At 40.5% G+C, this 141,352-nt stretch overlaps 2 protein-coding genes across 5 annotated transcripts; one reads left to right on the top strand and one right to left on the bottom strand.

Moving 5' to 3' along the window:
- Positions 1-20,859: 20,859 nt before the first annotated feature.
- Positions 20,860-48,707, bottom strand: LOC126293646 (mitochondrial GTPase 1-like). Of its 4 annotated transcripts, none has more exons than XM_049986922.1 (2): positions 47,665-48,707; positions 20,860-26,062 (listed from the first exon to the last, which is right to left on the bottom strand). In XM_049986922.1, exons 1-2 carry the CDS (start codon positions 48,490-48,492, stop codon positions 25,907-25,909), a joined length of 984 nt encoding a protein of 327 aa, XP_049842879.1. In that variant the 5' UTR covers positions 48,493-48,707; the 3' UTR covers positions 20,860-25,906. The 4 variants fall into 4 exon arrangements, with proteins under 4 accessions (XP_049842879.1, XP_049842880.1, XP_049842881.1 ...); XM_049986923.1 differs by lacking the exon at positions 20,860-26,062 and adding an exon at positions 39,783-40,159 and having other exon boundaries at positions 48,168-48,707; XM_049986924.1 differs by lacking the exon at positions 20,860-26,062 and adding an exon at positions 40,807-41,172 and having other exon boundaries at positions 48,168-48,707.
- Positions 48,708-48,776: 69 nt separating this feature from the next.
- LOC126293643 (transmembrane protein 161B) lies at positions 48,777-135,744 on the top strand. Its single transcript, XM_049986920.1, has 12 exons — positions 48,777-49,172; positions 54,083-54,186; positions 72,489-72,639; positions 80,025-80,138; positions 85,453-85,532; positions 89,946-90,164; positions 92,077-92,193; positions 99,227-99,367; positions 106,349-106,523; positions 114,627-114,723; positions 117,209-117,372; positions 125,929-135,744. The coding sequence occupies exons 1-12, from the start codon at positions 49,170-49,172 to the stop codon at positions 126,046-126,048; spliced, it is 1,485 nt and encodes a 494-aa protein (XP_049842877.1). The 5' UTR covers positions 48,777-49,169; the 3' UTR covers positions 126,049-135,744.
- The last annotated feature ends 5,608 nt before the right edge of the window (positions 135,745-141,352 follow it).

Below are 141,352 nucleotides of genomic sequence, written 5' to 3'. Positions count from 1 at the left end.
TGGGAAACACACAAGAACAGAGCGCACCAGCATACCACATACAACTTTTTCTCAAGGAGATGTTCAATTGCTCTCCGTGGGCATTAGAGCATGCATCGACCCGGCATCGTACTGAATCTCGAATGCCCTGACGTATCCCTGGAGTACTGCGTATGGTTTCACACTTAACTGCCTTCCATAATACGGGTACGGAGACAATGTGCGTCTGGTACTGAAGTTCCATCCACAAGAACTTTCAAATGCCCCCACAAATAAAATCCAGCGGGTGTAGGTCCGAAGAGCGTGGAGGCCAGGCAGCTGGTCCATCTCTGCCTATATAGACTATTTAAAATATGAACGGAACGTCCTGGCATTTGCTATGTCAATCTTGGCCAGTGTCACTACCACAGATATGATAAAGGCAGTGTACCATGTATGCTTTAAGGCAATAGTGAGATACGGCATTGTCTTTTGGGGAAATGTTAGCAATTTGACAAGAATATTAACTTCACAGAAAAAATAATCTAATCTGTCACAGAATCTGTTATTTAGAAGCCGACGGACATTAACACTGAAACGAGGAGGTGCGCCATCGTGCATGAAATGTAATACGTGTTCTGTCGCACGCCTAAAGGCACATCTGCTAACCAATCACGTTGAACTTTCTCTGCGAATTTACGATAACTTTGGCGGTTGAGCCTTGGTCAAAGAACATGAGGCCCTACCAAACAGTCGCCAAAAATGCCGGCCCAAACATTAATGGAAAATCTTTGTTGATGACTTGCTTCAATACTTGGCTATCTGATGCCAAATTAGAACTTTTTAAACCTCTAAACATGGTACTAGCTAATAAGTTCTGCAGATCTACTATCAGAGGTGGAGGTGTGTCAATGTATGTAAAAAGCACATTTGATTTTAATTCTGTAAATGTAAGCATATAGAAGGAACAATTGAATTATGAGCAACACATATAAAGATACCAAATGATGAAATTTATGCTATATGTTTATATAGACTGCCAGGTGGAAACTTTGAAGTTTTCTTAACAAAGTTTTGTGACATGATAGAGAATGTTTTTATATCACACCTGAACAAGATAGTAATAATAGGAGATTTCAACATAAATGTATTAGCAGGTAAGTTACATACTAGACTATTCAAGAATACTCTGCTTGAATATAAAGATACTTGATAAACACTGCAACTAGGGAGACTGAAACATGCCAGTCTGCAATAGATAACCTAATCACTGGTATTCGTCTTTACCATCTTACATCTTCTGTTATTATAAGTGCTTTGTCTGACCACCATGCAGTAGAACTAAGTGTGCACATAAAAAAGGTTCCTACACACAGTTGCTATAGATATATTAGGATGAATACAGATCAAAATATAACTCATTTGAATAATATGCTAAGGAATGTGGATTGGAACAGTATTCTAATGACACTCAATAGTTATGGCAAATTCTCAGGTGAACTATTCTACATTCTTAACCAAGCCTGCCCATCAATAAAAAAGAGAATTCAGTCACATGCTGTAACCCCAAACTGGATATCAAGTTCAGTCACTGAGGCTAGAGAAAAACCAAGATGGTATGAGTATGCTATGTTAAATGATTTGAGCAATAAAAAATTAAAAGAAGAGTTCAAAAAGTATCAGAAATACTATGTAGACCTCCTAATTTCAGAAAAACAGAAACATTTTTAAAGTGTCATTCAGAACTCAAATAATATCTCCAAAACATCATGGTCGCTAGTAAATAGAGAAATAGGTAAATCTGGGAAACATACAACTGAAAATCACTTGCTGATAAACGGCACAATAGAAACTGATCAGAATAAGATAGCAGATCTATTTAACAAATACTTTGCTTCTGTTGGCTCCAGCATAAACAATCAGCTTAAAAATCATAAATACAAATTCAGAGGAACACCAGTGTCAGGAAGTATATTTTTGATGCCAACAAGTAAAGAAGAAATAATTAACATAGTGAGTGGCTTAAAGAATTCCCATGCAGCAAGATATGATGGTCTTAGTCTGGACAGTCTTAAGAAATGTATACATAAAATTGCATCACCTTTATCAACAGTTATCAACTCTCATATGGTCTATTTCCAGATGAGTTGAAAACTGCCCGAGTTGTGCCTATTTTTAAAAAAGGAAACAGGAATCTAGTAGAAAACTTACGACCCATTTCTTCCAATAATATCCAAAATCTTTGAGAAAGTAATATACATAAGAACCTGGAACTTCCTAGTATGCAAAAAAGTGATTTCTAAGGAGTAGTATGGGTTTGTCAAGGGGCTGTCCACCATTACAGCAGCATCCAACTTAATCGAACGTGTCACTCAAGCAATAGATAATAAAGAACATGTATGTGGCATCTTTTTGGACTTACAAAAAGCATTTGACTGTGTTGATACGACCATATTGCTGGACAAACTGTGGAACTATGGCATTCGAGGCACAGCCCATAATCTGATGAGGTCCTACTTGACAAATAGGAAGCAGTTTGTGTCTATTAGCACTACAGAGGGAGCATACTAATCAAACACCACTGACATAATTTTTTATATTCCACAGGGGTCAATATTAGGACCACTTCTTTTTATTATTTATGTTAATGATATTCAGTCCATAACAAACCATGCAACAGCTATCTTATATGCAGATGATACCACGTTAATATGCTGCAAACCAAGCTATCCAGTACTGCAGCACGCTTAGTTCTGAAATATTTTAATGAAAACACACTAAAATTAAACACAAACAAATCTGTCTATATTGAATTTGATCTTGGGAGGCAAAAAACTCATGAAAACCAAATCTTAATGGGTGATGAATACATTAAAAAACAATACTCGACAAAATTACTTGGCCTGACACTTGATGCGGAGTTAAATTGGTCTGATCATGTGAATGATATTTGCAAAAAGCTATGTACTACCATATATGTCCTAAGAAAACCAACACCTTTTTGTAACATCACCACTCTGAGGCAAATATATTTTGCACTATTTGAATCCCATCTAAGCTATGGGATAGAGGTATGGGGATCCAGCAGTAAAGGTAATATGAGAAGTGTACTGTCTTACAAAAGAAGGCACTTAGAATTATGGGAAAGAAATGCGCCAGGGAGTCCTGCAGAAATTTGTTTAAAGAATTTAAAATACTAACTGTTCATAACCTGTATGTGCCGAAGATAATCATTATGGCAGTGAACAGTAACAAAACACTTAATAAAGAAATACACAATCACAACACTAGAGGTAGAGAGAGACCCTACATCATCTCCCATAGAACAAGACTTTATGAGAAAAGCCCCCACTAAGCAGGCATAAAAGTATTGAATTGCTTCCATCCTAATATCTCCAAATTGCCCATTACAAAACTAAAAACGAAATTAAAATTATGGCTCCTAAACAATACTGTATATTCAATAGACGAGTTTTTAGATTTAGTACACTCATATGATGGAAGACCATCTATCTAAAAATATATGTAATCTCAGATCTTAGATTGTGTCACAAACTGTAAATATTTGAATGTAAGATATGAATACTGTGTCACAAACTGTAGATTCCTTAATCTAAGTATGACAATAACAATTTTTTTATGTATAGTCCATATATGTAACTCTGTTCTCTCAACTAAATTTAGAAAAAGTTGTGTAGTTAAAAGTGCCAGCCAATAATATGTAACCCTAGTAAGTAAGGCTCTGACTAATCCAGAAGACTGGAAATAAAAAAAAAACTTTTTTGTAATCAGTTGATGTTTTATCAAAATAAATAAATTAACACTTGTATGAAGATTGACAAATGCCCATACATGTCAATTGTGAAAATTTACTATCAGCTATCGTTGAAAGTCGTTGGAGAAAATATCCAAAATGGAAACAAAGAGTCCCACGTTCATGTAACATAATTTTGTGTATGTGTGGGGAAAATATCAAACAATTTGTGCCGATCGATGAATAATATAGTGTTTGATTAATAATATAGTATTATTCATTGAAAATAAATACGAAAATTTCTGTAAAAATGGTTACTCATTTGGCCTAAGGGTGCACAAGTAGAAATGGAAAATCAGCTGTTACCTGCTGCAGCTGAATGCTTTAGCTGAACTAATACTTTAAATATGGACTATTCATTTCGGTGTTTCTGTTCACTGGATCCATTCATTTATTTATACAGTAAGTACATCTATGAAGGCCAGTGCAAGAAAAAGCTTGTTGATTGAGAGATTGTACTGAAATGTAGCATACGAACCAAATATAGTGCTTATGTTCAGAATATTTCTGATCTAACAAAATCATCATGCAGGTGTTTGCATCAGGGGTGGCATGTTGGTAGTGCTTTGGATTTTTTTTCATTTCTTTTTTCTTGTTTATATTTGAGATATTCCAGAGTGTGAATGTTGTGACCAGGCAACTAACCGTTCATTTAAAATTTTCATCAAATGAGGGCTTTTTGCCTGTAGGCCTATAGTTATTATGCTCTGTGCTGATTGTTATTGTGGAAGATTTCTTTTACATTTCAGAAACAGCTGATCCAGTGCCTAAAAAACTTGGCATGTGTTACTCAGTGCCTAAAAAACTTGACATGTGTTGCTAACTTCTAGTGTTGCCAGAAGTGGGCCACTGTTCTGGGATTGTAGTATGGAGCCCCCATTAAATCTGTTAAATGTGGCAGACGCTACTGATGGAGTTGATACATAAGCAGATCAAATACTAGTAGTTGTGTCTGCAGACTCCAAAGAGAGACTTGAGAAAATGGCGAATAATGTGCTTGCTCAGATGCAGAACTGGTGCAAGAGCAACAAACTGACTAAAGCTGTTCATAAAACCCTGTATACCCTTCTGAAGGGAAGATAGATTTCTCTTGCCAGAAATCCTTCCCTGAGGCTTACAGAAAATAGCAGTAAAATGCAGCACTGTTTCTAGATATTTAGGCATTCTTCTAGAAGAGAAAAGGAACTTTCTAGAAACCGTAATATCAGTTACTGAGAAAGCAGCCAAAATTTTGCATAACATTGACTGTGCTGGCGCTGCTGACTGTTAATTATCATTTCATATGGTGTGGTCGTACCATGAAGCTGTCTTCAATGTCACTGTGGACATCACTGCCAGCATCTGGGCACAATGCCTTAGACTAGGGAGCTACAAAACAATACTGCAACGAATTCACAGAAGAGTACTTCTGCAGGTCACCAGTACCTTTTGCACTGCACCTGTAGATGGTTTACTGGTGATCCTCGGGTTATGTCCAGTGAATATCATGTCACGTTACAGGGCAGTGCTATATTGGTTGGCGTGGGAACAATATGATCATGTGTACGAGATCACAGAAATGCACATTACTGATAAAAAGACATTTATGAGCCTGGAAGTTAGATGAATGATGTCAGATGTAGGAGATATAAATATAAAAACACTTGCATACTTTCATTCTATTATGTCATATGGAATCATATTCTGGGGCAACTCATCAAACTGAGCAAACGTTTTTAGGGTGCTAAAGTGTGTGATAAGGATCATTTGTGGTGTAAATTCAAGAACATCTTGTAGAAAACTGTTCAAGGAACTTTGTATTGTAAACACTGCTTCTCAGTATATATATTCCTTAATGAAATTTGTTGCAAGTAATACATCTCTATTTCCAACCAATAGCTCAATACATAATATCAATAGTAAGAATAAGAAGAATCTACATAAAGGCCTGAAATTACTTACCTTTGTCCAAAAAGGGGTCCAATATTCAGGAACATACATTTTTAATAAATTGCTAGCAACCATTAAAAACTTAGTTTCAGATAAAGCACGGTTTAAACAGAGTTTGAAAGACGTTTTGATAGGCAACACCTACTCCATATACGAATATCTTAACAGAGACTGTTAAGCCAGCTTAAGTAAAAGTATATATTAGATTTCAGTTTTGACAACACTTGGTCACAACAGTCAATATTAGGTATTTTGTGTATGATAAATTTATTAATAGTGTATAACAGTGTTTCGTTCTGACAGTGTGTTAACTCTGTAAATATTAGCTGTTCCAGTTTACTGCATTGTATTAACCTATTTCGACTATCTCCTGACAAATGATCAGGCTAGTAAGTATTATATTCAAATGTTTTATATTATACTTTCTGACATGTTCCACTCCCATGAGAATCATTTCATTTTTTGGGTCTATGGAATGAAAACTGAATCTACTCTAATCTAATCTAATGAATGGCAGTCTGACTGGGACACTTTAAACACTGCAAGGCATTTTTACAGCATATTCCCAAGCACGAGGAACAGGCTGAAATTGCATGACGTTGCCCCTACTCGAAGTATGATGCACCTATTAACACGTCACAGTTCATACCCAAAACATGTGTGTTGATTCGTATATAGTTATGACAGGAATGCAGGAAGAATAGTTGTTTAAATGCATCTGTGCATACTGTAATTAATTTGATCTTGTCTTCATGAGCCTCCTATGAGTGATACATAGGTTTCTAGTATATTGCTAGTGTCATCATTTAATGCCAGTCCTTGAAACTTTGTTAGTAGACCTTCTCAGGATAATTTACATCTACCTTCAAGAGTATTCCAGTTCAGTTTCTTCAGTATATCTGTGACACTCTCCCACAGATCAAACAAACCTGTGACCATTCATGCTGCCCTTCTTTGTATACATTCACATCACCTGTTAGTCCTATTTGGTATGGGCCCCATACACTTGAGCAATATTCTATGATGTGTCTCACGAGTGATTCGTAAGCCATCTCTTTAGTAGACAAATCGCCGTTCCCCAGTATTCTACCAATAAACTGAAGTCTACTGCCTGCTTTACCGCAACTGAGCCCATTTGATCAATCCATTTCATATCCCTACAAAGTGGTACACTCACAGATTTGTATCAGTTTATAGTAAGCTGGTCCAAATGAATGCAGTACTTGTGCAGAGATGAAGAGGCCTGCATGGACTAGGCTAATGTGGGTAGCTTCATAAAACTAGTCTGCAGACTGAAGACGACAACAAAAATTTTAGCTCCAGTTTCCGGATTTTGGGATTCTATAATCAAGGAATCAGTGGAAATACGTCTTGCCGATAATCTTATAAATTGTGACAACGGCTTTCAAATGGATAAAAATTGGAATCCTGACATTAAAATTATACAATCACATCGGAATAGACAGCGTCACTCGATACTCAATGACTAGATCTTTTACTTTCACCACCCAGGGCAGCACATACAACTTGATTATGACGCACATGTCAACACGTGATGCATGCACTGTAGGATGCCAGTACATTTCGCATGCGCGAGATTCGGCATAAATACCGCAACTGCACCTGGGCTCTTCAGTGGTTGTGTACTCACCTGATGATGGCCGGACGTATATGGGGCGAAATATCGTGGCGGAATGTCGATGGGATTCGGCTGCATACCCGGAAATTATTAGAAGAACAAATACGCCGGGAAAATTTCATAAGTCACACAACTGAACTTACTTCTACATCTAGCAAACACGCTCCATCCAAGATAACATGCTGTGTACACGCAACCAAAAGCCCCTTAGTCCAGTCACAAATTTTGCTTGATACTCTTATAAATGTACCTTTCATAAGCATAAGCTTGATACTGAGTGAAATGATTTTCGTAAATTGAGGAATAGTGCATGTACCTGACTGGCTTGATCCACAGTTTCCTGTATGTTGCGTGGGAAAATTGTAAGTTGGGTTGCATATGATGGATGTTTTCGTAATTTGTGCTGGCTGGCATGGAAGAAGCCATTCTGTTCGAGATACCTCATTATGTTTGAGCTCAGGATATATTCTAAGATTCTACAACAAACTAATCTGTCAATGGAAAAGCCAGGATGGAATATAACAATATTATGAAAAGGAAAGTTACTGAGACTCAGCATCTCCGATATGTGGTGAGCAGCAACTTTCCTTTTCATAATATTGTTACAAATTAATCTTTCTGTTACTATCTTTCACGATTGCAAAAAGTACCGCTAGTGTAGAGTTTATTACCGGAGTTCCAAAATAGCAAGTGGGGTATTTTTATTATTAAGTGATAAATAGTAGTTTCGTTATGCTTAGTTCCTCTGCAGGGTTTATCTGTTTATACTTTTAGGTTGTAAGTATGTAGCTGGTCCAGTATTTTTTTAGTGTTCCTTGCATTTTTTCTCATTTTTATGTTGAAATCTCCAATAATTGTTAAATAAATAGATTTTTGAAAGCTTTTGGTTTGCTCCGGTTACCAGTTCAAAGAATGTTTTTATTTTTCTATTTGTCAGCTGGTACAGGTCTAATACAAAGTGCTATCCAAAATATACGAGAATATTACCGTGAAAATAAAAAAAAACTCTATTTATGTCATGATGTCCTCAATCACCTTTAAAATAGTCACCTCAGGCTCGTATTCAGAGATCTTGGCGTTGTTTTCATTTTTGGAAGCACACCTGAAAGCCCACAGGACGCTGGGTATTCAGGTTTCGTTACGATTCCACTCAGATATCTTTGATTGAGTCAAAATGTCAGCCTTTCAATCCTGTTTTCATTTTCGGGAACTGGTAGAAGTCTCATTCAGGGCTAGGCCTGGTCAGTAGGGAGAGTGGGCTACCATTGCCATTTTGTTTTGGCCAGGAACTCCTCAACAAGTGAGGTGTGTGCGGGTGTGCTGGCACAGTGCACCGACTAGTTTTTCTTTTTCCACAACTCTTGCTGTTTGTGCCAAATGTTTTCTCTCAGTCACCTCAAAATCTTACAGTTTAACTACCTGTTGACAGTCTGACCACATGGAACAAAATCCTTAGCCTATGCATTATTCCCCAACTGTCGGAAAAAAAAGATAAGCCTTGACTTCACGTTGCTGCGAACTTGTCAAGCTTTTTTCAGTCTTCTAGATGATGATGTTTTCAATTGTTATGATTCAATATCATGAGAAGGAAAGCTGCTACTCACCACATAGTGGAGATGCTGAGTCACAGGTACGCATAACAAAAAGACTCTCACAATTAAAGCTTTCAGCCATTGGCCTTTGTCAACAACAGACATCCCTCCCCCCCCCCCCCCCCCCCCACACACACACACACACAAATGCAACTCACACACACGGCTGCAGTCTCAGGCAACTGAAAGCACACTGTGAGCAGCAGCACCAGTGTGTGACGGGAGTGGCGACTGGATGGGGATAAGGAGGAGGCAGGGGCAGGGAGGGGGAGGGGGAGGGGGAGGGATAGTATGGTGGGCTGGTGGACAGTGAAGTGTTGCAGGTTAGACAGAGGGCATGGGAGAGATGGGGTGGGTGGAGTAGTGGAAAATGAGAGAAATGAAAAGACTGGGTGTGGTGGTGGAATGACAGCTGTGTAGTGCTGGAATGGGAACAGGGAAGGGGCAGGATGGGTGAGGGCAGTGATAGTGACCTATGCTAGTCACTGACATACAGGGATCCAGAAGATAAAACGATAAAGATGGTGGAGAGTCAATGAAGGAAATAGTTGATATCTTTGATGCGGGAGGCTGGATTTTGGGCAGTTGGTTGGATGTGTTGGTCAATGAGGGCCAAAATTCTTTCAATTGGGGCACAATAACCAGCTACAATGGGGCGTCCATGGTTGTTGGGTTTCTGGATTTTGGGGAGGATGTAGAAGGTGAGTGTGTGGGGTTAGGAGGGAGATGGACCTGGGGGACCTATGGATTTCATTAGAGATTGTTGGTTAAGTTGGACTTCTGGGATGGGATCACTATGGCAGATGTAAAAGGTGGAGGAGTCAGGCAGTTGGTAGAGGACTTCTGTCAGGTTGTCACTGTAACTTATCACTAGTGGTGGAGCCTTTGTCTGCAGGCAGGATGGTCATGTCAGGATTTGTTTTCAGGTTGCATATGGATATCTTTTCTTCTGCTGAAAGGTTAGTGCTCTTAGGAAAGGACCTGGGATAGGATGGTGAGGCCAAGTTGGAGGTGACTATGGGGTAGCTAGGTGGAGGAGTATCATTGTTGGGTGGTGGTATGAAGTGGAAGAAGCAAGGTTCACTATTAGGATTAGTTTGGCATTGGTTGGAAGTATTGGGAGCGAAGTGTTCCCACTGTAGGTACTGAGAGAAGGAAAGCACATTTTTGACAGGCCAGTATAGTTAAATTTAGGTGTGGGGCTGATGGAGAGGTATTTAGATAAGACTGAGATTTTTGGTGGATAGGTTAACAACACTGTTAAAGCTATTTAAAATTGAGCTTCTCATAATGACGTGTAAGAATAAACTGTAACTGAGCTAATCAAACATATTAGCCATGCTGGCATCTACTAGTGCACTGATAACCTCAGCATTGAGTGCCCGTAAGCTTCTCCATCTACTAGTAGACAGGTAGGACTCCAGACTTTATAGCAACATATTATAATTTTCCTTAAAATAACTAACTCAAAAGATAACTGATGTAGAAGTTGGGAACACCCGAAAGTACTGTTGCCTTGTATGCCATTATTCATGTTATATTCCCAAGTTTGACACTATACACCTGTAGCTTTAGTTTTTCTGGACCCAATGACACCCTCCATTAAACAATCAAGTCATTAATTAAGCATTTGCCAAAATTAACATAAATGAGCAGCCACACGGTTGTGTGTAATGTCACTATGTCAGTGCATGAGAAACAGCGCATTTTAATTGAATTTCTAACTGTTGCTACGTGGAGTATCACCTCCTCTGGCATGGCAATACCGGACCACCAAGTGCTGTGACTTCTGCCACAGTCCTACAACTCGAGCTCGCTGTCATTCATTGTCCTCTGTAAAACTCTGATTTGGTACCATCTGATTTTCATCTGTTTCCAAAACTTAAAGAGCACTGGAGGACTTCACTTTGATAGTAATGAAGCAGTGCAAGCACAGGTGAGATTGTAACTCCGCCACAAAGTCAAACATTCTACAGTTATAGTATCAACAAACAGATCTCTTGTTTGTGTGTGTTTGTCACCTGAGTGATTATGTTGAGAGATAAATATGTAGAAATGGAGAATAAGCAAGCAGTACATTAATAAAGCTTGTTTTATATAAAAAGTTTTAAGAGTTTTTGCAAAAAAACTTGGAGGTTTTACTTTTCAACACGACTTCATGGTTCTGCAACCTTTTGTACATTACTAACTGTTTATTTTGTAAATTAAATTATTTCTCGAACATACAACTCAGTCCAATTAGTAAACTTTAACCTAGGTGTTTTTCAAACCATTATGTTGTTTCCAAAATACTACAATGTTCATACACCAGTCATTCTAAGGCCAACCCACTCCAAAATCTTCAATCTCAGGTAAGTTCTTACATGACATCTCCGCGAGAATCTGCTGTCACATTCATCCAGTTAACATCTTTTTAGTAACATGCACTACGTGTTTCTAACTCAGCTTTGAGTTAGCAGGGGAGTAAATTTGACTCTGGTTGCAAATTGTGTCAACACAATAGTTTACTTGTTTATTTACCAAAGAAAAACCACCAAACAGCCATATGTTTTCAGAAGTTGTTATTTTATTTACAGACAGTTTTGTCATCTCGTTATGCCATCTTGAGGCCCTATGCACTCCATATGCACGGAATCAGCTACATCAATGCATGGACAACCAGAGCTGTAAGTACCTGGAGCCCGTGAATTTTTTGTGGAATGTGTAGCTGGAAGACTTGACAACAACTTGTTACAGTTGTTGTCAAGCTTTGAAGTATGCACTCACAAAAAAATTCAAGAATCCAGGTAGTGATGGCTTCAGTTTTCTGTGCATGGATGTATCTGATTCTGTATACACGGAGAACATAGGGGCCAGAAGATGGCATTAATGAGATGCTGAAACTGTTGTGTAAATACAACAACAACTTCTGAAAACATATGGCTGTTTGGCTATTTTTCTTTGGTAAATATCTGACTGCCCATGAACCCGTACCTGTGATGGCTCAATAGAGATTAGTTTATTTGTGTCACTCATCGAGCGATATTGTGTGTCCACTGCCTATATAAACTGAAGGTGCTGTAATAATGTTGCGGTTGTGTTGTAACTCGTTTACAAATGTGTATTGCAAATGTTTTGTCAATACCATATTGATGAATAATACAGTGAAGGCGTCTGCCTGTGAAAATTACTATTTGTGAGAAATGGAACTAGTCACTGTGTTGTATTCACTGACAATAAAAGCATTCATTATTGGAATATTCCCTGTAACACTAAATTCGAGCAATTCAATGAACTTACTTCATTGAGACACGAAGTAGAGAATAAAAAATTGCAGGTTTGTAATCTCTCAGATATTTATATTAACATATTCCCCCTCTGGACAGATTTTCTAACTGTCCCACCTGCATATTTCTGCTATCATCGTCTACTTTGCTGCCCAAATAGCAAAACTCATCTGCTGCTTTTAGTGTCTCATAGGCAAATTTAAATTCCTCATCACCACCTGACTTATTTCACCTACACTTATTTCGCCTTATTTTACTTTTGTAGAAGTTCCGTTTATAACCTGTTTTCAAGACATTTTCCATTCCATTTAACTAATACTCCAAGTCCTTTGCCATTTCTACCATAATTAAAATATCAGCAAACCTAAAATTTATTATTTTTCCCCATGAACTTTAATTCATTTTGCAAAAATATCCTTGATTTCATCTGTTGCTTGCTCTATATAAAGATTTAACCACTTGGAGGTAGACTATAGACCTGTCTCAGTCCCTTCATCTCACATATGTACTGTATTGTTTCAGCACTAACAGTAGATAAATTTTCACTTCTTACATTTTATTTCTGATAACTTCACAATTTTCATCATGCCTGACTGCAACTCAATGTGTCATCTGTACAGTAAGCAGCAGTGTGTTTTTCAAAATAAATGTAGGTTTGTCTTTTAAAATTAGTTGTAAGGTCAGCATTACCTCATGTATTCCTACATTTCTCCAGCACCCAAATTGGTCTTCCCACACATTGGTTTTTGACAGTCATGACATATGTATGTAAATAATTCTTGTCATTGTTTTGCAACCATGTCTTACACTGATGGTCCAATAATACTCACACCTGTCAATTTCTGACTTCTTTTCTATTGGAATTATTGTGTTGTTCTTGAAGTGAGCGTATTCTTCCTTTTTGTAAATATCTTTCATACCAACAGGAGTCCAAGGATCGAATGTTACCAACTCCATGTGTATCTTTAAGACTTGGACCTCTCAGTGTGCTGTCAGTTTCTTCTCACGACACCTTATGTCCTAGCTCATGTACACCTACTAGCTCTCTCCTTTCAATAATTTCCTCTTCATGTCCTTTAGATGTCTCTTCTACACATGTTCTTGCACGAGTGGCAGGATGCATTAATGATGGGTAATTGATCATCCACAATTCAGCAATCATCATGGTTTAGACACCATTCACCTATCAATTATGTTACCTTCATTCTTGTGTACTCGCAGTTTAAATGTTTACACATTGTGTTTCTGAGCATTGCAGTGTGGACAGAATACCGTGATGCCATGGAATTTCAGGACAAAGTGATGCACTTACCCTCCTGAAGGCACATGACTAACAACACAGCCAAGTTGCACTCCACCCGACACCTTACATCAACACGAGGTAAGTCGACAGTAACAAAATGTCAACAGAGAATTGTGTCACTCTGCTGTGAATAGAGAATAGGTTCCCAGACATGCCGTGAGTGGCTCAAAGAACTCTTAAGCAATAGAAACTCTCACATTGTCCACAATGACGACTGTTCGTCAGAGATGATGCTATTGTCAGGAGTGCCCCAGGGAAGCGTGACAGGACTGTTCTTGTTATCTGCGTACATAAATGATCTGGAAAGCAGGGTAAACAGCAGCCTGCAGTTGTTTTCTGATGATGCTGTGGTGTACAGGAAGGTGTTGTCGTTCAATAAGAGGACATAAGATGACTCAGTTGATTCTAGTTAGCATGATGAATGGCAGCTAGCTCTAACTGTGAAAAAAATGCAAGTTAATGCAGATGAGGAACAAAAACAAGCCTGAAACATCTGAATACAGTATTTTTAGTGTTCTGCTCAACACAGTCACATCGATTAAATACCTAGACATACCGTGCCACAGCAATACCAAATGGAATTAACATGGAATGTCAGTAGTTGGGAAGGTGAATGGTCATCTTCCATTTATTGGGAGAATTTTGGGAAAGTACGGATCACCTACAGGGTGTTAAAAATTCCCATTTAAATTTCTAGGTCTTGTAGAGGGTAGGTGGTATATAACATTATTATGAAACGGGAAGTTGCCACTCGGCATATAGAGGAGATGCTGAGTCGTAGATAGGCACAACATAAAGACTGTCACAAATAAAGCTTTCGGCCCGTAAGGCCTTCAGCAAAAATAGATGACAGACACAGTTACAATGTCTGTAACAATGTTGTAGGTCCCACATCGAGGTGCTGTGGTAATGCATCGGCACTGTTCTGTATGAACAGTGTGCTGGGTTATTTTTTGTTTTGGAATGCTGTAAACACACAATGCTTAAGTATTGATACAAACAAACATGCTTAAGTGATAAATGGATGTTTTGTTATGTATCCTTTTGGATTGTTACATAGTAATTGTACTGTGTCATGCCTAATTCAATTCCTCAACCAGAAGAGTTAAACATCTGAACTGAAACCATCATACAATGGAAACGTTACATTTCTGGACTCAGGTTCCTATTTGAAATATTATGCCTCACTCACCTCTACAAGTCCTACAAGTTTGTAATGGGAACTTCTGAACTTCCTGTATAAAGAAGATTGCAAATAGAAGACCAGTGCTGCCCGTTCTTGTACATTATGTTTAATACCAAAGCAGACAAGATAAAAGAAATTAGGGCTTGTACACAGGCATATAGACAGTCATTTTTCACTCATTCCATTTGCAAATGGAACAGGAAGAATGCTGTCCCACCTGCACAGCGACTGCACCATGCTCAACCACTACATAAGGTATAAATGAGAATCAGACTGTCATTTGCCTAGGTAAATCTGGAAGAATCAGCAAAAACCACATTCTGGCAATGAACCGCATCATGATCTTTAATGGGGTGTGTGGGGTTTGAAGCCAAATTTAGTATGAAGTATTTCTATGAAACTTGAGGGAATATCTACATCTACATCTACATCTACATGACTACTCTGCAATTCACATTTAAGTGCTTGGCAGAGGGTTCATCGAACCACAATCATACTATCTCTCTACTATTCCACTCCCGAACAGCGAGCGGGAAAAACGAACACCTAAACCTTTCTGTTCGAGCTCTGATTTCTCTTATTTTATTTTGATGATCATTCCTACCTATGTAGGTTGGGCTCAACAAAATATTTTTGCATTCGGAAGAGAAAGTTGGTGACTGAAATTTTGTAAAAAGGTCTCGCCGCGACGAAAAACGTCTATGCTGTAATGACTTCCATCCCAACTCGTGTATCATATCTGCCACACTCTCTCCCCTATAACGCGATAATACAAAACAAGCTGCCCTTTTTTGCACCCTTTCGATGTCCTCCGTCAATCCCACCTGGTAAGGATCCCACATCGCGCAGCAATATCCTAACAGAGGACGAACGAGTGTAGTGTAAGCTGTCTCTTTAGTGGACTTGTTGCATCTGCTAAGTGTCCTGCCAATGAAACGCAACCCTTGGCTCGCCTTCCCGACTATATTATCTATGTGGTCCTTCCAACTGAAGTTGTTCGTAATTTTAACACCCAGGTACTTAGTTGAATTGACAGCCTTGAGAATTGTACTATTTATCGAGTAATCGAATTCCAACGGATTTCTTTTGGAACTCATGTAGTGGGAAAACACACATATATGGGGGTGTATGCAGCAGTGAGGGAGGGCGGTACGCAGGCAGGGAAGGGTGTCTTCCGCTACTATCAAATAAAAAATTGTTACAGTCACAAACTGAGCACACATCCTACACACGCATGCTGACAGACATATCAAAAATATGAATTGGTATCAATTGTTGTTCACCATACTGAGGAACTATTGGACAGCACACAGACACATTTAAAAGTGGATAGGGAGGATATTATTAAACAAAGTATCTCTATCTCTCTCTCTCTCTCTCTCTCTCTCTCTCTGTCAAACACACACACACACACACACACACACACACACACACACACACACACACACACACACACACACACAGCCTGTCCCCCCACCCCCTCTCTCTCTCTCTCTCTCTCTCTCTCTCTCTCTCTCTCTCTCTCTCTCTCTCTCTCTCTCACACACACACACACACACACACACACACACCTATTGTGTCGGGGCTCTGAGGCCTGACTCAGTTGAGATGCTATCTTGGGTGGTATGGGTAGTAGGGACACAGAAGAGGTGTCACAGAAGGGAGAGACATAATAGTGGAAGGGGGGGGAGGGGAGGGAGGAAAGAAGAAATGTCCTGTTGTTGTGCAGGGATGAGGCAGCACTTCGTGCTATCTCAAAGTGCCTACACTCCCACATGAACCATTACAGGACCTTCCCTCATCCCCATTAGGTACCTCCTCCCACCCTTGACACCTCTTTTGTACCCCACTACTCAACCCAGACAAATCAAGCCTCAGTGCATGGACACAAGTCCCCATCTGTGCATGAGTTGTGGATGCATGCGTGCATGCATCTGTCGTCCGTCCGTCTGTGTGTGTGTGTGTGTGTGTGTGTGTGTGTGTGTGTGTGTGTGTGTGTGTGTGTAGTCCAGCAGAAAAAGAAATACTGCAACACAGTTGTCCATAATTGCAAAACTGTTTACATCCCATAATGTTTGATAGGATTCAAGTTGGGTGATCTGGGTGGCCAAATCATTCACTTAAATTGTCCATAATGTTCTTCGAACCAATTGCAAACAACTGTGGCCCAATGATACGCCACATTGTGATCCATAAAAACTCCATCATTGTTTGGGAATATGAAGTTCATGAATGGCTGCAAATGGTCTCCAGGTAGCCAAACACAACCATTTCCAATCACTGATCAGTTCAGTTGGACCAGATAACCCAACCCATTCCATGTAAACAGTCCACACCATTTTGGAGCCAACACCAGCTTGCACAATGCCTTGTTGACAACTGGGGTCCATGGCTTTGGGAGGAGAGGAAGAGGGCGGGAGGGAGGGGGGTCTGCACCACAATCTAACCCAGGACTCATCTGACAAGGCCACAGTTTTCCAGTCATCCAGGCTTCAACCAATACTGTCACATGCCCGGCAGAGGCATTGTGGGTGATGCCATGGGTGTTAGCAAAGGCAACTGTGGTGATCAGCTGCTGCCATAGCCTATTAATGCCAAATTTCACAACATTGACCTAACAGATACATTTGTCATACATCCCACATTGACTTCTGTGGTTATTTCATGTAGTGTTGCTTGTCTGTTAGCCCTGACAACTCTACAAAAATGCCGCTGCTTCCTGTCATTAACTGAAGGCAGTCAGCCACTTCGTTGTCCACGGCAAGAGGTAATGATGCCCAAAATATGGTATTCTTGGTACACTCTTCACTGTGGGTCTTGGAATATTGATTTCCCTGAACTGGACTGTCCCATGTATCCAGCTCCATCTACCGTTCCGCATTCAAAGTCTGTTAATTCCCATCGTATGGCCATAATCACATCTGAAACCTTTTCACATGAATCATCAGAGTACAAATGACAGCTCCGCCAATGCACTGCTCTTTTATACCTGTGTATGCCATACTAGCACTACCTATGTATATGCAGATTGCCATCACGTGATTTGTAACCTCAATGTATAGTTTATACCTACTTTGGAGTACTCGAGTCTGTCCATATACACATTTATACAGATTTGGCTTTTCAGCTTTCTTTAATCCTTTCAAGACTTTTTCATTCTTTTAAACCTGGCTGCCTTTTCATCATCAGTTATGCTGTACTTGTTACCATTTGAATGTTTTTGCTTAAATGACATTTTCGCTGTTTACAATATGTTGAGTTGTCATATTTAACTCTTCTCAATGACCTCAAAACTCTTTGACCTAGTTTTTTGGCTTCATTTTTCCAGAAGCAGTTGTTCCACTAGCATAATTTCTGATAATCTTGATATATGGCAGGAAAAGGCAATCCTCCTTTTTCACATTTCATCTATGAGGTGGACTCCAAAATTTTCGGGAGTGGTGCTGCCATCTCGAAAGTAGAAGTGGATCTTTGTACCACTAGGTGCCGAGAGCTCCACATCTGAAGAGTCAGTGTGCGGAGTGGCATTCAGCTGGGAGGAAGTGTTGCATGTCCACAGTGATTTCCGTAACACTCTGTGTTTAGTGTGTGGCGATTTTACAATGGATCCGTGAAGAGAACAGCGCGTGTGTATCAAATTCTGTGCGAATCTCAGGAAAAGTTCTATGGAGACCCTTGCAATTTACGTTTATGACCCAGAGACAAAGCAACAATCATCCCAGTGGAAGAGCCCAGGCTCTCCAAGACCCAAAAAAGCGAGACAGGTGAAGAGCACGATCATTGTTCTAATTGATACCAAGGGAACTATACATAAAGAATTCATCCCACCCAACCAAACTGGGAATTCCGCATACTACTGTGACGTTTTGCGATGGCTCCCTGAAAACGTGTGGCGACGACGGCCCAAACTTTGGCGTCAAGGGAACTGACTGCTGCGTCAGGACAACGCGCCCTGTCACACATCCTTGCTCACCAAGACCTTTTTGGCAAAAAACATGGCGGTTGTACCCCACTCACCATACTTGCCACATTTGGCAACTTATGACTTCACGCTACTCCCAAAATTGAAATTCAAGTTGAAAGGCCATTGGTTCGACACTCTAAGAGAGGATTCAAGAAGCATCGCTGGCAGTGTTAAACATCCTCAAAGAACAGGACTTCCAGAAAACGTTTGACCAGTGGCAGAAGTGCTGGGACCAGTGTGTAAATGTGGAGGGGAACTACTTCACCATCAGGTGACCATTAATCCAAAGGTAAGGTTTTCAACAGATCACAGCACCAGTCCTGAAAATTTTGGATAGCACCTCGTATTATCAGAACACATTTTCCCTTTACAATGTGGCCCATTACCATTCTTTAATTTATAAAAATTTGTACTTTGGCATGCCACTACAGATGATTTGACTGTAACTTATTGCCAGTGTAGATCATCAAGAAACAAAAGTAATGAATGATAATGTACAGCTGAATCAGTTTGTTAAGTGGATACTTATCTCAATTCTGTCTGAGTTGTTGCATAGAATTTATATGTGGACAACTTTTTTCATGTAAGGTATGTACAGAAAGCGAGTATTATAGATTTTATATTTTTTTGAAAGAGTGTATTTGAAAAAAAAAATACAGGATAAGTTCAATACATTTTTTTTTACTATTTTTCAACATAAGTACCATTCCGTTGAATGAATGTGGTGAGCTGTGGCACAAGCATTTTATGCCCTCCTTGAAGAAATCTCCCACCAGCTCTTTCCCCAGCTTCAGAACCTCTTTATGCATCTGCTTGTTGACTGATAATTTAATTACACTCATGCGAGCCTTCAGGAAGATGTAAAGACAATAATGAGAAGCTCACAAAGCAGGGAAATACAGGGGGTGGTTCAAAGCAGCCCAACAAAATGAATCCAAGACTGCCATGCTGTGCAAGGATGGGCATCATCATGCAACAAGCACACTTCTAGTCAGCATTCCCTTCCTTTTGTTCCCTTCTATGCTCCTCTGGAGCTTTTTTAGAGTCTCACAATAATCATTGTGCACTGATGGTCTCCCCTGAGGGAGAAATCTGACCAAAATGATGCCCTTTCAGACCTAAAACACTGAGGTCATGATTTTCTTTTTACCCAAAAATTGTGGTTTTAAATTTTTTTCAGATTGGGAATTGGTGTGACATCACTGTGATGACAATCTTTGCCTCAGGTGTGTAATGATCCACCTACCTTTCATCCCCTATCACAAGAGAGATCAGAAAATCTTCATCTTCCAGTTCAAGTTGCTCAAGAGTGTTGTAGGTGCTACTGATCTAATTTTGCTCACACTGTATTGGGACCAATATTGTGCACTGTTTGCAGTATCATAGCATTTCTGTGAGAGTCTCATATAAGAGTGTTCTGGAGTATTGTGGAACTATTGCAGAAATTTCGTCCACTGTCAACCGGCAGTTTTCATGAAGAGTTTCCCTGATTTTTTGCACTAATTTATCAGTCAAAATGGAAGGTTTCTCACTCTTCTGTTCATCAAGATCATTTCTCTGCCTCCACCAAACACTCTACACCACTTAACTACACTCATTCTGTTCATAACATCTTTGCCGTAAACCATTTTGATTTATGGAAAAATTTTGGTAGGTGTTATTCCTATTGTGCGTAGGAAGCAGATTGCATGTGGCTTGGACTTGGCATGATATCCTATCGACATCTTTCGAGGAACTGGATGCAACAAAGTGAGTTTACATACCTCAGTGGTTCCTGTAATGCTCACTCTGGTCAAGGAATCACCCTGTACCCCTCACCCAGTGTTGTCAAACCATGAAAAACAAAAAACTTCAGTATCTCACGGTCACATTACTTACTTTATGAACATGCCTCGTATGTTCTTTAATTTATTCATTTCCATTTGCAGCATAACTTTGTACATGAACTCAAGATGGATTAGACAGACTAAACTGGATTCGAAATGGACTCTGAACTCTCAGCAGATCATCCCACAAATGTAGTACAGTTGATTATCTGAGTAATAAAACCATTGACAACGATGGTTTCACAGTTCTGATGCTATGACAAAGATGGCACAACTGTCACTAGGACCATCAGGTAACAGACCAATCGGTTTTCCACATAAACAACAATGCTGGATTCTTCTGTGGACTACAATACCTCAAGAAATAAAACCAATAATCCAATACATTAACAATTTCAAAAAATTTATTGTCAAACATACAACATTTTCATAACAGTAAAACAGCATATATTTTGGCAAGTTGTCTTTTGGAAAGTACATCTGCTCATTTTTCCATATTTTATGGTAACTGCCAGTGGTAAAACAAGTCACAAATACAATTAACATATCTCTACTCCAAGCTATGGCACCAATGTCAACAATTAAAAAACAATAGCATTCCACCAGTTTATAGCATTAAGTAACAATGCACTATACAACATGTATAAAACATGAACTCATAGCTTCTTCTAGAACAAGTATAATTTCTCCTGAACATAAGCTCTCTTATTGCACACATTGTAGTGATCTTTGTCTTTCACATTTTCACAACAGTACATGTATCCTGTGGGATGTGCTAGTCTTTTTTGTATCTCAACTTGAGCCACTTATAAATGGTTATTGTAAAACTGACATAACGAAAATGTTATTCTAAACACATTTCAAACATGTATTAAGTTAACACGCAGGATTAATAACAAAATCAATTTCTAGAAGTTGTCTCTGTGTAACAACTACTTCCAATACTATAAGAGTAATGGCAGTTGGGGAAAATGAAGTAGACAGCTGCCAACAGTTTATAAATAAGAAGCTCATAAGATTGGTGCATAAATTCAATGACAAGCAGGCTGTCACACTGATGACTAGGACAGTACGCAAAATGAATTAAATGGTCAAATAAAACTAACATTAAATAAGAATCTGAATATAAAATAATTTCTTAATTAGTAAGTTTTAAGTAATAAAATTTGTGTAGCTTTTTCAGTAACAAAAAATACTAAATCATACAAAAATCATAATATCAACTATGAAAATGTGTTATTTGCTAAAGCAAGAGAAGGGCAGGGGAATCTGAAGTTAATATTTTAAATAACAGCTACAGTAGGGAGGAGTGTCACCTATCACGATTTGTCGATTGAGACAAGAAATTCCAACTGGTAGACACTTGAAGATAGAGATAAATTATCTCAAGAAAGGCAACTTATAGTTTCAAGAAACAGCTTTACATGATGACTCTAGGAATGTAGTACAACTTCCTGCACATAGAGGCATTTAAACACTCATTTTTCTCTGTTTCATACATAAACAGAATGGGAAGAAGCCCTAATAACTGTTACACACATTTCTTGAATTTTTTTGCAGACTATGGATATAGACATAGATATGTGTTTGCTCATTGAACTGTTTCCATGTTTTGATGGTTCACAGTCCATCTCAATAGGTACCATAATGAAGATATATCATACACCAACTCCCAGTTTTGGTGCACATCAAACAAGAAGGGTCTCACAGGAATTACCTGAATCATTTGCAGGTGTCTGCTATAATTAACTCTGTGGTGCATGAATTTCACTGTAGTGGACAACTTTTAATGGTCAATTCTCTGGTGGTTTCAATCAGTCATGAGGCTGCAAATGCATGCAGGACACAACACCAGTAGGGAGTGCCCACTGCAGTGAACTGTGTGCATTTGCAGTCCCAGGACTGATTGAAAATGCCAAAGAAGCGACCATTAACAGCTGTCCACTGTAGTGGACACTATGCGCAGCAGGGTAATAGGTGTTGAGTTCAGGACTTGGATGCAAGTGAGCAACAGAAGTTTTGAGACCTATGAAAACATAGGAATCGTACCAATTGTGGCTGAGCCAGATTGCGTTATAATAATGCACACCTCCACATCAATAAAAACTAAGAAAGGAACATTAGGGTTTAGTGTCCCTTCAACATCGAGGTTATTAGAGACTGAGAACAAGCTTTGGTTTCGAGGATGGGGAAGGAAATCTGTGTATCCCTTTGAAACCATTCAGGCAGTTGCCTGGAGCTTTAGGGCAATGACAGAAAACTTAAATGTGTATAGCTGAATATGGGTTTGAGCTGTAATCTTCCTTGTCATTTAAAAAAATAACAACAAAATAAAAATTGATCAAGTGGAATTCAATTTACCCATGTCTTACATGACATTCTGAAAGCCATGGAAGTTAGATAATCCGATGGATTCAGTATTTCCTGATTTCTGAAAAGCATTTAACTCAGTGCAACACCAATGCTTATAAACAAAAACGTGATCACAAGAGTGACCGGGGAAAATTTTTCGCTGAACTGAGGATTTCTTGGTAGGGAGGACACAGAGTGTTCTTTGGAGGAAAGTCATTGCCAAAAGTAAAGGTAACTTCATAACATTGCTGTTCATTTTGTATGACTGGACAGACAGTGTCAATAGTAATCTCAGACTTTTTGCAGACAACGTGGTTACCTATGATGTCATACTGTCTGAAATAATCTGCAGATATACCAGTCAGATCTTAATAAGATTCCAGATGGTTCAAAGTTGCTGATATGCTTTAACATTGCAGCAATGTAAAATTGTATGCTTCACAAAGTGCAGATAAGTAGTATTCTACGACCACAGCATCAGTCAGTCACCATTGGAATCAGTCTACACGTACAAATACCTGGACGTAACAATTTGTTGGAATATGAAATGGGAATAATAAAGTTGACTTAGAATGAGAATGTTGAATCTCAAAAATAAAACAAGAATATTTTTATTGCATTACTAGATAGTAACACCTCATTTCTCAACAAATAGTAACCCAAAGAGAGGTAATGACGGCTGTGCTAAGCTCCAGTGAGGAAAAACAGAAACCGCGTTTATTGCTTTGTCGAGTCAGCACAAGTTGATCCCCGACAGTTGCAGTGGGCTGGGTGCACAAGCTTCACGCGGCTACCTCGACGATTGATGTTGTAAAGTTGTCTACGGCAACACCTCACCTCAGTGTTGTCACAGCTCCATAGATGACAACCGTTTTTGCCTGCAGCCATTACAACCTTACAGAAAGCAGCCGACAGTGCTGCGAGCTGGCAGGGACTCATTACACCATATGAACTACAGGCAACAGTATTAATTGAAAAAACCTTGCATATCTTTTCTGAGGTATTGGGCTTTCATTATAAGCTGACAATATGCTGTTGTACGTAAAATGTGTGCCAAACTTTGGTTCACTGGCAGGATATTGAGAAAATACGATCAGTTTACAAATACGATTACTTACTGTACACTTGTGCATCCCATCTAAGAATAATGTTCAAGTGTGAGGAACCCATACAAAATAGTATTAATACAGGATATGGAACGTATTCAGAGAAGTGAAGCCAATAACCACTCATTTGAGGGGCCCAGTAGGAAAAGGGCACATGCCACCTGAGAAATGATTTTGGTACAGTAAGACAACTGATTCCATCTAGTATTGTAAATGGGAAACTTCCAGCACAGAGGTAGATGCCTGTTCCTTTAAAGAGAGTAAGAGCAGAGATAGTTTCACCAGTAAGTATTTCGTCCTGTGTGTGTTGCAATGTATAGTAGCATATTATATTTGCTGTAATTCAGGACTGACACATTCCCAGTGGAAAAGAGGCCCATGACAATAGTATCTCTGTGTCTCACAAGTTAATTCGTCTCATTGGTTGACTTGGTTTCAGAAAGCCAATCAGAAAGTGTTACTCAAATGTTGTTCATATGTTTCCAAGATGGCGGCAATAGATGTTGCTTACTCACGAAGAAAATACAACAGTACACATAAAAAAAAGAACTCGTAAAGAAAATGAGAGAAAATATAATGAAAGAAAGAGGTTAAGAAACAATGGAAAAGAATATAAATCCCAACAAAATAAGATTGTGCCTGAGAAAGTATTTCGTAGTGCCAGTGATCCATGCTGCAAAACCAGTTTCTGTAAACACTCAACACTGAATGAAGAACAGAAGGCGTCGATATTTACTGAGTTTTATCAGTGAGGAGATTATAATAAGCAAAATGCTTATTTATTTGGATTAGTGTGGTCTAATGAGTGCAAAAAAGTGCATTCAAAGAAGAGGAAGGTTCCAACAGTAAGCCAGATGAAGATTTCTTTCAGGTATTTTATTCGTGACACTCCAGTTACTGAGGTTGAAGTTTGTAGGACTGCATTTTTAGCTGTTCATGCCATTTCTGTTAAATGTTTCAGGACTGTCCATAGCAACGAAGACTGTGACACTGAGAGTCATTAATCTACAACACATGTATCTGTACATACACCTAGATAGGATAGAAGAGGCAAGCATTCTAACAGATCTCATGCCATTGACAACAAGAGAAAAAATAAAGTTAGAAGTCACATCAAAATGTTTCCAAGGTGATCATGATGATGATGAGGTCCCATACCCCGAGGAGCATAGGGGGACAAATGTGGGAGACCTGCACTGCCAACTAGGCAAGATCCTAGCGGAGGTGGTTTGCCATTGCCTTCCTCCGACCATAATGGGGATGAATGATGATGATGATGATGATGATGATGATGATGATGATGAAGAAGAAGACAACACAACAACACAAGTTATCTTGTGGCAGGGAAAATCCCTGATCCCGCAAGTAATCGAACCCGCGACCCAGTGCGCGGGATACAAGAATGCTACCGCAAGACCACAATTATACATCACATTATGGTAGAATGGAGAATCCGAACAAGTCCTACATAACCTCTGTTCACTCGATTGCTGGATGTATTGTTTGTACTGTGAAGATCTTAAAAATACAGGTGAAGTCCCAGTGAAATAACATGTGTATGATACCATTTTCAACACAGAATATGATATTGGTTTTAAATTGCCATCAAGTGATACATGTCATATTTGTGATTCTGCTAATGCCCGTAATAACACCGAATCCACAGACATCAAACTACACCTTGAGAAAGCTGAAGCTGCATCTAATGCTCTGAAAAGTGACTCACATGAGTCAAAACAAGATGGTAGCAATGGACTCATTTTGTGCACGGACTTACGACAAGCACTGCCAACACTATATATTTTGACAGAAAAAGTTTCTTATAAGCAACAATTTTGGACACATAATTAACATTGTAGAGATGAGAAGTCAGTGATGAGTGTCTGGTCCAAGAATATTGCATCTATAGGGGTCGATGAAGTAGCTAGCTGCATTTTAAAGGCATTAGACGTGGTAAAGGAAGAACGTCATTCAAGGCTCAACATTTATTCCAATTTGTGTGTTGTACAAAATAAAAACTATATTAACTCCTAGATAAAAAAATATTTTGATGTTGTTGAGCGCAGATTTCTCCTCCCTGGTCACATGTTCCTGCCATGTGACAGGGCTTTTAGAGTCATCGAGGAGCTGAAACAAGAGACACAGGCTGTGTACACTCCAGCAAAATGGATTGAACTTATGAGAAAGAGCAAGCAAAAGAACCTATTCATTGTAGTTGAAATGAAGAAAGATGACTTCATGTCTTTGTCGTCTATAATGAACAGTATCGTCAAACGTAATGTTTCCATTGACAAAAAGCTTTCAGACATCAGAAACGGAATGGTGTTTAGATTAGTGAGTGGTGAACATTCTGTATATATCACATATTCACACGATCCTACTGAGAAACTTGTGCCAGTTAGTTTACACGAGTGTCGTGGACGATTTACAAAGCTTGCAGTCTGCCAGTTACTTCCTAAGTATCCAAATGGACATCAAATTAAGGCAGCAAAGTTCGAGGACCTTCCAGGCTTACTGCTATTTGTGCCTCCAATATATTCAAGTTTTTATCAGTCATTGAAAAGTGATGGTAGTGACAATACAATGGAGAAGGAAAACATTGATGAGGAGTTTGACTATTAATGATGTGCTGTGTAATGTGCCTACATGTTAAGGATTTCATTTTCTGTAATAAAGTGGCCTAATATTTAATAGTATTTGCAAAACACCATCCAGTTACGGTAACAACTATTGGTATCACAGCAGGAGTTCACATTACTATACAAAATCATATTTCTCAATTCCTATTTTCTGACACAACATATTGTGGAGAACCCTCATTTGTTTGACTCCTCTGAGTATGTCACAAAATGTTGAAAGATGTGAATTGGCAGAGTGTTGAACATAGACACCAACTGTCCCAACAAAGCCTACTTACAAATTTTCAGGAACCAATATTACAAGAAGAACTTAGAGACATTCTCTCTCTATCGATTACCATTCTGAGGACCCGTGTTTCATCCCCAGTACTGCCAGTGATTCTTCCCTCAGTGGGAGAAATGGTACGGGGTGCATTCATCCTTGTGATGCCAACTGAGCAGCTACTTTACCGAACAGTATTGGCTTCAGGTCACAAAAACTGACGACGACTGGGAGGATGCTGTGCTGACCCCACGACCCTGCCCTAATTCACTCCAGACAAATGCTGAGACTGTTTCGCTGATTTCCTTCCCCATACTTGAAACAGTCGAAGCTTGTGAGCACAAGTATAATCCCTAATGACCTCAATGTTAAAGGGACATTAAACCCTAATGTTCCTTAATTAAATGACAACAAATGATGAAAATCAAAGGTTAGCAGAAATTAGTGCATCTGTAAAAAGATCTGAGCACGAAGCTTACGACTACCAAACGATCTGGCAGAGAACCCGAGAAAATTCAGGTCTTAAGTGGGTCTAACGCTTCTATTCAGTGCCTTGTCCCGACTCAGTTACATGATTTGCAAACCATTAGAAAACACTCTCACATGGGATAACATCAGATGCAGACAGATGGGATATACACGAACCAGTAACGAGAATGTCACCCACCAGTTGTCAATAATCTGTGATATATTTACATGTTTTGGGACTAGATTACCCCATTATTGAGTGTTATAGATTAGATTAGATTCTAGTTTTCGTTCCATAGACCCAGAAAATGAGATGATTCTTGTGTGTGTGGAACTTGTCAGAAAGTATGACATAAAAACATAAAACATTTGAATACAATACTTACTACCCTGATCATTCGTCAGGAAATAGTCAAAATTAAGTTAATACAGTGCAGTAAACTGGGTCAGCTAATTTTTACAGAATTAACACACTGTCAGAATGAAACACTGACATGCACTATTAATAAATTTATCAGACACAAAATACCTATAATATTGACTGTTGCGGCCAAGTGTTGTCAAAACTTAAATCTAACAGATATTTTTACTTAAGCTGACTTAACAGTATCTGTTAAGATATTCATCTATGGACTAGGAGGAGTTGCCTATCAAAAAGTCTTTCAAACTCTGTCTAAACCGTGCTTTATCTTAAACCAAGTTTTTAATGGTTGCTGGCAATTTATTAAAAATGTGTATTCCTGAATATTGGACCCCTTTTTGGACGAAGGTAAGTGATTTTAGGTCTTTATGTAGATTGGTCTTATTCTTAGTATTGATACTATGTATTGAGCTATTGGTTGGAAATAGAGATGTATTACTTGCAACAAATTTCATTAAGGAATAAGTATACTGAGAAGCAGTGGTTAGATTACAAAGTTCCTTGAACAGGTTTCTACAAGATGTTCTTGAATTTACACCACAAATGATTCTTATCACACACTTTTGCACCCTAAAAACTTTTGCTCGGTTTCATGAGTTGTTCCAGAATATGATCCCTTACGACATAATAGAATGGAAGTAAGCAAAGTATGCAAGTTTTTTTATATTTACATCTTGCGCATCTGACATCATTCTCACAGCAAATACAGGCTTGTTTAGGCTCTTAAGCAATTCTGTGGTATGCCCTTCCCAACTGACATTATTATTGAGTTGTAATCCCAGAAATTTAACACTGACAACCTCTTCGCTCTGCATGTCTTCATATGTTATACTCATGTTGGAAGGAAATCTCTTACAGGTTCTGAACTGCATATAGTGGGTCTTCTCAAAGGTTAGTGACAAAGAATTAGCTTTAAACAACTTACTAATGTAAGTGAAAATTTGATTAGCAGCTATTTCTAAATCTGTACTTGACTTGCTACTTATTGCAATGTTTGTATCATCTGCAAAACAAAACAAACTTAGCATCTGGCAATGTAACAGATGAGAGGTAATTAAAATACACAAGAAAAATCAATGGACCCAGAATGGAACCTTGAGGAACACCACATATAATTAATTCCCAGTCAGATAAAGACTGACTGTGCTTACTGCACAGGTATTTCGCAATGACACCCTTTGTTTCCTGTTAGATAGATAAGACTCAAATCATTTTGCACCATTGCTGGTGACACCATAACACTCTAATTTACTTAGGAGAATGCTGTGGTTCACACAGTCAAACGCTTTTGATGGGTCAGAGAAAATGCCAGTAGCCTGTAATTTATTATCCAATGAATTAAGTACATTCTCACTGTGAGTGTAAATAGCTTTCTCTATATCAGAACCCTTCAGAAATCCAAACTGTGACTTGGACAGTATATTATTTGCAGTCACATGCTTAAGGAGACGCTTGAACACAACCTTTTCAAATATTTTTTTGAAAGCCGGCAAAAGTGAAATCGGTCGATAGTTTGATGGTACCTCTTTATTCCCCTTCTTGTAAAGAGGCTTACCTTCAGCATGTTTTAGCCAGTCTGGAAATGTTCCCCTGCTAAGAGATTGATTACACAAATAAATTAAGATAGAACTTAACTCGCATGAGCACTCTTTGATTGATAGGATGGTAGGAAGAACTAGTAGAGATTTTTGTGTGCTTTAAGAGAGGAATCCGTCAATGTGTCAAATGAGGATGTAAGGGTCCAAGGCACTCACCTTCCATCTTAGGAAGCAGCCACTGATTTATTCTATTTATATACATTAAGTTTGAATGTTTTCCTATTAATAATTTTATATGGATGCACACATGACAACATACGTGCATTACTAGTTTTTAGAATGTGCAAGTGACAGTAGCATAGTTGAGGACTGTGATATACAAATAATAGGACAGTACTATCTTTGGTAAGTGTAGGCAGCTGCCCTAGTTTACAACTGAGCCTTGTGAGACTTATGCACCAACATTTGCTGTTCAAGGAAGAGTTTCATGTTTGACAATGTTTGCTGGGGGCTTTTTGCTTTTGGTGGTACCTAGTGGCAAAGTAACTTCAAGGTATGCTATACTACAGGACAATTTTGGTAGATGTAAATGGTTGTCATTATGTGCACTAAATTAATGTACTGATCTTCCCCCCCCCCCCCCCCCCACACACACACACACACACACACTCTTGATAATGGAAGAGTAGTCCCCAAAACATGTTGTGTAGTCCCCAAAACATGTGGTGCTACAAATATTACACATTTTCATTTTCAACAATTGATGTTTATTACTCTCAGTGAAAAGTTATCTGTGAAGAATTTCATCACTATTAACTAACAACTGGGACTAGGTGAGTGTTAAGCTTTAAGTCTGGTGCTCTTTCGTGGCCATTTGTTGTTCTGAGCTCACTAGGTCCGACTATAAAAAAAACTTTCTGACTTAGTCCAATTACCATAACAATTTCTCAGTTGAAAGATTATTACTGTGCATGGCAAGTTCTGGAAAATAAAATGGAACTGAGATTCCTAGAGGATAAAGATGGACTCCTGAAGCAAATGCTACAACAAAGCAACTATAGTTCAATTCATTTGCCCTCGAAAAGGAAGGATGTAAGGTTAGGGATTAACATCTCACCGACAATGAAATCGCTGGAGACAGATTTAGTGAGAGATAGGGCAGTTAATCGGTCGTATCCTTACAAAGGAATCATCCCAGTCGTGTGATGCGCAGTATTCTTTTGGTATACAGGGCTATATGTGTGTGCTTTGTCACTCCGAGATGGCGGAGCCATGGACAGCTCACAGTAACATGGTTGCTATGTCAATAGGGAACCAAAACAAATGAATCACTTTCACGTTTAACAGAATTTCCATTTATGGCCTAAGAGTCAGATGTTATGTATCATGGGATATGTCATTATGAGTCTTGAACACTTAAAATACAAGGGGTTAAATAAAAAGAGGAATAACATTGCCATGAGCGGAGCTTATGTAGCACACATTTCTGCCGCTTAGGCATGTACAGCGCAACTCATTGCCATTTCAGTGCCGCCTGTGATGTTGACCTGGCTTGTTCATCAGCAGCAGTGATTGTTTTTGCTACACTGTTTTGTTCTTGTTTCATTTTTTATGATGGAAAGTTTAAGTGAACAAATTGCACCTGTGAAGAGAATGAAAATGGTTGTTGCCAAGTTTGTTCCTCGGGTTATGAAAAACAATCGAAAGGAATATCGAGTTAAAACATGTCGTGCTTTGAAACAACGGCTTGAAACTGATTCACATTTTCCGTCAAAGGGCACTACTGGTGTCGAGTCCGGATGTTACGGTCATGACCCAGAATGAGAGCAACAGTCAAGACAATGGAAGACATCATTGTCATCCTGTCCAAAAAATATTGTCAAGTCAAATCAAACATCAAAACAATGCTGATCTGCTTTTTTGGTTCCAAGGGTGTAGTTCATTGAGAGTTTGTTCCCCAGGTCAGTCCGTCAATCAAACCTTTTGTTTATGAGGTAGGAGGAGCTGTCAGCCATTTCTAAAGATAACTACAAAAAATGTTTCAAACATTGGAAGCACCAGTGGGACAAATGTATTAGTTGTAATGGAGGGTATTTTGAAAGGGTAGGGTTTTTTGTAAACAATTTGAAAACATATAGCTTTTAAAAAGTAATTCATTTTTTTGGGTAGCCCCTCATACAAAGAAGTGCAACTGAGAGTTTGAAGTTTATTTACTACCTTAAAGTATTCATTGTGAGCTAACATTTTAGTATCAATCGGCAAGGCTCGAAGTCCAGAAGAAAAGCAGGTTTGTACACAGTGGTAGGACAGAGTAAATAGACCACCAGAACAATTTCTAAAGGTGGCCATTCATCAGCAAGATTCATAGCAGGTAACTGGCAGATTTGATCAGTGAAAACATACCAAGTGCAAACAGCAGCTTAAGCACACTCCTAAGAAAAACCACTGCTTTCCCCATAAATTCAAAAACATGTGGATGATATTCAGCTTCTATAAGATCAAAGTGGATGGGATTAGGAGTTCCTGTCCCAGTTGTTATGGATAATGTAAGAAAGTGTAAGGCTGTAGATTCAAGACACTTTTTACAGCCATGCAGGGTAATATTTCACTAGTGAGTGAAATAATAATGTTCAGTGATGAACGGTAACATAACAAACAAACAAATAAGAATATTTTGTTTTCTTCACCTTGATACGGGAATGATGTAGTCTCGCAGCAGTACAAACTCTGATTCAGTGTACATTAGCCTATGCCACAAAAGGGTAAGGGGCAATCAAATGAAAATGATAGCAGTTGCCATAACAGTTAATACATTTACCCTACTATGAGAAGAGACGGTCAATACCTTCGTGGAAAAATATTTGTGTATGCGTACAGAACCACGATTGTGCCCTTCTGTCTGAAGCAAATCTGTCGCCACGAATGTCTTACTCTAGGGCTCCCAAAAATGGAAATTGTATGTGGAGAGATCAGGACTCTATCGAGAATTTGTAAGGTTTCCCAACGAAACTTCTGAAGCACGGTCAAAATGCTGATATGCTTGCAGATATAAAGCCAAAAGGATTGAGAAAAGAAAAACATTATGATTTTCTGAACTGCATGGGTCTAGATATTTTTGAAGAAAATCATTTAAATGTTTTGAAGTGGGGTGTTGAGCTGATCAGACCCATTTAATAATACTGACTTTTTTTACATCTTTGTTCCTACATTCATATTGATTGTGTGTGTGTTAATATGCGTAAAATGTACCAATGTGAAATGTTATAATAAATCACCAAATGTGTATATGTTTCTTGTGTTCTCGATATCCACAGAACCTCAACAGTTGCCAGTAAACACAATTTCTTTTGCCGTGCCCAGTTTCCTGTGCCTGCATATGCTGCCTGTCCTGAATAATGTGCCTTGAAAAATCAGCTCTTCTTCCTCAATTTTGTGTTCTGGGTTTGGTTTAATTACAATAACAGGTCTGAAACACAGTAAAAATGGGAAAAAATACATTTTACAGATGAAGAAATGTTCTGAACAAAATGAAGCCCAGTGCAAAAGAGAGCAACCACAATGTTTGTCAGTTTAGGACACAGAATTTGCACTCAGTAACAGCATTCTCTGATCAAGCTAGAACTTTGAACCTGTAAGCTATAGGATTTCTGTAAAATGCTTATGATGGGCAATTAAATCATTTACACTAATTAGTGCCAATGAAATAACAAATTATCAAATCCTGGTAAATGTTGGGAACCTAGATAAATTGTGAACCTACTGGGTGTCAAAATAGTGAACATCCGTGAAGTACCTCATTAAGAGTGTAGCAGATGACTAGCACATGATGGGGTCAAGAATTGTTCCTAGCTAGGCATCCATGTCAAGGCTGGAATATGTTTTTTTTTTATTTCTGACTTGAGCATAGTTTGTCTTAATTTTGACCACTGCTTTCTCGCAATGTAATGATGTTGTTTCTCAAAATTTCACTCTGATGAAGACAACCTTTTGTAGGTGTCGCAACCTAGGTCGATGTATCAAACAGTTATTTGCAACTGGCTGGTTGTATAATTCCTATGTTTGGATATACAAGAAGGTAGTGGAATATTACCCGACATAAGATCTATCTTCCTTAATTATGTAAGTGCCATAATCTTCAACTCATGTACGAGGGGTGACAGAAAAGTTCTTGGCCCACCCACAAAACTCTTGTGTGAGCCGAATGTCAGTTTAGAAACTAACAGTACTTTTTTCCAGTTGTCAGAGTTTGAAGTGCACAAGGTGTACAAGTTTTGAAACACGGACAAAGGGAGTAAGCATACACTCATCAAATACCTGCTGAAAAAGGGCACAAGTGCACAGGAGATACATAATGACACGATGGAAACATTAGGGGAGGATTCCCATTCCTATTACACTGTGAATTTTGTAGGTTTTGGGATCTTGTGGTGTTTTTTTTTACACTTATACATTTAGCTTGTCCCGTCCTAAACCCCAATTTTCTGTGGTTGTCCCATTAGTTTCATTTTATTTTTCAAATGAGACGTTATTGTATTATATGTATTTTTACGTTGCAGGCATATGTAGTGACATCATAGGCGTCATATAGATGCTGAAGGTAGCAATTTCCACCATACTGACAATGTCATGGGTCAAAGTGGATGGGTGGAATCGAATGCTTCTGTAAAGTTGTTCACTCATAATTGTATTTGCATAAACAACAATTAGTAAGATTTCAAATTGGTACAAAGATTGGTAACTTGCTTTAAATGTTCATAAATTTAAAATTATGCAGTTCACAAAATTAAAAAAAATAATAATGCAGCATCCTACGACTATAATTTCCATGAGCCACAGTTGGAATTGGCCAGGTGATACAAATATCTGGGTGTAACACTTTGTACAAATATGAAATGGAAATCTTACATAGGCTCGATCATAGATAAAGCAGGTGGCAGAATTGGTTTCTTGGTAGAATATTGGGGAAATGCAGTCAGTCTACAAAGAATATTTCTTACAAATATTCTGTCAACTCATTCTAGAATATTGCTCAAGTGTGTGGGACCTGTACCAAACAGGGCTAACAGGGGATACTGAACATGTACAGAGAAGGCAGCACAAATCATCACAGGTTTGTCTGACCTATGGAAGAGAGTCACAGATATTCTGAATGAGATGACAGACTCATGACGACAGATGTAAACTGTCCTGATTGAGCCTACTTATGAAGTTTCAAGAATCTCTTAGGAGTATAGTGAGCTCACATGAATAAAACCAACAATCCAATAACATATATTGGCACCTGCAGCGTCAGAACTATTTTACCTGGGCATGACACTCCTACAGAGCTGGCCCTGTAGTCAGAAAAACAGCCATAATCGACAGAGAAGTGCTACATCTTCACACTGATGTGTCGCCTCCGCGCTGAGCCGTCGTAGCGAGAGGACGCACTGGCTCCGCGCTGCGCATTGTCTCGCTCGCACCTTTGTTCACGCGTGCCTTTGTCCGCGCGCCTTTGTTAAGGCCCGTGCGGCGACGGCGGCCACGTGGCAAAAGCTGCAGCGAACTGCTCCAGCTAACAACTCGCTCGCGAGTGTGGTTAGCGGCAGAATTGCGTGTTTACTTGGCTGCGAATCAAATCGATTCAGAAATCGATTTGTGCCGCACCTAGGGACCGTTAGGGCAAGCCGTGAGTCAGGACCCCCTTCACGTGGGACCAGTCCGCGCTCACTCGACTAGCTTTTTCCCCCTATTTCCTACCTCGCGATGGAAGCAGGTAACGGCGCCCCACTTATGACGAACCGGCTACCGACCACTGACAATGACGGAACACACTCTCACAACAATGACTTGCACTCTCGTGACAGAGCGTTCATCCTTATGAGCAAGCTCGCTCACGGGGGTTTCTACCAAGGGAGAGAGGCGGATGAGGAGGCCATACTTACTTCTGCAACATACGCAAAGTTGCGATTTCGCACACGAGGCAAGAAGAGTCAGGTGTGCCACCGAGAGCCCCACCGGTCGCACTGCAAGAGTTTGCGGTCCGGGCGGCGGCGGCCTCAGCGGGTGCTGCGCTGCTGGCCTCGACCACGCAAGAGGTCGATGTGCCCCCGGTTGCCCCACTGACACGTGAAGAGCCCGTGGCTGCACCTGTCTCTGCCCCGTCCTGCGCTGGTGTAGCACCCGCGGTCTGGATGGAGACGCAGTCAACAGGACCGACCACCGAAATGGACACAGTCGACCTGCCAGACGCGAACCTAGCCGAGGCCATAGCCGAGGCGGAACGTCGCGACACAGACGCTACCCGCGCGCCCAGAAAGTGCCGGGCACTGACTAAAGACGACTCTGACGCAACATCTCAGGCATCTGACGCTGCGAGACCGCGGAAGAAGGCCCCTAGAGCCTCCCGCGTCCCTGCCGCGGTGTCTGGGAACACCGCTGCGGGCTCCTCCCGGAGCACCGCCAAGCAGAGACCGAGGAAGAAGACACAGCGACCCCCAGGTTCGTCAGCTGCCTCACGGCTGCCTGACGCGGAGGGCTTTGTTACCCCACCTAGGCGGCACACTGCCAGGGCCGCTGCACTGCAGCAAACGCAGCCGTTGCCGACCGCCAACATTGACGACGAAGACGAGGGCGACGCTCCGCCGGCGCCGCCCCAGAAGAAACCGCCGCCTATTGTTGTCCAATGGGACGGCAACTACAAAGAATTCCAGAACAAACTTGACAGGGTGGCCACGACCACGACTGTCAAGAACGTCGGACGTGACCTTTACAAGGTCACGGTCGCTACAAATGAAGAGTACCGCGCGGTGATGGACACCATCTGCAAGGACGGCCTCCCGTGCTATACGCACCCCTCCGAGCCACTCAAACTCCTGAAGGTGGTATTCCGCCACCTTCCCCTCAAGTTTGGAGCGGACTATCTTCGTGAGGAGCTCGAGGGCATGGGCTTCAGCGTCAGGTCCACGGGCCTGATGAAACCGCCGCGCACCCACCGCAACATGCCGCTGTACCAGGTTGTCCTTGTTGACAACCTGGAAAATCGAAAGATTCGGGCCAAAGGCAAGAGATGCCAGTGTTTCTCCTGCCAGCGGCTCGACCACGTCTCCAGCTACTGCTCCATGTTGCCCCGCTGCGTTAAGTGCGCGGGACAGCATGCGAGCAAATCTTGCGGGCTGAGCAGAGAGGAGAAGCCGACGTGCTGCAACTGTGGTGGGCCGCATGTTGCCAGCTACAGAGGCTGTTCGGCCTTTAAAAGGGGTCGAGCGCAACAGAGAGGAGGAACTGCTCCTTCCCGCAAGACGCATCCGTCAACAAGCTTTGCCGCCGCCACCAAGGGCGGTCCACCAGCCGCCTCCACCCGCCGTCCGGAGCAGGACGCAGGCGAGAAGCAGCAGCCGACTGCGCCATCCACGGCTTCGCCCGCAGGGGTGGCAACCCCCGCACCCACGCCTGGGGAGCGGGATGCCGCCCAGCGCGGGCGTCGCCGGCGCATGGCCCGAGCTACCCCAGCCGCTACGCAACGACCTGCCGCCGACACCTTGCCGTAGCAGCTCGTGCTGAGCCGCGACCGCGACCGACTGCCGATGCTCCACGACGGTCGTCAACCCCGGAGCAGCCGCAGCCAGCTGCTCCAGTGGCGGAGGCCGCCCCAGCGGCCCCCACCGCCTCCACTGCTCCCGATGCAGCTGAACTCCGGTCGCTTCTGCGGTCGTTGAGCCAGCTGCTTGAGCAACTGCCGGTGCTCGTCACCGCAGTCACGACGGCCCTCCAGGCCGGCGCTGTCACCGGAGCAGGCCATGGATATTAATCACCATATCCATGGCCTCACCGTTTGCGTCTTCAACGCGAACAGCTTGGTTCCTCAACAGGGAGAATTCAGGGAGTTCTTGCGCGACGAGGCGGTCGACATCTGCCTCGTGTGCGAGACCTTCCTGAAACCAGGAGTCCATGTTAAGGCGGCCAACTATCGGTGCTATCGCACAGATAGGTTGACCCACGGCGGAGGGACGGCCATCTACGTCAAGTCGTCCTTGAAACATCACGAGGTGCAACTACCGCCCCTTGCAGCGGTGGAGGCCACTGGGGTGGCTGTCACCACCACTGCGGGGGTCATCACCTTCGCTGCGGCATACAGGCTGCCGAGGGGACTGCTTCAGGAGGCTGACCTCGACGCCCTGCTGGTGTTACGCGGGAATGTTTTCATTGCGGGTGACTTTAATGCAAAGCACACGCAGTGGAACTCCCGCGTCACCAACACCAGCGGCCGCCGCCTCCTACGCGACACGCAGCGGCATGGCGCTATCGTATTGGGGCCCTATGATCACACCGTTTTCCCCAACAGAGGCCAGTCCGACGTGCTCGACATCGCCGTGATCAAAGGCGTCGGGCACTTCACGTCGGCCACCGTCAGACACGCCATGTCGTCTGATCACCTCCCGGTGATCTTCGACATGGATGTCATCGGTGCCTCGATGCCACCCGACCGCCGCAACTACCGCGGCATCGACGAGGCGCGCTCCTGCGCCGAGATCGTGGACTGCCTCGCGGGCGCGCCCGATCCTGCTGTGCATGGGGCAGAGGAAGCTCTGGAGTTCTTCACTCGGCACACACTGGGTGCGGCGGAGGTGGCCACCCCCAGGCGGCCGGGACGGCCGCGTGAGATGTCGCGGCAACTCCCGCCGCACATACTTGAGGCGATCACCGACAAAAACCGCCTCTTTCGTGAGTGGCAGCTCACACGCCTGCCCGAGACGAAACGCCGCCTCAACAGGGCGCGGCGCGAATTTCCGGGCAGCCATCGAGGAGCACAAAAATCGGGACTGGGCTGGTCTTGTGGCCACCCTCACAACGACGGACGGCAGTGCTTGGCGGATGGCCAAGCGCTTCCTTCGTCGCCGCCAGCGTGTCCCGCCACTACACATGGGCGCGAACGTCGTCTGCGAGCCGGACGCCAAAGCCGGTATCCTCGCGGACACGTTTGCTGAGAATTTTCAGGCTGCCGCTGGCGTAGTGGATGCCGCCCACGTCCGTCTGGTTGAGGAGCGTCTACCAGTCTTTCTAGCGGCCAGAGAGGAGGACGATGTCATAGAGGAGATTACGGCTGCGGAAGTGGACCTGCAGCTACGTCGACTCCACCCCCAAAAGGCGGGTGGCACGGATGGAGTCACCAATTGCCTGATGAGGATGCTGCCGCCAGAGGTACACCAGTCTCTGGCGGACATCTTCAACGCCGTACTCCGCTCTGGGACCTTCCCTTCTGCGTGGAAACACGCGGAAGTGGTTGCCATCCCCAAGAGCGGCAAGGAACCGAGGCTCGCAGTCAACTACCGGCCGATTAGCCTGCTCCCGTCACTCTCAAAGGTTTTTGAGAGGCTGTATGCGGTGCGGCTACTCCGCCACGTGTCCGAGAACAACCTCATCCCCGAGGAACAGTTCGGGTTCCGGAGCGGCCACTCCACCACTCAGCAGCTGTTGCGCCTCGTGGAACAGGCGATGCGAGCGCTGGAGACGCAGGAGTACCTCGGGGCGGTGCTCCTCGACGTCTCCAAGGCCTTCGATTGCGTGTGGCATGACGGCCTCGTGTACAAACTTTTTGAGCACGGGGGTACCGACGTCGCACGCAGTCCTGCTGCGCTCGTACCTCACGGGACGCACATTCCACGTCCGAGCAGACGGAGGCACCTCCACCGACCAGCGGATCCGTGCGGGAGTGCCGCAGGGATCGGTCCTCGGTCCCCTGTTGTACTCCCTGTACATTGCCGATGCGCCGCGGGTGGCACGCGTGGAGTTAGCACTTTATGCGGATGACACGGCATTGTACACCCGCAGCATGAATGCGGCCGAGATGCGCCGCCGCCTCCAGCTCGGATGTGACGTTCTGGGCGCCTGGTCCACGAAATGGCGCCTGAAGTTTAACGCTGCTAAGAGCCAGGCTGTGGTTTTCAGCAGAAAGAGGCTACCTCCGGACCTGCCGCCGGTCACGATCATGGGAGGCCCCATCCCATGGTCGCGGACCGGCAAATACTTCGGGGTCACCTTGGACCATCACCTGACGTGGCTGCCCCACATCGGAGATGTCAGAGGAAGAGCAGTGGGGCGTCTTAGGGCACTGTACCCACTGCTCAATCCCTCGACCACCCTCCCACCACGCCACGGTCTCACCATGTACCTCGCCTTGGTACGGCCGGTACTTGAATACGCGGCCGTGGTATGGGGAAACGCCGCCGAGACGCATATTGCGTCTCTACAACGGGTACAAAACAGGGTGCTACGTCTAGCGTTACATAAGCCGCCTCGCTACCCGACGAGGCTGCTTCACGAGGAAGTGGGCATCCCGTACCTCCGGGATCGGTTTCGCCACACTGCCAGAGTGTTCTACGACAAGGCAGAACACTCTGGCAACCGCCTAATACGTGGGCTGGGCCGTCAGGCTCCCCACAGGCCGACTACACGTTGGCCTGACCTACTGCGGGACTAGTGAAGTCTCGCGGTCCCGATGACGGCGAACAGAGCGTCCTTACACCAAGAGACGCTCAGTGAGGTCAGCTCGAAACTTGAGGACCCACAAATCAACACAATAGGTACTCGCAGGAACAGCAGCTCCGCTGCTTAACCTGCCTATACACCTGGCATATGCCGCCAGTGTTTGAAGCAGCAGCAGCAACACTGATGTGACTGCATTACAGGAAAAACACCTCTCAGGGGAAGGCAGCCTGTGTGAAGATAATTATACCTTTTTTCTGGAAAGGGAGAGAAATTGGAGAAAGACATGAGAATAGAGTTGGCTCTGCAGTACGAAACAGTCTTCTTAGCTGCTGTGAACAACCAAAATCTATTTATGAACTTTGAGATTTAGGACAGCATCAGGTCCCGTTTCATTAATCTCAGCATATGCTCCCACTATCAAAGCACCACCTGAAATCAAAGATGAGTTTTATGAAGATTTGCAGAAATGCTTGGAGAATGTTTTTGGATCAGATAAAGTAATGTGTCCCGCCACTACACATGGGCGCGAACGTCGTCTGCGAGCCGGACGCCAAAGCCGGTATCCTCGCGGACACGTTTGCTGAGAATTTTCAGGCTGCCGCTGGCGTGGTGGATGCCGCCCACGTCCGTCTGGTTGAGGAGCGTCTACCAGTCTTTCTAGCGGCCAGAGAGGAGGACGATGTCATAGAGGAGATTACGGCTGCGGAAGTGGACCTGCAGCTACGTCGACTCCACCCCCAAAAGGCGGGTGGCACGGATGGAGTCACCAATTGCCTGTTGAGGATGCTGCCGCCAGAGGTACACCAGTCTCTGGCGGACATCTTCAACGCCATACTCCGCTCTGGGACCTTCCCTTCCGCGTGGAAACACGCGGAAGTGGTTGCCATCCCCAAGAGCGGCAAGGAACCGAGGCTCGCAGTCAACTACCGGCCGATTAGCCTGCTCCCGTCACTCTTAAAGGTTTTTGAGAGGCTGTATGCGGTGCGGCTACTCCGCCACGACTAGTGAAGTCTCGCGGTCCCGATGACAGCGAACAGAGCGTCCTTACACCAAGAGACGCTCAGTGAGGTCAGCTCGAAACGTGAGGACCCACAAATCAACACGATAGGTACTCGCAGGAACAGCAGCTCCGCTGCTTAACCTGCCTATACACCTGGCATATGCCGCCAGTGTTTGAAGCAGCAGCAGCAACACTGATGTGACTGCATTACAGGAAAAACACCTCTCAGGGGAAGGCAGCCTGTGTGAAGATAATTATACCTTTTTTCTGGAAAGGGAGAGAAATTGGAGAAAGACATGAGAATAGAGTTGGCTCTGCAGTACGAAACAGTCTTCTTAGCTGCTGTGAACAACCAAAATCTATTTATGAACTTTGAGATTTAGGACAGCATCAGGTCCCGTTTCATTAATCTCAGCATATGCTCCCACTATCAAAGCACCACCTGAAATCAAAGATGAGTTTTATGAAGATTTGCAGAAATGCTTGGAGAATGTTTTTGGATCAGATAAAGTAATGTGTCCCGCCACTACACATGGGCGCGAACGTCGTCTGCGAGCCGGACGCCAAAGCCGGTATCCTCGCGGACATGTTTGCTGAGAATTTTCAGGCTGCCGCTGGCGTGGTGGATGCCGCCCACGTCCGTCTGGTTGAGGAGCGTCTACCAGTCTTTCTAGCGGCCAGAGAGGAGGACGATGTCATAGAGGAGATTACGGCTGCGGAAGTGGACCTGCAGCTACGTCGACTCCACCCCCAAAAGGCGGGTGGCACGGATGGAGTCACCAATTGCCTGTTGAGGATGCTGCCGCCAGAGGTACACCAGTCTCTGGCGGACATCTTCAACGCCATACTCCGCTCTGGGACCTTCCCTTCCGCGTGGAAACACGCGGAAGTGGTTGCCATCCCCAAGAGCGGCAAGGAACCGAGGCTCGCAGTCAACTACCGGCCGATTAGCCTGCTCCCGTCACTCTTAAAGGTTTTTGAGAGGCTGTATGCGGTGCGGCTACTCCGCCACGACTAGTGAAGTCTCGCGGTCCCGATGACAGCGAACAGAGCGTCCTTACACCAAGAGACGCTCAGTGAGGTCAGCTCGAAACGTGAGGACCCACAAATCAACACGATAGGTACTCGCAGGAACAGCAGCTCCGCTGCTTAACCTGCCTATACACCTGGCATATGCCGCCAGTGTTTGAAGCAGCAGCAGCAACACTGATGTGACTGCATTACAGGAAAAACACCTCTCAGGGGAAGGCAGCCTGTGTGAAGATAATTATACCTTTTTTCTGGAAAGGGAGAGAAATTGGAGAAAGACATGAGAATAGAGTTGGCTCTGCAGTACGAAACAGTCTTCTTAGCTGCTGTGAACAACCAAAATCTATTTATGAACTTTGAGATTTAGGACAGCATCAGGTCCCGTTTCATTAATCTCAGCATATGCTCCCACTATCAAAGCACCACCTGAAATCAAAGATGAGTTTTATGAAGATTTGCAGAAATGCTTGGAGAATGTTTTTGGATCAGATAAAGTAATGTTACTGGGAGACTTCAATGCCAGGATTGGGAATACATGGAACAACTGGCCTGATTGTATTGGCCCACATGGGACTGGAAATTTGAACGAACGCAGTCAGCAACTGCTGGAACTTTGCACCTCTCTTTCTCTATGTATCACTAATACTTACTTCCAGAACAGAGCCAACAAGGAAACACCCACATTCAGGCTATTGCCATCAACTTGCCTTCTTCATAACCAGAAGATGTGACCTACGTCATGTCCGTAACTCCCATACATAGCACAGTGCTGACTGTGATACTGATCACTCTTTAGTTATGACCAAATCACAGTTCACACCAAAGAAGACAGACTCAACTGAGAGCATTCGTCGAAGAGTGAAGATTGACACCAAAGCTATCCAAGATGATGTGCTATATAAAAAGTTCAGAGAAGATATTGAGATGAAACTGAATCCTGAGAAATTGCTAACTGCACAGAGCATTAAAAATATATGGCATCTAGCTAAAGACAGCTATTATAGCATCTGGGAAGCTGGGTAGGACTCAAAGTGACTGGTTTGCTGAATGTGAAAGTCAGTTGCACCCATATATAGACAAGAAACATAATGCTCATGTACAGGTTGTGGATAATCCTGAAGACCAACGAGCAACAGCCGATTACAAGGCCTGCAAAGCAGATCTGCAATGAGTTTCTCACCACTCTGCAAATAGATACTGAATCAACCTTTGTAGACCAAGCGAGGTGGCGCAGTGGTTAGACACTGGACTCACATTCGGGAGGACGACGGTTCAATCCCACGTCCAGCCTTCCTGATTTAGGTTTTCCGTGATTTCCCTAAATCGCTCCAGGCAAATGCCGGGATGGTTCCTTTGAAAGGGCATGGCCGACTTCCTTCCCCGTCCTTCCCTAATCCAATGAGACAGATGACATCACTGTCTGGTCTTCTTTCCCCAAACAACCCAACCCAAGCCAGCCTTTGTAAATCCACTGAGGTCTTCCGAGACAAAGGAGATTACTGTGGTGCGTATCAAGGCATCAAAACAGCCATTCAACCAACAAGCATGAAGTACACTGCAATAAAACATATTAATGGTGACAATAAAGTCTAAAAGCTACATAGATGGGTGCAGCACTATACTAACCTATACTCAGAAGAAGTCAACATTTCTTCAGAAGCTTTGGATACTTTCCCAACTTACCCTGTTAAGTCTGAACTTTATGATCCCCCCCTCCCCCCTAAAAATTGAAACTTGCATTTAAAAGTCTAAGGCTAGGCAAGAGTACAGGCTGTGATAACGTACCGTTGAAATCATAAAACAACAAAGCCTTTGACTTCGTAAGTAGGGAGGGACTCAACAGTATATTGGAAAAAATTGGATATCCATCAACTTTGTTGCCCTTAATAAAATCTTTTCATGACAATATGCGGCTCTGTAATCTTCTATGCTATTACATCTAAACCATTCAATATGAACTGCGGAATAAGACAACGCTGTGTGTTGGCGCCCACACTTTTCGGAATCTTCTTCTCAGTTCTGCTCCAAGTGGCTTTTGAGAATTGCATTGTTGGAGTACACCTGCACACTAGGAAAGACGGAAGGGTTTTCAACATTAAGTCTTCTGTAGAGTAAAACAAAGCACTGTGAGATAATTTCTCGTGACCTCCTGTATGCTGTTGATCCTGCAGAAGAGCTCCAAGAGTTAGTATCAAGATTTTGTCACGCATGCCATCTATTCTCGATGAATGTAAACAGCAGGAAGATTGTAATTATGGTTTAGAGTGCAAATACACTGTTGAATATGATATTAGATGGAACTACTCTGGAAGTTGTTCAGCTATCTTGAATACACTCTAAAATCAAACATGTCTGCTGACAAGGAGATTGATACTCAAATTGGAATAGCTGTGACAAATTCTGGCAAGCTCTCTACACATGTTTGGAAAAGCAACAAATTCTCTTTGACCACCAAAGTTCTTGTGTATCAAACTTGCATCCCCAGCATAATTTTGTAAGCATTGGAAACATGGACTGCTTATGCCAAATGAGAACCTTGCCTTAATGCTTTCCACATGCGCTGCCCGAGATCCATCCTCGGAATAACGTGGAAGGACCAAGTGACCGACGAAGCAGTACTACTTAAAAACTAGCTGCAACAGCATTTCAACTATCTTGAAACAGAGTTGACTCTGCTGGCTGGGGCACATCTACCGTATGGATCCTGAGAAAGTACCACATGAGGTGATGCTTGGAGAGATTTCTACAGCCAAAAGACCTGTAGGACACCCTGTATTGAGGTTCAAGGACTCCTGTAAATGACATGGAGAGCTTTGGCATCAACACCAACACTGACTATTGTTATGTGTGTGGTTTCAAGCTGTACATAAGAATATTTGGGTCAATGGAAGCATTCAATTCCACCCATCTGCTTTTATGTTGTGGTTGATGTAGTGGTGTGTGACGTCATTACTGCTCGGTATCAATAGTTGTGGTTGACCTCTATCGGTCATCAGAAATAACCGATTAACAGTTTTGGTAGTCTATTATGAATTTCAGCAAGTGTTTTGATTTCAACTGTTTGTAAATTTTGCTTATCTCAAGTTTACATCAAACATATTTTGACTTTGCCTGCATACACATTTTATAGTGTTCTGTGTAAAATTACGTAAATACTTAGTACAAAGCATTAGATAAAAACAGCTGCTGAACAGAGCAAGTGGAGAAGAACTGGCTTCTTACAAAGCAGATGTTTTTCATAAATTTAATCTAGAAGTTATTCTGAGAACTACCAATGCGAGTGGACTTACAATAGTTATAAGTTGTTAATGTACTTTACAGCGCTGTCTTGTTGTGGCCACTTCTGCCTGTTAAATTATAAATTGACTCATTCCACATCCACACAGTCTCTGCTTCAGGATGTGACCTACAGAATGGAATGTGTAATTGGTTGAATGAATGGAATGAGAACTTGGTTCTGTATATTTCATACTTTAAGGCACATAAGAAAAATAAAGGTGAAGTGTCACAGCTTTATATAAAATCTCTCTCTAAATTTACAAAATGAGAACAGAAGATAAATTTCAACAAATGTATCCTAGGTGATACAAAAAATTTCATGTTTCTCTAACATACATTAAACCCTATTCCCTAATTTCACAGTATATTAAAATGAAAATCCGTAACAAATTAACAGAGAGAAACTTCCACAGCATTCCTATACTTTAACATGGCCACAATTTTGATAAAAGGAAAATGACAATTTATGCTTGTTCAGAAACACTATTATTTACTCAAATAAGTTTCAAGTGATGCTAGCACTATCCTCAGAAAATAATTTGGAAAGATCGTGCTGGCACCCATAAATTAAAGATTAATTAAAGTATTTCAAGTTTTGTGTAACATTTGTCAACTATATTTCTTACATTAAAAAACAAGGTTAACTGTAACATTATACAATTTGCTGTTTCTTCTTGAAAAGTCACGTCAACCGAGCCTACCAGACCAGATGTCAACTTTGACTTGTAATTTAACGATGATCTGGATTGTGATATCACGTGGTAGCAGAAAGACAACAGAGTACTCACAGTATTTCTTTTGAGACTGTATTTGTTTTTTGAAATGTAGACTACTGTGACATTTTGGTATGTAATGTGGCCTGAGGTCTGTATAAGTATAAAATACTTCAGTTAATCCAAGCTGGTTGCAGTCAACTACTTTAACTCAATTACTTAAATATGTAATCAACCAGAAAATAAATTTCTGTTTCCAACATATTAATCACAACTAATGACACTCCTCCCTCCATCATTACACCACAGAAACTCATTCATTAGTGATAAAACGTAGATATGAGGAAATGTTCCACTGCAGCAACAATATTAGAAGTGAATACTATTTTACTATAGCAATATTGTCTTATATTTCTGTGGTACACAAAAACAGTGTTTGTAGCTTTCACATTGAGGATTTGAAGGAACTGATGTATTTTAACACCTTTTAAAATAAAGAATGTACACGAAAGCTCTTACATAACAGCAACAATTAGATCGATTTGCTTAAAAGTGCCTTCCTTACAACAGGTAATAATAAATGTCACTACAGCATGGCTGAGGATGGATAAAATGCTACTTACTCTCCTACATTATCTTCCACAAGTAAAATACCTACACAACAGTTCATATTTCATTTAAGAAACAGGAAATGGCAATCAGTCACATATAAGTGATGACAACTAATTAAGTCTTTGTGCTGTTGCACATGCAGCACACATTATCAGCTCATATGTGTATGGTTACCTTTCCCATATTTGATTTTTTTTCCCATTCCCATCCTAGAATTTCCATTAGGCCCCACTGTGAGGAGGAGTATGCAGTTTATGTCAAGAGTCTGGTTCAGTTTAAAAATTAGGCACTGCAAAAGCCTGGATAATTTGACAGAAATGGACACGTTTCACAAATACTGGCATGTCTTTTTTATAACCAATAAGCACTAGACATTCATAAGCGCACACTACACTACATTAATAGGCCTATTGTGCACTCTTACTGTTTTTAATTCATGACAATTCATAAGGCACACACATTTAACAGAAAAGAACTATGCTAAACACTGTAGAAAACTTACATCCTCTGTTTTATATCTGAATTTAAATTATTATGTTCTAGTTCTGAACAAAAGGCAGTTGCATACAGGTATCTTCAGTTGTTATATTTTTGGTTATAAGTTAAATTAAATTGACCAAAAACTTCCACCACTTAACCAGTTATACAAATAATGAAAACCATCTGATATATTTCCAAAAAGTTAAGTAAAACAAAATACAAAAGGGAACAGTATTCATACAAAAAAAATTAAGTTAATAATTGTCTGCTGATGTGGCAAAAACACAGAAAAAAGGTAAGTTTGAGCCCCTTGGCTATGGAGCAACAGAGGATAGATAAATCTAAAATCTTAATTTAGTGTTCAGTCTTTGAGTTACACATTTGGCATGACCAAAAGTATTTTCGTATTGTATGCATGCTTCAGTCTTCTGTATATATAAATTGCTGAGAATGAGTAAAGAAAAACAACTTCAATTTAAATAGCCTGTATGACTGATGTGCTTCGTATCATAGGTCTTTTGAGTTTAGCTATTTCTCTAGTTCGAGAGAGTCATGTGTTTCCAAAAAATGTGCCATGCCCTTCATAGTGGTTTGCAGAGTATGGATGTGGATGCATTGTAACTGGGCAATCAGATTACTCATCTAACCTTTAAATTTACTAGGTATACACAGAATGACATTTATCACGATACAGTGCCCAGTACAAGATCTTCGTCCAACATTATTGTTCCCAGATCACCCTTCCTAAAAGCCTTTAAAAAAAATGCTGCAGCAGATGTCATATCTGGCTTGTATATGTACTGCCCATCATAATTCCTTACCTTTAAAGTTTTACCCAACTTCAGGGCGCACTGTGTCAACACAGTGCCTATGTTGTCTGAAGGTTCTTGGAGACCCATGAGCTCTACATAATTAAAGCGTCGGTGTTTGTTCAACCAAAAGAGAAGATAGTCCGCGATAATTTCTTCCCCCACCAGGTGATCCTGCAGGCTTGCACACAGTGAAAGGCGAAGGCCTGCTTCCACATCTCTAATAGATGGGGTAAGTATGCCAGGCGTGTCAATAAGATACACTTTTGGTTCTTCGCTGACTTTAATGATGTTCTGAACACTCTTCGTGATTCCCGCCTTTGCACCTACTGCAGCTGCACTAGACTTACCAAGAAATCTGTTACGCAACGTGTTTATAAGTGACGACTTTCCAACATTTGGAACGCCGACAATCATGATACTGTATTCACTAGTCTCTGACCGATTGTATCTGTTTGAGCTCGAAATGAGTTCACATGCTCTTGGAATTATCTTCTTCACGCCGTTGCACTTACCGTCTTTACAGTTTGTGAACAGCACGTCTGGTGTACCTTCCTGCTTCAATCTTGCTAACACTTTAGAGCTGTAACTCATATCTGTCAAGTCTTTCTTGTTCAGCACCAATATATGTGGTTTCAGACCGCAAACCGTATGTTTGAAATCTGGGTTACGTCCTGATAATGGTATTCTAGCATCATGTACTTCAATGACACAGTCCACTGATTTCAACTTCTGTTGCATTTGCTTCAGCCCTCTTCCCATGTGGCCAGGAAACCAATGCAGAGCTTCTTTATTTATTACCCTGAAACAATCTCTAAAATGATATGTAACATTAGCCATCCTGTAGCTCTCTTTTCACAGCGAAAACTGTCACGGAACACCTAACAGTAGACTTCAACAAAAAAGAAAAAAAAACTAATGAAATTTCGACGACAGTAAGACTGTTTTAGAAGTCTGCGAGGCACATATTTACATCTAGAGTACTACAAACAATCATAAGGCACAAAACACAACCAACAACAACCACCTCTCACGACGCCATCTGCCGCACTGCATCGGACTTAACGCGTTTTGACGCAGTACTTTGCAGCTTCAGCAGATTTCACTTTGCCGCAAATTTTATGGCAATAATATCTTTGCTGAACAACATAACAAAAATGTTTACATCACTAATTTCAAACAAATCGAATGTATAAAAACTTTTAGTTGTACTTCCCTTATCATTTTATCAAATGTAAATTACAATTAAATGGATACCCAAAAAAATTTCGACAGCAAATAGTAAAGTAAAGGAACTTGGAAAACAGCAGATTTATTTCGTGTAATATCACAACTATAAGTTTATAAAAGTAAGTTGTTAAATAAAAATAAAAGTTGGGTGGAGGGAAATATCGACGCGTACATGTCGACTGTCGCTATATGCGACGACGATATTCAAACCCCAAATGTAGCAACACTTAAGCTATAAAAAGCAAACAAACAAGAGACCGTGTTGTCTGCACGCTGTAAATAGCGAAATGGTAAGCCATTAACACATGTAAATTGCTCACTTCCTAGAGTTTATTACACCCTATTTGTTGTTTTTCGAGACATTTAAGAATGATACTTTATTTTCTTGTAAGATGCAGCAACGTTATTCTAAAATAAATTATTTCCTGTATAATATCTGTTGTAGTCTTTTTGTTTTAATAGTCTTTTCCATTAATGTCAAATATTTTGTTGTCATGTTTAGTCCTTTGAGATTTGTGCCTTTTGTCCGCAATTGTAAATCTTCGGTAGATTACTATTAGATCCGAGCATTTATTCAATCCTCATATTGAACTCTAAAATGACGGTATTTTGAACAAACTGACCCAAGGGGGTTAGGAGAATGTAATTCAAAATGCATTCGCTTAAAAGAGATGGCATAATTCTCAAGCATTATGTTCTTCGACATAATTCGTTTGAGTTCTTGGTTTGAATGAAACGTTTCGAGAGAAATGAGGCCTAGTTTCTTAAACTGCAGTTATTATAAAAGGAAAGACCATAAGCTATTTCCATGAAAAGCGGTCACGCGTTTCGTCTTTTAAAACATTATAGTCAGCAGTATATAGAATGTTGTCAAAGTGATATTCATGTCATGTCGTACATTATTGATGACAGCCTCTTATTTATGTTGAGTTTCGGATTACCTGCAATGGTAGTCACAATAAGGATAAGGGACTTCGTTGAGCAGTTGATTCTTTCTTATGCCAAATTGCTGTATATACAAAGAATGTGCATCCTATATATGTTAAGCCAATACAATAACATTTTCTATGAATCTTATTGTTGTGGTCTCCAGTCCTTATGCAGGTCTCATACAGCTATCCACTCTAGTCTATTGGTGCATAATTACTGCACCCTACTTTCATTTGATTCTGTTTAATGTTGTCAGACCTGGGTTGTTCTGTATGATTTTGTTCTTCTGGTCTCTCCGTCATTACTAAATTGATAATTCCTTGATGTTTCATGATCTGTCAAAACAATCGATCCACTCATTTAGCCAATTCGTCCTATAACTTCTTTGTTTCTCCAGTTGAGTTCAGTATTTCGTCATTGCTACCTAATCTTCAGAAATCGCTTCTACTTCTAGTGTACCATTTAATAATTTAAGTTCCTCAGCATCACCTATTTTAATTATTTCACTCCATTAACATTGTTTTACTTTGGTTGATACCTCTCTTATCTTTTCAAATCACTATCTGTTCAGTTCATCTGAGATTGCATGCCATTTGAGACTTGTAATGTGAGCGACAAACCTTTATTTCCACGTTCCTCCCTAGAGGACTTATATTCACTTTGGAATTTTCTCTTTGGTTTCCTGTAATGATTGTTGAGTGTGCAGTTTTAGGCAATATGGAAGTGTCAGATTCCACCCTTATGCTTTCACCCATGACGTCATCAATATATCGGAAATGGCTATTCTAAGCATCTCCAATATGGCCCATATGATATAACTACATACACATAGCAACAAACACGAAAATACATATGAATAAGACAATAACATCTACCTCCAAAAATACAAACTAACGGGATGACCGTGCGAAATTGGGGATTTAGGGACTGGACAACCTAAATACAAAAGAGGGGGGAAAAAAAAGGAAAAAAAAATTACAAAAATGTACAGGAATCAGATACTTCCCTTGACCCATGTAGGTCAACTAGAACTACTGATCGGAAAAACCAACACCCACTATTACGAAAATCCTGTCTCACTCCCTTCTCAACTACTGCCTCAGGTTGACACTTGAGAGAGAGAGAGAGAGAGAGAGAGAGAGAGAGAGAGAGAGAGAGAGAGTGTCACAGTGATACAGGATTTGTCAAGGTAATACAATACAAATAAATATGCCGAAATATGTAAAATGCTTTGAGGATACGACTGATAGCGTATGGCAATAGACTGATATTCGGCCGTGATGTGGATTAAGGAACCAGCCTGGTATTGGCCTTCGTGGTCTAGGAAACCACAGAAGCCCAGATCAAGGTGATTTAGAGAAAGCAACTCAATCCTCTCAAATATGTGGTCAGTATCCTAACAGCTGCAGCGTCTTGCATAGTAAGACCCTCCTCTATAATTTACTTTGATTTACACACAGTTTGTTTCAGGTAATTTGTCAATACGAAACATTGTTTTGTACTTCATTGCCACACACGCTGAGGACTGTTTCCAGTTACTTGCAATACAAAACATAGTTCTGCTGTTCACTGCTGCACACACTTAAGAGACTTACAGATAACTGCAGGACTCTGAAGATGCTGCTGTTCCGCTTGCCTCAATTCCAGACCCTGTATTCAGTTGTGTTCCATTATCCACTTGACAAATTAAGCCAGCATTAAACTGGTGTTTTGGTAGTATTTGTACATATTCCTTTTTTTGGAATTGGGATTATTACATTATGTTTAAAGTAATAGACTATATTGCCTATTTCTTATATCTTGCACACCATGTCAAGAGTAGCAACCAAAATCAATATTGAACTTATCCTTGAACAAGCTGGATTCAGAAAACAGAAAGCAGGTTGTTGTCAAATACTGTACCTGACTCGGCACATTAGACGGTTTTGAAAGTAAACTGATAATTGCTACTCCCTTTGTTGACTTTTCTGCTGTGTGATATAGAGTAAACCACCAGTGACTCCTCATGAAAGTCTATGAATTAACAAAGGGCATTTGACTGACTGACATATTAAGAGACATGTTGCAGAATAGAAGATTCTACATAACCGTCCAAGGAAAGAAAAACAGATGGAGAAAACAAAAGAACGGACTACCTCAGCCTATTCTGTACAATATGTATGCAAATGACCAGTCACGCCAGCCAGAAATACATAGATTCGTATATGGTGATGGCACTGTCGTTACTGCTCGAGGAAGAACATTCAAAGAGATTGAAAGAAAAACGGCAGAGACTTTGCAACTTAGTAAACTAGTATGAAGAAAAACATCTGTGACCTAATCCAGAAAAACACTAGTATGTGCATTCTGCCAGCATACTAGACAAGCCTCAAGGCAGTTGGAAATAGAATTGAGAGGGGTTAAACTACAACACTGCACCAAACAAATATTCTAGGGAGTCATCCTAGACTGTACATTGCTGGGTTAAACTGTAACACTGCACCAAACCAGAACATTAAGGTGTCAACATAGACCATCCACTGCCATTTGCAAAACAGAAACAACATTACACACAAACTGATCAGTTCAACATGGGCAGCACAACCTGAAGTTCTTCGTTCTTCAGCATTGGGACTCTGTTTTGCAGCCAGAGAATATGGAGCACACACGGGAGGTGTCGTGCCACTCCAAACAAGTAGACATCATTTTAAATGAGACTGTCAGGATTGCCACTGGATGCACCTAAACCTGTACACAATTTACCCAATTGCAGTCTTAACACTACCAAATACTAGATGCACAGTAGCCCATGAAATGGGGGGAGGGGGGGGGGATAGCAAATAGACTCACAGTGCACACTGTGTAGCCACCAAACAGTTTCAACTTGTCTTAAGTTTAGGAAGAGCTTTATCCAATGGACAGTACCACTAGAAGGGCCAACGTGAGACCTGCCGCCTGTCTTTATGGTTGGACACACTGTGAAATAAAAACCTGCACCTACACCTAACGTGTAGTCCGTGGAGAGCACCGAATAGATTGATAACGGGATTGGCAAAATGCTGAGTAACATTGTTAAGTGGGGATATTCTGAAGATGACAAATGTGCACATAGAGAAACATAGATGATTGAACATATGCTCATGTGTCGATAGATGAAGCTTGTTTGCACAGCGGAAGAGCTATTTTTGTGCAATGACAAGTCCATTAAAGTTTTGGAGCAAGAGAGTTGAGATGTTCTTGGCTGGACTCAGAAAGTAAAGTAAGATCTTTTGTCATGGCTGGCTCTTGCAAGTATGACAGTAACTTTGAGGGAATGCATTGTACACCACAGACCTCATTTCCACTTAAGTCTTTCGGTGCTCTGTTAGATACGTCTTACAATATCTTGTCCTCCCCCCCCCCCCCCCCAATCTCATCTTTACTTACTTCCTCTTCTTTTTCTATAAGATTATCCTCAAGTTATATAGATCTTTTTTTTATTATGTTGGTGGCATAATTTGGTATTGTTTTTGTTTTGCATGTTGGTATTCCAGTTGTCATTTTTTATTAGTAGTTCACTGTAGTCCCAGAAGACCGCCGTCATGCCTTTACTGACTGAGGGTGGGGATTTGCATGTTTTCTCTGGACGACAAGTGGTGTGCGCCATTCTACGGATTGCCATTTTGTATCCATTTTGAAGTGATGAGCCACGTTTGACCGCCTTTGACAGTGTTCGACAAAGTATTGTCACAATTGGCTTTGTAATGCACAAGCGACTCTGCTATCCGTGTGACAGGCGAGCCCTCTAGTACAGAGTCCCACAGCCTATTGGAAAAATTATGCTTATATTAACAAATTAAAGATGCTCAGAAAACGTCATAGTCTATTTTCTCAATGAACTTTGAGCATTGTATTGAATTGCTCTGAGATACTCATAATTGAGTTCTGAATTTCATGCACCATAAATATAAAAAACCCGAGTGCTTTGTGGTCTCCTTGTTATTCTGAAAACTGGGTATTTCTTGCCTTCTTTTTCATGATGCTTGTCTGCAACTGTATGCCTCCTCTGTGGTGAGTAGCAATCTGTCCTTTCTGTGTTGTTATTCCATCTCGAATTTTCCCTTGTTTTGGTTTCATATAATGATAAATTAGCCATATATACGGTAACACACGCAGCGATGTGGCTTCTCTCGACACTGTTATGTTTGTTAGGAAGTAATGCCAATTATACCATCTTTATTTTAATTTTTTTTGCTGTAATTTGTATCCTGCACTGTTGGGCTAATAAAGTTTTGTGGACATTGTTCGACAGGCACTCTTCGGCACGCAGCTCGTCATAACACTGGTGATGGTCAGTGTTATACAGAAGCTTGGACCCCATTATTCTCTAGCAAGGTGGCTTCTCTGCTCCACAGGGTAGGCTGTCTTGCTCTTCACAGTATTTTTATAATTAAAAAAAAATAATAGTTAACATAATTTACTCATGAATGTGTAATGGTGAATATTTTAGACCAATTTTTATAATAGAAAGAAGTGCAATGACATGTTTTGAATGTAATCTCTGCTGATACTGATTTATTTTTCTTTATAAAGTTGGGAAAATAATCAGTTTTTGAAAATGTAAGTAGCTGGATAGATTAAGAAATTTACTCACAAAGCTGTGGCAGGAGAACAGACTTACAGGGAGTATCACAATTAATAGCATAAACACATACAGTTGAAAGTACGAGATACTAGAAGCAAAAAAGTCTCAGTAAACATAGGGTCGAAAATGCATACCTTCAGAGCTACGAGCAATTTTTCATCTTCGACACTGTGAAACAAATCTTTTCTACTACAAGTTCTTTTCTTTCCATAATTTGGGAAGTGGTAGTATGGACCAAAATAAGAAAAAAGTGTCCAGCAAACATGAAACACATACTTTAAAAGTTACGAGCATTTGATCATTAGAAGAGTTGTTTCAGAGTAGCAAAGATGAATAAGTGCTCAAAGCTCTTAAGGTCCATACTACCATTTCCCAAAATCTGGAAAGTGAAGAACTTGCAGTAGAAGAGATTTGATTCACAGTATCAATGACGGAAAAATTGCTCGAAGCTCTTAAGGTATGCATTTTTCACCCGATGTTTACTGAGACTTTTTTGCTTCTAGTATCGTGTACTTTAAACTGTATGCGTTTACGCAGTTAATTATGATACATCCTGTGTAGAAAGTATTACAGTTTGCAAGCTTTTGGAGCCAGTGGCTCTTCCTCCTGGCAGGGGGGTGAAAGGGGATGGAAGGGGGATGAAAGAACAGGACCAGTGAGGCTTAGGAAATGACACGCAATACAGAGACTGCTGACAAAACATCACGGAAGAGTTAATAAGAGCTGAAAGCCATGTGCATCATATGTGGCAGGTGAGGTGGGGCCAGGAGGAATATAGACAGGTCATCTCACCTGTACATCATGTCTTATGCTCTTAGCTTTCCTCTTGTATTAACTCTTGCACAGTGTTTTGTCAGTAATGTGTGCCTTACTTATTACCCTATATTCCACCTCTAAGCTCATGGGTTTTCAAATCTCTTCCAGTGCAGTCTCTAACAATAAGTCTTTCCTTCTGATACTGTCTGGTAAGCAAGCCTTCCTGACCCAGGGTTCTGGGTGACATTTTCAAACTCTACCCTTTTTCTAAACCTAACCAGTCCTCTTTTTTTTCCACCCTCTTCCTGCCCCTTCACCTCTTCTGCCAAAAGGAGGACACATTAGCTCTGAAAATTTGCAAGCTTTTTTACCCTTATAGGTATGTACTCCTACCACCACTTGGTGAGTGGATTGATCTAGCCAATTTATTTATACGAGGGCTATCCACAAAGTACGTAATGTTTTGGAATTAAAAATAAATAAAGTATTGGAAATTTTTTAAATTATATACAGATGAAAGCCACACGTAACTACTGCTATTCTACATAGTTGCCATTTAAATTAAGGCACTTATCGTAGTGATGGACGAGCTTGTAAATTCCTTCTTTGTAAAATTTGGCCACCTGCGCCTTCAACCATGTGGTTACCTCTTCTTGAAGCTGTGCGTCGTCATCAAAACACTGCATAGCCAACCACTTCTTCATTGCTGGGAATAAGTGGAAGTCGCTCGGTGCCAGGTCGGGACTTTACAGTGGATGAGGAAACAACTCCCACTTAAAAGATTTGAGAACTTCACGAGTGGCATTTGCCGTGTGGGCCCGGGCGTTGTTGTGAATCGGCAAGATCTTTGAGCCCAACTTTCCCCTGCGCTTGTTTTGTATTGCTCTTCTGAGGTTGTGCAGAGTTTGGCAATTCCTTTGAGAGTTTATTGTAGTGCCTCTTTCCAGGAAATCCACAAAAATCACACCATTTCTGTCCCAAAAGACAGTCGCCATCGCCTTCCTTGCCGACATTGTCTGCAAGCATTTCTTGGGTTTTTGGGGGGAATTTGTATGCCCCCACTGCATTGATTGCAATTTTGTCTCTGAGTTCACGTGCTTAACCCATGTTTCGTCACCAGTAACGATGCAATCGAGTAATGTGTTGCCATCTTTCTCGTAAGCGTCCAAAAACGTTAATGCTGCAGCCATTCACAGATTTTTGTGAATCTCTGTCAAGATTTTTTGTATCCATCTTGCACAAAACTTGTGGTAACCAAGCTTTTTGGTAATGATTTCGTGCAACAAACTTGGTGAAATTTGTGGAAAATTCATAGAGAGTTCCGTTATTGTGAAATTATGGTTTTCACGGACCGCGGCATCGACTTTTTTCAACAAGTTCGGCAGTCACTATGCTGGGTCTTCCACTTCTCTCTTCGTCGTGAATGTTAGTTCGGCCATTTTTAAATTTTATGACCCACTGACGCACTCCACCTTCAGTGATTACGTTGTCCCCATACACTTCACAAAGCTGCCGATAGACTTCTATCGGTGTACAGTTTTTTGCAGTCAGAAATCTTGTTACACCACGCACTTCACACTTCGCGGCATTTTCAATTAACGCTGACATTTCAAACTGTCACAGTAACTCAACGGAGTACAGTGCGAACCTCTCACTAGCACAGCAGGAAGCCGACTGAGCGGCGGAATGCCATGACACAAAGATGGCCGCACTAGCCCCGCCCCTAATGGACACAAACGAAAACGTAATGTATTTTGTGGATAGCCCTCGTATATGTGGGTATATACAGGGGATAGAAAAAGTAGTGTGAATAGTGGTAGTAATGGAATGGTTGTTTGACGGTCAGCAACGCAGGTAAGGCACGTGTCGCTCTGGACTGTGTGTATTCATTATGGACAAGGCATCAGTGCAGGTTGTTTGAGTAGTGCACACTTCATTTTTACATTCAGAGGCCGAGGTCAATATACAATGAAAGACCTAACAGAGTTCCAAAGAGGGCAGACTGTGGGGGCTTAGTTAGCTGGAGCATCAGTTACCAAGACAGCCAACTTACTGGATGTTTCAGGAGCAACTGTTTCAACAGTCATGACAGCCTCTACAAAACATATAAAGACATCATTGTGTAAATCTAATAGTGGGTGCAAATCAAAACTAAATAACAGATATCATCATATGCTAACATGAATTGTGTCAAAAGAACACACAACTATGGCAACTGAAGTGACTGCAGAGCTCAATAGCCATCTTAGAGACCTTGTACCTATCGACACTGTCTGCCGAACACTCTGTAAAGTGAATATTTGTGGACGAGCTGCTATACTGAAAACATTAGCGATGAAAACTGATGCAAAGAATAGTAAATCGTGGTGTCAGGAGCATAAACCCTGAACAGGGAATCAGTGGAAACACGTGATGTGGTCCAATGAGTCAGCGTTTCCATTATTTGCAACATGGAGCTAGGTTTGTGTCTGGAGAATGCTAAAGGAAGCCTAAAATCCTGATTGCTTGATTTCAATGACTAAGCATGAAGGTGGAAGTGTGATGGTGGGGGCAGCCGTATCGTGGTATTCTGTTGGTCTCATCATTACTCTCAAAGGCCTTGTTACAGCCAATGATTATGTGAACATTTTAGGTGATAAGATGCACCCCATGATTCAGATGTTGTTCCCCAACAAATGTGCCATTTGCACAATAATGTACCCATTCACACAGCCAGGACAGTACAATCGTGCTATGAGGAGCATGCAATTGAACTGCAGCATCCTCCTGGCCAGCGCAGTCCCGGGACTTTAACATTACCGAACCCTTGTGGCAGTACTGGAGCGCAGGCTCTTCATCGCTGCCGGAGTTAGAAGAGTTTCTGATCGAAGAGTGGCATAACATTTAACCGGAGACTATACAATCATCATATGCCAGTATTCCGAAAAGAATCGCAGCTATATTATGGGCAAATGGGGCTTCAACCCCTTATTAATAAACCATTCTCAAGTAAGTACAGATGTTCACATTATTTTGTCTATCTCCTGTGTGTCTGTTGCAATGGACCATTGTGTTGATGACTGGTGATCATTGGGTATGTTGTTACATATCAAAAATATTCTATTAGCTTGTGTACACAGTTGCTATAAATTTTTGAATAGCCCCATGATGCCTGCAAGTACTAATTTTTATTTTCAGTTTAAAAGTACTATCATACAGTATTGGCGTTTGGCTATTTTCCAGCACTTACAGATGTTTGTTAGCTCTCCGATTATATAAAGTATAACTGGCAGTAAATACTTGAAGTTTACTGATTGTGATGTTACAAAGAACTTATGCCAACAGTACCTACAAACGACTGTTAACTCTGTAGATAGTGATGTATATTCCACTAGATTGGCAATGTTTGGCATTGCAGGTGTTTCATGATCAAAATGCTAACAAATGTATCTTGTGGAGGGTAAAAGGTAGTTCTGTAGCTGAACTAAGCCAAAATGAAGTGTTACCTTCCTAATGATCTGTCACCCTGATGCTATTTGTGATAATTTTTACCTTAGTTTCTTGTTCTAGTGCCACAAAATCTTGCCATCTGACTTCTTCACCTTCTGCAGAAGGTGAGGCTTGTAAGAGAGCTCTAAACTGTGCAAACTACTGAATGATGTAAATGTCTTTCAGTAACTCTTCTGCCTTTTGTGTCGACTCTATAAGAACATTCACAACTGCAGGTCGACAAATCTCTCTTCATTTCGCAACTCATATCAGTCGCTACATATTATCATTTCCATACAAAATCTGGGAACAGAATAACATTCTTGTTAAGCATGCTTGAGCTGTGTTCCCAGATGTTGTCATTATCGGCTGCATCTCTTGCTCTGTGCCTTACGAGACATCGTCGAGCCGTGACGCCAAACTATAAGCGACCCTGCCATCGCAAGTAGAGATACTCAATCACAGTCACTCCTTGACGGTGTTTTGTGACCACTCTTTTTTCACAACATCTGCACATACATCAAACAACAGCACACAAAGTGGGAAGTTCTCTGTCTAAATATTAAATAAACAAAGTTTTTACATGCACATCCCTCATCAGCTTGAGAGAAAAAAATGCAACATGTTGTTCTGAACACACTTGGTACTTGAAAATGGCATATGACCGTGGTCAATCAATAATATGAAAATAAAATAATGTTGATGTTTGCAGAACTCAGTAAAAAGAATGCATCAAGAAATTTTTGAAGCAATGTCATAATTATTAAAAAGTCAAAATGTGGACAACCAAAGTAGTAGCAACAACAACAACAACAACAACAACACAAAACTGTCAGCACAATGGTTTACTCAATTTTACCAAGCTGATTACTGCACAGAGAATAGTAAAGAGCGTGCTTTTATGTAATTTTATTCAAATTTTGCTTATGTTATGTGCAACCAGCAGCACATTATATAATGATTTTCTTGCAACTCTTCCATTGGTCCATGTTTGCATAGAAAAACAACAATATGGGAGTGTGGATCCACCTTGAAGCAAAACACTTTATTTATTTAGTCCCCCAAACAAGTTTCAGCAACAAATATCTCCATCGTCAGTGGGTTTTTTGATTCTGAAATGTGCAGAAATAGCATACTTATAAAACATTGTTATGTGTGTATTATTTTGTTACAAATATTGTGTCTGTGAGTAGTTTGACAATACCTTATTTACTATATGTCACAGGATGATATTCCAATTTTGCTGCTGTTCCCAGTACATTTTCTGTTCCTTTGTTACTGCTTTTCCTCAGTATATGTTGTGCCATCTGCAACTGTATGAGTTGCTATAGTAAAAAAAATATAAAAACGTGAACTTGTGTATCTCAGTGTTCCACATTTGGGATTGCAGTGTTTTGTGGATACAGTTTTGATGTACTAGGTTGTTACACAGTCTGTCATGTACACACATTTGTTGGATGACTTGTGGGTACCTTTAAACACAGAGAAACACAACTTTCGCACCTCGTTAGAGACCTAAAACGTTAAGCCATCTTGATGGTTAGATGTGTCACGATAAATGTATCGCATATTGTAAGAAGATTAGGAAAATTATAGTGGGAGTTCTGAGTTACTTATGCCACTGAGTATTTTTTCCCCCTCTGCTGTAGCCTTTTGTATGTAATAATTTTCTTCTATTGTTAGTTTTCAGTATAAACTGTTCTACATCTACATTTATACTCCGCAAGCCACCCAGCGGTGTGTGGCGGAGGGCACTTTACGTGCCACTGTCATTACTTCCCTTTTCTGTTCCAGTCGCGTGTGTCTGAAAGTCTCTGTGCGCACTCGAATCTCTCTAATTTTACATTCGTGATCTCCTCGGGAGGTATAAGTAGGGGAAATAATACATTATATACCTCATTCAGAAACACATCCTCTCGAAACCTGGTGAGCAAGCTACACTGCGATGCAGAGTGCCTCTCTTGCAGAGTCTGCCACTTGAGTTTGCTAAACATCTCGGTAACGCTATCACGGTTACCAAATAATCCTGTGAGGAAATGCGCCGCTCTTCTTTTGATCTTCTTCTGTCTCCTCCGTCAACCCGATCTGGTACGGATCCCACACTGATGAGCAGTACTCAAGTATAGATCGAACGAGTGTTTTGTAAGCCACCTCCTTTGTTGATGGACTACATTTTCTAAAGACTCTCCCAATTAATCTCAACCTGGTACCCGCCTTACCAAAATTAATTTTATATGATCATTCCACTTCAAATTGTTCCGTACGCATACTCCCAGATATTTTACAGAAGTAACGGCTACCAGTGTTTGTTCCGCTATCATATAATCATACAATAAAGGATCCTTCTTTCTATGTATTCGCAATACATTACATTTGTCTATGTTAAGGGTCAGTTGCCACTCCCTTCACCAAGTGCCTATCCGCTGCAGATCTTCCTGCATTTCGCTACAATTTTCTAATTCTGCAACTTCTCTGTATACTACAGCATCATCCGCGAAAAGCCGCATGGAACTTCCGACACTATCTACTAGGTCATTATATATATTGTGAAAAGCAATGGTCCCATAACACTTCCATGTGGCACGCCAGAGGTTACTTTAATGTCTGTAGACGTCTCTCCATTGATAACAACATGCTGTGTTCTGTTTGCTAAAAACTCTTCAATCCAGCCACACAGCTGGTCTGATATTCCGTAGGCTCTTACTTTGTTTATCAGGCGACAGTGCAGAACTGTATCGAACACCTTCCGGAAGTCAAGGAAAATAGCATCTACCTGGGAGCCTGTATCTAATATTTTCTGGGTCTCGTGAACAAATAAAGCGAATTGGGTCTCACATGATCACTGTTTCTGGAATCCATGTTGATTGCTACATACTAGATTCTGGGTTTCCAAAAACGAGATGATACGCGAGCAAAAAACATGTTCTAAAATTCTACAACAGAGATGTAGGTCTATAGTTTTGCGCGTCTGCTCAATGACCCTTCTTGATGACTGGGACTACCTGTGCTCTTTCCCAATCATTTGGAACCTTCCGTTTCTCTAGAGACTTGAGGTACACGGCTGTTAGAAGGAAGGCAAGTTCTTTCGCGTACTCTGTGTAGAATCGAATTGGTATCCCGTCAGGTCCAGTGGACTTTCCTCTGTTGAGTGATTCCAGTCGCTTTTCTATTCCTTGGACACTTATTTCGATGTCAGCCATTTTTTCGTTCATGCGAGGATTTAGAGAAGGAACTGCAGTGCGGACTTCCTCTGTGAAACAGCTTTGGAAAAAGGTGTTTAGTATTTCAGCTTTACGTGTGTCATCCTCTGTTTCAATGCCATCATCATCCCGGAGTGTCTGGATATGCTGTTTCGAGCCACTTACTGATTTAACGTAAGACCAGAACTTCCTAGGATTTTCTGTCAAGTCGGTACATAGAATTTTACTTTCGAATTCACCGAACGCTTCACGCATAGCCATCCTTAAGCTAACTTTGACATCGTTTAGCTTCTGTTTGTCTGAGAGGTTTTGGCTGCGTTTAAACTTGCAGTGAAGCTCTCTTTGCTTTCGCAGTAGTTTCCTAACTTTGTTGTGCGAACCACGTTGGATTTTTCCTGTCCCCCCCACAGTTTTACTTGGCACGTACCTGTCTAAAATGCATTTTACAATTGCCTTAAACTTTTTCCATAAACACTCAACATTGTCAGTGTCGGAACAGAAATTTTCGTTTTGGTCTGTTAGGTAGTCTGAAGTCTGCCTTCTATTACTCTTGCTGTGTTTTAGGATGTGCAGATCACTTTTCGTATGAGTGGAGTTGTGATTTTTGTTCATTAGGTACTCTGCGGAAGTGGAATGTGTGCTGTCACTCTTTAGAGCTCTCATGTGTTCTGAGTGCGTTGTTTGGAAATTTCTGCTCGTTTGTCCTATGTACTGGGCCTGACAGGGGTTAAATGTGAGTTTGTGTATTTCAGTCTTGTTCTGAATGTTGTTGGGATCCCACTGATGATTGTGATATTTATTGCTGAAACTAATTTTGGGGAATAAATAAATAACAAAAGGGTTTTGCATCAAGGCGGACCCACAAATCCCATATTGTTGTTTTAGCACATTGAATTTTTGAATACATCTGACAGTTAAGCAGTCATCAGTCCAAAGATTGTTTTGAACACCATAATGGTTTACTAGACGTGATCCTGTTGGAGTGGTGTGCCATTGTCTTTCTCAGACAATTTAACTGACTTACCTAGCTGGTTATTGGCGGACCTACAGTTTAACACGGGGTCCGATCCACGGTGTGACTCGGCGGTTTTCACATTGACAAACACTGACAGAGGTGGAAAGTAATGTTAAGTGACAGATGAAAATCCTACCGTTGACTAGACATCTAACCAGAGATCTTTGGATTTGTAGTCCAGCACTTTACCACTCAACTACAGAGGCCTGCATGTGGTGGTTGCAATAAATTTGTAACAACACCTATGTAGCACACTGCACAAAAATTTAGTCACTTTCAGCAAATACATAAATACTGTATAGCATCAGCAATTATTTTGAAAATGGCATCAATTACTGAAAAGCTGCTACTGGCTCCTGTTATTAATTAGAATTTTATTACATCCACGTGGCCAGTTTTAGCTGTAATGTTAGGCTATTGTCAAGAGTGTCTGAAACTGCCAAATGTTAATATAATACATTATATTATGATTTGTGCGTGTGTGCGTGCGTGCTTACATACATATAGTACAAGTGCAGAAAGAATGTACACCTTATGTGATGATGTAGAGAAGGAGCAACAGATGATAAAAATGGTGAAAGTCAAATGTACATTAAAAACTTTTCATTAATTACTTCTGATACCTTAAAAATGTTAACTTTTTTAAAAGCTAAACTGTGTTATCTAATGTGTTTCAAATTTACAGTGCACATTTTTCAGGTGAAATGAGTCAAGCAGATTTTAAAAAAGTTTCTCACTCAATGACGTCACAATAAATATGGGCATTTTGTCATTATAAAAACTGTAAAATTAACCGTACATTAAAACGGTTAACGCTCTTAAGCTTGAAAGCTACAATATGAAGTGTTTCAGAATTATAATTCTATGATTTTTCAAATAAAATTCTGAAATTAATTATTTGAAATTAATAAAAATAGTTGCAGTGAATGAAGCGTCAGTTGAGCAAAATTTGAACAAACAGGGCTGTGGCATAGCTCGGGCACACCATCGAATGCTTAAGAAAAGCACGTTTATAAACAACTAGCTACAGCTGCAAACTTACAGAATGTCTTTAAAGGGTGTTACAAGGGGGCTCAGATAACCATGAAATTGGTTCTCTTTAATATGCATTGCTTGTTAAGTATTATTTCCTTGGCGTTTTTTCTGTTGAGTGCTATTTCTATCTCGTCAAGGAAAAGACACTTAATGAGCAATGCACATTAGAGAGCTGATTTCTTGGATATCTGCTCCCAGTTATTGAAAACTTCCTTTAAAGATGTTCTACAAATTTGTAGCTGTAGCTAGTTGTTTGAACATACTTCTCATAAGCACTCGATGAGACGTACATGCTATGCCAGAACCCTCAACAGCTCCATTTGGTTCAAATTTTACTTGTTAGAGATCATACCTGTATGCTTGACTTGTACGTCTCATTCATTGCCACTACTTTTATTAATTCAAAATAATTACTTTCAGCATTTTCCTTGAAAACCACGTAATTCTAAATCCGAAACATCATAATGTAATTCTTTTAGGCTTAAGCATAATAATAATTTTAATGTATTGGACTGTACAGTTTTTATAATTAAGACATTCCCATTTTTCTCATTGGGTGCAACACTTTTTTAAATCTACTTGCATTTTGCTGTTTTATTATTTACTGTTAGTATTTTTTCTGAAAAATGTTAAATAACTATTTTTGAGCTAAACCATGTTAACAGATTTAAGGTAGCTTGTTGTACAGTTTTTAATGTCTACAACATGCCCATTTTTCTCATGTTGTCATTGGGTGTGAAAATCTTTTTAGATATGTTTTGTGTCCACTGTTCTTATGTTTTGATGTTGCTTCTCTACAGCACACTGTACACATATAAGCTTTGTCCTTCAGCTCCTACAATTTTAATTTTCTTTCCACACACACACAAACAAACCATTATATTATGTATTAATATTTGGCAGTTTTATAACGCACTTGATAACAGCCTAATATAAAGGCCAAAACTGGTTGTGTGGCCGTAATAATGTTTTAATTAGAAACTGTAGTGGTTTTTCATTACCTGAAATACGGTGGCAGAATCAACATCAATCAAGCAAGGAGAAACTAATAAATTATCTCAATGCTGCGAGGGCAGAAGTTTGCAGGTTTCTTCAGATAAGACATAACCACTTGATGATTAGATTCCTTAGAGCTAGCAAGTTTCAGGGATGTTATTTATTATGTTTCACCCACTGTTTCAAATAGTCCCAGACACTTGCTGTGGGATTAAAATTGGGTAACTGCAGACCAGTCGAGGTGTGTGTAAAATGGGGAACGTATGAGGGTGGTTTGAAAAGTTCCTGGAATCATCATGAGAGGTCAGTGCTAGCACGACGAGTTGTTCACCTAATATTCATTGGACTGTTGTCTGTAAACACATGCCATGTCAGTGCTCTACAGAGAGCTGTGGTGGTGACATGGCTCTGTTGTTGTTCCCGTATAGTGACTAGCGAAGATTGGAGAAAATAAATCAATAAATAAGTAAATAAAGATTCAAGCAGTGATTAAGTACTTCGTATTGGATGGTATTAAAGCAAAGCACATTCGTGCTGATATCCAGAATACACTGGGGGACTCTACTCCTTCATATTCAACTGTTTCCAAGTGGACAAATGAATTTAAATTTGGTCAGGGGAGCTCAGATGATGATCCGCGCAGCGGTTGGCCAAGATGTGTTCCTACTCCAGAAATCATTGCAAAAGTGCAAATGGTCACGGAGGATCACCAATTGAAAGTGCGTGAAATTGCTCATGCTTGCCAGATGTCGTCAGTAAGGGTATATCACATTTTAACTGAAGAATTAGAAATCAGAAAATTCTCTGCAAGATGGGTGCTGCGATTCTTGAAGTGCGCCCGCACCCGTGTGCCATCGCCACGGCAAAACTGCACAAACTAAGGTATGAATTGTTGCCACACCTGCCTTATTCAGCTGATACGGCTCCGTCACTGCCATCTCTTCCCCAAACTTAACTTTTCTTGGTAGACGAAGATTTACTTCAATTCAAGAATTGATGCTGGAGTTGACAACTATTTTGCAGGCCTGGAGGAAACACATTTTCGAGATGGGATCGAGGCACCGGAAAATCATTGGACCAAGTGCATTAACCTACAAGGAGAATACATTGAAAAATAAAAAAGGTTCAGTGATATAAGTACTTTTTTCTATTCTGTTCAGAGTATGTTTTAAACCATCCTTGTACGTGCGTGAAGCATTGTGAAGAAGGCTATTTTCCTCCCGGAAGATGTGTCTGCAGCATACTAACTATGATATATAGAAGAAAGGGCAACACTTTGTCACTGAGAACGTTGAAATAAACATTCTAGTTCACATTCACATTAATCTGTATGAATGGGCCCAAGTCATAGTGTGAAAATAACCTTCAAATCGTCACAGCACCACCTCCAGCCTGAACTACAGCCTTCACGCACTGAGTATTAAGTACCTTGTCGGACTATCAGTGCACTCGACACCTCGCATCATTTTGAAAGAGATCTCGCTGTACTTTGTAGCTGTAGCCACTTACTATCCAATTTGTGTTGTTTGGCCCATAGAAGATGGGCGGGCTTCGTGTTGCTATGAGCAACAGCCTTCTGTGAGGTACCCAACTCTGAAGGTCCATTATACGCAGCTGTCTCCAGAATGTCCTCCTGGGAACTGACTGAGATGGACCTGTGCTTAAAGGTAGAAGGAAGGAAGATTGTGTGTAATGTCCTGGCAACATCAACAGGGTTGCCACAAGTTCTGGAAATCAGGGGAATTTGGGGAAGAAAAAAGAAAAAAAACTGGAAAAGTATCCTTTTTGTGTCAGTGGATGAAATGGTTTGCTTACTGAGGCGTCGTGCATCATTGCTGGCTGGGTGTCGCTGAGTACGTGCACTGCTTCCCTGCTCCCTCATTCTGCTTCTCCCCTTCCTAGGGAAGTGTGAAGAGTCGTTTGTTTGAATCTGATTCTCAGAGACGGGAGATGCAGCGGCTGGAGATGGCTGTCATGTGTGTGTCAGTTGTGTATGAGTTATCATGTGAATGTGTTTGTGCTCTTGTTTTCTGACAAAAACTGTGGCTGAAAATTTAGTTGTGAGAGTGTGATTGTCCTTTCTATGTTTCTTTCTGTGGCTCAGTAGTCATCTTTACGGGTAGTTGCTACCTATCCTCTTTATTACTGATTCTCACAGTATTTGAACAAGTTATCAGTTGCACGGGTTCATCACTGTGGTCTCATTTCGTCATGCTGTCGTGAATAGCTGGTCACACGAGTGGATTTCCATGACAGGCCAAAACCGCTGGCCATTTCTGTGGTTATCTTTATTGGATCTGGCCTGCCGATCGGAAGCCGTTTAGTTCCCACTAATGTGCAGGCCCTGCCTGTCAGATCCAGTCTCACCGATATGCCCACAGGCTGGGTCTGTTAGTGTGTGGCAAAATGCAGCACATTTTCATGGTTTGTCCATATACCCAGAACTGAGGTGCTCCTCAGTCGGCCAGAGGCCATGGCCGATGGGTTTCAGGAATTGTGACTGTTTAATCCCAAGTACGTTGCACAGTGTGGTGTCTTATAGACATTTCATTTGTTCTAGTAAATTTTGGCACTTCAAAAGTAGTTTATATGTTAGAAAGTATGGATGACAACAAGAAGAAAATTGTTAGTTGTTGGTGGTTCTACGCTATGTACTCACATTTCTCGAAAGAAAAATTGCACAATACCTGTAAAATAATAAATAAAACACAGTGGGTAATAACCGACAATAATGAACATAGTAGAACCAACATTTTATTGGTGATCACCCACAGTGTTGATTACACAATTCTTTCCTGCATTATACACTTCTCTCAGGAGGCCTACTTTTTTCTAAGGCTATTTCTGAAATCGGGCATTTTAAATCTGTCTTGCAACTCCGCATCCAGCCATTCTGATTTAGGTTTTCCTCGATTTCCCTAAATTGCTCAAGGCAAATGCCGGGATGGTTCCTTTGAAAGGGCATGGCCAACTTCCTTCCCCATCCTTCCCTAATCCGATGTGACCGATGACCTCGCTGTCTGGTCTCCTCCCCCCAAACTACAACACACACACACACACACACACACACACACACACACACAGAGCTATAGCAGTATGGTTTTTGAGGATAAGCTGTGACCTTGATAAAGGAACTTTCTTAAATGTGCCTGAAATGATTTGGGAAAACATTAAGCAGGATGGTCGGATAAAGCAAACTCCATCCTCCTGGAAACGAAATCATTGCCTTAAAATCTGTACTGCCCCATTTGGTTGGTTCCTGCTGCACAGTTTTAGCCTTTCTCGCTACATACATCGATGACACACACCCAATGTTGATGCCAGAAGCATGAAATTGCTTCTGTCCCCCTTGCATGGACTCCAGTCCGTTTGAAAAACTGAAGTCTTTTTTCTTTTTTTCTTTTTTTCCCCCAGGACAACTGTTAAATCGCAAGTGAGTACAAGGTCCCAAAGGCCAGTCATGTTTTTGGCATTTGATGTCCCGCATGTTTTCTACCAAGCAACCATAATATTGGCTGCTAATGGCAACAGGGGGTGTGACTGGAGTTATCCAGTGGTGAGCACAGCATGAGGCTATGGAGTGTAGCTGAAATGCTTAGTCGATGTGTAATTCTTAACAGTGCTACTGGTGTTGATACAAAGCAGTGCAATAGCAACAATAAACAAAACAAACATTGCATTATATGTACAACAACAATTGCCAAATATGACATTTCATCAGAAAAGAACCCAAGGAATTTTGCGAAGTGAAAAAGAAGTGGCCGATGAAATATTAGAGTTTCTGCAAGATGAGTCAGCGGAATGTGTCGTGTTGAATACACTCAACTGTGTGGACAATGTTCAGGAGGAATACAATGATGTCAGTACTTGTTTAACTGCAAAAGTGATATTGAAACAGGTATTGAGCCATGCAGTTCATATTCCTTTTCAGACAGAGATCTGCAAATCTTGTCTCTAGTGAAATGTAGTAAAGGACAACTGTCCAAAGAGCAGGCAATAAACATAATTATGTACATTGAAGATCATCCACTGCACAATTAAAAGAACAGACTTTGAATAAGTCCCCAGCAGTGTGATCGTATAGTGCAGATATTCGAGAGAGGATAAGCTGCACTTGTTACAAAAATTGGCGTATGTGCGTGTGAAGGATGCTAGATACAATTTACAGGATGCGCCCTATAGTGACCGACTGTTACACGCGTTAAATTGCATGCGGCATAGATAAGTGATTTCAGGGGAAGCAGTGGATGGTTGCATAACTTCAAACAGTGTTACAGAATTGGAAGAAGTAAGATAACAAAATTTCAAACAAAGCGTCAGTTTGACGATGCACATCAAACTGCGGGATTGACCCAAAAATGTATAGAGGAGATAAACCAACTTATCCTACCTTTTGGTAAGGAATTTGTTTTCATTTCCGACCAATCGGGATTTGAAGAGGAAATGCATATGAAGGGAATCTTGCAAATTAGAGGTTCCAAGAGAGATGTGTGAAGATCAGCTAATATCAGTGACTTAACAGATTCATATACAATTATGCCGACTGTCAATCTGAATGGTAAACTGGCTGGGAAGTTATTTATTGTGCTGAAAGAAGTTGGAGGTGCTCTACCACCTACAACTCTTTATCGTTTGCGTGATCTTGCAAGTGCCGTAGGGAATACGTACATCATAGCTAGGAAACATGGAAACGTGGGTGTAAGAGAACTAAAATTATGGTACGAGTACTGTTTTGGCCAATAGCTGGTCAAAATAACTTGCTTTTACTTGGTTACTGGTCTGTGTGTAGAAATCGTACTCCTTTTGAGCAAACTATCACTCCTGTAGAGCGTGTGACCTTACAGTTCATACCACCTGGATAAATTCAGCCTCTGGATGTTTGTTTCATCTTTGCCTGTAAAACATATTGCATACTATCTGCAGCTACTCTTCAAAGGATAGACACTTTCACAGTAAGCTCCACAATATACTACTTCACATTGGGTTGTGTGCCATCACATTTCTTCAGTTCTCATCACTCCATTACATCAGTTCTATGTGCATTCTTCAAGAGTAAATAACTTGCTGAATGTTCTGTACGGTTTGTGGGAGTTAACCATCTGTCTTCCTGGTGCGAATCTTTGTGATCACTCTGGTGCGCCTTTTTTTTCACTTGGTGTTCATGTTGCAAGTTAATGGTTTGTTTTGAACATTTCTTGAACGTCTGTGATGTCCATTTTGTCAAGTGTAATACATACATCCCCTAGACAAGTGATCTCTGCCCCTCCCGGACACTCATTTTCTGTCACCCCCATAGTGCACATGGTAAGTCATTAGCAGCTAATATTTTTCTAAATGAAATGAAGCAATATCAGAGACTTATCTGGTCTCGTACAGATATGATTTTATGTATGAGGGCATTTCGAAAAGTAAAGATACAGTGGCTCGCAGTCCTTAAATAGAACATTCATTTAGAAAACGTCAGTTACATTTTATTAACTGGATTATTTTTCGACATAATCAGCCCCGTTATCCAAACATTTGTTACGTCAGTGCACAAGCTTTTGTTTTCCACAATCATAGAAGGTTGCCGCCTGTTGTCGGAACGACATTTCAACTTCATCTTTGATCTCTTCATCGTCATGGAATGATTTTTCCACCAAGATGTGACGTCAGGTAACGGAAGACATGGAAGTCAGTGGGCGCAAGGTCCGGGCTGTATGGCGGATGGTCCAATACGTCCCATTTGAATTGTTTGAGTAGTGCTTTGGTTACGAGAGCTGTGTGAGGCCGAGCGTTGTCACGAAGCAAGTGGACTCCACTTGTCAGCATTACCCTGCATTTGTTTTGAATTGTCCTTCGAAGACGTTTCAAAGTCTGGCAATGTGACGTTCCTGGAGGCATAAATCCCAACTGAAGAATGCCTTGTCTGTCCCAAAAAACATAAGCCATGATATATGATTTTCTTTGCTGAAATCGACGTTTTGCATTTCTTGGCTTTTGGTGAATTTGAATGGCACCATTGCATTGATTGTTGCTTGGATTCGGATGTATGGTGATAAATCCACGTCTCGTCACCTGTCGCAATGTGATCAAGGAACTCGTCACCTGCTTCAGCATAGCGTGTGAGGAAGTAGAGTGCAAAGCCCATCCTTTTCTTTTTGTGTTCTTCTGTTAACAGTTTTGGAACCCACCGCGCCCACAATTCCCTGTACCCTAACTTGACAGTCACAATGTCATAAAGAGTTGTCATTGACACGTCCGGTATGACTCGATGCAATTTGTTCAATGTGAGACATCTGTTCGCATGAATTGCTTCCTCCGTTCTCCGAAGAAGGGCATCGGAGATCACAGATGGCCGACCTGTTCTTTGTTTGTCATGAACATCGATCCTACCTTCAGAGAAATGACAACACCATTTCATTACATTTTGTCGATTCATAATGTTCCCATAAACAGAAACAGTTTCTTTGTGAATATCCGCTGGTCGCTGACCTTTTGCATGAAGAAAACGTATGACGGAGCGCACTTTGCATTTGGCGGGATTCTGAATCGGTGCAGCCATTTTAAAGAAGACCTACTCCAACCAGAAGCAACGTTCAAGTGCCGAACGACCGCGAGGAAAAAACTAACGGTTCAAGGTTAACACCAGTGTTGCCAACTTGCTTGCCAAAACTATTCTGTTCCTCTGGTGTACGGTGTATCCTTACTTTCCGAAATACCTTTGTACATAGACTAAAGTGGTGAGTGAAAATTTGTACCAAGGCCAAGAATCGAACCAGGGTGTCCTGCTTAGTAGTTCAGTGCATTAACCTCTTAGCCACCTTGGCACAGCGGTTCACAAAACTGCACGGATTACCCTGGCATGCCTCAGTCCAGAGTCTCACTGCCACCACAGCCTACTTTAAATTCCCTCTTGCACACGAACAGAATTGCTGAGGCTCTCCGCGTTCTGAGATAGCACCTCAGCATTGAACATAAATGGGGTTCCAGCCTGAAACCCAGCATCGAATGTAAATGGGGGTCCAGCCTAAAACCCAAGTCCATGTATTTTTACAAATGAAATGACACAATTTTAGAGACTTAGCTGGTCTCGTACAGATATAAATAGTGGGCAAGTACTGAACCGAGTAGAGAGAAAAATAAATTTGTGGCGCAACTTTACTAAAAGAAGGGATCAGTCGATAGGTGATGTCCCGAGACACCAAGGAATTGGCAGTTTAGTAATGGCGTGGAGTGTGTGTGGGGTAAAAATTGTAGGAGGAGACCGAGGCTTGAATGCAGTAAGCAGACTTAAATGCCTGTAGGTTGCATCAGTAATTTAGAAATGAAGAGACTTCTACAGTATAGATTAACATGAATAGTTGCATTGGACCAGTCTTTGAACTGAGACCACAACAGCAACAGTAATTTCTGTAAATTATTAAATTAAGTACAGTTACAAATAATTTTGTTACATCTGAACTACATCTTCCATCCATCTCGACAAAGTAATTTATTGCATTCATTTGTCAGCAGCAGACTATTTGCTTGTTCTTCATACGTGCTTGTGACACAGCCAAGGTGCTTCTCTCTCATAGCAATGTGGAGGATATCATCACAATTCACCATTTCTCTCCCACAGACTCATTCGCTTCCTGTATCCCACCGATGATGAACTGCGGAGAGCTGCCGGAGTCCCTAAGGACAAACCCAAATCTAAGAAGGGGGGCCGACATGTGGAGAATGGCAGAGCTGGTGACACATTCCACGTTCCGAGGAATCTGGATATTCAGGTAGGTTTGTTGTTTGAGCTGAGGGAAAATCTCTGAATCCATTTTAAGTTTAAATTTCTTTATGGTGAAAACATCAGCCACCAATCAATTTTGGGACAAGGTGTGTTGTTTTCAAGATTCAGCTTCTAATGCATTAAATTATAGGATATGTATATATGAGCACTAAATTATAGTATATACATGATGGGCACTCAGATGAAAACCAGACACTTGCGACAGCTAGACTGTGGAATGGTCCCATTCGAAAGTAATCATCACGTAAACTAAGACATTTATCTCACTGCGAGACGTGAATATCGATACCTGTTTCGAAAAACACTTTTGGCCACTGACGGGTCCACAACTGCACCCCCTCTCACACTTCCTCGTCCGAGTCACTCTGACATCCACATGTTCCTTCTGGTTGCCAGATATGTGAAAATCACATGATGATAGGTCCAGGCTGTACGGAGTATGTTGCAGTGTTTCCCAAACAAATTGTTGAAGGGCAGCCTTTGTCCTATTGGGAATACGAGGGCAGGCCTTATCGTCAACTGTAATATTTTGTGCGACAGCTTTCCTGGGCGTTTTGACTTCATGACGTGTTCTAATTTCTGCAAATTGTCTTTATAGGGTCATGAATTAGTCGTGTTTCCACACTCGAGGAACTTGACGAGCTGAAGGCCACTGCAGTCAGAGGAGGAGGTCCTCGTGACCTAACGTGGTGCTACAGCTTAGAATCTGAGGGCAAACATCAAAGCCAACAGTGCAAACTACCCAAATCTTCTCCATCAAAGAATTCCTAAGCTGTTCACTCAAGTTACGCCAAGGTCACGGTTACTCCCTCTGCTGTACAGTTCCTCGCGTGTGGAATCACAATCGATGCTCACCGCTATGGAGGCACTACGCAGAAACTGCGAGATGCCATAAAGTCAAAAAGCCCAGGCGTGTTGTCAGATGGAATCATTGTGTTTTACGGTAATGCCCTCCCCCACACTGCTAGTTGGATAAAAGCTACTCTTCAGAGATTTGACTGGGAAACACTGCAATATCGTATGTGCATCCCAGACCTTTCACTGTATGAATTTCTCACCTTCGGCAATCTGAAGGAGGACGTGCGTTAATGTCAGTTCCAGTCGTGTGAGGAAGCGCAAGAGTGGGTGTGACTGTGGATCTGCCAGTGGCTGACCACATTCTGTGAAACAGGAATTAATCATCTCGTCTCCCAGTGGCAGAAATGTCTCAACATGTTTGTCAAACCGTTCCACAGTCCCATTGCAGCGAGCTTTCTGTTTACCTTTCACTGCTCCTTATACACTCATGAACCAAAACATTATGACGACACACTTAATAATGTGTCAGTCCACTTTTGAAACTCAAACAAAATGCAGCAGCAATTCTGTGTGGCATCAGTTTGATAAGTTCTCATCAGGTTTCTGCAGGTATGTGGCATCAGATATCTACACACACTTCACGCAACTCCCATAAACTATTTGTTGCCACTGGTTTGTGGGTGCATTGCTAATGGCCAAAAATGTAAGAGGTGTGTACAGTGGGGTACAAATCGATAGGATTTGGTCCCGTGTTTATTCACTGTTTTGCTGCTCAAACCACTGTACCAAAAGACTGCTGCCCTCCAGGGAAGACACCAGCATGAATCGATGCAGGTGATTTGCAATAATGTTAAATTGGTGTCTCCAGTTACAACTGTAAGTCGTGTGGAAGCCCAAGTGAATGTGCCCCATACCACAAATACCACCCTCACTGGCTCGTGTCTGTGGTGCCGTGCACGTTTTGAGTGGTCGTGTGCTCGGTTGACAGTGTATCTGGACGTGTTAGTCCACCTTACCTGAACACAGCTGTCGGCCTGCTGTAATGAGAAATGTGATTCAGCTGATCGGGCAACATATTTCCATCGATCGGCTGTCCGATCTCATTGATCCTGAGCCCATTCGAGTTGTGAACGACGATGTTGCTGGGTCAGCATTGGAGCACATAGGGGTCATCTGCAGCAGAGTACCACATTTGACAGTGTGCACTGAATGTTGTGCCGTGAAACACTTGTGCTTACAATGGCATTGTAATCTGCCACAGATAGCCCACCTATCCTGCTTTACAGAGTGGCCAAGTCTCTGACCTACACGAGATCTGCCACCTATCCTGTGTTACAGAGGGGTCTGTGATCTACACATTCTGTGATAAGGTGTGAACATTCAACACTTTTTGCTCACTTGTGGTTCCACTGTCCTTTGACAACTAGGTGCTCACGAGAGTAGGATGCAAACAGCTGACTATTTTGCTGTTTCTTAGATTCTCATTCTCATACACCAAGCCACAACAATCATCTCTTTGTTGAGTTGTTTATTTCAGTGGATTTCTCATTCACAACCAGTATTATTGCTAGAATGATTGCTCAGTCATGTCTGCTTCCCTTATATACATCATTATTGCGAATGAATGAAGTGATTTCACTGATTTGCTGTAGCTATATTATTTAGCATTTTGTCACAGTGCTTCGTACACACACAGAAAAACTCAGTGAATCCTCCTCCTTCTTCTTCTTCTTCTTTTCACTTGTGTGTGTGCCACCCTCTCCCCTCAACTTATGCAGTCAATAATGAAGCTCTTCCCCTGTGTCGCACAGCATTTCCCATCAATCTGTTCATAAGCACTATTGATGTGAGCCCACAGTTCTGGTAGGTTTGTTAGTAGAGGTGTAAACACTGAATCTTTCACTTAACCCTACACAAAGAAATCACACGGGCTCTGGTGGAGAGAGCTTGGTGGCAATGGCACGAATTACTGATCATCAACCTCACCACAACCAGTCCATGGGTTTCTCAATTTTCTTTTTAAGAATTCACAAACATCATTATGGAAATGGGCTGGAACAGCATGCAACTGGTATATGAAGTCCACACTGTTGATCTTCAGCTATGGCACTGAAGGCAGCTGACAATACACAAATACGTGTACTTTTATTTATTTGTTATTTGAGAATGACAGCAATTAGCAGTTTCCAGCAAACTTGACACACAATTTCAAACTTACATGGAACTTTTTTTACTGCCTCCCCAACAAAATTATGAAAGGGAAAAGTTTCGCTACTCAGTGTGCATGGGTGTACAGGTGTGATACTGCTAGTTACATAAGCCCATTCACCATGGCCAGGTCATATCACATTGGATGGGAAAAATCGGTTTTTAATATAAAGCATCAATCAAAATCAAATCGGATTATTAATTTTCTAGTGACTGGCACAAAACACGTTCAATATGCTGTACACCATTTTCTGCAACAAGTTGAAATCGAGAAACTGCATGTTCCACAACTGATCGAAGTGTTTCCAGGGTCATGTTCAGAATGTGTTGCGCAATGTGTGCATTCAATGCAGCTAAGTTTGCGGTCAGAACACTGAACGCAACATCTTTCAGATAGCCACACGACCAGAAATCACATGGATTAAGATCAGGTGATAGGGACAGCCAGGCCGTAGGTAAATGGCGGCTGATAATTCTAGTATTTCTGAAAAGGTTTTTCAGCAGCTGCTTAACTGGATTTGCTATGTGCAGAAGTGCACCATCCACACTGTTGGAGAGCTGGAATGCCGTGGTTGTGCAACAGACACACACAGCAGTTACCAATAATGGTACAGATAACAGGACTGGAAGCACCAGCCTCTTCAAAAAAATATTACCCTATGATAAATGATGGCGTAAACCCGCACCACACAGTGACTTTTTCAGGATGAAGTGGTAGTGGTTGATTTACGTGTGGATTTTCTGTTGCTCATATTTGACAATTCTGTGTATTGATATGTCCTGTCAGATGGAAGTGAGCTTCGGCTGTCCACAAAATCTTACATGGCCAATCATTGTCCACTTGTATGCAAGCAAGAAATTCTAAAGCGAAGGTCTCTCTTGCTGGCAGGTAAACAGGAAACAACTTGTGCTCATGGGTAATTTTGAATAGAAAGCAAAGAAGGATGTTCTGTAGGATTTTACACACTGTGGTTACAGGTATGTCCAATGTTTGGATAATTCTCTGTGCACTACATGTTTGCACACAGTCAAGTGTTTATAATAAAACAGTTAAGATCCTTAGATTCCAGGAAGGCATCTGGCCCAGACGGTATCCCTGTAAGATTATGCTACAAATATAGCACCATTCTTATCCATCATCTATCAGAGATCATTGGAACAGCGGAAAGTTCCACAGGACTGTAAGAAGACCCATGTTGTAGCAGTCTATACAGGGGAGAAAATCGGATACACATAATTACCAGCCAATTTCACTGACATTGATTTGTTGTAGAATCGTGGAACATATTCTGTGTTCAGACATAATGACCTTCCTAGACTCTGAGAAGTTCATCTGCAGAAACCAGCACGATTTTAGGAAACAGCGGTCATGTAAGACATAGCTGGCCCTCTTTGTGCATGATATACAACAGGCTCTAGATACCGGCTCCCAGGTTGATGCCATATTTCAAAAGGTGTTGGACTCGGTTCCACACTGTCGCTTGCTCCAAAATGTATGAGCTTACAAACCATCCGATTACATGCGGTTGGATAGAAAGTTTTCTAACAGATAGAGAGCAGTATGTCGTCCTGAATGCGGTGACTTCAACAGAAATGAACGTAATTTCAGGTGTGCCCCTGAGCAGCCGTAACAGGCCCACTGCTTTTTTACAATTTACATAAACGATCTGGTTGATGGTATTGACAGTGGCATTAGACTGTTTGCCGATGATGCTGTTGTCTACAAGAAAGTAGTATCACACGGAAGTTGTGAACAAATTAATGAGTATTTGCAGGAAATAAATGCGTGGTGTAATGACTGGCAGTTATCCTTCAAAATTAGTAAGTGTAACCTACTGCATATAACAAGGCGAAAATCACCATTAATGTAAGAGTACAAAATAAATGCCTAGTCTTTGGAAGCGGTAACATCCGTCAAGTATCTGGGTGTGACTATGCGAAATAATCTCAAATGAACTGATCAGGTTACTCAAGTAATGGGCAAGTCAAACTCTAAATTGCGGTTTGTTGATAGTTCCTCCAGTCTTAGAGTATTGTTCATCTGTATGGGACCCTTACCAGTTGGGTCTGGTTCAAGAGATTGAGAAGGTCCAAAGAAGATCGGCAAGATTCGTGACTGGTACATTTAGCCATTGTGAGAGCTTTATAAATCTCATAGATTGTTTGAAGCGGGACACACTTGCAGACAGATGATGCACTAAACGGAAGGGGCTGCTCACTAAATTCCAAAATCCGATCTTTACCGGGGATGTAGAGCACAGATTATTACCGCCAACTTTCAAATCGCGCAATGATCACCATTCAAAGATAAGGAAAATTAGAGCTTGTACTGAGGCATTCCAGCAGTCGTTTTTCCCTCGCGATCCGTGAGTGGAACAGAGGTGAAAGATATGACATCGGTGTGAATTGTGCCATCCGCCACACACCGCTTGGTGGCTAGCGGAGTATATATGTAGATGTAGATGTTTAAATATCTGGGCATAACGTTGCAAAGGTGGAACGAGTATGTGAGAACTGTGATACAGAAAGCAAATGGTTGACTTTAGTTTATTGGGAGAATTTTAGGAGGGGGAGGGGGGGGGTTTCATCTGTAAAGGAGAGTGCTTATAGACCACTGGTCCAACCTATTCTTGAGTGCCGCCCGCGGTGGTCTCGCGGTTCTAGGCGCGCAGTCCGGAACCGTGCGACTGCTACGGTCGCAGGTTCGAATCCTGCCTCGGGCATGGATGTGTGTGATGTCCTTAGGTTAGTTAGGTTTAAGTAGTTCTAAGTTCTAGGGGACTGATGACCACAGCAGTTGAGTCCCATAGTGCTCAGAGCCATTTTTTTTTTTATTCTTGAGTACTGCTAGAGTGTTTGGGATCTGTCACATTGAAGTAAGACATCGAAGCAATTCAGAGATGGGCTGCTAGATTTGTCACCGGTAGGGTTTAACAACATGTAAGTGTTACGGAGATGCTTTGGGAACTCAAATGGAAATCCCTGGAGGGAAGACGAGAAACTATCTTGAGAAAATTTAGAGAACCGGCACTTGACTCTAACTGCTGAACGATTCTACTGGTGCCAACATAGATAGCGCATAAGGACCACAAAGATAAAATAAAAGATGTTAGGTCTCATACGGAGGCATATAACAGTAGTTTTTCCCTCACTCTATTTGTGAGTGGAACAGGAAAGGAAATGACTTGCTGTGGTTCCAGGTACCCTTTGCCATGTGACCTACAGTGGCTTGCAGAGTTTTTATGTGTAGATGTAGAAGTAAAGTAGGAAATAGCGTATACTACTGTGAACTGTTCAGTGACAGGGTTGTTCTTGTTAGAATCAGCAGCAAAACAATGACAACATCAGTAGTTCAGGTATATATTCCATTGCCACAAGCAGCAGACGAAGATGTGGCGAAATATGAGGGTATTGAACATGTAATTCAGCATGTAAGGGGAGATGATAATCCAATAATCCTGTGGAATTTGGACATGTAATTCAGTATGTAAAGGGAGATGGTAATCTAATAATCATGGAATTTGAATGTGGTACTAGGAGAATGAATATAAGAAAGTGTTACAGAAGAATATAATCTTGGTAGTAGGAATGAGGGAGGGGAAAGACTAATAGAGTTTTACAATAAATTTCAGCTAGTAAGAGAACATACCGTTCAAAAATCACGAAAGGAGAAGGTATACTTGGGAAAGATCCAAAGACACGGGAAGATCCCAGTTGGATTACCTCATGGTCAGACAGTTTCCAAAATCAAGCTATTGGATTGTAAGGCATATCCAGGAGCAGTTGTAGACCTAAATCACAATTTAATAATGGTGAAGAGTAGACTGAGGTTTAAGAGAATCATCCAGAAGAGTCGGCATTGAAAGAAGTGAGATACGGAACTATTGAGGAATGATGAGGTGCATTTGAAGTTCTCTAAGGCTTAGAACTGTCACAATTGATACTGCAGTATGCAGAAGGAGTAGGTAACTGAAGGACAAGCTAACAGAGAAGCAAATATTTCCCTGAGCCAGATCATGTTGCCACAAGTGTTAATGAAGGAGAAAGAGATTTAATCAGTCACTGTTTGCTAGTTATTCATTTTGTCAATGAACATATGCTTTTCTCCCTGTGCACCATTTGCAGGTGATATTTGATCTATGTAAATAGTTTCTGGTTTTTTATACTTGTACGCTATTCATTATTCTGTTTTGAACAGAAGATTTCACTTAATGGCTGAAAAATTCTGCGTACACGCTCACTATCACTATGTTTTGATAAAATTCATTCTCTCTCTCTCTCTCACACACAGAGACAGAGAGACAGAGAGAGAGAGAGAGAGAGAGAATTGCTTTAATTTGATAAATACACTTGGTTCTCTTGCAGCTAGAAACGGCGAAGGTGTCCTCATTGGACATCATCCATCTGCGCTACTACAGTGAGTACCAGTGGTTTGTCGACTTCTCGCTGTATGCTGCTATTGTTTACATCTTGACGGAGGTGAGTGTGAAAGGTATGTGTGCATTTAAGGCGAGTGGCAATATGGCAGAAGTGCATCCTAGCTTGTTGAAGTATGCCTTGTAAGACTCTATTGAAAATCTGCGAATGACGAGTTTTTCAAGAATAACTGTCCTTCTCCTGTATGTAGTAGTGTCCAGTTAGGAACATGCGTAGTACTTACTGGATGTCATGCTAATGTTATCCCATAGTGGAAATTTTGCTTAAGTTTATCCTTGTTGCAATGGAATTGTTTGGGGTCTGTGACTGTTTTACTAAGTTCACATACTTACATATTTTCTGCTTCAATCACATTCATTATTGAAGATAGTATGGTAGTGGCACTTGCATGTCTCCATATGGGTTTTTCACATCAAACTATACTAAGGCACCAAAAATGGAGGTATACCTCCTAATATCGAGTTGAGCTTCCTTTTTTGCCCAGTGTAGTGCAGCAACTCAATGTGGCATGGACTCAATAAGTCACTGGCTGCCCTTGCAGAAATATTGTGCCACGCTGCCTTCTATAGCTGTCTGTAACTGCAAAAGTGTTGCCAGTACGGGATTTTGTGCACGAACTGACTGTCGATTATGTCCCGTAAATGTTTAATGGGATTCACATCGGGCAATCTGGGTGGCCAAATCGTTTGCTCAAATAGTCCAGAATGTCCTTCGGACCAATTGTGAGCAATTGTGGCCCAGTGGCATGGCACATTATCATCCATAAAAATTCCATCATTGTTTGAGAGCATGAAGTCTATGGATGAATGTCTGCAAATAGTCTCCAAGGAGCTGAACATAACCTTTTCCAGTGAATGATTGGTTCAGTTGCACCAAAGAACCCAGTCTGTTTCATGCAAACATAGCCCACACAGTTGTGGAGCCACCACAAGCCTGCACAGTGCCTTGTTGACGACTTGAGTCCGTGGCTCCTTTGGGTCTGTGCCACACTTCAACCCTACCATTGGCTCCTATCAACTGGAATTGGGACTCGTCTGACCAGGACACAGTTTCCCCGTTGTTAAGGTTCAACCAATATGGCCGTGGCTCAGGAGAGGCACCACAGGCAGTATTGTGTGGTTAGCAAAGGAACTCGTGTCAGTTGTCTGCTACCACAGCCCATTAATGTCAAATTGTGCCGCGCTGTCTTAACGGATACGTTCGTCGCATGTCCCACATTGATATCTGCAGTTATTTCACACAGTGTCGAATGTTTGTTAGCATTGACAACTTGTGCAAATGCTGCTGCTCTGTCATTAGCTGAAGACCGTTGGCCACTGCGTCATCTGCGGTGAGAGATAATCCCTGAAATTTGGTGTTCTCACCACACTCGTGACACTGTGGATCTCAGAATATTGAAGTCCCCTAACAGTTCCTGAAATGAAATGTCCCGTGTGTCAAACTCCAACTACCATTCTGAATTGAAAGTCCATTAATTCCTGTTGTGTGGCCATAATCAGGTCGGAAAACTTTTCAAGTGAGTCACCTGAGCACAAATGACATCTCCGACAACGCACTGCCCTTTACCGCCTTGTGTATGCAATACTGCCACCATCCTTAGATGTGCATCGCAGTACACCGTGACTTTTGTCACTTCAGTGTATGCTGTACTCTATTGTCTTCCATGTTTTTGCTTTAAGTTTTCATTCAGGACTATACATACAATTTCCTGAGGAATCTCTTCTGCATGACCTGTAACTTCTCCTTGCTGTATTTCATCAGTGATAACACCAATTCCTGTCAGATCACCGAAGTTAAGCACTGTCAGGCTCAGCTAGCTCTCGGATGAGTGGCTGTCTGGGTCTGTCTAATGTGTTCGACATGAGGGGTGAACTCGGCCTGTGTGTGTCCAATTGAGGAGCTACTCGATTGAGGCTTAGTGGCTATGGTCACGGAGACTGACACCAGCCGGGACAATGGCGTGCCGACCACGTGCCCCTCCACATCTGCATTCTGTGACACCTATGAGCCGAGGATGACACAGGAGTCAGTCAGTACCATGGGGCCTTCCAAGGCTCGTTTGTGTGGAGTTTAGTTTAGTTGCCTTGCCTATTTTGGCATTCCAGATTATATACAGGATGGTTGATCTGAAGTTTCGGATGAGTTTATCTCAAAAACTCTACATCAGGTAAAAATAGTGGGTAAGACAAGTTCGTGAGCTCAAAGGGGGGGATATCAAATGATACACATGATCCCCATCCCCTGCCCCCTTTGGTGGGGCGGGGGCAACTTTTAAATCTTAAATGGAAACCCCCATTTTTTATTGCAGATTCGGATTCTCCATAAAAAGTAATCAAGTTTTGTCTGAAACACTTTTTAAACCATTGACAGATGTCGCTAAAATCAAGAAAAATTAAAGTTGGGGAAGAACTCCGATTTATTTCAAATGATCTGAGAAGGACGTATCAAATAGATACAAAATGTGCACCAGTTCTTTCATTACGCCGAATTAAGCTATTTTTTTTTACAAAATGTGTCCTACCCGCCACAGTTTTTGATGAAGGGAGGCGGAATGGTATTAAAATCAAGTATGGGAACTCTTCACAATTGCATTACTCACCCGACTGTGGCGCTACCATGGCAAAACTCCAAACTGTGGCTCAGTATAAACGTCGGTGCAATGCTATCAGAAGTCACTTCACTTTCAGATTGTGAACCGTATACGTCAACTGATGAAAGTAAATTATTCTTTAGCGAAACATGGCTCACTGTTCTCCTACAGAGATTGTTGGTATGGTGTTAATTTTAGGTGAATGGCATAACAATTATGCTGCAGCTGTGCAGTTGTATGTGGATTGTTTCCCAAACAGATGACATCCAAGCAAAAACATTATTTGAAATTGAACTCAACGAGCTCGAAATGGATACGGGCACCATCCACCTCGTCATCGCAAATACAATGAAAATGATGCTTGTACCCTTACTGTTGTCGCCTGTGTTCAACTGGATCCCGAAATTAGTAGTTGTGCGATTCAGAGACAAACTGGAATACCGAAATCAACTGTTTTGAGGATTTTGAAGGCACATAATTATCATGTGTATCATATCACGCTGACACAGGCACTAACGGCAAAAGGTATGCAAATACACGTGCATTTCTGCCAATGGGCCTTGGAAATAAGTGAAGACAATGATTTTATTTATTTATTTATTTATTTATTTATTTTTCTAGGTATGTTATGTTCACTGATGAAGCCACATTCATAACAAAGGCAAATTAAATTGTCATGATTGTCATTATTGGTCCCCTGTCAATCGACACTGGCACAGACCTGTTGACAATAGACAAAAATGGTCGTTAATGGTCTGGTGTAGAATTTTAAACAGTTTCTTGATGATGATGATGATGATGATGATGATGTTGTCCCATACACCGAGGAGCGTAGGGGACGATGTGGGAGACTTGCACCGCTGTACTAGGCAAGGTCTTAGTGGACATGGTTTCCCATTGCCTTCCTCTGACCATAATGGGGATAAATTATGAAGAATACTACACAACAACCAGTCATCTCGAGGCAGGAAAATCCGTGACCCCGCCGGGAATTGAACCCGGGACCCCATGCGCGGTAAGCAAGAACGCAACCGCAAGACCACGAGCTGCGAACGGGTTTCTTGATAGGACCATATTTTTTTGACTGAAATGTTACTGGGGAATCTTATTTACAACTTGGCCACAATGATTTGTTGGAGCTAATGGAAGATACTTGATTTAGAAACCAGGCAACGAATGTGGTTCCAACAGGATGGAGCAGCTCCCCATTATGCTAAAAATGTCCAGAACATTTTAAATTTATGGTACCAAGGTCGGTGGATAGGATGCGGCGGACCAATTCAGTGGCCTCCACGTTCACCAGACCTAACATCTCCTGATTTATTTATTTTTTCTTTTGGGGTTATTTAAAAAATATTGCTTATGAAAGACAGCCCACAACCTGAAACAATATGGAGCAACACATTCGAAGAGCGTATGCAGCCATACCACGGGATGTGCTGCTCAAAACTGTGGACAACTTTCGCAGACGATCGACTTTATGCATTGAAGCAAATGGGAATAATTTTGAACAATTTCTTTGTGGCTAATTTCGTTAATTAAGCACCCCAAATTGTGAGAGGCAAGGGGACTCCCACTAAAGAAGCACCCCAACATGTGAGAGGCAAGGGGACTGTCACTAATGAAGCACCGCATGGGAACATCATTCTACCATGTCCATGTCATTGTTCCTGGGTAACACTAGAAGTAGGATACAGTACATTTTGTACAGAAATAGCTTAATTTGGCATAATGAAAGAATTGGTGGATATTTTTTATCGAATTGATGAGTCTTTCATGGATAATTCTAAATAAATGAGAGTTCTTCCTCAATTTTACTTTTTTCTTGATTTCAGTGCCATCTGTCAATGTTGTGAAAAAATGTTTCAGACAAAACTTGATTACTTTTTTATGGAGAATCCAAATCTGCAATAAAAAAATGGGTGTTTCCATTTAAGATTTAAAAGTTGCCCCACCCGAGGGGGTGGGGGCGGAGGTTACTTGCAGTATTATTTTATGTCCCCGTTTGAGCTTACAAACTTGTCTTACCCACTACTTTTACCCAATGTATAGTTTTCGAGATAATCTCATCTGAAACTTCAGACGGACCACCCTGTGTGTCTCACTGTATGCAGTTTTTGTCAGTATGTACTGTACTGGTCTGCTTTGTGAAATTCCGTGGTACATCAAAGGTTTTTGCTCCGTTTTTATATATGACCTCAGTTACTTGAACTTTTTGACTCCTTCAGTGTTTGTCATCTGAAGTCGAAGGAATTTTGGTGAAAGTTGGTCACTGGCCACAAATATGGTCTTTTCTCTATTAAATTTTTTTAATCTTTACTGAGAAGTCAATTCCTATGGCTGCTTTTTCTGGGAGATTTGATAATGTCACTGACAAAGTCCAAGCTGTTGGCTTTAAACCCTTCTTAATTTTTTCTGTAAGCAATTGGGTTTACTTCGTGACCGTAAGTGCCATGCATTGTGTTATGCATATGGTCACTACTAATAAAATGAAAATTATTAATGCCTTTTTTGGTATAGTTACATATCTTGGTTGGTGGTGATGACCCATTCAATAGTTGCAGCATGTAGGGTTAATTTTAAGCTTCTTAGGCAAGCAATATTTGCGGAAGCTGTAATTTAATTTGTCAGATATGTTTTACTGTACCACCACCTATCTAACTTTGCTCCGCTTTAACTTCTACGAAGTATTCAGTTATTTATGACTGTTGTATGAAGTTCAGGTGATGTAAATCTATGTTTGAAACTTGGTTTCTTTGTCTACAGGTGTACAGTTACTACTTCCCCCTGAAGGATGAATTCAACCTGAGCATGGTGTGGTGCACGCTAGCTGTTGGGTTCTCATTGTATCCTCTTCAAAAGTCACACCCAGAAAGAAAGAAAGAAAGAGAGAGAGAGAGAGAGAGAGAGAGAGAGAGAGAGAGAGAGAGAGCTTAAATAATAATTAGAACTGCGAGGTTTTTCCAATACTGAACAATTTCAATTTTTTGTTTGTTTTACTTTATTTCCTCTGTTTCTGATGTTCATTTCTTTTGGTATTTCAAACACACCAGTACTTAAGTCTTTTTAGGGTTCTGTACTGCAGTCTGTAAAAATGGAACACTTATAGGATGACTTTGTTGTCTGTCTGTACACCTGTTAAAAACACTTTTTCTCAGGAATGGGGAGATGCATCGAATTGGAACTTTGTCACATACTTAAGTGTTTTATCCCTTGGTGGCATAAAACAGTGAAGCTTCTAAATCAGTGCAGCCAAAAGATATGGCCTTTTATGTCACACATTTAAATACTCTCAAACTCACTCATCAAAACCTACAGGGGTCCTCCCGTTGATATAGAATCATGAAACTTGGCAAACAGGAAGGCTTCACAGTACAATAAAAGAATAAAATTTGTCTGACACTCTTTGTGTGTCCAGCTGTTAAGACCCTTTTTTCTCAGACATGGGTAGGCAGATAAAGTTGAAACTGATGTCTGACATGCAGTCCCTTGGCAGACTAATTTGTGAATGTTTGTTTCACATAAAACTTGAAATGGGTATATCTATGTGCAGAAATCACTCTGGGATATCTGATAATTGGTAAATTCCAAAGCATGCATTATGAGCAATAAAGTCATTCCTTGCCTGATGTTTGATTTTCACCATTCGGAGCCGGTCAGCCAGAGTGGAGAATTGCTTATTGGCATAATAATGGTCGCTTGCCTCCTGCACTACTTTGTTACATTTATATTATTGAAATTAAAACATTCTCAAAATTTATGGAATCCCTGGGACCAAAATCTTGCCAGTATTAATGTTGATAATGGGCCAAAATGATGAGATTGTAGATTCTCAAAATGGATAAAGTGCCTGTATACATTACAAAGTTTGTACGGACCCTCAGTGTGTAAGTCCTACTTGCACCTGTGTTCTGAGATGCCACAGAATAGTAAAAACAAGAGACATCATTTTTGACAAAGGTATTTCAGAAGAAACTGAGTCTCGGGAACCAAGGTGATTGTTTTTTCCCTCTAGAAGCAAAATGAAATAACGACTGAACATGAAGAATTTGTACTCTAACCTGAGACTATCACATCAAGTAGTAGTTCAAGAAATACTAGCTGGAATGATGCACAAAGCCCAGACAATGCAAATAATGATCATGACAACTGTAGCAAGTTGATTCAGAATGGAAGTTACCCAGAATTCTGGAGCCAAAGAGGCTACATGACTTTGTAACTTATCAGTGTAAACGGTCATCCAAAACCTAGCCTGGAAGAAGCAATGATGCCAGACCATGCTGGAAAATGGCTGGAAGCAATACAAGAAGAGTTAAAATTGCACAAGGATAACCACACTTGAGAGGCTGCTGTTTCACCTTCACGTAGGAAACCAATAAATGTGAAGCGGATGTTTAAAACAAAGAAAGATTTGAAAGGCCACATTGTATGCTACGAAGCATGGCTAGCAATAAAAGCTTTTGCTCACAAGCAAGTCCTGGATTATGATTGAAGATATGCACCAGTTATAAGTCGTTAAGATATTTGTTTGGTTTGGCTGCTAAACATGACCTTGATGTTGATCATCTAGATGTTATCATGTTTTTTTATGTTTAAGTTCCAGAAGTAGACCCTGTTACAAAGACAGTGAAATACAGATATTAAAAGACTAAGAAAGGCAGTATACAGATTAATGCAAGGTGATCAGTGCTGGAACTTGAAATTAGGTAGAGCAAATTAGGTAGAGATCAACAGCTGACCCTTGTGTCTATTACAGAAATCAAGGTTCAGACATTTTAATAGTAGCTGTTTTATGTGGATGATATGCAAATTTACAGTAACAATTAAGAAGAGAAAGAAGTTTTCATAAACAGTATTAGAGGAAAAATTTAAGCCAAAAGATCTTGGTGAAGCTACAGATTGGTTAGATGTCCTAATTACATCACGAACTCCATGTTCTTTAAACCATACAGCAACGGACACTGACTCATTTATTTTGCGATGATTCCTGGTTCTAACAACAAATGGCATCACAGACATGAAATACGACTGATCAATGTCCTGATTGAACACCTCATTCACTTGAAATATGTGATAAGCAGTCACATCTCTACTATTAAAACTCTCCAGACCTGCAACGGCTGTCACTGTATCACCAGGATACTGCACAATTGCAGCAATGACCCAACGATTACCATGTTGAGGTGTATCTTTCTGTTTAAGTGCGAAATAATTCAGGAAACACCCACGGGTCTTGCTGAATCGCTTGTGCTCCGATGTTACTACTTGTAGTAACCTCTTTATCATCAGTGGCCTTATAGACAGTCAGGCAAGAATGCCTAAAACACACACACACACACACACACACACACACACACACACACACACACACACACACACACACACACACACACGACTACAGTCTCAGGCAGCTGAAACCACACCGTGAGCAGCAGCACCAGTGCATGATGGGGGTGGTGACTGGGCGGGGTAAGGATGAGGTTGGGGCGGGAAGGGGGAGGGATAGTATGGTGGGGGTGACAGACAGTGAAGTGAAGTGCAGGGAGAGGACTGGGTGTGGTGACGGAATGACAGCTATGTAGAGCTGGAATAACCTTTGTTAGTCACTGTCGTCGTCCATCTAGCCCTGTCCCCATTCCCATTCCAGCACTACACAACTGTCAGTCCACCACCACACCCAGTCTTATCATTTTTCTTCTTTTCCACCACTTTCCTCCCTCCCTCTCCCCACCTCCCCCTTGCCCACTGTCTAACCTGCAGCACTTCACTGTCTGCCACTCCTACCCTACTATCACTCCCCCTCCCCACCCCAGCCTCCCCTTACCCCCACCCAGTCGCCTCTCTCATCATGCACTGGTGCTGCTGCCCACGGTGTGGTTTCAGTTGCCTGAGACTGTAGTCGTGTGTGTGTGTGTGTGTGTGTGTGTGTGTGTGTGTGTGTGTGTGTGTGTGTGTCTATTGTTGAAGTAGGCCTTAATGGCAGAAAGCTATAATTGTGAGAGTCTTTTTGTTGTGCCTATCTTCGACTGAGCATCTGCGCTATATGGTGAGTGGCAACTTTCTTTCCCATAATTAAGTTCAAATTTGTGACATTCTAAGGTCTGTGGTTCCTTGGTGGTGTAAAAAAAAGTGAGGTTCCTAGTCATTGCAATCAAAAGATATCTAGACCATTTGTGTCACATATTTTGATACTAGGAAACCCACTCATGAAAATCTACTAGATACTTCGTGTTGACCTAGAATTGTGAAATATGCGAGAAGCAAGGTTTTACAGTACAAGTAAAAAATGTGTAAATTGTTAAATAGTAATTATATCCAAAATATACCTTTTTGCCATTAGCCCTTACATTGGGTTCATCACCTGTCAAACACGTAATAGAAACAAATTATTGTGTGCAATACCCAACAGCAATAAAAAGTTTAATAAAAAAGTTCATGTTGTGAAGAGGCTAAAAGGTTTATTGGTGGCCAACTCCTTCAGTTCCATTGGTGAATTTCTTAACAGAACTAACTGATGCATGTATGTTGTTATTAATACCACATAATGTGCAGTAATGCGATCATTGTAAATAAGTGCTGTAAAATGTTTTATTTTATTCTGTACTACAGTAGCCTAAGAATTATCATATAAACCTAAGTGTATTGAACATTTACTGTTTGAAGATAAGTTTTATACCCCTTTGACTGGGCAATTTCATTTGGGATCTGTGAAGATATGTTAGCATATCAGTTCTTGTTTTGTAAATATTCATTGTGTATTCTTGTTTTCTGACATGTTCCACATGCCAGATGATCTCCTCGCTGTGGATCATTTGGAATAAAAAGTATGTCTAATCTAACCCAATCAAAAATGATGATTTATAGTTATGTTTCAGTAAGCAAACAAAAATATTTTATTAAATTATATAAAAAATTGAAATCTCCTGCTCACTTCATGTTGTATGTCTGGACTAGGGTGAGCAACTACTGTAGAGATTTTGATGCGGTCCTGGAATTTCCAGGACCGATGTCCTCTCAGTACCGATATCGAAAAGAGGCAAAAATTATAGAGATTCTCAATTCCTGTGACAGATGAACTATCTATATACATAATTAAGTGTGTACGAAACTCCTACTAGCACTTGGCCAATTTTTTTCTTTCGTGTCACTTAACTATCTGTAAGCAAACCAGAATGCAAATAGCAGCAGGGTGTGTGAAGTGAAGAGAGTTGAGGCTCGTAGGCAGCATGTATCTGGTGAGTACTTGACTCCGTATCCAGAAAGTTGCTTCTGTCACTGACTGCACACTACTTCCGCGGCGAGGAGTCGGTCGGGGAGAGGTCGACTGTGCTGGTGACGGCACTGATCTACCTCCTGGTGGCGATGGCGGTGCTGATTGCGGACGAGCGCACGCTCGAGACGGGGCTGGACCGAGCGTACGCCAGCTTCAACCACAGCGCATCGCAGTTCCTGCAGGACCAGCACGGCCTCAAGTCCAGGTGAGTGAGCCTCATGTCTTGACTTTCTCCTCTACATCTGTATCTGTACTCCACAAACCACCATATGGAGTGTGGCAGATAGAACTTCTGGCACCACCTTTATATGTCAGGTTCATAATGGCGTGCCCATCATTTCATTAACGGTCATAGTTATTGTGATATTTACTTGGAAGTAAGATACAGTGCAAAATCTGATAAAGTTTATAAAGAAAAATAGAGGTTACTACGATTTTGTGTTTGGTGCATATTACATAATATGTTGCAGCATATGAAATTTAGCTAACATATTGACTTTTTCTTTTGACTCAGCTGGAGGGTTCGATTTGTCACCAATGTCAAGAAAATTGATCGAGGTAGCTCACTCATTTGTGATCGCACTGTGCCAGCCGTAAAGCCAGAGTGAAATATCCACAACATTCTTCATATTTCATAGACTTTTTGAAATATTGAAATGGGATTTTTGCAAATAATAGCATGCATAGTGGAGAGTATGTTGCGATGTGATTATTATGCAAAAGTTAATTATCTATCGCGTTATTCCACTAACTACTGACTTTTCTATGAAAGAATGTAATTTTTAAAGTCCATCAATAGCTGGTGAAACAAGAAATGGTGCGGGTTTTGGAACAATATAAGTGAAGGCATTGCACATTTATTTTGAACTGAAAATGTGCTTTTTCAAGTAAGCTATTGACCTTTCTTTTCATCAGTTCCTCACTTGTTATACGTAATAAACGAATTTTTCAGAATTCTTTTGCAACTACGTCTGCACAACAAGTTAGTGTGCCACTGTGTTTTGGCAAAAAAAAAGCAAATTTTAATATGGCAACCAGAGAAATGTGTTGGTTTCACTCAAAATTTGTCAATCATAATGCTTCTCTGAAAGTTACAAATAGTTAACGAGCCAGGCAAAAATAAATTGCTGCTTTTCCAGCAAAATTCTTTTCATATACTAACTCAAGCAAAGTTGGATGACTGATCTTTTTGAATGACTACCTAACAAATGGGGGCGTGGAAGCCCCCTGCTTAATATTAATAGAAAATGTGAATGTTGACTTCCGTGTAGAATAGTACTTCCCCCTCCAGTGCTTGACATTTCCTGTATAGCATCTGCCGGTAATCCCCACCATTACCGCTCTCCCCACGCGTGCCCCGCTATCTGCGCATCTAGCAGCCACAGAATTCTCTATCTGCACATGTACTCCACAAACCACCATACGGTACATAGTGGAGTGTGCCTTGCACTGCTATTAGTCATTTCCTTTCCTGTTTCTCTCACAGAGTGAGGGGGAAAAACTGCCTGTAGGCCTCTGCGTGAGCCCTGTTTCCTCTCTTCTTATTTTCACGGTCCTCATACAAAATAGGTGTCGTTAGCAGTAGGGTCGATCTGCAGTCTGCCTCAAATGCCGGTTCACTAAATTTCCACAGTAGTGCATCACAAAAAGAGCATTGTCTTTCCTCCGGAGGTTCTCATTGGAGTTCACAATGGGGGAGAGGGTCTCTAACATGATGTGGGATTTGGGGTGTATATAATTAAAACAGAGGTGTTTTTTGTTGCCGTGGAATCTTCTCAGAAGATTCAGTTCACTAACTTTCTCCTCAAAATGTGAAAATATTTTGTTGACGCCGACCAACAAGGATAGAAACAATCATCATCATAAAATAAGAAATCGCTTTCTTTATGCTGTTCAAAATAAGAAATCCCTTTCTTTATGCTGTTCAAAATTGGAAAAGTAGAGAATTATTGTGAAGGTGGTTCGATGAACCCTCTACCGGGCACTCGAGAGGGATTTGAAAAGTATCCGTGTACATGTAAATAAAGGTGCATTTACCGTGAGAATTTTGAAACCACGACAGAGTGGGCTCTAAAATCGTTAGGGTTAGCTGAAGTGGTTCTTGCTTCTTATTTCAGAGGGCCTGCTTCACAGCTGATACTGAAGCTGTCGCTGGCCGTGTGGTGCGGCCTGGTGGGAGCGCTCTTCACCTTCCCGGGGCTCCGCATGGCCCGTATGCACTGGGACTCTCTCAGGTATGCTGCAGTATGCCGGAAATGCCATATCTGGCATGACTCGAAGTTTGATGCTGGGATCTTTTTTACAAGGCTGAAAGGAGCTTCTTTATGAGAACGAAGGGACTGCAAATTATAAGTTTATTTTGTAGGATTTCCAGAATGTTGTGAATGACATTAGGGGACTGTATATTTGATATCCTGCAATAAATGTTGAATTAGTGAGATGTAATTGTATATTTGAGTAGCGGAGAAATGTAGGAACACACAAATTAATACAGATTCTATGACCTACCCTAGAAGATAGGGGAAGAAAGGCAAACCTATATTTATAGCATGTGTATATTTAGAGAAGGCTTTTGAAATTATGTGTGGACTACACACTTCAAAATTTGGGAGGTAGCAGGGATAAAATGAAGGAGTGACAGGTTATTTATGACTTATGCAGAAACTGAAATGTGACATAAGTTGTTTTTTGTATACTACCAATGTTGCATTTCCTGTGGTGTAGTCTGTAACCCTCTTATGTTTGATACCAATAGATTTATTTAATAAAATTTGTTTGGTTGCCTTTTTTGTTGTTTGCTGAGATTGCCCTGCTATTCAGTTCCAACTAACTGGGCGGCAGCAGTCTTCGCAGCTCCTAATCTCCTTGCACGTGTACAGGTGCTGAAAGAGAGCATTAATTGTCTTCTGAGACATAAACAACTGAATTTTTAACCTTCTGTATTCACACTTTCTTTTACAACAAAAGTCTTTTGTAATACAAACTCGTATAGTAAGTGGGTTGACAGAGTGTCTGAAACATATGTAGCTTGTGCAAAGCAACACGAAAAGTGTATGTTTACGTAAGGCAGTTAGTCGTGTCTCCCAGTGTCTATTGTATCTGCAACCTTTTCTCTTTTTTGCTTCGTCTTCTAAATACCTTCAAAGCACTACACCAAGGAACAAGTGGCACTACACAACAGGTGGAAACACTCACTCACAGTCTCACATTGTAGAAGTGATAGCTTCAAGACATTCTCCCGTCTGAACATATCATTATAGTATCTCCCACAGTGGGATGTCCTGACACTTACTTAGTTCTAAACATCATGAATATCTTTTATCATGTCAGAAGCTTGGAAATGGTACATGCCATCAAAAAAATGTCATGTTACCCTTCACTGAATGTAGTTATGTGAGACAAAGGATGTGGAAAGGGAAGCAGTGGTTGAGAAGAATTGCGAGATATCTTAGTCTATCTCCATTGCTATGCAGTCTGTATATTGAACAAGCAGCAAAGGAAACAAAGGAGAAATTTGGTGAGGGATTTAAAGTTCAAGTAAAAGAAGTAAAAAGATGACAGAATTATGTCTTGCTGTAATTGTGGTGCAAGCAATTTCTGCAGCATATTTAGGTACATGAAACCAATTATCTTCCGAAAGAAAAATGACCCCTTAAGCATTTGAAGAGGAAACGGCCCAAAAACTTAAGTGAATTGCAAATGTATTCCAAAATGTTGTGTGGATGTTCTGTAACCCAAATATCCACATTACGATGATTCACCTTTCAAGACACTTGAAGTGTTGGTTTCTGTGAAAAACCATCTTACTTCAGTAGCCACTGTAAAAGTTGGAATGAAACTCATTGTCCTGAGTAGTCATAATGTCCAACTGCAGCAGATGCAGTTGTACATGCAGACTCATACACAAAATTCACCAGACAGTTGACTGTGATATCTGCTGTCCACAGGTCACACATATCCTTGATTACCTCACATACCCATAGAACGATCGTCACAAGCATTCCAGCTTCTCTGCTGACAGTCCCAAATGGCCTGTTTACTTAGCACTGCATAAGCAGGCAGTTCTCACTGAATGTGTTTTACCACCCACAGATTGTTTCACCTGTCAGAGCTGAAACTTGATATTTGGTATGAAATTGTCACTCAACGTTCACAACTGACTCACATTTAGTAAATTAGAAAAGACACACTGCACTCCACTTAGGCCATGATCTCGTGCACCTGCTATGCCAAGGCACATACAATATATCCCCACTTCAACGTCTCCGGAACTAATGTTTTACCACCATTTACAACAGTTTTTATGTGTCCCGTCAAATTTCCTATGCCCACAATGTTAATTTTCACCCGATTTTGCAACATATTTACAATTTTCCTGTGATTTACTCATTATGAAAAAATGTTTGTGGAGAAAAAATAACACTGGCATTATGTTAGCTGTCCAATAGTGTTTACAGATATTACATGGTTAAGTTTCTTGACACCAGGGCACTCTACTCTGTGTATCTGAACCGTTAAATGTGTAAAAGTTGGAACAATTTGTGCCATGTCTCCCGCCGCTGCCGAGCTCTACATGGTGTGGTGGCTGATGGGAGTAAGGTTCGTTTGAATTAAGGTATCGTCAAGAATCGCAAGCAATGCCAAACTGTCTCTACTGCCCCAATGCAGTTTCGTGATGGTTGTGATCATCGTGACACCATTTTCAAGCCATATTTAGCGTGTTTATGTGTATGGCCACTTGGAGCGCTAGTTGATACTGTCGTTCACTTTGCGTTGCTCAAATGTGTTTAGTTTAAAGACAGTGCCAGTGACCTATTTTATTCTGCTGAGCAAAACATGTTTCAGGAATTGATTTCGCGTTGCCAAGTGTAGTATTTATGTACGTATTTTTTGTGATGTTACACAAACAAACCATGTGAGTGATAGTTTGTGTGGATGTGTGGTTTTCTACATAACTGATGAGGCACAGTATCTGATAACTTCAAAAAGACAATGTGTTGAGTCCATGCCGTGTCGAGCTGCTGCAATATGCTGTTGAAAGGGAAGTCTGACTCAATATTAGGAGGTATCTCGTGTATTTTGTTACCTTAATATATTACAGTAACATGTAAAAAAACAAAGATTCCAAGACTTACCAAGCGGGAAAGCGCCGGCAGACAGGCACAATGAACAAAACACACAAACACACACACAGAATTACTAGCTTTCGCAACCGATGGTTGCTTCTTCAGGAAAGAGGGAAGGAGAGGGAAAGACGAAAGGATGTGGGTTTTAAGGGAGAGGGTAAGGAGTCATTCCAATCCCGGGAGCGGAAAGACTTCCCTTAGGGGGAAAAAAGGACAGGTGTACACTCGCACACACAAGTCTTTCCGCTCCCGGGATTGGAATGACTCCTTACCCTCTCCCTTAAAACCCACATCCTTTCGTCTTTCCCTCTCCTTCCCTCTTTCCTGAAGAAGCAACCATCGGTTGCGAAAGCTAGTAATTCTGTGTGTGTGTGTGTTTGTGTGTTTTGTTCATTGTGCCTGTCTGCCGGTGCTTTCCCGCTTGGTAAGTCTTGGAATCTTTGTTATATATATGGCGCATAACTGTCCAAATCTTCAGTAGAGTATTGTGTAAAAATTTAAAGTAAATTAGTAAAGAAATATTTTGGTTGTAATGTATCCCCTTTATATCATCATCATCATCAGCCAATCCAATCATTAAATGATGTGGCCTCTTTGAGTCGTGGGTTCAGGTAGGCTTTCAGCAGTACATATCTATTTGTGTATGTAATATATATAAAATGTAAGGAATTGGTATATAAAACACAGTATGTATGAGGGCTGTTTTTTCCAACCTCCAATCATCCATCTGAGCAAGTACGAGGTAGGGAGGGGCCGGACCTGCACGTTATGCGATTGCGTAGCTCCCCCACCACAACCTCTGCTGTTTTCAGCTGCAGTGTGTCAGTCGTAGCTGAGCTACATCCGTGTAAACATGGCCGCTACGCTCAATGCTCGCTGTGGGGCGGCGGGTGGAAATTTTTGTGATTGAATGATGGAATGTCATGTAGAAAAGACGCATTTCCCGGCCGAGTAGCAACATATGTGGTGCGGCGGGTGGAAATAATTGTTAATGAAATGTTCCTATGATTTATTTAATGCTGTTGTTTGCCGTTCTCAACACTGGCTCTCTAACTACAATATTGGCAACCAGAAAGTGATTAGCAAAACATGAAGCCTGTAATTAGAATTCCTAGTGCCCACTTCATCTGAGAAATAAACTTATAGTTACAGCTTATAGCTCTGAGGAATTAGGAGATTGTCTGGGATTCATAATTAAAAACGATTCTTTCTAAAATGTTCACTATATTCTGAAATTCGCAGACCAAAAGAATCCACACAATCCAACTACCAGAGCAGTTCAGAGTCTAATGCACTGATGCAACTATAACTGTTCAAATTAAATGCTTAAGTGAATGCTCGCCATAATTTGATGATAATGTTCATCAAACGCCACGCTAAGTAATGGTAGAATGTCTTTCCGGTGACGGCACTTGAAAATACGACATACGCAAACTGAAGGTAGATCTTTAAAGTCATCCCAGAATTAACACTTCACTCAAAAATGATTTCATGGTTACGCATATCCCGAGTAACTTATTACGGCCTCCAAGGCTGTTTCTAGCAATGATACCAACACAACGTGACTCCTGGCACAGATGGTGTGCTAATCAGCGTCTGGAGAGAACTGGGGCCTTTTTACTCGCGCAGCTTTCTTATATATAAAGCCGTGGTGCGGACGGCTAAGGGAATGCTTGATTAATTTCGCTGTCCCGACTAGCCGCTGGGCTAGTAACGCACCACTTTAAGTTATTAAATAAATCATTGCTTCCTTTGCTGATGGCCAATGAAGCTCTCAATTTAAATGTGCAATCAGCACACAGGTAAGTAATCATAATAAAAGTCCAATATTTTGGGCGAGAGAATTAATTTAATTACACTACACGCAGTAGACGAGCTCTGAACTTGCCCTTTGGAGATACGCTATCACTATGGTTTTATAGTTATTTAGTTGAAACTTCTCACATCATATGGTTATAGCGTATCTCCCTTCTACTTAAATTTAAACATACTAGCTTTATTTATGAATTTCAACTAAAATTTTAATTTGTGAGATCCAGAATACTGTTTCTACTAAATTATTATGCAAAATGAATCTAAATATAAATTTTTAAGTTTCTAGCTCTTTTCTGTTGTGCCAATGATTTTTACAGAAAAACGTCCAAATTCCGAAAATGGTTAAAGTTATTGAACTGACATTCAACACATAATGATATAATATTACTCCTGACATGCTAGCAATGTTTCAGGTTATTTACTTGATTTTTAAAGTATTGTGCAACATTTATGACATTACAGCTAGTTACAGCGGACTGGCTGGCACACAATGGAAAGACTGATGTGAATTTTATACGGCGTGAGTAGGCTGCTTCCCTACACTGCCAAATGTGAGTTAGGAAGTGTAATTCGTTTTCTGCAAGCAGAAGGGTGTAGTGCTGAGGAAATTCATTGCAGAATGAGCAACCTGTATGGTAACATCATTATGAGTGATAGTAGTGTTTGGGAATGGTGTCGAAAATTTAGAGGGCGACGAACAGACATCCATGATGAAGGTGGACAAGGTCGCAAGTCTGTCGCCACTGTAGGCCTCCTTGAGCATGTTGATCAGGCGGTGAGATGCAAACGAAGGTTTACAATTAGCAAACTGTCCGATTAATTTCCAGACATTTCAAGGTCTGCTTTGTACATCATTGTGACTCAAGACCTAGGCTGTCAGAAATTGTGTGCACGTTGGGTCCCAAAAATGCTGAGTACTTACCACAAAACGCAAAGGATGGCGTCAGCATTATCGATTCTCACACGTTATGGCAATGAGGGAAACGTTGTGTTTTTTAAATTTATGTTACTGGCGATGAAACAAGAGTCCTCTGTGACAATCCTGGAACAAAGGAACAATCAAAGCAGTGGATGCACACAGCTTCCCCAAGCAAGCCAAAAAAGTTTAAACAACCACTGACGAAAAGAAAAACAATGGCCACTGTGTTTTGGGACCATAAAGGAGTGCTGCTGGTGGACTTTATGGTGCCAACTCAGACAGTAACCGAGGAAGTTTATTGTGAAACTTTGTCGTCTCCGCAGAGCCATTCAAAACAAATGCAGAGGAATGCTTTTGTCTGGCGTTGTTTTGATCCGTGACAACGCCCGACCACACAGTGCCAACATGACAAAAGACCTCCTCAAAAAGTTTAAATGAGAAGTTTTTTAATATCCACCGTACAGCCAGGACCTAGCATAAAGTGATTGTCACCTATACCGAGAAGTGAAGTCATGGTTAGGTGGGCAGCATTTCCCTACTAAAGAAGAACTTCAGGATGCTGTCAAGACTTACCTGTCCTCAATGGCGGCAACATTCTTCGAAGAAGGCATCAAAAAGCTTGTCACGGTATGACAAGTGCCTCAATCGTTTTGGTGATTATATAGAAAAGTAATTTAAGACGTTTCTGTACTATTGGTAATAAAACTATTATTTTCTGTACATTTTTCTTTTATTTACAGCCAATAAGAGGTTGGGAAAAAAAAACAGAGCCTTCATATTTGAATGCAACGTTGCCATAATTTTAAAGCAATCGGTAAAGAAATTTAGAGGTTTTGTGACTTTGAACACACAATAATTTACATTTTTATATACATTTCCCTTAAAATTATTACGTATATATTTATATATTATATATGGCATTCCAGTAGGTATATAAATAAGTGCATATTTGAATGCAACATTGTGTTAAAATTTCAAAGGTTGGTATAGAAAAACTCGTGTGTTCAAATGCATCAGTGTGTCAGAATTAAAAAAAAAAAAAAAAAAAAAAAAAAAAAAAAACTGAAGAAGAAATTTCAGGATTTACAGTTTTGAATAAACGAACATTAATGTTTCTGTTTATATACATAATACAATCTCATTAATTGTTTATGTTGTGAGAGTTGTTTGTGAGAAAACATAGGTCTATGCCTCACTTTGTTGGATTTGAGAGAGAGAGAGAGAGAGAGAGAGAGAGAGAGAGAGAGAGTGAGTGAGTTTCATGTTAGTCTGCTCTGAGTAAGGGTGCTGTCTGAAAGCTCAGCCACCTTTACTGTCTCCTGTAGTTATACTTTCTGTTGTAACTGATACTAAAACTGTGCTGTTTGAATTGAGTGGCCTAATATAGGTTGATTTCTTTTGTTTCAGGTATTCTGCAGAGAATCGTGTTCTGCGCCTGCTGCTGAACATGAGCTTTGCACTGCCACTGCTACTGGTGGTGCTGTGGATCCGGCCTGTGAGCCGAGACTATCTCACGGGTAGAGTCTTCACTGGCATGACGGGCCCCATGTGAGTTGCATAATGAGTACACATGAGGTGACTTCTTGCTTGCCTGTTGAGCACACAAATAAACGTAGTCAGACATAAAAAATGTGTTGAGGATTTTAACAATAAGTAAAAGGTCATTTGCCTTACAAAGAATGAGAGGTATCCTTATACTTATTCTTGACTATGAAGGGTAAACTATTCTGAGAAGTATCTTTGCAATTAATCGTGAATGGTGAACTATCGCAGAAACTTTCGTGCAAAGGAATGGAGTTGATGTACCGTAGATCAGACTTGGATGAAGCATAGAGTGGAACTGTAGTGAGACGTTAAACATAAAATTCTGACAGAAGAACATTTTTTTGACTAGGTAAATTTAATTCCACATATTATTATTGTATACTAAGTAATATGATGGTTGCTGTTCCCCACAATCTGCTATGTTGCGTATTAATGAAACCTTTAACTTCACTTTGGAGTTCCCTGCAAGTTTTATAATCTGTAGGAGGGGAATGATCAAAGGATTGTTTAGTTACAAACGGTTACATTCACATGCACTTGAGAGGCTAACAGCCGGCCGGAGTGGCCGAGCGGTTCTAGGTGCTACAGTCTGGAGCCGCGCAACCGCTAAGGTCACAGGTTCTAACCCTGCCTCGGGCGTGGATGTGTGTGTCCTTAGGTTAGTTAGGTTTAAGTAGTTCTAAGTTCTAGGCCACTGATGACCTCTGATGTTAAGTCCCATAGTGCTCGGAGCCATTTGAACCATTTGAGATGCTAACAGGAAAGAAAATAACTAAAAACATTCACAACAACTCGCATACTGAGCAAGAAGGGTTGTTTCCTCAATTTTAACATAGGGATAAAAGAACAAAATTACTATTAAAATGAATAGCTTTAAAAAAAAATTGAACATGAATAAGGATCATAGTTAATTCAGGTACTGCATGGTGGAAGACCTTTTCATTAGAACACGACCAAGTGGTCCTCACAAACAAAACTGTGCACAAAAGTATGGAATTTTAAATGAAGGAATGAGTTTGCACAGAATTTACTACAGGGGAATAAGATTAAAAGTTTAAGGCTCTTAGACCTCTTCCCCCATGAACCATGGACCTTGCCGTTGGTGGGGAGGCTTGCGTGTCTCAGCGATACAGATGGCCATACCGTAGGTGCAACCACAACGGAGGGGTATCTGTTGAGAGGCCAGACAAACGTGTGGTTCCTGAAGAGGGGCAGCAGCCTTTTTAGTAGTTGCAGGGGCAACAGTCTGGATGATTGACTGATCTGGCCTTGTAACACTAACCAAAACGGCCTTGCTGTGCTGGTACTGCGAACGACTGAAAGCAAGGGGAAACTACGGCCGTAATTTTTCCCAAGGGCATGCAGCTTTACTGTATGGTTAAATGATGATGCGTCCTCTTGGGTAAAATATTCCGGAGGTAAAATAGTCCCCCATTTGGATCTCCGGGCGGGGACTACTCAGGAGGACATTGTTATCAGGAGAAAGAAAACTGGCGTTCTACAGATCGGAGTGTGGAATGTCAGATCCCTTAATCGGGCAGGTAGGTTAGAAAATTTAAAAGGGAAATGGATAGGTTAAAGTTAGATATAGTGGGAATTAGTGAAGTTCGGTGGCAGAAGGAACAAGACTTCTGGTCAGGTGACTACAGGGTTATAAACACAAAATCAAATAGGGGTAATGCAGGAGTAGGTTTAATAATGAATAGGAAAATAGGAATGCAGGTAAGCTACTACAAACAGCATAGTGAACGCATTATTGTAGCCAAAATAGATACGAAGCCCACACCTACTACAGTAGTACAAGTTTATACGCCAACTAGCTCTGCAGATGATGAAGAAATTGATGAAATGTAAGATGAGATAAAAGAAATTATTCAGGTAGTGAAGGGAGACGAAAATTTAATAGTCAAGGGTGACTGGAATTCGTCAGTAGGGAAAGGGAGAGAAGGAAACATAGTAGGTGAATACGGACTGGGGCAAAGAAATGAAAGAGGAAACCGCCTAGTAGAATTTTGCACAGAGCACAACTTAATCATAACTAACACTTGGTTCAAGAATCATAAAAGAAGGCTGTATACGTGGAAGAAGCCTGGAGATACTGACGGGTTTCAGATAGATTGTATAATGGTAAGACAGAGATTTAGGAACCAGGTTTTAAATTGTAAAACATTTCCACGGGCAGATGTGGACTCGGACCACAATCTATTGGTTATGAACTGTAGATTAAAACTGAAGAAACTACAAAAAGGTGCTAAATTAAGGAGATGGGACCTGGATAGACTGAAAGAACCAGAGGTTGTAGAGTATTTTCAGGGAGAGCATAAGGGAACAATTGACAGGAATGGGGGAAAGAAATACAGTAGAAGAAGAATGGGTAGCTTTGATGCAATACATTAATTCCTCTTCATTTCTAGGTGGGTGACCTAGAACCTTGAAGTCCGGTGGCGTGAAGTCTGGTGATAGTAGGGGCCATTCCCTATGAGCACCTCTGCCAATTACCCGGCAGTCAGAGTTCATTTAAATATCTGTGCACAGCATGACTGTTATGTGAGGGCGTCCCACCATGCTGCAACCACATGCATAGCCCTATGTCCAGAGGAACATCTTCCAGCAGGCTGGGTAGAGTTTCCCTGTAAAACGTGAAGTTAATTTGCCCAGGTGAATCGAGGAGATAGACGGACCAGCCCAGTCAGATGCTCACCCAAAATACCTGCCCAAATGTTGAGTGAAAATCATCCCTGGTGTCCATAGACATACATGGCGTGAGGATTTACCCTTGCCCAGTAATGGAATGTTTCGAGTATTGTAAAGGCCGACCCAATGAAAGGTGCAGTCGTCGGTAAACAAGACAATGGTGGGGAAGTCATGATCTCGTACAACATGTTGCAGTGTTCATAGTCTGCAGCGGGATTTAGGTCTTGGACAGGGTGGAACCTAAATAGATGCTGACCATCATCCTTCAAAACCTCCCAGACTAACGGATGAGCGACCCCCGTGCTGTGTCCAGCCCCTCGAGTGCTTGTCGTAGGTGCTTCCTCGAAGTTCTCTAGAACAGTCTCTTCAAATGCAGCATCCCATCGTGTTCCAGGGCTTCCAGCATCACAGTGATATTCCACTAATGAGCCTATTTCGCCAAGTCGCTGGTGAATTGCTTTAAACTTTTGCGGGTGTGGGTGTGGAGTCTTGCTGGGTACCGTTCCTCATACAACCGTCGAACTTTGTGCACATTACTGTCGGCTAGTCCATAAACATATACCGTATCTCATTGTTCTTCAAATGAATACTGAGCTGCCATGCTTACTGCAAGACTAAATTGTTGGTGATGTGTGTGTGCTCCAAAGCAAAGCTTATGTATGAAATCCTCTGAAATGAGGTGGAGACAAACAGCAAGACCTTTTCGACACATGTGTATCACACTGGGTCAGTGACGGGGCAAGGGACGTTTGTATGTATCAAATGACAACCATAGCACTGCCTGTGCACTGATGAACGGCAACAGGGCAATCCCACCGCCACCCGGAGCACGTGGCACTAAATTTCCATAGTTTAAAAATGGTGCATTGACGACCTATACAGAATAAGTAATTTTGGTTGCTAATGGCATCAGCTGTCCAGGGTTAAAATTTCGTGACACCATTTTTCTCCACCCTGTGTATATGTATTAGGGATATGAGCCATGGGCCAAGAGGTTGGAAGCAGGGTGGAGTAGGGATGGATAAAGACATTGCATAGCTTTAGCTTCGGTAGACGGAGAAATACCACTGTATTAGGGGCGGGAAGATAGTGGGTAGGATATTCCTCATTTCAGGGCACAGTGAGAGGTAGTCGAAAGCGATCAGAGAATGCGATTCAGTTGCTCCAGTCTTGGGCAGTACTGAGTCATGAGGGAGACCCTCCTTTGTGGACAGATAGTGGGTATGTGGGGGACAGTAGGTGATAGGGTAGACAGACTGCAGAAGATCTGCTTTTTGGTCCGGGGGAGGACAATTTTGGTCTGTGAGGCATATTCAGAAAGGGCCTGCTCATCGCAGCAAGTGTGATGACCACAAGTGGCTAGTCCATTTCTTGGGGTCGAATGGGTGACGGCTGTTAAAACAGAGGTATTGTTGGTGGTCAGTAGGTATGATGTGGACAGAGGTACTGTTCGAGTTATCCTCGAGATGGAGGTCGACATCATGGGAGGTGACTTGCTGACTCACCTGCATACTCCTTTCCCCTTCTCTGCTTCCACCCCTCCCCCCACCCTGCCCTCTACCCATCACTCAATGCAGTCTCGTTATGCCCACTATTCTGTGCCCGCCACTTCTGTGCACACTCCCACAGGCAGCACTACAGCATCTTCCCTCACTCATATCTTCTTATACCTCACTCTCTGCACTCCTGCCTCTTCTGTAATGCCACTACTCACCCCAACCGAGATCACTGCTCACTGCAGTCGAGCCCTAGTGGTTTAGCACAGTGGACTTGCTTTCAGGAGGGCAACAGTTCAAACCTGTATCTGGCTGTTAAGATTTAAATTCTCATTGATGTCCCTAAATTGCTTAAGGAAGGCCGGTCACATTATGCCAAATTTCATGAATTCCGGTTTTTCGTGATTTCCCTAAATCGCTGAAGCCAGTGCTAGCCACAGTGTGCCGAACTCCACACGGGCCGAGCGTGTGGACCACGGGCGGGCAGAGGCTCTGCTTGTGTCGCCTTTGCCCGTTCTTTCATGGAAGTACTCGGTACAGCCTATCATTTCATTTAATATTGTGGTGTGTCAATTTTCGGTATCCACAACTGTCTTCAGTTTGGCAGAGTTGTGGTGTCAGCACTGTTTATCCTTCGCTATTTGTTTGTGGTCTCGTGGATGCTCACAAGTCCAATAGGTTATTTCACAAAAAGAGGCACTCCAGCGATCTCCCGTTGCGAGCCTTCAAAAACAAATGGGATTGCCAAAAGAATTCCCAACATACATTATGCAGTCGCATGCATAATGGGTTCAGCAAATTTGCTAGGAAACAACATTACAATACCGTGCCGACAATGAAAGAGCAAAGAACTAAAACAATCGACAGATGGGATTCATTGTTCGGTACGTCAACAATTACCTTATGCTGAATTTTCAAACATGTAGCGCGTGGGGAAATTGGTGGTACAAGTAGTAAAATTTCTGTAGTCGCGCACATTATTGCACTATCAGTTGCGACTGTTTTCGAAGGAACTGAATGAAGAGTATGCAGACTTATATGGTCTGCAAAGGATGTTCGTTAAGTCAATAGGTAAGCCTGGAACAATTCTGATTTAAAACTTGCTATTGTTGAATTTATATAGAGCAGGAATGAAAATTAGGATGCCTAGAATGAATTGAAGACCTCACATTTTAAGTGGACGTGACTGCACACCGCTCACGTTAAGACACTGCAAGGGGAGGAACAACTTATCTGATAAGGTGATGCGTTTAAAAAGAAAATTATGTTGTAGAAGGAAGACTTTTTGACACAGTCCAGTTTCCTAAGCTCACTGTAGCTAAAGAAAATGTGAAACTTAAAGGAATTCATTGTGGCCTTGAAAGAACTAAAGACATAGTTTCTTAAACTTTTTGAGGACACTGTCAATTGTACATTGTTTTTTGAACTGCTAATCAGTGAAAAACACTCCTATATATATATATATATATCATTGATTGACCTGAAAGGGAATTCCTGTTTTAAAGACGAATCCTTTTACATTAAAACGGTCAAGGACGTCTACATTGCTTTCCTCAGGTAGAGTTTCCATGTCTCAGTAATGACGTGGCAAAACTGTTACAATATTTTGGTTGACATATTTGTGTGAAAGACCTTTTTCTAATTATGAAACTAAATAAGTCATGACTATTTAACCACTTGAGTGCAAAAATCTGTGAAATTGTCTGTCTCTGTCTGTAGGCAATTGCTTGTCTTTAGTGTGCCAAAAATAATTAAATAACGCTGAAAATTTATTTTAAAAACAAAGATTCCAAGACTTGCCAAGCGGGAAAACGCCGGCAGACAGGCACAAGAACAAAACACACAAACACACACACAGAATTACTAGCTTTCGCAACCGATGGTTGCTTCTTCAGGAAAGAGGGAAGGAGAGGGAAAGACGAAAGGATGTGGGTTTTAAGGGAGAGGGTAAGGAGTCATTCCAATCCCGGGAGCGGAAAGACTTCCCTTAGGGGGGAAAAAAAGGACAGGTGTACACTCGCTCGCGCGCGCGCGCGCGCGCGCACACACACACGCACACACACACACACACACACACACACACACACACACATATATCCATCCGCACATACACAGACACAAGCAGACAGATAGTGGGTTTATTTTATTTGTCATCTATGTTATTGAGAAATGTGATATATAAAACCTAGTTGTATGCATTCTGACTGCACTGCTATTTAAATGTGGCATGGTTACAGTTTTGCTCTCTCACCGCTCCTCACATTCAGACACGATATGGCGGTGGGAGGGAAACGTGCGGCAGAGCTGAGCAGTATGGCACTTGTGCCAGGGTACAACCCACGAGCCGAAATCTTGGCTGCCCCCGGCTTAAGGCGAATGACGGCACGGTTCCCTCGAAAGGGCTCGGCTTCTTTCCTTCTCCATCATTCCCTAATCTGAGGTTGTGCCACATCCCTAATGACCCCATTATAAACAAGATGTCAAACTGTAATCTCCTCCTGCTACGTGAATGAGTGCACTGTTTAGGACATTTCATGGCTGACAGTATAATTTCTATTGTTATATGACAACAGTGATGATTTCGTAGATTTTGTTACGACACCATTGAGTTTATATCAACTATTAAGACGATGTAAGTGTTTTTATGAAACTGACGATGGCCCGTGGACCAAAACTGGTTGTTCAGTAAAGAAACTTTATCAGCATCTGTTAGTGGTAAATCATGATGTTCTTAAAGTATTTACAAGCTGTCTGGCACCAAGTTTTTAAAATATATTGTTTCTCTTTTCCCCAGCATGACACCAGAACTTTTTGAGACAATGAGGCTGTGGCTGGTGGTCTTTGCAATTCTCTTGAGGATAGTCTTGATGCCCACGTACCTACAAGCATACCTCAACATGGCCTACCATCGCCTGGAGGAGCAGAAGAAGGAAGCAGGCCGTATCACCAACACCGAACTCCAGAAAAAGGTAGTGTCTGTGTCTAATGACAGCAGTAGCACCTGTCTCATATTTGTCTTACACCAGTAACTGTCAGTCGTTTTTATGAGACTGTGTCAGCTTTTGTGACATTTCCAGCAGGACACATTAACACATTTGTAACAAACTGCACACCCACTGTCACTGATGTAACAGATTTGTATGAAAGTTCCAAAAGCATTATGACACAGTTCGAGGCGGAGAAACAGTCTTGTGTTAAGGGGACTTGTTTTTGAACAGAAGGGGAAATCTTGATTAATTTGTCAGTTTTCTTAATAGACTAGCTCAAAGGATAAGAGTTGTAAGCCCATGTAATGCGTACTATCTTTTAACAGGTCTCTTGAGAACATTATGATGAGTATGCTGTGTACTCGCTGTTCACCTAGAGGGAACGGAAACCCCTCAGACACTGAAGCAGCACCAGTTTGCTTGTACATACAGGTGTTGCTTCCCTATAGAGAGTCTGACAGCTGTCGGGAGAAGCCTAACAGAGGTTCTCTGTGCCAGGGACTTACTTTCTCCGCTGTGCATGTGTGCATAACTGGATCGGTTATATAGGGCAGTGCAGGCCAACAGGTTGGCAGTTAGCTCCACTGGAGCTCTGCATCAGTTTGTGTGCCGGCTCTTAGCAGCGCATCAGTCAGAGCCCGGTCGGAAGCCACCGCGCAGGACCTATCACTTTCCAGTGATATCTAGAAACTTACCTGTTGGCCGGCTATGCCAAACGCTTTACCTTCATTGTTAGTCATTATCAGTGGCATAGGCTTCACGTCCCACTTCATTTATTCCAGGTGTGCACCTGTTTCTGTCTGAGAAGTTGTATTATTATTATTATTATTATTATTATTATTATTATTATTTTGAGAAGAGTTTGCTCCCTTTTTTTTTTTTTATTCTGAATTTTGTGTTGCAAGTGAAACAAAGCAAATCTTATGTACAGCAAAGGTACGCATATCTCAAAATAAAATGAAGTAAAATCTTCATACTTTTTATGGAAGTTCTTTTCATCACTATCTTTAAAGCAGACTTTCAAAATGATGTTGCTGTCATGATTTTGGTTCAAAAAATTGTTAATAATGATTGTAAAAATTTTGACAACTTAAAGTTTTCTTTAAAATGTCTCTGATTTTCAGTAAACTATGTCTTAAACTAGTATATAAAATTTCAGCCTTCTATCTAATACATCAGATAAATTTACAATTGCAAATAATGACTACCATCAGTTGTAGAATGGAATGACGACAATGAAAAATTGTGCCGGTATAGTTTGTAACCAATATATACCAGAACATCGAAAAAGTAAACTTCCAGGAAATTCAAATTAAAGTTAAAACTTGTTTTCCTGTCTATCCTGCATGAAACTAATGCTTCCCAGATCCATATCCATCTTGTTTCTGGCATTTTTCTTCCTCCCTTTTCTTTTTCAAACTACGTCTCCTGCTTTTTGTACTTGATTCTTTCGTGGATTGCACCACTGACTTCCCTGCTTTGAAGAGCCTCCTGTGGTCAATGACAATTAAAGTTCTGTGCATAGTTTGTCTACCAGGCACTCCCATCAATTTCTGCAAACTTAAAATTGTCACTATAACATAACAGAGCAACCAGCACATCTATTTTATAGTTTCAGTTCTACCGAAACCAATTTTGGTATCTCTTTACATATACAGCTTTCAAAACTCTCATTTGAGTTTTGAGTCCTACCCTGTAAACAACTCTCTAATAATCCTAAGTTACTAACAATACTATAAAAATGAAAGTTGCTACTTACCATATAGTGGAGATGCTGAGTCGCAGATAGGCACAACAAAATAACTGTCATATGTGACAGTCATTTTGTTGTGCCTATCTGTGACTCAGCATCTCCACTATATGGTGAGTAGCAACTTCCATTTTTATAGTATTGTTACATCCCTTTCTGGATTTTCCATTGTTCGATTAAATATATAGGTTTTTCAACTTCCATTATAGCAAACGGCAAAGAAAATTTGTGATGAGAGCAAAATTCTTTTTTTAAAAGAGAGCTGTTTGCCTGAAATGGAGCATTGTCATATGTGCAGTCACTTTGAAATTGCTCTAATTTTGGGCCTTTCTTCTATACTATTTCCTCTAAGTAAACTTTTTCTTGTTGAGAAAACTACAGATAAATTTTTAAGACATAAATTAAAATATTGATTCTTCAGCATTTATTCATGTACTAGTTCCTTAATTGTTGTTGTGGTCTTCAGTCCTGAGACTGGTTTGATGCAGCTCTCCATGCTACTCTATTCTGTGCAAGCTTCTTCATCTCCCAGTACCTACTGCAGCCTACATCCTTCTGAATCTGCTTAGTGTATTCATCTCTTGGTCTCCCTCTACGATTTTTACCCTCCACGCTGCCCTCCAATACTAAATTGGTGATCCCTTGATGCCTCAGAACATGCCCTACCAACCGATCCCTTCTCTTCTAGTCAAGCTGTGCCACAAACTTCTCTTCTCCCCAATCCTATTCAATACTTCCTCATTAGTTATGTGATCTACCCATCTAATCTTCAGCATTCTTCTGTAGCACCACATTTCAAAAGCTTCTATTCTCTTCTTGTCCAAACTGTTTATCGTCCATGTAACAATACTATAAAAATGAAAGTTGCTACTCACCATATAGTGGAGATGCTGAGTCACAGATAGTTCCTTAATGTGTCATGATAAATACAGAATCGCTAACAAAACTTAACAATTTGAACATGGCTCTTGAGAAGGAGGTGTGTTAAGCAGAGATGGGGACAGCCTCATCTGAAGTGACGGGTTGACAGCTTTATTCGCCATCTGCATTGGCAGCAACAACGAATCAGTCAAATGAGTAGTGTGAGTTTGTCAAAGAGGCCTACTTTTCTAAGAGATGATAGATTCTCACCACATGATACAAGTATCAAATTTTGTAAAATAAATATGGTAACCCCCATGAAACATGGATCTTGCCATTGGTGGGGAGTCTTGTGTGCCTCAACGATACAGATACCTGCACCGTGGGTGCAACCACAATGGTTGGGTATCTGTTGAGAGGCCAAACATTTAGTTCCTGAAGAGGGGCAGTGACCTTTTCAGTAGTTGCAGGGCCAACAGCCTGGATGATTAACTGATCTGGCCTTGTAACATCAACCAAAACGACCTTGCTGTGCTAGTACTGAGAATGGCTGAAAGCAAGGGGAAACTACAGCCGTAATTTTTTCTAAGCGCATGCAGCTCTACTGTATGGTTAAATGATGATGGCATCCTCTTGGGTAAAGTATTCCAAAGGTAAAATAGTCCTCCATCCGGATCTCCAGGCGAGAACTACCCATGAGAAGGTCTTTATAGGGAGAAACAAAACTGGTGTTCTACAGATCTGAGCGTAGACTGTCAGATCCCTTATTTGGCAGGGAGGTTAGAAAATTCAAAAAAGGAAATGGATAGGTTACAGTTAATGTAGTGAGAATTTGAAGTTTGGTAGCAGGAAGAACAGGACTTAGTCAAGTGAATACAAGGTTATAAATATGAAAGCAAATAGAAGTAATGCAGGAATAGGTTTAATAATGAGTAAAAATAGGAACAAGGATAAGCTACTATGAACAGCATAGTGAATGCATTATTGCAGCCAAGATAGGCACAAAACCCACACTCGCCACTATAGTAAAAGTTTATAGCTCCGCAGATGAGGAGGAGATTGAGAAAATGTATGACGAGATGAAAGAAACAATTCAGGTAGTTAAGGTGAATGAAAAGTTAATAGTCACAGGGGACTGGAATTTGATAGGAATAAAAGGAACATTAGTAGGTGAATATGGACTAGGGAAAAAATGAAAGAGGAAGCCACTTAGTAGAATTTTGCACAGAGCATAATTTAATAATCGCTAACACTTGGGATTAAGAATTGTGAAAGAAAGTTGTATACGTGGAAGACAGCTGGAGCACCGGAAGGCTTCATACTGATTATTTAATGGTAAGACAGAGATTTCGGAGCCGTGTTCTAAATTTTAAGTCATTTCTAGGGGCAGATGTTGAATCTGACCACAATTTATTGGTTATGAACTGTAGATGAAAACTGAAGAAACTGCAAAAATGTGGGAATTTAAGGGAATGTGACCTGGAAAAAACGAAAGAACCTGAGGTTGTAAAGGGTTTCAGAGCAAATATTAGGGAACGATTGACAAGAGCAGGGGAACAGAATAGAGTAGAATAGTGGGTGGCTTTGAGAGATGAAATGGTGAAGGCAGCAGAGGATCAAGTACATAAAAAGATGAGGGCTAATAGAAATCCTTGGGTGACACAAGAGAAATTGAATTTAATTGATGAAAGGGGAAAATATAAAAATGCTATAAGTGAAACAGGCAAAAGGAAATAGAAATGTCTCAAAAATGAGATTGACAGGAAGTGCAAAATGGCTAAGTAGGAATGACTAGAGGACAACTGTAAGGATGTAGAAGCACATATCACTAGGAGTAAGATAGATGCTGTCTACAGGAAAATTAAAGAAACCTTTGGAGAAAAGAGAACCACGCGTTTGAATACAAAAAGCTCAGATGGAAAATCAGTTCTAAGAAGGCAAGGCAGAAAGGTGGAAGGAGTATATAGAGGATCTATACAAGGGTGATGTACTTGAGGGCAACCTTATGGAAATGGAAGAGGAAGGGAGATAAGATACTGAATGAAGAATTTGACAAAACACTGAAAGACTTAGGTCAAAACAAGGCCCTGGGAATAGATAACATTCCGTTAGCTGCTGATAGTCTTGCGACTGGCAGCCATGACAAAACTCTTTCATCTGGTGAGCAGGATGTATGAGACAGGCAAAATACTGCCAGACTTAAAGACGAATGTAGTAATTTCAGTACAAAGGAAAGTTGGTGCTGACAGTGTGAAAATCACCGAATTATCAGTTTAATAAGTCACAGTTGCAAGATAAAAACGCGAGTCCATTACAAAAGAATGGAAAAACTGGTAGAAGCCAACCTCGGGAAGATCTGTTTGGATTCTGGAGAAATGTGGGAACACAAGAGGCAATAACAACTCTACAACTTATAGAAGATAGGTTAAGGAAAGGCAGACCTACGTGTACAGCATTTATAGACTTAGAGAAAGCTTTTGACAATGTTGACTGGAATACTCTCTTTCAAATTCTGAAGGTGGCAGGGGTAAAATATAAAGAGTGAGAGGCTATTTACAATTTGTAGAGAAACCAGATGGTGGTTATAAGAGTCAAGCAGCACAGAAGGGAAGCAGTGGTTGATAAGGGAGAGACACAGGGTTGTAGCCTATGCCCAAGGTCATTCAATCTGTATATTGAGCAAGCAATAAAGGAAACAAAACGAAAAAGTTGGAGTAGGAATTAAAGTGCAGGGAGAAGAAATAATGATGGCATTGCAATTCTGTAAGAGACAGCAAAGGACCTTTAAAAGCAATTGAACAGAATGGTCAGTGGTTTAAAAGGAGGATTAAAGATGAACATCAAGAAAAGGAAAACGAGGGTAATGGAATGTAGTCATATTAAATCATGTGATGCTGAGGGAAGTAGATTAGGAGTTTTGCTATTTGGGAAGCAAAATAACTGATGATGCTCGAAGTAGAGAGGATATAAAATGTAAACTGGCAAAGGCAAGGAAAGCGTTTCTGAAGAAGAGAAATTTGTTAACATTGAGTATAGATAATAAGTGTGAGGAAGTCCTTTCTGACAGTATTTCTAAAATTGTAGCCATGTATGGAAGTGAAACATGGACGATAAATAGTTTGGACAAGAAGAGAATAGAAGCTTTTGAAATGTGGTATTACAGAAGAATGCTGTAGATTAGATGGAGAGATGTTTATATTTTTCCACCTCCGCATTGCAAATGTTTTGACTTTGGAGTGAAATGACCAGTCGATGCGCTGTTGTTTTCATGTCAATTCTACCAACATTGAGAGTTGTTTAGCTCTAGGGGTGTTGTAAAATTCCTGGATTTGTCTCGTCGCTGTGCAGCCTATGAAAAGGATTGCGGACAACTCCCAAATAAATTCCAAAGTACAGTGCAGTTTTAACACCAATATATTTCCAGGACTCTGGTGTCCGAGCCTGGTGAACTGTACCAGTTACATCACATGTATCCAAAGTTGACATCAAACGACACAGAGTTCACAACAATCAACAAACGAGTGAGCCTACAATACATTTGCTCACAATCCTAGCCAAAAAACGAGTGCCCCAAGGCGCCTGCATGACCTTTATTTATACTTTTGTTAACAATTACCTACAACAAAATTACAATTTTATGTAAAATCACAATTAAAAGTTTAACCGAATATGAGATACACATTGCTAAAAATTTGCAATCTCAGTGCTGAACAAGGTGAACCTATTTTCAACTTAGTTAAGAGTTAATATAACATTTTCTGACTACTTATGTTACAGGTAACAATTACATTTCTAAATTTGTTTATAACAAATCTACTAGTGCCTGAATTTTAGTGCTAACTTATACCGGACATTCAATTAACATGCTTTATTTATATGTTGTATTTAATTCACTGTAGTAATTTTATACTGATAGGTTTACTGGTACATCCTGACCATGTGCTCCATTTCTTTCGATTAGTTACAGTATTAATTTCACATTTACATTGTGTTTTTCACATAAGAACAATGTTAATCAGCAAAGCATCATTTTCGAATTATATGTATACTGAAATAGTGGTTATTTTTGTATGTAATTTGGAAACAGATCTCGTTACAATCAGGCAATTAGGACTGGTGTTTATCTTTAATGCTCTCTGAGGGGTTCTGATCAGTAGCAATGAGATACAGTATTATTTCAATGGGTAGATCACATAACTAATGAGGAGGTACTGAATAGAACTCGGGAGAAGGGAACTTTGTGGCACAACCTGACTAGAAGAAGGGATTGGTCGATACGACATATTCTGAGGCATCAAGGGATCCCCAATCAAGGGAAGTGTGTAGGGTAAAGATTGTAGAGGGAGACCATAACATGAATACAGTAAGAAGATTCAGAAGGATGTAGGTTGCAGTAGTAGTTACTTAGAGATGAAGAGTCTTGCACAGGATAGAGTAGCATGGAGAGCTGCATTAAACAAGTCTTTGGACTGAAGACCACAAAAACAACAAATATAATACGTAACTCATATGAATAAATAATTACATATTTATATTCGAAATGTCAATTTATAAAAGATTGCAGTTTTTTAAATTTTATTTCTTATTTCATTAGTCGGCTCTCTATGAACTACGATAAGCTTACAACCTTTATGATGACCAAATGTTTTTCACCTATTCGCTGTGCTTAGTGTTGTATTCTTTTATTTGGCACCAGTTGTTTGATCGTCATCTCTGAAAGTCTCAAATCTCACTACAGCTGTCCAGAAAGTGTTGCATATTTTCTGCTTGTTTACCTATTTCATCTACATGGCTTTTGATATTTATTGTAAAATTATTGATGATAATATATGAGAAAATTTAATGGGTAAGAAATTTTATAAAAGACTTTACAGCGTAATAAACTAGTTGTAACTCTTATCTAACAATTAAAAAAGAGTTAATTGTTTAGAAAACATAAGTTGATGTCTGGCAGTGTCCTCATGGGTCTTTGGCTTGATATTTTCTTTAGGTTTGTTGTTGTTGTATCAAGTTCTCTGTCAGACTACTGTCTGGCTGAATATGGATGCATAAAACAAGTGTACCCTCACACAAGTGTCTGATTTATGAAATAAACCCAAGGACTATCCACATAATATTAAAGGCAAGTATTTTTATTTTCAAATTGTTGTGGAATCATGAGATACACTGCCAACTAGGTGTGTGGTGCTAGTAACTCTTGCAATTGCTTTGAAGCTAAATATATTTAACTGTCACAAAATTATTGTATGTAATCATTATAGTTGGCAAGAGAGAGTAACGATCCAGTGGTTGTGAAAATAAGTGTGTTTTTCTCAGTTTTTGAAAGTTTCAAATTTATAGTATTGCTAGCTTTATTTTGTAAAATTGTGGCTTGGGAGATAGTGTTGCTATTATTATTATTATTATTATTATTATTATTATTATTATTATTATTATTATTATTATTATTATTATTATTTTTCTTTTCTTTCCAGATAGCTGCTGTGTTTTACTACATGTGTGTGGTGACTATCCAGTATGTTGCTCCGATCATCATGTGCCTCTTCCTAACGATGATGTACAAAACACTCGGTGAGTTAAACCAGCTGGGTAAATGTATGACAGATGTGTTGAGTGTGATTCTGCTTTGTAGTTTATTTACATGAGTAGAGTACATTTTGTAGCATCCAAAATAGCCAAAATGAAGGTGAAATAACAGAATAGAAAGGGAAATAGTTGTGATTAGACAGGAAAATTTCTCAAAAACACTAACGATAACATGTAAAGTAATGCAAAGTTGTCAGTTTTCTGCAAAATAATGTGAAATCAGTGACTTTATGAAATATTGCAAATTTTTTCCTATTCTTGTATAAACAAAATGTTATAAATTTGAGAACAGGTTTACCAGTATTTGAATGTTTAAATTGGATTTTGCATGTTTTTCCCTTGGGGCTGAGGTTTGTGCGTAATCTTAAAATGACAATTGATTTCCCATGTAACGAACTACGATGTGACGTCAAAAATAGCACAAAAAAAATGCTAAAAAACTGGCATTTAAAACAAAAACAGTGAAATATGCAAAGAAACAGATTTGGCAAAAAAAGAAAACCACTGAATGTGGCCAAATCTGAAGAGTAGCATCAAATAAAGACCAAATTGGGCAAAAATTAAAGCCAATTTAGTCAAAAAAAATACCAAAACTGCCAAAAAGTAACACAAATTGCTAAATATAATGCCAAAATTGGCAAAAAATAAAATAAAATTTGGGAAAAACACAGAAATAAGGAAAAATATGAAACTGAATTTCATAAAAATAACTATTTAATTTGAAAAGAATACTGAACTTGGCAAGAAATAACTTGGAAATTTGCAAAAAATTTGAATTTAGCAAACAACAATGCTAATTGCAAGAAATAGTATTGACATTCATAATAATAACAATGCAATTGACAAAAAAGGTAACCAAATATTATCAAATTTGGTGAAAAAATTGTACTGACACTGGAAAAATAACACCGGGATTGGAAAAAATAACAACAAATTGGCCATGAAATAAGAGAAATTTTTTCTGCACCTAGTTATGAATAATCAACAAGAATGGTTCTTTTAGTTCCCAAGTTATCTTCATTTGTATGATTTGCAGAGCCAACATATCACTTTTTCAAAGATTGTGAAGATGAGATGAGAGGTCAGCGCCAGCACAACGAGTTGTTCACGTGATAATTCATTGGACTGTTGCCTGTAAACACGTGCCACGTCAGTGCTCTTGGAACAGAGCTGTGGCAGTGACGTGGCTCTGTTGTTGTTCCCGCATAGTGATTTGCGAAGATGGAAAAAAAGAGATTTGAGCAGTGATTAAGTACTACGTAAAGAAACGTATGAAAGCAAAGGTCATTTACATCGATCAAGAATACACTGGGGGGACTCTGCTTCTTCATATTCAACTGTTGCTAAGTGGACAAATGAATGTAAATTTGGTCGGGAGTGCTTAGATGATGATCCACGCAGTGGTCAGTTAAGATGTGTCACTACACCAGAAATCATTGCAAAAATGCACAAAATGGCGGTGGAGGATCGCTGAGTGAAAGTGCATGAAATTGCTCAAGCTTGTCAGATGTCATCTGAAAGGGTACATCACATTCTAACTGAAGAATTAGAAATGAAAAAATTATCTGCAAGTGGGTGCCACAGCTCTTTGACACTGGATCAAATACGCAAATATCGGAACAATGTTTGGCCCATTTAAGGAGAAGAGAGCAAGGTTTTTTTGCGCCGGTTTGTGACCAGAGATGAAACTTGTGTGCACTACTATACATCAGAGACAAAATACCAGTCAAAGCAGTGGAAACATGCCGATTCTCCGCCACCACAGAAAGCAGAGACAATTCCTTTGGTGGGAAAGGTCATGGCATCAGTGTTGTGGGATGTGAAACGGATTCTGTTTGTAGATTATCTCCCCACTGGGCAAACAATTGCTTGAGAATGCTATGCTAACCTCCTGGACAAATTGCAGCAAAAGGTACACGAAAAAAGGCCAGGTTTAGTGAGGAAGAAAGTCATCTTCCATCAAGACAATGCGCGCCCACACATGTGCCATCAGCCTGGTAAAATTGCACGAACTGAGGTATGAATTGTTGCCACACCCACCTTATTCACCTGATATAGCTCCACCAGACTTTAATCTCTTCCCAAAACTGAAAATTTTTCTCAGTGGACGGAGATTCACTTCAAATGAAGAATTGATAGCTGGAGTTGACAACTATTTTGCAGGCCTGGAGGAAACTCATTTTCGAGATGGGATCAATGCAGTGGAATATCGTTGTACCAAGTGCATTAATCTACAAGGAGGCTACATTGAAAAATAAAATAAAGTTTCAGTGAAGTAAGTACTTTTTTCCTATTCTGTTCAGAGAACTTTTCAAACCACCCTCATATGAACATCAATTCCGTCTCCATTTTTGTTAGTGGGTGCATCAGTACAGCCTTCTGGTCACCCAGGGTTTACTCAGTTCACAAAATTAGTATAATTATTTTATTATTAGAATAATAGTATTGGTATTTCTGCCTCATGTTGCAGGAGGCTATACGTGGACTGGGCAGGTGGCACCTGCTACTGGATTTTCACCTCTGGACAACCCAAAGGCCTCTTCACCTCTGCAGGGACCATCCGGCACTGAGGGTGGCGAGTCCATCAGGCAGTCCGCCCAGGAGTTTGCTCTCGCTCTCAACTCCCTCAAACAGGTACGGCACAACAAAACACCCAGCAGATTACCTGTTCTTGTTGTTGATGCTGACACTCGAAGAAAGGTTATCAGGGGGATGTGCAAGAGTTCTTCATCCATACATGTCCTTGTCCCTTGCATAGGACAAGGTACAAGGTTGCACAAAGTAGCCTGCCTCTCCCTCTGCAGTGTTTTACAGTCAAGATAGTGGAGTTGCAGATAGCCATTACTAGAAATGTGTGAGAATTGTGTAATGACTAAAAGTCTGCACCCATATCAGATTGGGTGCCTATGCCACAGACACACATTTCATATAGGCAGCTGTAAGCATTTCAGTAGTGATACAAGCTGCAATTTATGTACATGTTTCAGTAGTGATACAGGCTATGCAAGATATATTACATGGTAGAGGGAGATCCATACCATTACTGGCAACTCACTGTCTCTCAAAATCACATATCTTTAAATGTGTAGAGATTCTTTGAGATAGCAGGAAACAGCAGTACGGTAAACCTACAATAGTAGCTGTGATAACAGTATTGAACACTGGCATTTCTTACATCCTGCCTGTCATGTATCCAGCAGGCATATCAAGGTTTTTTAGTGTGTGTGTGTGAAAGGCAAATCTAATTTATAGGTGATACCATTTGTGGTAAAAAGAATCACCTTCTCTATTAGAAAGTAGTGAGAAAGAATAGAGCTCCCCAAAATGTGGTAAAAAATTCCTCTTTTGTGCTGCTTCACCTTTCCCTACCATATTCTGCATGTTATGGTCGACCTTGGAGAGAGGTATTCTCTCTGGATACCCACCATTGTAATAAGACCTATGATCATTTATGCTGCAGTGTGGTAGAACGCAAAGTAGAATAGAAGGTGGCAGGTAAGGAGCTTGGAGAGTTGCAGACACTGAGACACTGCTGTGCTTAGCCTTAAGAGGTGGAATTAGCAGTTCACCCATTGCTGTAAGGGAGACCCTGCAGTGCAGCATGTGCCCCTATTACACCTGTGGGGTAAAATAGAGGGGTGGCAGTATCAGTCAAGCTAAAAACTGCAAACTACTGGGTAACTTTTGGATATTCTATCCTAAAATCCACCACACCAATATGGGGGATGTGGTAAATATAGGATCGTTTGGTGAAATAATTACCATATAATAACTTCCAGCTGCTTTGATAAACCTTTTACTGTAACAATTGAAACATATTCTGGTTTACCCATGGATCAAAACAAAGGTATGGGTGCTAGGTTTTACAGAATACAGCTAAGACTAGAGAGAGCATCTGTCCACAGAAGTTGGCCTCAGTATTCCGGTCGGAAATATCTGCCGTCAGTGTACGTGCAGGGGATAATTGGTGCAGGCACTATAATGACTGCAGCATCTTTGTTTATTCAGACACCTGAACAACTCTGGGGTTGTAAAAGATGTTTATTTTGAAGAACACTACCAAGTAAGTTTAGAAAGTCCGCATTTGAAGCTGACTGCAGAATTATCGTACTGCCGCCAACATAGATTTCGCTTAGGGACCGGACTGTAAAGATGAGGTACAAGAAATGAAGGCTCATACGGAGGTGTATAGACAGTCATTTTTTACCCTGACTATATCTGCAAGTGGGCAGGAAAGGAAACTACCAGTTGTGGTACAGGGTGCCCTCCACTATGGTGCGCTGTACAGTCGCTTGTGGAGTATATATATAAATGTAGTGAAATACCATGGGAACTTTAAGGAACACCTACGAACAATGGATGGTGGGGGGGGGGGGGGGGTGGAGGGAGGGAAGAAGCCCCTTTGTATAGTGCGTGTAGTGAGGGGGATGAAACTGCATTAATCTTCCGGTGCTTCACACTGGAGATCAAAAAACATAGAATATTTCATATTGCTTTGCAACATTACGCCCAGATATTTACCTGACTTTACCGTGTTAAGGAGGACATTACAGGTTTGTTCTTCATAATCTTCTGCATCAACTTTCATTTTTCCACATTTAGAGCTAACTGACATTCATCACACCAACTAGAAATTTTGTCTAAGGTGTCTTATAACTTCCTGGAGTCACTCAACTTTGACACCTTACCGTGCACAGCATCATCAGCAAACAACTCCAGATGGCTGCCTACCCTGTCCACCAAATAATTTATGTATATAGAGAGCTACAGTGTTACTATAACATTTCCCTGGGCACTCCTGACGATGCCATTGTTTCTGATTAACACTTGTCGTCCAGGACAACATACTGGATTCTATTACTTTAGGAGTCTTTGAACCACTCGGATAGCTGTGAATTTACTCCATGTACTCATGCCTTTGTTAACAGCCTGCAGTGGGGTACCGTGTCGAATGCTTTCCAGAAACCAAGAAATATGGAATCTGTTGACTTCATCTATAGTTCACCATGTGTATTGTGAGAAAACGACAAGCTCAGTTTCACAAGAGCAATGCTTTCTAAAAACCTTGCTGACTCTTCAACAAAGCTTCTAAGTCTCAAGAAGCTTTATTATATTCAAACTGAGAATATGTTCGAGGATTCTGCAGCAAACCAATGTTAGGGGTATTGATCTGTAATTTTGTACTGGGCAAGAGATTCATGATAAATGCAACCTAGGTAAGGGGCCTTAGAGTACTTTTTGTAAAACTGAATACTTACTAGAATGTTATCCAGATGAGAGTCTGTGCAATGGTATGGTCAAATGATGGTATATTTGTATGATTCTCCTGTGTGAAAGATTTCGCAAACGTGAAATTTAATACTTCAACTTTTGTTTTGCTATCTTCAACTGCCACACCAGACTGGTCAACAAGGGACTGAATGGAAGCTAGTTCTATGTTTTAACATAGATTTTTCATGACGTGTGAATCTTTAATAAGTTTTGCTTGTCATTATTTCTGCATTCTCTTTTGAACCATGATTGTAGCAACCTCTGTTTCCTCAGCATCTTACAAATTTTGTTATTAAACTGTGGTTGGTGTTTTCCATCCCTTAACCACATAACTCTCCAGACCACTTAAACTTTGCCCATAATCCCTCTATGTCCATGTCACTGGAACTAAGTGATTTTAGTTCATTGTGTAAGTGAAATGCTAACAACTGCTTATCTGCTCTATCTAGCACAATCACACTCCTAGCCTTCTTGACTTGATTTATCAACTTTCGTAACCGCAGTTGATATAATGACAATATGATCGCTAATCCCTGCTTCTATGCTAACACTGTTGATAAGCTCCAGCCTATTCGTAGCTGACCAGAAGAAGGGATCAGTTGTTAGGACATGTTCTGAGGCATCATCAAGGGATCACCAATTTAGTATTGGAGGGCAGCGTGGAGGGTAAAAATCGTAGAGGGAGACCAAGAGGTGAATACACTAAGCAGATCCAGAAGGATGTAGGTTGCAGTAGGTACTGGGAGATGAAGAAGCTTGCACAGGATAGAGTAGCATGGAGAGCTGCATCAAACCAGTCTCAGGACTGAAGACAACAACAACAACAATATTCGTAGCTACAGGGTGCGAGATATTTCTAGTGCATATGGGCTGCCGAGCAAGCTGCTCAAAACAGAAAATGGTCCAGAAGTATCTTGCACAGCTGTCTGTCTGTACCCCCCACAATAAGTCCATAGGCATCCCGGTCTATACTCGGTAGGTTAAAGTTGCCTTCAACTGGTATTGCACGATCTAGGTATTTGCACCCTAGTGACTATAGACTATCTTTGAATAGCAGAATCGGTGACCGGTAAAAACATCCAATAATTAACTTGGATTCACCTGCACCTGTTATACGCGACCAGGTAACTTCACACTCTATTTTGACCTCAATAGAGACCATATTTTTGACAACTGCAATGAACACTCCTCCTCGTATGGCCTCTAATCTGTATTTCCAATATACATTCCATGACTCGCTAAATATCTCAGAGCTTTCCACTTCGGATTTCAGCCAGCTCTCAGTCCCAAGAATGATCTGAGTGCGAGAACTTCCCTGGAACTATATTATGAGTACTTCAACAATTTACTGATAAAACTTTGACAGTCAAACTGTCTTTACTCTCAATGCGGTCCGACTTCACTTGCTGCATATTGACTGGAGAGTGTTCATCAGAGAACCTCAAACTGTCATCTAGCCTAAAAAACCTTCATGTGCATTTCACAAGTACTGTGCTCCATGATTAGCTGCTCTCTTGTGCAGAGAACTACTGACCTATCAAGGGTCATAAAAATCCCCGATAGCCGCCTCCATATCTTGGCTCTGTTTCCAGCCCTCACCGTTGTCTGCCTAAGGGACTCCATAACACCCCTAATGTTGGAGCTCCCAGTAACCAGTAAACTCGTGCCCCCACCCCCTCTCTGTGCCTGCCTGGACCCTGCTGAAGGAGCGGTCACTTGTCCACTCACAGGGTGAATGCATGAGACCAGGTGGCCAGTCTCCATATTCACTCTCTGCCTCAAGCGACGTGGAAATGTTACCACCTGCCACTCACCCTGCTGTGAGGTCGGATCCACCACGTTGTGTACCCCTCGGAGGTGCTTCGGAAACAGAGCCCATGGGTGACACAAGCGGCACTGTAGGTATCCCATAAGATTTTCCGCCACCGCCACAACCCGAGGCAGCAGCCTGAAAGTGACTGACTGTAGCCAGAAGTGCATTCAGCTGTTCGCAAATTGCTACGAGCTCCTCCTGCACCCACACACAGCTTGCACACACCCTAACCATCCTTATGACAATGTGAATGAAATAAAGAAAATGGTTCTAGAAAATCGCCGAACGACTAGCACAGACATTGCTGACGATATCAGTCTATCCTTTGGCTCACACCAAGCAATTTTTTCAGATGTTTTGGGCATGAAACATATTGCAGTGAAGTTTGCTCCAAAATTCTTGAATTTTGACCAAAAACAATGTCGCTCAGACATCGCTCGGGAATTGCTGAATGAAGTTGCCAATAATTAAGATCTTGTAAAGAAGGTTATGGCAAGTAACGAAACAAGGGTGTACGGTATGACAAAAAAACTGAGATCCAGTCATATTAATAGAAACTGCTCGAAGAGCCAAGACCGAAAAAAATTTGGTTAGTGCAACCACATGTGAAGGTTACTCTCACTGTTTCGTTCTATGGTATAGTGCATAATGAATTCCTGCCTGAGGTAATAGTCAGTAAGGAATACTACCTGGAAGTTACGGACCACTTGTGTGAAGAGCAATCCACAGAAGACGACAAGAATTATGGCAGAACCACTCATGTATACTGCATCACGACAATTGTTAGACTCGCACCTCACTGCTTGTTCATGATTTTTGGCAAAAAACAGCAAAACTGTTATGTTGTCTCAGCCATCGTTTTTGCCTGCGACATGAGAATCGTGAAACCATATCGTTTTGCCACCGTTGACGAGAAAAAACAGAATCGCTGAAGGAGCTGAATGCCATAACAATAGCAGAGTTCCACATGCGTTTCCAAGATTGGAAAAAGTGCTGGCACAAAGGTATAATATCTGACGGGGATTATTGTGAAAGGGGAAAAGTTAATGTTGATGAGTAAATAAAAATTCTTTAAGAAATATAAAAATTGCTGTTTCATTTTTCCCAGACCTCGTGTATCATTTTCTCATTCTAGGTGAACTTGGAACAATGTGAAACCTTCATTTACAGCCATGAAAAAAAGTAAAGTAAATCTTCCAGAATGAGATTTTCACTCTGCAGCGGAGTATGCGCTGATATGAAACTTCCTGGCAGATTAAAACTGTATGCTGGACCAAGACTCTAACTCGGGACCTTTGCCTTTTGCAGGCAAGTGCTCTACCAACTGAGCTACCCAATCACGACTCACACCCCATCCTCACAACTTTACTTCTGTCAGTACCTCATCTCCTACATTCCATACTTTACAGAAGCTCTCCTACGAACCTTCGAAGGTAGGAGACGAGGTACTGGTAGAAGTAAAGTTGTGAGGACAGGGTGTGAGTCATGCTTGGGTTGCTCAGTTAGTAGAGCACTTGCCCACGAAAGGCAAAGGTCACGAGTTCGAGTCTCGGTCCGGCACACAGTTTTAATCTGCCAGGAAGTTTCAAAGTAAATCTTGCCCTCACAGACAAGAAAAGCTGGTTCAGGGAAATTTGAATTTGTAACCTTGAAAAAATTAGAAATGTTCTGGCCTCTCGTAATATTTATTACATTATCGGTTTGTGCTGCAATGCATTTGATGGGGTTCATGTCAGTGGGCAGTGTTAACGAAAAAGTTAACTTCGCTAATTGTTAACCCTTTACTAAAAAAAGTTTGTTTTTTTTTAATGGTGAAGCATTACTTTACAGGAGATTCATCAGAAATTGAAGTTAATCTTTGGTCATTAATTCGTTTGCTATGCATTGATCCACACTGGCTTTAGACCCTAGACTGCCAGTTGCAGCAATGCCAAAAGCACTCCAGTGCTTCTGTCTTATTATTTTTAACTGGATTACTGCAGCCGGATCTACTCTTGATATCTGAATGCCCAAGATTGATTTGCTTTCATCAGCAGAACATGCTTTCACTATTTATTCAAACTGCACATACCATGATCCATGTGCTTCCCTTACATGTTGTTTCGAATTGTTAAAGCTGGAAGTGTGAGCTCTAATTGTCAGTTTTTTAGGCAATCACTGTTACAAATTGAAAATTATTTGTTCTCCCAATCAGGATGTAAAATTTATGTGATCACTTAATTGCAGTCATGGATTTCATTGGTTGTAGGACTAGAATATGATTCCACTATTCAGTTTCCACAGTCAATCTGCTATCAAAAAATAATACTAAACGGAACTCTTTAAACAAATAATGGTAAACAGGCAGCCCCAAGTTACTACCCTCTAATGATATTATTGCACTTGGCCTCCTGTGTCCTTACCAGAAACATGTGGTGACATTACAGTAAACAAAAACCACATCAAAATTTTTGACTGTCGTGTAGACTGTGGAATTCTGAGTAGCTCCGCAGGCAACTTGACTGGTCATTAAAACGGCAGAGAACATTCTGATTGACTTACAGTACGAGGGGTGTTCGAAAAGTCCGTGCAAAGAGGTGGCACCACCGGCGCGTATCGAGGTCATGTTCAGTTAGTAGTATCTTTGGAAAGAACGCACACCAAGTTTTAGCCATATTAGTCTATTTCTTTGTGTTTGACCTTCGCATGACTCAAGGAAGTCAAGTGATTGTCAAAAAATGGACGGAAAAGAATTTCGTGTGGTGATTAAACACTACTTTCTGTAAGGCAAAATGCCTCGGGAAACTAAAGAGAAGCTTGATAAACATTACAGTGACTCTGCACCTTTGATTAGAACAGTTTATAAGTGGTTTCAAATTTTTGGAGTGGCCATATGGGCACAAATGGTGCTGAACATTTTGGATTCCCTGTGGAGGTTATGACTCCAGAAATCATTGATAAAATCCATGATATGGTGATGGATGACAGAAGAGTTAAGGTGTGTGAGATTGCAAGTGCTGTGGGCATCTCGAATGAACGGGTACACAATATTTTGCATAAACATTTGGACATGAGAATGCTATCCGCAAGATGGGTTCTGCACTTGCTCACACTTGACCAAAAATGGAATCGTCTGAAGTGATACATTACTATACTCCTGAGACCAAAGAGCAATCTAAACAATGGGTTACCGAGGGAGAATCTGAACGAAAAAAGGCGAAGACCATTTCTTCGGCCGGAAAGGTTATGGTGACTGTCTTTTGGGATTCCCAAGGGATAATCCTCATCAACTATCTGGAAAAGGGTAAAACTATTACAGGTGCATATTATTCATTGTTATTGGACCATTTGAAAACCGAGATGCAAGAAAAACACTGGCTATTGGACTGCAAAAAAAAGTCCTTTTCCATCATGACAATGCACCAGCACACACCTCACCAGTTGTGGTCGCAAAATTAATGGAAATAGGATTCCAACTCGTTTCACATCCCGCCTATTCTACAGACTTGGCTCCCTTGGACTACTATTTGTTCCCCAGTTTGAAGAAATGGCTGGCGGAACAAAGATTTTATTCAAACGACAAGGTGATCTCAGCAAGTAATAGCTATTTTGCAGACTAGGAGAATTCCTATTATTTGGGAGGGATCAACAAATAGGAATAGCATTGGACAAGGTGTATAAATCTAAAAGGAGACTATGTCGAAAAATAAAAAAGGTTTACCCCAAACACATAAGTAGTTTTCATTTTTGCACGGAGTTTTCAAACACCCCTCGTACACATAAAAGCCAATGGAAGCACCACCACCACTCCAGATGCAATAACATCGTTGTTGTCCAGTATCCTCACTCACACTCAATTGTTTGCATCAATCATATGCACCCCATTTTATCCACAGACCTACATGACAATTTCCACGGGTAGCGCGTTGTCATTTTTTTCATAAATAGTCGGTACATAACTAAAGATCAATCGATTCAAAGAAAGTGAAAGGGTCCATTAATGTTTCTTAAAAATCAACTTAAAAGCTAAACCATTACTCAAACAGTTAACTTCATTAATTAATTATTAATAGATTAACAGTCTTGTGTGAGAGTCATTCAGGTAGACAATCCACGTGTCATTGCAGGTGTTCACAACAGAGGTGTTCCGCGGCCTGCTGGGCTTCATGACCTGGTGGACGTGCTTCTCCTGGTTCTCTACGTCTTCACTCGGCATGCTGTATCAGTCCTACTTCAGATCCACCTAGTACATCGCCCGCGTACCGAACGAGTACGAAGATTGTCACGATGGGCGACTTTAGCGAAGGAGGCGTTCCGGTGGCAGGGCAGATAAGAGAAATCTGTGTGGTGTGTTACCTCTGACTCAAATGTAGGCCTCATTAGTAGCAGCTCGTGCAGTCTCCCGGGCTGCTGACAAAATGCAAACTGCTCGATGGCGGAGCAATGGTGTGTCACCGAGGCTCAGAATATAGGCAGTGCCAGTGATGTGCGCACAAGCAAATGTGGACTTGGAGTACTGATTGACTCAGTACTGCCACTCTAGTGTTGCACACTAAACCTTTTCTGTCTAGTACTCTCTTAATTCATTTTGCAGATAAGGGTTTCTTTCCCCAGGCAAAGCTTGACGTAACATTGGCAAGAAATATTGATAAAATGTAGTTTAAAGGTGATGTGTAATGCCACAGCTTTCTACCTGTTTCTTTGTCGCCCACTGCAGACCACAAGGAAGCTCACATTATCTTGTACATGGAAAAGTTAATTCCATAAGTTTTTTTCTACAATGTGCTCTTTTATTTACAAGTGTGTCGATCACATTTGGCAAATATTAAAGTTAGCAGTATTAGGAAAAGGATAGATTGGTACTTCATCGTAAAAATGAGCACACCTCATGCACAGACGACCACTACTGCTGGCAGAACTCTGGTTTACTAAGACACACTCAGAATAGCAAAGTTGAGCAACAAAATAATCTCAATTGTCAGACACCACTAGTCTCAACACCAACTTGTCAGAACTTCTGTTTGGAGCTGCCAGTGGTAGAGGTCATTTGTGCGTGAAGTGTGCTTGCTTGTGTGAATGGGTGTGTTTCTTTGCCAAAGAGGGCTTTTGTCAAAAGTTGTGTGTGTAATAGTCTTTTAACTATGCCTACCTGCAACTCAAGAGGTAATCTGTACAGTTCGTAGAAATCTATTCTTTTCGTAATATTGTCGATATTCCAACTTAGAGTTTCCATTGTTTGATATGTTAAAGTTAATTGGTTCAGATGCTAATGAATCATCACAACTAAAAAAACCATGGAAGACAGAAATGCAAAATTTGTATTAAATTTAAACAAGTACAGAAACGTTAAGAAGTGGATGCTAAAGACAGAAATAAAAATCAACCCGGTATCATGTTACGCAAGTAACGTGTGAAGTTATTATGAACCACCCGTTCTGGACACTTCAAATGAACTGTAGGTGTGGGCCAGTGTGGGTTACATTTGTGAGAAGTACAATGTAATTAGGTAATACGTTCGTTTCACTTTATACGATTCTCAATATCCGTCAGTTGTCGTTGATGATATTTCGAGCAAATTGAAACTGGTGATGTATTTTTTTAAACATAAATAACTGTTTACATTGCACTTCTCCTACATGTAAGCCAAACATACTCGTGCCTTCTAGCAACATAGCTATTTCAGTTTTGAGGTATAACACATGATCAACAGTGGCAGTTAATGAAGCATTCACTGCAGTCATTTAAAATTATCACTTGATATATATTACTCCTATGACACAATACAGAGTATCTTTTTATATTTCTCTACAGTTAGCACTTTTTAAATTTTTATATAGTTTGTATTTAATAGTAATCTTTCATTTTTATCTTTTCTAGATTTTTAGTTATGATGATAAATCATTCATCAAAACCAGTTAACTGTAATACATCTACAAAATGTGATGATCACATTTGTGAATAAAATAGCATATTTCAAATAGCTCGCATGCTCCAGTGTGGCAATGCCAGATTTCATTATTTTTGTCTTACCGATTGACTTATGAAGTCTTACCCTATTCTTCATACGTATACCAACACTGTGCTCACATTTGCTCATCCTCTCTGACAAAATTCAATCAGACTTAAGGTCTCTCATCAAGGTCAATAATTTTAACACCATATATACTGTGATGGTCATATTCACCAATCACAAATTCATTTTGTGTCTACATTTTAAGTATGTCATTAACATATCTCTCTGTCTCTGTCTCTGAAACAGCCACTGAAGGTTACTCCTGTAAAGTATACCAACAGCAAAGTACGGTGAGCACCTTTATCGAGTGACAGATTATGGTTTCTAACAAATGAAATTCTCTTATCCATCCTTTCAGATATCCCACATATGTAATCTTCATGCACCACATACCTCCAGCACAACTTGGTGACTGTCTTGATTTTTGTCAGTGTTAATTGAGCCCTGAAATTTCAGCCGCAACTTAGAAACACTGCTGTGGCTGAGCTGACAGTGCATCTGATGGTACACTGATGACCCAGGTTCGATCTTTGGTGTCACTGGGAAATTTCCCTCAGTGGGACTACTGGAAATGGGTCTTCTCTGCAATGTGGAGACAATCCAGAAGCTACTCGAAAGAGTAGTAATTTCCATCGCCACCATTTTTTATTTTATTTTATTTTTTTCAGCTTCATCTCTGTGTAGCACTTGCAACAGACATCCTCAGTTAATTACTGGACATAATTCCAATCTCTAGTCTTCCTCTACCGAATAACCCTCTACAGCTCCCTCTAGTACGATGGCAGTTATTCCCTGATGTCTTGTCAAATGTCCTACCGTGCTTTCTCTCCTTCTTCTCAGTGTTTTCAATGTATTCCTTTCCTTGTCGATTTTGCGGAGAACCACCTCATTCCTTACCTTAGCGATCTTAATGTCATCTTTAGTCCAGCAAACTTGAGTAGGTATCCAGAGTTTTTGGGCTTCTAACTGTTTTTCCAATTCCTAATGATGATACTTGGGATGAGGTTGAAGAGGAGTATTGACAGTCCACCTCACTGGTGAATACCGGTTTTAATATTGCAACAAATACTTATATTTATATCATAAATTTTACTCTTGATTTTGTGTCTGAGTGTTTGCTTGAAGAGGCTTATCGTCTTTGGGTCTAGTCCCTGCCCCTGTAGAACATCAAAATGACAGTCGGTCAACCAAGTTATATTGCTTTTCCAGTCCACCTGATTTTCAACTAGCTGTAGCACCACATCTTAAATGTCCAATTCTCTTCTTTTCCGGTTTTCTCACCGTGTTTCACTACCGTACAATTCTATGCTCTAAACGTACATTCTCAGAAATTTCTTCCCCAAATTAAGGCCTATGTTTGATATTAATAGACTGCTCGTGGCCAGTTATGGCCTTTTTTTCCAGTGCTAGACTGCTTTTTATGTCCTCCTTGCTCCATCTGTTGTGGGTTGCAGAATTCCATAACTTCAGGTACTTCTCATTACTTTCGTCTTTCTTCGATTTACTCTCGGTACATATTCTGTAGTCATTAGTGTTCATTCCATTTAGCAGATCCTGTAATTCTTCTTCACTTTCATTGAGGATAGCAATACCATTAACAAATCTTACCATTGATGACGTTTCACCTCAAATTTGAATTCCACTCTTGAACCTTTATTTCCTTCATTGCCTCTTCAATGTATAGATAGAACTGCAGACGTGGAAGACTATGTCCCTTTGTAACACCAACATTAATGCTCAGGGAAAATGTGTGCTGACCACAGCCCTATTTTCCCCGACACTTATATAAGGCTTTGAGCAGCAGTTGACCAGCTTAACACAGCTGTCTTGGTCCAATTGCAGATTTAGTTTCAACAAAAGCTTAATATTACAGATTGTCTTCCACAGAGTTGTGAACAGTGCACTAAACTCATTCCCTTTGTGAATTCTTACATGTTTTCACTGATAATGTATTACTTCAGGTAACTTAATTCTGCAGATAATTTACGCTTTTATCTTACACATCACTTTTACAGAGATCATCAATACAATACAAATTAAGCCTAATTTCTCCTAAGCAGGATGCAAACAGGTTGTAATATTCCTGATCAGGTAGTCATTGTTCTTGTAAGAAAGAATAAATTTTGCATTTAAAACTGAATGGAAGAAAACACTAGACATCAGCTTTGGATGTTTCCCCAGTAACAACATTAGGCTCTTCATCTCTATTACATATTCTGCAAAGATGGAATAACTGATTGTTTTGTGGGAATAGTTTACTTAGATACATATACAGCAATCAGGCCATGCAGACCACGTGCTCCTTTCTGTTTGTGCTTGGTTCCTCCAGGTGTTCTTAGTCTGCAGGACTCCCAGCATTGTCTTGTTGTTCCTCTGGGGAGCCTGGTGTTTGGTTTCCCCTCACGTGCCTATATCACCTTTCTTCTGGTGTACGGGTTACATGGCCCACTAACTGCATTCTTTTGCTCTTCAGCTTCTGTAGAATTTTTGGTTGCTGCATCAAAGGAAGAGTTCTTCAGTCCTCCTCCCATCATCCTCCATTCTCCTTTTCTAAGATAGGTTCCAATATCTTGCTCATTACTTTTCAATAATTTTGATTCCACCAATAATTCTTCTATTGGAGCCTAAGTCTCTTTCATTTCAGTTTCATAACTGATTGCTTACTTCAGTGGGTCCATTCCCTTGGGGTAGAGCCATTGGTTTTCAGTTGCTGCTTTATGTAGTGACTAGTATACTGTGGTTACTTGAACAAGATTTTGTATTGTCTCTGATAGCTTCTGATGCCACTGTAGTAGACACAATCATTTCCACAAATTCCCATTTCTGCTGGTAATAAGACAGCTGTAATGAAAGTGCTGCTTCTAAAGTGTTAATTCCGATCTCAGAAGTTGTTTTTTCTTTCTCCACTTCCATATATCCAATCATGAAAACAGCTGTTAGAAACAGTAGTACAGTCTGTATTACCAATGAACTATTATTAAACTGCTATATATATATATATTTTGCCCCAACTGGTTTCCAGTGACAATGCAGTTTTATCTTGAGACCAAAATAGCAACATTTGAAAGTAAAAGAAGAAAAAAAGTGGAAGCACGAGTTGAGGATCGCTCATTTCTTTGCTTTCAAGCTCTTGTCTGTGCTTGTGCTGACCGGTAGTTCTCTCTCAAAGCTAGTATTTTTGTTTAGAGAGCTGGTGAGTTTCAACTAAAGTTAATTTTTTTCATAATACAGAAAATTTTGAGTGCATAATTACTCTACATTTTGTTCGTGATTTTGTCTCCCCTTAAAGCAAAAACACTCTTCTAGAGTTGTTTTGAGTAATGGGTCAAGTACATAATTGGTAATCACTGTATTTACAAGAAACAGTTTCCCTTTCTTGACAAAAGGGAATATTATGATTGTAGGAAATGGGAGTTTTATTAAGTGTATCCATCACGAATGAGCTCTTGAAACAGTGAATTGTATTATGAATAAAACAGCCTGAGAAATTTTAATTATTCTTTGCACTTAACTTTATGCTAGTTTGATTCACAAAATGCTACTCTCAGTGAGAACTACCAAACGTACCTTAGCTTTAACTTTCCTCTGTTAATATTGTTCATTGTTTGTGTAATGCTATTTTCAATAGCAAACAAAATTATGTTTGAAGCCACACATCCAAATTCTACATAAGCTCAAAAGCTGTAATTCTTCTCATTTATTTAGTGACTGAAAATATTGTGTGTTGGCTGCTGGCACTTCTTTCTGCTAGGAGCATACTCCATTTTTAAGAATAATTTCAGTAGATGGCACTTTTTTCCTGAGATTGACTTAATGTTTACTGCTATCTGTATTCATTTACTGGCATCCTGTAACCTTTTGTGCCAACAGCACAGCTGGCCAGTTTGTAAGAAATAGTTCAGGTGGATCATTTGTCAGAGTTCCATAACTGAAGTTAGTCTTGTGCGAAGAGAAATGAGAAAGTGTGATGGAATATTTGATAGTGTTTGTTGTTAGAATGCTTTTGTTTTCTGTGCTTGCAGATGCTGCTGCACAAGTATTTACACATCAAAGTAAAATACTGCAGGTATAGCACACACAGTAAGAGGAAATAATGTCTTTTCAACTTAAGTTACCACTGATTGCACATTGTTATGGACATTTCATTTAAAGCACAAACAGGAAGGCAATTCTAGTGAGCAAATCATTTCAGTTATTTTACCACTTCACAATCCATGGCTACACGCACTCACACAAAGTCTTTGGTCAAAAATTCCAGGCATTCCTTACTGTATGTCAGTGCAAACTATTTTAGAAGTACCTGAGAGTTTCGTGGACAGATTGCCAGAAGGTATTGTGAATGGTGATTTCCTTATTTCATAACATATATAATCTAAATCATTTGATTTAGGTACAGGAGACACATCAAAATTGCAGTAAAATTTTACTACAGACATAAAGCATGCAATGCTAAAAAATAGCATAATAATAATAAGTTCAAACTATCATTTCATCCTCTATGAATTCTTCTGTTAAATAATAGCATTTCCCCCACAGAATCTGCTGTAGCTTTGGTTTTAAAATTTTCTAGCTTCATATTAAATGTGCTTTTGTCCATCAACTTGTTATATATTGTTTCTATATTTATTTATTGTCCTCTGAATCAATACTGTACACGACATGCACATGGTGATGCACAAACATACATTTGATGTTGGACATTATGATAATTTGCTGGCATGAAGTAATATGCCAAAAGTTTGCACAAACATGAGTTTACATACATATTTTCTGAGAAGTTATGAACACGCATATTACATACTCAGTTAAACATTTGTATTTTAGTGCTGCATTTCTCTCACACACATACACAACAGTACCTGGTTGGATATTCTTTTTGCACTTAATTTACTTTGTAGCAGATAATATAGATGCAAGATTTTTGCACATACTTGCATTAATGTTTTACTCTTTACAGAATTCTTTGCAGCAATTTGTTTCATGTTTCTTGCCACCCATGTGGAGCAGAAATTCACTTGCACTGTAGAAATAATGATGAAGTAGGAATAATTTTATTTTTTTTATTAAATACAGTCAGTGGCTTACTGTTTCTTATTTCTGATGGCAGGCTGTTGTATATTTTAATGCCTTTGTTGAACGGAGAGTTTTTAAAGGCAGGGGTGCACATTTCTTTAACATGGAGTTTCATTTTCTGCCCAGTACCATAGTCATGGACATTTACATTTTTATTAAATTTTGTAATATTACTTTTTTTACAAATTTGCATAGTTCTAGTATATACAGGCTGCCAAGGGGTAGGATGAACAACTTTTGGAAGAGACATCTGCAGCTATCTGTCGGTTTATTCACTATTCTTATAGCTCTCTTCTGGGTAAGGAGAATGTTTGGGCTATGTGTAGAGTCTCCCCAGAATATAATACCATACTGCATTACACTGTGGAATTGTGCATAGTAGGCTGTGTGCACAGTTTTTGGTCTTATGCAGTATGCGAGGATTTGTAGGGCATAGCACACTTTGTCTGGCTTGCTATTAGTTTGTTTGATGTGTGTTTGCCATTTTGTATTATCCTGGATCCATAGGCCTAGAAATCTTGTTTCTGTATTTGGGAACTGTGTAATTTCATATCAGGCATAATTTCATTTGCTCTTAGGTGGAAGTTTAGGCAAGTGGTTTTCTTTGTGTTCACTATGAGCTTGTTTTTCTCAAACCAATCACCAAGTTCGTCTGTATTTCCGTTTATGGCCTCTTGGAGTTCATGTTCAGTTTTGCTTGTTATGAGGATACTGCGAAGAGTGTACTGGTGCTAGCATTTGATGTTTGACTGTAGGTCGTTTATGTACACAAGGAAGAGTGCTGGTCCAAGTATTGAGCCTTGGTGCACACCTTGTGTAATGTTGCAATAGTCAGTGTAGTATGTTTAGATATGTCCTTGATTGTTATAGTTTGACACTTTTTGTTTCCTATTTGTCAGGTATGAGATGAACCAGTTTATTGGGGTGCCTCTGATGCCATATGACTCAACTTTGTTGAGAAGAATCTTGTGGTCTATGACATCAAATGCCTTGGACAAATCTAGGAAGATCCCAACTGTTTTTTTGCTTTTTGTCTAGAACATCTAGGGTGGAGGGTAATTACTCATATATGGTAGTTGCCGTGGATTTGTTTTTCTGAAACTGTGCTGGATATCAAGTAGTATCTGGTTCTTATCAAGAAAATTTATTAGTCTTTGGTGAACTAATCTCTCCAAAAGTCTACCAAACACAGGTAATAGCGATATGGGTCTGTAGTTTTCTGCGTTGAGTTTTTCACCTCAAAGGTTGGGACGACTTTAGCCACTTTCGTGCAGATTGGAAATGTACCTGCCAGCAACGGTTAATTGTACACATTTGGGAGTGGGAGAGCTATTTTGTTTATGCAGTTTTTGATGATGAGATCTGGGATTTATTCTTGAGGTACTTTGCACTTAGCACAATTTCTTCAGCAGTAGTTTCCCAGAAGAATATAGATTCTACAGGAGTTATTTTGTTTTGTCTGTTGGGTGTGGGTTTGTTGATGCTTTATAACAGATTTTTAACAATATTTGCATAGTAATTGTTGAAAATATTTGCATTTCTTGTGGATTAGTAACTCTGGTGTTGGTGTGGATCAGAATAGTGTTTTCGTATTTACGTAGCTGTTGATTTGTTTCATTCCTTATGATGTTCCACACTGCCTTGGTTTTGTTTCAGGATGTTGCCACATAGTTGTCATTTGCTATTCAGTTTGCTAGTGCTATGACTTTTTTTAAGGATGTTGACATATTGCTTGATATCTTTCTTGAGATGGGGTGGGGATGGCATTGTTATTTTTTAGATACAGATCTCTCTTCCTTCTGCAGGAAATCTTTACACCAGTTGTTATCCATGGCTTCTTATTGGGTTCTTTTGCTGTGGTGTGTTTATGTTTAAGAGGAAAGACAATATTGAAGTGATGTAGAAATGTGTTTAGGAATGATTCCATTTTGTTGTCTGTATCGCCTGCTTCATATACTTTGTTCCGTGTTTCTGCTGCTAAGGAATCATTGAAGATTTTCAGGTTTTCATGGCTGTTATTTTTTACTTTAGTTGTGATCCCCATCTGTGCATAGCATAACATTATTTTTGTTTCTCACGTTACATGTGTGGTTTGTGTCTGCTTTGTGTGAAGATAATAATTTGATAAATGTATATGGAGAGAACAGTTAGGATTTGTAGTGTCCAAAATAATTTGTGCAAGACTGTATGCTGTGCAGTACACATGATCTGACAATTTTCTTTTGCAGTTTCAGTATTTGAGATACACTATTTGAACTTGCGCAGAAAAATTATACCATGGGTAATAGCAGATTCAGAATAACTATGATAAGCAATTTTTAGTGTACTCGAATCAGTAAAATTTGCTAGTATTTTTTGTTACAAATGCAAAATTGCATAGTTTATTTGATAGGAAGTCAATACGTATATTCTATCTTAAATTTTTGTCCACATTTAGTTCTAGGTATTTGACTGAGTTATGTTGTCTTTTAAGTTCCACATATTTTAAATGTTTGGATTTACCATATAAAGTTGTGGAATATTCAGTTTCAACCCACTTAACTAGAATCAGTTTGCTTATGATGGAGCTCGGAATTTTTTCTACTGTGTCATTTTCAATTAAAACAGAATGAGACACACCTTGTGATACTCTATTCCATTTATGTTTTTAAATGTCTGAGATTCCATTTTTCTTCAGTTCTTTGACTACTAAGTAATTTTCAAAATTTAGGAGAATAATATAATTTCAACCCAGTTAGACACCCATAAATGTATTAATTACTTTTGCTTTTGTAATAACATTAGTCTTACTGAACAGTGATTTACTTGTGGCGTTCAACTGTGTGTGTGTGTGAGGGGGGGGAGAGAGAGAGAGAGAAGCAGCAGCAACAGCATCAACATCCAACAGAATGACTGAAAGAAAATTTGATGCACAGCTGGTTTTGAGAATCACAAAAGGGAAAGCACAAAAAAATTTCACTTTCACAAATATATATTTCAGAATTGTACTAGCAATGGAAATGTCTGTATATTTTGTACCTTGTTAGAAATTGTTTGCAAGAGTATTGTGTAGTACTATAAAGTGTGTACATTTCCAATATTTCGTACTCAGCTAAAAAGTGAGAGGATGAAGAAATTATAAAATATATGCTTCAATTGCATGAACATTACAATATGATCGTATTCCTGACGATTGAGGTGTGCATTCATCTCAAGACTTATTTATATAACATGCATTCACTCTGAAAAAAGGAAAGAAATTTTCGGAAAAAGTGGTGGTTTTAAGGGCTTAAAATTAAAATAAGCAATATGTGCCAAATGACAGAAAAAATTGCGTATAAATATGCCTTACAGATAAAAGTCACAAAGATGTGATGGTGATATTTTAGCCACTCATTGTGAGTAAAACCTTTCCTTTTGAGTAAAGTAATACTCAAGAAAATGGTGTATTTGCTAGGTTAGAATATGAGTGATGTGCCTATCAGCATTGTGCTTTTTATGTTGTAGCATAAACACAAGAACAGCAAAAAATGTTTCCATTTTTTATGTTAAGAACATTAGATGTTTTGTCTGTAGTTTGTGTGATGTAGGAGAGTTTCGTGTAGTTAGTTTTTTTTTTTTTTGTTACCATGAGTTTGACCAGTATGTTGTAACCAGATGTATTAAAATTTTATTTTTGTTGTTGTAGCCTTTTGTTACCATTACAGTTCAAATATACAGTGTTATTAAAACATGACTTTCTTACAAAATTCATCAAGGCCTTGACAGTAAGAAACAAGTTACATATAAATTTGAAAATAGACTTAAGAGACAAAAATGTTGACCGTTTTAAGGACTTAGGTGATCTTTCAGACCATGCCATGGAATAAATATTCAATTATTACAAAAAAAAGTGTGGGCAAATAATTCAACAGTTACAGGTGTAAACATTTCTTTGCTTTTTAAAACATTATTTTGTCAATCTTCTGAAAGACATTTCACATTTTGATGAATAGTCCAAAGGGAACACCTGTGACAGGAAGTGAGATGTAGTCTCCAGCTCAAAACCCAGAACAACATCTGCAAGAATTGTGACGGCATATCTACTTCTGTTTATTTTATTTTCTCACTTCTGAAATAAGTTGTCACAATACTCAACTTCAGCATTTTTTAGATAATCTCACATGCAATATTGGATTTCTGGGCCCATCTTGATGCAAACATTTCAACTGTAACTCACCACCATCAATAGGTTTTTTATTCTTTTACTTTGGTGCCATTACTTTGACGTACTGTTACTAGTGTACCGAAAGGTGATATGAAGTGAGGATTGGATGCTAGAAAAGCAGAATGACAATTTCAAATTTTTATTAGCACTAAACATTCACGAGCAATTAGGATTATTAAACCATTAATCACCATCTTGCTTTCTGGGTATGCCCTCTGTGGATTATATGTTCCAGTGGACATTTAGCAAATAACTTTAAGTTAAATATTTCACAGAAATTTGCAACTAAATAGCACTACTTCCTTTTAAAATTTTAATTTACCTAACCAAAAACATCGCAAAGCAGGGTATCAGTGTGCCAAAATCCACACTTGCAATGTGTGCTGGCCGAGGCCCGGCCTGTCATTAAACTTTGCTCGGTCCTTCTCAGAAGTAACTGGAACAGTGCAACATTTCATTTAGCACTGCAGTGTGACACTTTTTGGTCAGCACAACTCAGAGTTCGGCAGAATCGTAGTGTCGGCACTGTTTACCCTTCGGTATTTGTTTGTTGTATGAACGATGTCCACAGGTCCAGTGGCTGTTTTCACAAAAAGAGGCATTACAAAGACCTATTGTCACAATCCTTGAAAGTGAATGGGAGTGACGAGAGAGGACTGAGAATTTTAAAGTCACATAAGTGATGGCTACTACATATCTGCTATGAAATGATGTATCATCATTGTGCAGAAAGAATTTAAAGATTTAGTTGACAATGAAAGTGCAGCAATTGACAGACGAGATTCATTGTTCTGCACATCAAAAAACCCTTTGTGCTAAATTTGTAGGGATAGAGCAGGTGAAGAAATTGGTGGTACAAACAGTAGAATTTCTGAAATCACATGCATTATTCCATTAAATTACGACAGTTTTTCACTGGAACTGAAGGAAGTGTCTGGAGATTTCGTGTATTACACCAAAGTTCATTGGTTAAGTCAAGGGGTGCGCGTCTCGAATGATTTTTGATTTAAAACAAGCTGTTGTTGACTTTATGAAGGAAGAAGGAGTGCAGGAATGCAGATTACGACATAGAGACTGGATTGCAGACTTATTATTTTCAGTGGACTCAACTGCTCATTGCGCAAATAAGACTTTGCAAGATAGCCTCTTTCTGAGTTGATAGGGGTACATTTAAAGAGAAAATAGCTTTGTAGAAGGGATACATTCTGGCAAAGATAGCACAGTTCCCTAAACTCACTGATGTTAAAGAAAACGCAAGGTTTGAGGAATTCATTGTGCCCATGAAAGAATTAAAAGGATGGTTTCCTAAATGTTGTAACAATACTACCAATATGACATCTGTTTTCAAGACCATTTGCTGTTTCCACTGAAAGTACCCTTGTGCGTGGGCAGATTAACTGCTTGACTTGCAAGGTAATTCCGGTTTTAAAGACAAATAACTTTAATATTAAAACTGTCTAGGATATCTACAGTGCTTTCCTCAGGTAGAGTTCCCATGTTTCCACAATGAGGTTGTAAAAATGCTATATTTCTAACAACATGTGTGTGTATGAAAGATCCCCTCCCTCCCCCCCCCCCCCCCCCCCCCAAATTGTGAAACTAAGTAAGTTAAGGTTATATAGAAACATGACTGCGAAAATCTGTAAAACTGACTGCATCTGTCCATATGCAGACAGTCTGTATCAGAAAAAATTGTGCCTTCAGTGTGACATAAATAAATAAATAATACTGGAAACTTTTGTTTGTGATCGATGTTGCTGAGAAATGTGAAATATAAATCCCTAACACCATAATTTCTTACACAATTCAGTATAACAGGCAGTTTTCTACTAAACATGAAATGGTAAGTACCACTTTTTTTACAATTTATGTCCACACCTCACACACTTGGTAATGAAATCATCTCACGTAGTATCACAATGAGGTAGCATTAACAACCCTTAAAAGTTACATTAGTTACTAACACTCGCCATGGGCTAGTAAACTTCATGGCAGCTCAGTTGACAACCCAGGCACTCAAGTAGCTTCAAATCTGTTACCTAGACAACCGCCACACAGCATGCATTGGCATATGGTGCCAGACTAGTACTACGACAATATTTGCTGGAGATCGACAAACACCAGACATTTTAGCAGGTAATATGGAAATCAGTATGGCTGCCTTACACCTCCCCCTCCCCCCCCCAAAAAAAAAAAAAATAAAAAATCAATTGCTGAAGATGCCTTAAGTTTTAACCTCTTCCCTGAGTTATCGGTGTCACTTCCCTGGAAAAGAAACTATTAGTTCTGAAAGCTAGGCTAGCCTTGTGTAGTTTTATGTGCGACAGCTGGCAGCTATGATTTTTCACTTCCTGGAGGGAAGTACTGCCCATAATTCCATCTCCTTGCATTTTATCCTATACTATAACATGCAACACATTTTGCTATAACATGAGACACAAAAAAATGAAAGTAAACAATGCGTATTTTCTGAAATTTATCCTTCCTTCTCTTTGGTTTCAGACTTATTTGTTTCAAGGCTAAACAAGACTCATTAACATCATATGTTGCCCATTAACACCATATGTTGTTGCACTACCCTAACCAGTGTGTGTCTCCTACATCCAACCTCAATTCCTGCAGTTATTTCACACAGTGTCGTTTGTCTGTTACTATTAACAACTCTACACGAACGCTGCTGTTCTGTGTTAAGTGAAAGCAGTCAGCTACTTTGTTGTCTGTGGTGAGAAGTAATGCCTGAAATTTGCTATTCGCTTCACACTGTGTATCTCGAAATATTGAATTCCCCTAATAATTTCTGAAATGGAATGCCCCACGCGTCTGTCCAAGATGACATACGATGATCCTAGCAGTTGTAACACTGTTACTAGCTTTCAACTGCAAAGTACTAATGGCTGTAGACAAAAGCCATCTATAAAGCTGTGTTAACACTGCGGTATTGCATTGCCATAGACATTTACAAAATGTCATTAGGTTACTGGCCGATATATTCTGGTGAAACTGCTGTACCCAGCTCACTGCTACAGTCAGTTATCAACTTACGTTGATTCAACTATAAGCTCCAACTACCATTCCACGTTATTACAGCCATCTGTAGATGTGCATAACGCTATCCTGTAACTTGTCACCTCAGTGTAATTCGACTATACAATGTTGGCAACAGAAGTTATGCAGGTTATTGCACAAGTGACCGCTTTCTCCAAGCACTGGCTGCCTGAGGGACACATCTGCTCAGATTGGCGATGCCACTGTGATGCAGGTAAGAGGCCACCACAAGGAGTGTCCCATCTCCATTGTTTGGGCTCCAGCATTCTGGATACAGTGTTTGAGTCTCCGGAGTCTTTAATCTTCCATCCATGTCTGAAGACAGCTCGATTGAGGTAGAGTCTTACAATTATACTCGCGTCTGCTTATTATCGGACAGCAATTGAAGTTCGAGGAAGATTCTTGTTAGTCGCAGTACCAGTACATATATTGGGCTACATGCTTCAGGTTGTTGTCTGGATTTACATCAAGACATTTAGTGGAATCATTGTACAAGTATACAATTTTATTAAACTCTTTATCAGTGTGTGTTTTTCAGTCTCTGTTTTCTGTCATAGAACACCATCCTAACAACTCAGACCCTAGGATGAGAGGATCACTTCTGTTGTGAGGAAAGGAGGACACCTATTTAAAACAATCTATGTATTATTTACAGCTTTATATGCTTCAGCTCTTCATTTATGTACTCAGTTCATTACAGATAGATTTATCACTGGACAATGATGTTCAGATGTGTAGTCAGGAATAAGACTGCCTCCCGTAGTGAATGGAGTAAAAAGATCTCCTTGCCACAACCTTTTCTTTTCTACCTCAAACGTGACAAGAAGTACACTCAAAATATTACAGGAGCATCTTTTACAAATGTGGAAAAAAACCACATTACTGTAAATACAAGTCATCAAGAAGGTATGCTGATTCAAGCCTGAATGTAGTATATGGTGACAACACAACAGAAAGTAAAGCTTTCAAAAGAACAGGCTACTATTGTACCAGAGCAATTTACGATCCTTCACACTGAAGAAAGACGGGTGTCATACATGTGCTGAATTGATTTTCTGACAGATAGGGGGGGGGGGGGGGGGGGCTGTTGAAACAAGGGAGTTGTGGAGAGATCAGACTCAAAAAAAGTTAAATGAAGAGAAGACATTTTTATAATTACTATTTCCACTTAAAAGCTGTGATGAATAATCTAAAATGACCCTGCGATCATACCACCTACGTGTGATGATTGCCA

This window comes from Schistocerca gregaria, chromosome 10 (assembly GCF_023897955.1).
Source record: "Schistocerca gregaria isolate iqSchGreg1 chromosome 10, iqSchGreg1.2, whole genome shotgun sequence".
In the NCBI taxonomy this organism is placed as follows: Eukaryota; Metazoa; Arthropoda; class Insecta; order Orthoptera; family Acrididae; genus Schistocerca; species Schistocerca gregaria.
The sequence above is the reverse complement of the archived record's forward strand: the minus strand, read 5'-3'. Positions and strand labels throughout refer to the sequence as shown.

Coding starts and splice junctions, on each gene's coding strand:
- LOC126293646 (XM_049986922.1), bottom strand. CDS start 48,492: ATGGCTAATGTTACATATCATTTTAGAGATTGTTTCAGGGTAATAAAT. Junction 26,063..47,664: donor AGTTGGGTAAAACTTTAAAG/GTAAGGAATTAT, acceptor CTCTTGTTTCAG/CTCCTCGATGACTCTAAAAG.
- LOC126293643 (XM_049986920.1), top strand. Junction 80,139..85,452: donor TTGTTTACATCTTGACGGAG/GTGAGTGTGAAA, acceptor CTTTGTCTACAG/GTGTACAGTTACTACTTCCC. Junction 90,165..92,076: donor CAGCACGGCCTCAAGTCCAG/GTGAGTGAGCCT, acceptor TTCTTATTTCAG/AGGGCCTGCTTCACAGCTGA.